This window comes from Dromaius novaehollandiae, chromosome W (genome assembly GCF_036370855.1).
Source record: "Dromaius novaehollandiae isolate bDroNov1 chromosome W, bDroNov1.hap1, whole genome shotgun sequence".
In the NCBI taxonomy this organism is placed as follows: Eukaryota; Metazoa; Chordata; class Aves; order Casuariiformes; family Dromaiidae; genus Dromaius; species Dromaius novaehollandiae.
Window position 1 is genome coordinate 3,060,730 of NC_088130.1, and position 142,960 is coordinate 3,203,689.

At 46.8% G+C, this 142,960-nt stretch overlaps 3 protein-coding genes, 1 long non-coding RNA gene and 1 pseudogene across 7 annotated transcripts in view; 4 read left to right on the forward strand and 1 right to left on the reverse strand.

The window, feature by feature from the left end:
- Window positions 1-229: 229 nt before the first annotated feature.
- Window positions 230-39,954, forward strand: LOC135324502 (DDB1- and CUL4-associated factor 10-like). 2 transcript variants are annotated; one of them, XM_064501038.1, is made up of 7 exons: window positions 230-650; window positions 5,637-5,750; window positions 27,273-27,470; window positions 27,879-28,081; window positions 29,351-29,461; window positions 30,772-30,917; window positions 38,416-39,954. In XM_064501038.1, exons 1-7 carry the CDS (start codon window positions 292-294, stop codon window positions 38,782-38,784), a joined length of 1,500 nt encoding a protein of 499 aa, XP_064357108.1. In that variant the 5' UTR covers window positions 230-291; the 3' UTR covers window positions 38,785-39,954. The 2 variants fall into 2 exon arrangements, with proteins under 2 accessions (XP_064357108.1, XP_064357109.1); XM_064501039.1 differs by lacking the exon at window positions 5,637-5,750.
- LOC135324503 (uncharacterized) lies at window positions 18,313-23,229 on the forward strand. The gene is made up of 2 exons (XR_010385873.1): window positions 18,313-21,478; window positions 22,219-23,229. It is a non-coding gene; the product is annotated as an uncharacterized LOC135324503 (long non-coding RNA).
- Window positions 39,955-41,299: 1,345 nt separating the features above from the next.
- LOC135324354 (uncharacterized) lies at window positions 41,300-57,596 on the reverse strand (annotated as a pseudogene).
- A 46,327-nt stretch (window positions 57,597-103,923) lies between these two features.
- On the forward strand, window positions 103,924-106,134 carry LOC135324271 (uncharacterized). Its single transcript, XM_064500174.1, has one exon. It carries the CDS (start codon window positions 104,049-104,051, stop codon window positions 105,078-105,080), a length of 1,032 nt encoding a protein of 343 aa, XP_064356244.1. The 5' UTR covers window positions 103,924-104,048; the 3' UTR covers window positions 105,081-106,134.
- A 12,092-nt stretch (window positions 106,135-118,226) lies between these two features.
- Window positions 118,227-142,960, forward strand: part of LOC135324219 (SH2 domain-containing adapter protein B-like) — a 103,016-nt gene continuing 78,282 nt past the window's right edge. For all 3 annotated transcript variants that reach the window (XM_064499993.1, XM_064499994.1, XM_064499995.1), the window contains exon 1: window positions 118,227-119,338. In XM_064499993.1, the coding sequence (XP_064356063.1) occupies window positions 118,727-119,338 (612 nt within the window). In that variant the 5' untranslated portion in view covers window positions 118,227-118,726. The remainder of the gene's footprint in view (window positions 119,339-142,960) is intronic.

The window sequence follows — 142,960 nt, forward strand, 5'->3', positions numbered from 1 at the left end:
ATGTTCTCCTTCTCCAGGAGGCTTCAGGGTGGGCTCCACTATTGCAACTCCTGCTTTAGGCATAGAAGGGACTTTCAGGAGGTGGAGGAAGCCGGGATCCAGCTGGAGCACGTAAATCACAGCTTCACTCAACGGGCCATGTCTCTTTGCAGGGTAATATTTGGGGAGTGCAGGAGGAGGTGTCACGTGATTGGGGGAGGGTGTGTGTCCGGAGAGGCGGGTCATGTGGCGACAGTCGTGCATGCGTAGTGGGGGGGAGGAGGAGGAAGCGACGTCTTTCCTGCGTTCTTGATGATGCTCATGGCTGGGACTGAGGGGGGGATGAGTGCATTGTGCGGGAAGGTGGAGGCTCCCATGAGGGAGTCCTCCGGTGGTGGTAGTAGCCAAGTGGGTGTGGCTCTAATCCCCATCTCGCCTTCTGGTACAGAGTCTCTAGCCAAGTCGCCGCCGCCCGCCTCCCCGAGGGCGGGGGGCGGCCTGTTCAGGTGGCTGCACGGGCGCTGCCTGGGCCGGAGCGCCGCGGTGGATCCGGCCCGCGACACCTTCCGCGCCATGACCGGGCTGTACAGCTCCATCCAGCCCGCCGACTCCGTGTACCTCAGCACCCGCACGCACGGCGCCGTCTTCAACCTCGAGTACTCGCCCGACGGGTAAGTGTTCTGACTCCGGCCGGGAGGTTGCAGTTCCCCTCCCCCACGCGCACACAGACGCACGCACACACACACACACACACACACCCTTGTCTGACTTCTGGGGAAGTATGGATCCTGTCCCCTCTTCCCTCCATGGCCCTGCCCTGACTCATCTAGAGGCTGCGTGTCCCCCCCTGCAATTACGTAGCGCTGGCCACTGGGGGCTATGTCTTCCCCCCTTACAGCTCTGGCTGGGATCTGACTTATTTGTGGGCATCTGGTCCCCATGTACATGCACAGACTTGACCCCCTTCTGACCACCGGGGAGTTATGGCTTCCTGGCACTCTTACAAGTCCCCCACCTGTTGGGGGAAGAGGTTTCTTCAGGGCTGGATCACAGGATAATTGTCCCAGGGCTCTCTGCTTGTGCTGTGATGGGTAACACAGCCTTGGCTTTTCATAGCAAGACATCCTTCAGATTGGTGACACCATGCCAGGATTCAGCCAGGGCTCAGTTTTGCTGACTGTAAGTATGAATGGTGCCATTGCCTTTTAGCACAACTAAAAGGAGCAAAACCTGTTTTGGCTTGTGGTGGTTGTATGCATCTGTTGAGGATTCCAACTTAAGCTACTGAGTAAAAATGTGTACACCCTTGTTACCTCTATGCTTTTTGCTTATGATGGGGGTGTTCACCCAATGGATGCAGGTAAATGGCAGGGGGTAGCCTGAAGTCTAGCATTTGGCATACATCCTTTGGGAGTGAATCAAGACATACTCTGGGGGAGACTGAAGGACATGTCTTGTAAAGCCCAGTAGGACCAGATGTGTTCTTTGTGCTGTGGGGCATCTATGTCTCCACTGTGCAACAGTGTAAAGTGTTCACTTACAATTGCATGGCCATCAAGTTTTGATTTTTGTCTGGTTTATTCTTTTCACTCAAGTCTATCAAATGCATTACAAACAAGGGGTGCTGAACAGCACTGATAGAATAGGAGAGTTATGACAAATAAGGGTATTTTTCCCCAAGTAGCTATAACAGTTCCTACTGCCTGTCAGTGTCATCAGTATCTTTGAGACCCCCCCCCCCCTTTTTTGGGGGGGGGAGGGAAGGGAGGCAAAAAACTAAGGCAGGAGGTTGAGAACAAGTTGGGACTATTTCTTAAAATGTCTATGCTAGTTGGAAAAAATGTGTGACATCCTCAGAGCCCTAAACTGCTACTTCTGTGTGAGGTATGGGCTTGAAATAGAAACTCTTTTTTTGATTATCTGAACTCTGTGGGTTTGCATCCAATGCTCACAGGCTAGAGGTGTACTTCTCCAGATTTACGTGAAAGTATAGACAGTTGAATGTTAAATCAAGTAAGAGTTGGATGCATCTTAAATAAGGAAAACAAGAAGTCCTGCTCAAAATAGAGCAAGCTAAGTTTAGAAATGTCTGTATATAATTGTCTTGCAGTATTCTTTCATGTTAATTTTCTTGGTGGAATGAGACTGTGGCCCACATTGGGCTCAGTGTTTTATGTTTGGACAGTCAAATTTGAAATCTACGCTACCTGTGACAACTAGTCAGCTTTTCAGTTTTCAGGGAATTTTCATCAGAGTGGAGTTGTAGTTTCCCTGATTACCTGGACTCATGACAGTTTTACCTTGGTAATGCTTTGATGGCAACATTCAACGCCTGGTATGTTCTATCAGCATTTTTTCAAAGAAGGGCAAATTTAAGCTCTAATAATTATCAAAAACAGTTGGGGGCAATTATCATGTTGCAACAAATTCATTCCTTTCATAGGTTGTCAGCCACGTGTTCTTTGGTATTAACGTGAGCTTCCCAAAGCACTGAGTGAAGCCCTCAGCTGAGTTTGGCATAGAGGAAAGAGGCTAGGGTCTTGCTTAGGCTAGGACTCTTCTGCTAGCTTAGCTACAGTGATATGTTGGTAAAATCCCTGTGTGTAGATGTGCCATGCTAGCATAAAAAGTGTAGATCATGATAATGTGTGTTAGTGTTACAACTGCACTCTGGCTTAAAATTATTTGTGCGAGCTTTTACCAAAAGGGGCAGTTCTGCATTCCTGCTGCTTCCCTTGTGCCAGTGATAGCACTTGTGAGGTTGCACTGCAAGCTAGATCAGAGACTTTGTCCAGCTTAAAATGAATCCAGCAAAAAGAATCTGTCTGCAAAGGAATCTGGTCCCTAATCTGTCATGTTTTTTGGCTGGCTGAGTGCTAGGGCCAGCAATCTGGACTTAAATTAGGTTAAATCAATCATGGCCCTGCATCACAGTTACATTAATGCCAAATGAAACAGCCCAAGCCTTGTTTATTTCTCCCTTCATCCTGTGCTACATAGACTCAAGTTAGAGCAGTCACAGGCCTGCTCTAACTCATGCTGTCCAGAACAGTCCTTTACATCGGTGACTCACAAACTCTTTGTAGCCTAGCCTCACTTAAGAGAACTGGCAGTGGGCAGCTGTTTTGCTTTCTTGTTCCCTGCCCATCCTAAGGCTGTTTCTAACTCCTCAAAGTACTATTCTAGAGCCAGGGAGCAGCCCTCTCTTGGGCTGAGGGTCTCGCCTTTAAGATGTTTGTATATCACCAGTAAGACCTGGCCTATCTTTTGAGAGTTGCTGCTTGAGGAGTCATTTTGCTGACCAGGGGTTTGGTGGGGCATACTGCCCTCTTGCCATAACTCAGTCTGTTGTACAGTTTTTGTACTGGTCAGAATTTCTGTAATGCTGGAGAACTCCTTAGCTTTCACTTTAGGGCAACTTCACTGACAGTTCAGTTTGGTCTGCTAGAGTAGTGTAGTCTTAGTGGTATTGAGAATCAGATTTATTTAGCATTTATAAGCCAGGTGTTGTTATTCTGTGGTAATGACTTAAGCCAGGCTAGGCTAATGCAACAGTGGACATTCTCCCCAAATTATGGACAGTTGATGCTTTCTGTGCCTCTCTGACTTTTGTAAGCTTTGACTTCTTTCTTATAAATGTGTCCATGGGTAAAATATCCTGGAAAGGGTCTTAGATTTTCAGCTTCTAGGAAAAGTTTTCAACAATCGATTTCCACAAATGGAGGGATGACCATGAGTGGAGGTCTTTTCTTCATATGGGAAAGAAAAGGTGCATTTTAAAGTGGGTAGCAAAACCAAGTTCCTGAAAGGTCCGTTCTCCTCCCCCCCCCCCCAAATCAGCTGATCTAGTAAGGTGTTATCTCTTGCTCCAGACCTTTTCTTGTGTGTCCTTAGACTAGCAATGACAGGCCATTTTGGTGGCTGGTGCCAAATTACTCTTAAAAAGCATTGGTAACAATTAGCCACAGTGTCAGCCCAAGTCTGTGATAATACCAAATTTAGCCTGGTGCTGATGCTTTGCTTTTGCTGCCTCTGGCCATCATGTCCACAATAATGCTGTCATGTTCAGAAAACAAAACACTTCATCAAAGAATTAAAGGTTTGTCATTGCAACTAACAAGTGATATCTGATAGCAATCCCCTTTTGACTTCTTGCTACTTTAAAAGCTGACACTCATTCCAAATATAAAGTTTTAGTGAGAAATGGTTGAGTTGTAGAATGGCCAAATGTTTTTAAAAAACCTTCTGAACAATCTAATTTCTGTCTTGGATGTGTGCTGGCTTCATGCTATTTTGATGTAGGAAAAATAGACAGTCAACAAAGCTGCTTGAATAGTCAGGTTATTCATAAAGAATGTTATTGGGGTTTTTTTGTTGTTGTTTTTTTTTTAGTTTGGTTTTAAACTTCTGTTGAATAGCACACTCAGTGTTTCTCTTCTTCCTACTGCTTCTGGATTGAGGCCAGACTGAATAGCCATGCAATTCAAATTATGTAGGGAGAGAATCTGAAGCAGCAAATTTGGTTGTACTTTCAGCAGCAGCTGCCTGATATGAAATTGTTATCTAATTTTGTTAATAATCTTTAATGCTTTTAGAGGAATACTGTCATAGTTGATAATGGAGTGGGATTGGGGAAAATCTGTTTTCTTATGTTGTCTGTCTCCTGATTCAAGCTAATACAGTGATATTGTAAATCATCCAAAAATGTATCTGATAACTGGTCAGTGCGTAACATATGACTAACATTTGAGTACTCTAACGCTTCTGCCAAATGCACTTCCTTGTGTAGTGCAACCTCTCTCTATTGCATTGTGTAGAGCCTTTCATCTGATGGTCTGGTGCCACTCTTAAATGCAAATTATTAAGTTTCTTAAAACCCTAGAAAAGTGCTGTCAGTGAGTGGATGGAGGGGGACTGCAAAATAAGCATAGTCAAATGGGAAATCTGCAGTAGAACTTGAGAATAAAATTCTCTTACTCTTGGCTACTGCCATCCTATTTTTTTTTTTTGCCTTTCCTTCCTGCAGTAATCACAAAATCTGTTCACACAGAAAAAGCTGCAATTTTCATGCTTAGAACAGAACTTGATTATTATTTTTTTTTCAAGCCAAGAACCACTGGGTTAGAATACAAAGCACTGCATTGATGGGACAGAGTGCCCTCAAATAATGTTTTGTTTAAAACTGTACTAAATATACTTAACTGTGTGAATTGATTCATGTTGTCATTGAATCTTATGAAGTACATAGCAGTTATATGCCTTTTTTTATATGGTTTTATAAAACACAATTAAAATGGTCATGTAGCTTGTCTGATAAGTATACTAGGTGTGCATCAATTTATGCCAACAGACAGGCTGAAAAAGAGATAAGGTCTCTTGAACAGGTGGTAGAGGAGTTAACTGAATAAAAGAGCATATAAGTTTCCACTACATTTTTGTGAATTAGAGGGGGCTTGAAAGAAGTTATCTGCAAAAAGGCAATTTAAGAATATAAGCACTGTGTAGAATCTGTGTGGTGTGAACATAAAACCAAACTGAATAACTGTGAAGTGGTGTTTCAGTGAGGCTAGCTGAATGGAGGTTAGCTAGGTGTGTGGAAGCATCATGGCCTTTCACTAAGCACAAATACACTTCCTTTTTTCTGTGCCCTTCTTCAGGTCAGTGCTGACAGTTGCTTGTGAACAGACTGAAGTCCTGCTTTTTGACCCTATATCTTCGGAGCACATCAAAACTCTTTCTGAAGCTCATGAGGACTGTGTAAATAATATAAGGTCGGTCATAAAAGAATAAAATTCATATTTTTTTCTGAATTTAGATACTTGTTTCACAGAAGTGTGATAACTTACTGTGTTCTGCCCTCTTTTGGGGGAGAGAGGGAGGGAGGTTGTGTAGCCATTAGGTTGCAGTTTGTAGCATACTGTTTTCCTTCTCCCTTGTGTTGGGGTTGTGTGTGGAAAGGGAAGAACAACGAAGCCAATAGAGGTGGTGGTGTGTAATGATGTCAGTGTTCTTTTTTGATGCAGGAGCTGCAATTTGTGGGAGGGGAGAAGTATGACTTCAAGGCAGTGCTGCCTGCTTTAACTGAGTTAGAGTGCCTGAACACTTTTTAAACAATGTTAACAAGCAATGTAGATTTATGTTTAAAGTATAAGGCCAAGACTAAATGAACAATGCTTTCATGTAAGATTTTTTTCCCCTTTAATTATATTCTACATTTTTAGCTGTTTTGGGTCTGAAGATAGAATTCCATGTGTGAACTTGAAGTACTTTTTTTTTTTTTTTTTTTTTTTTTTTTTTTTTTTTTAAAGCATCTGAACAGTATTGCTGCCTCTTTACCCAGTTCCTTCAAGCTTCAGCTAGGCTGAAAGTGGTCAATTCCACTTTTCCGATCCCTGTAGGGTGCAATAAAATTGTCACTGTCAGTTTCACACTTCTGCTTTGCAAAAAAAAAAAAAAACAAAAAAAAACCAAAACAAACAAACAAAAAAAACCTCTGTGGGAGCGTTCACCACCAAAATGCCTGGATAAAGTGCGGAGTACTGATGTTTTCCCAGGTTCCTGAAGTAAACATGGATACAGGAGCTGCCTGTCCTTCTTAGAAACAGAGATTGAAGCTTTAGATCTGTTGGATGTCTTTCAGACAGAGGCTAAGTGAAAGACGGGTAGCTGATGCACGTAGAGTGGTACAGCAAAAACTGGTTTTAGTAGTGCTGGGATTTTTTTGCTAGCGAGCTTCCCTTCCTTGCTGTGTAGTTATTTGGAATATGGGAAAAGCTGTTTTTAGAGAATATCGTTCATGCTGGATATTTGTTCCAATATCAAAACCTCCCTTGTATTGTAACTTACCAGGTTCTTCTCTTGCATTTTCAAAATAGCACATGGTGTTTTAGATGCCTCATGTGTCGGTGGGTTTTTTTTGTGTGTGCTTAGTTTACAGGTAAAGCTTGCTGAAAAATAGTCACGTTGCCAACATATCTTGAAGTCAAAGGGGAGCTAGATTTTTTTCCATTTTCATACATCTTGAATTCAGTATCTGAACCCTGGTGAGGATGGTTTGAGTGCAGGGATTCCAATGAGCTGTTTTTTGTCATGTCTCAGAACCAGCATTTCATTTGCAGGCTCCTTGACCTGTTAGCCATCTCTGCAGTTAGTCATGCTGCTCTTGAAAACTGATCTCACCCCTTAGTTGCTGTGCTCTTCTGGTTCTTCTGCCACTCTATTTGCTTGTTCAAAGGATCCTTCTGCTTTCCTCTTCAACTTTGTGTAGTTTCACAAGTGTATTTTTGGTCCTTAAGTCTTTTCTCTGTGTAATTTCATTTGCATGCCAATTCCTCTATTGCCTTCAAGCAGATAACTTGCAGATTGCTTACCATCTGACTAGGCTCTTTTATATCCTTTAGGAGTGGTCTTATGCTATTATCTTATTGGTGGGCTTACAGAAAAAGGATTAGCATGTGCAATATGCTGCAATTTTGTTGCCATCCCTCCTGCTGTCAGAATGCAGGGTCTTCCACTGATGAGTTGTCTTAAAAGAGCGCATGTCTTAAAGGCTTGACAGAAAATATACATTCTTCAATTTGGCTGACTAGGAAAGGTGTTCCTGATTATCAGTACAAGTCATTCCTTTAACCCTTGTTCTGCTGTTTCTTCTAGTTTATGTTCTATTTTAAGCCTCATGACAGCATTCACAAGCTAAGTGAACCATGGTTGCGAGGTGTTCTGGTGGGCTCCTAGTCTCCCAAGAAGGGATGTGGCAGGGTTGGGGGGGGGGGCAGCTTCCTCCTAGAGTGGCAGCACCTGCATGTGGCTCCCATTTGCTATTTAGTTGCTCCTTAAGGGGCACCATGACTTGAAGCACTGTGAACAGGGGCTCAGCAGTTCATGGAGTAGGGTATGGGCAGGGTGCTGGGCTGCTGCTCGGGCTGCCATTTGTGGTTGATACTCTCAGTTTGCATGATGGTTCTGGGCTCTGCTTCCAGTTCTTCTGGGAGCTTCTGGCATCTTTGGATCTAGGCTACTGCTGGGAAAGGCTGACTCCTGACTAGGGAGGGTCAAGCACAGAGAACAGCAGATATGTAGCAGTTGTCACAGCAGTTAGCACATCGGGGTGCAGAGGGGCCTGGCACTTCTACTCAGGGCTGGGTAGGGCTGCTTGCAGGTGGTGCAACAGTGATCTCAACACGCAGCAGGGAACACACTCTGGCATCAACTGGTGCTAATGCCCTTGGCATATTGGAGGACTCAACCCAGACAGAGCTCCAGGGGGAGGATGCTGCTGCCCAGGTTTTGGGCTGCAGAGAGTGCCTGGCATCTCCCTGGGACTGGGGGCAGTGGTGGCCTCTCCTGTGAGAGATGTGCTCTGGTCAAGGCACTGAATCACCAGGTGAAGGAGCTGCAGGAAGAGGTGAGCAGGCTGCGCATCATCAGGGAAAATGAAGAGGAGATTGACAGGGTCTTCATGGAAGCTCTGCAGAGACAAGAGCCTGAGCCACACAGAGCAGGGAAGGAGGGACAGCTGGAGGTCATGGTCAAACAGGAAGTGGAGGGTGGCTGCCACAATGGGGAAGGCTGGAAGCTTGCAATTTCTGGCATCAGGAAAAAGGCTTCTGCTCCACCTGTAGAACTGTAACTTCAGAATAGGTATAGTGCCCTGGGCACTGGTGAGGCCAAAAAAGATTCATTGGGGATTCATCAGAGCCAGCTGAGCCCAAACCTTGTGTCCACATGAAGGAGAAAGTGTGTGATAGTTATCGGAGACTGCTTCCTGCAGGAGACAGAGGCACCAATCTGCTGATCTGACCTGATGTCTTGGGAGGTTTGTTGCTTGCCAGGAGCCAGGATCTGGGATGTTGCAGAAGGGCTGTCATGGCTTGGCTGGCCCTCAGGCTATTACCCCTTGCTGCTTTTCCATGTGGGCACCAACAATTTTGCTAGGGGTAACCAGAAGCATATCAAGAGTTTCTACAGAGCTCTGGGGGCAAGGGTGAAGGGCATGGGGGTCCAGGTGGTGTTCTCCTCAATCCTGCTACTGAGAGGGAAAGGCCGGAGAAAAAGTGGGCTCATCCAGCAGGTCAACACCTTGCTGCATAGCTGGTGTCAAAGGCAGGGCTTTGCCTTCTATGACCATGGGACCCTCTTTGAGGAGTGAGGGCTTCTGAGCAGGTATGGGATACATCTGATAAGGTGGGGCAAGAGTGTCTTTACAAACAGGCTTGCTAACCTAGTGAGGAGAGCTTTAAGATAGGTATGCTGGAGGAGGATTACCATAACCTGAAGGGAAGCAGCAAGGGCACAAGGGGTGGAGCAGATGTGTCCTGGGGACCAGAAAGACATGAGGAGATGTGGGAGGATAAACAAAAGGGAACACATGAGGAGAAATGTGAAGAGACATGTTTGGAGAAATGAAATGGAGGAGGCAAGTAAAAGGGGACATTGTTGGGGATGCAGCTGGAGATGCACTCTTGGAAGGAGGCACTCCATGCTGGAGGAAGTACACCTCTGAGGGGACTGTGGCCTGTGGAGGAAGCCATGCTGGAGCAGGTACACCCCCAAAGGGATTGCAGCCCATGGAGGAACCCACACCAGAGCAGAGGAAATGAGTAAGAAGCTAGGAGTAGCAGAAGAAAAGAGTAAGAATCAAGGAGCAGCAGACAGAAACCACTATGCACTGACCCCAACCTCCTGCACTGCCTGTCACCTCACTGAGAGGTTTGGGAGGGACTGAGTGTAATGTGCAGGCAAAACAAGGAGAGTTGAGACTAGGAAGGGGGGAGGGGAGAGGTCTTGGACTGAAGTCGAGCCTATGGAAAGGGGAGGAAAGGTGTTTTCCCTAAATGTTTGTTTAACTGTCTTCTTCCTTTCTTTCTCAATATCTGAATCAGTAATTAAAAGTTTGTTAATTGGCAATAAATTAAATAAGGTGAAATTCCCAGAGTCGAGACTGTCTTGCTTGTGACAACCTGCTACTTCCAAGCAGAAGAACTGTTGGATGATGTGAAGGTCAAGGGCAGCCTTGGCTGCAGTGACCATGAGACTGTGGAGTTTAAGATCCTGAGCGAGCAAAATAAACAGCAGAATTACAACCATGGACTTAAGAGTAGATTTTAGCCTGTTCAGAGACCCGCTTGGTGGTAGCCTGTGGGAAACTGCCCTGGAGGGCAAAGGGGCCTAGGAGAGCTGGCTAATCTTCAAGGACAGCCTCCTCAAAGCATGAGTCTCATCCATTCCAATGTGCAGAAGGTTGACCAACCATGGCAGCTGGTCAACCTCACCTCAGTCCCTGGGAAGATTATGGAACAAATTCTCTTAGAAGCCATTTCTAAACATATGGAAGACAAGAAGGTGATTTGGAGCAGCCAGCATGGATTTACCAAGGGCAAATCATGCTTTCTATGATGAGGTGACTGGCACTGTGGAAGAGGAGACCGCAGTGGATGTTGTATACCTTGATTTTTAGCAAGGCCTTTGACACAGTTTCCCATAGTCTCCTTCTCACCAAATGGGTGAGATATATGGGCTGGACAAGTAGATGAGAAGGTGGGTGGAAAACTGGCTGGGCTGCCTGGCTCAAAGAGCTGTGATCAGTGGTGTGAAGTCCAGCTGGTAGCCAGTTACTAGTGGGTTCCCTCAGGGACCAATACTGGGCCTGGTACTGTTTGTCTTCATTAACAACCTGGATGATGGGATGTAATGCACCCTCAGCAAGTTTGTGGATGACACTGCTTTGGGGAGAGCAGTCAGTACACTGGAGGACAGGGCTGCTAGTCAGAGGGACCTGGGCATGCTGGAGAAAAGGACTGACTGGAACCTTATGGAGTTCAACAAGAGCAGATCCCAAGTCCTGCATCTGTGATGGAATAATAACAATATAGGCTAGGGGCTGACTGTCTAGGAAGCAGCTTTGCAGAAAAGGATCTGGGGGTCCTGGTGGACAACATAGTTGAACATGAATCGGCAGTGTGCCCTTTCAGCAAAGGAGGCCCACCGCATCCTGGGCTGTACTAGTAAGAGTGGAGCTAGCAGGTCCAGGGAAGTGATCCTTCCCCTCTATTTGGCAATTGTGAGACTGCATCTGGAGTGCTGTGTCCAGTTTTGGGTTCCCCAGTACAAGAAAGATATTGACCTACTCAAGCGAGTCCAGTGGAGGGCCAACAAGCTGGTCAGGGGGCTAGAGAACATGACGTACAAGGAGAGGCTGGGAAAACTGGGCTTGTTCAACCTGGAGAAGAAAAGGCTAAGTGGAGACCTTATTGCTGTCTACAACTACCTGATTGGAGGATACAGAGAAGGTGAAGCCAGAGTCTTCTCAGAGATGCACAACAATAGGAAAAGAGGCAACAGACACAAGTTGGAACACAGAAAATTCTTTTTAAATATTAGGAGTTTGTTTGTTGGGTTTTTTTAAACACCATGAGGGTGGTCAAGTACTGGAACAGTCCACCCAGAGAGGTTGTGGAATCTCCATCCTTGGAGGCGTTCAAGACTCAACTGGACAAAGCCATGAGCAACCCGATCTAATTAGACCGGCTTTGATCAGGGGGTTGCACTCGACCTCTGAAGGTCCCTTCCAACCCAAAACTATTTCATAGAATAATTTAATTTTTAATAGTAAATTCTGAAGAGTCCATCTCAAAGGCCATGCAGGATGTACAAGGAGAGGCTGGGAAAACTGGGCTTGTTCAGCCTTGAGAAGAGAAGGCTAAGGGGAAACCTTATTGCTGTCTACAAGTACCCGAGCAGAGGATACAGAGAAGATGGAGCTAGACTCTTCTTGGAGATGCATGGTGATAGGATGGGAAGTAATGATGAACACAAGTTGGATCATGGGGAAATTCTGATTAGATATGAGGAAAAAAAAGTTTACCATGGGGTTGGTTAGATACTGGAGCAGGTTGCCCAGAGGCTGTGGAATGTCTGTCTTTGGAGGTGTTCAAGACTCGACTGCACTGAGCAACCTGATCTAATTAGACCTGTTTTGAGAAGGGGGTTGGACTAGATGACCTCTTAAAGTCCCTTCCGACCTAAATTATGTGTCTATGATTGTATGTTCATATTTTATTTATACCTATCTTAATTTTTCTGTTACAGCTCTCTACAGTCCCCCTCTTGGTTCAGACAGTGTCCGCATTTGAATGAACTATATTTATGTTGTCGATTTCCTTTCCCCCAGTAGGGGATTGAATCAGGGGAGACCCAGATCACTACCAGTGTTTATTAAGAACAGCTTAATTAATAAAAGATGTTCTATTAATAGAATCAAGCTGTTACAGTTAATAGGAGATAACTATTCATACAACACATTCAAATATTCCCTCACACAGTTCACTCACAGACAGTCCCTCATAGTTACCCAGTTGGAGCAACAGCTAAGAGGCCAACCCCAGCTGTATACTCAGAAGCAGAGGGTTGTACTGATGAGCCAGTGACTTCCAGGTAGGTGTTCAGAGAGTCCTTCAGGGGTCCCTTGTTTCATGAGATGTGTGTATAATCCTGTAGTCTTTGTCTGCATATAGCAGCCACGGCCCTCTTGGGTGTAGTCTGAGTTACACAACCCATTGCTGATGCCAGTGTGTGCTGGTGGCCTTGGACAGATTTTGCACGCTTTTGGTGTTCTGAGTTCATTGGTTCTTGCAGATTCAACAGGACCACTAGTTTTTGGAGCTTATCAGTCTTTGGGAGACCTTCACACACTACTACTCAGCATGTACTTTTCCTCTCTTCAGCCTGCTGTTTTCCGGTAACTATTTTTCCATCTAAGCCTATAGGTATCTATAGAATCCATTCATGCAAACTTGCACAAAAAGAGGCCTTTATGACATTAACATACAGATACCTTGTGATTCATTCTAATATATTGACCATCTGGATCTCACAGATTTTAAAAAATATTTAAATATTGGGATCTTCAGTCATATTAACCATAGCACAAAGGCACACAAAGTGCCATGTATGCCATGTAGTGCATTGCAATATACTAGCACTATTGTTAACAGTAGTTTGTGACCGCAAGGTGGGAAAGGGAGGGTCGGATACTGGCAGAGGGAGACACTCAAAGTTTGTGAGGGGTTAAACAGGGTAGATTTAATGAAGGCCTTAGACTCCAAGCTGCACGGGGAGCCCCGGGAACCGCACCGAGGGGTCGCCGATGGGAGGCTGCTGGACGCACGGGTCGAGTGCCCAGGCGGGACTCACCTCGTTGTATCCCAAGGGCCCCTTAAATCTGCTAGAGCTATTTCCTTATCTCAGCTGTGCTAAGCTTGAGTAGCTGCTGGCCGGGAAGCAGCTGGACACTGCTGACAAAGCAGAATATGCATGCCTGGCCCTGACGGGCATTCGGTCAGTGGGTAGAGAGCACACTCTGGGGCTGCTACCACGTCCTCTGCCAGTCGCTGACTCCTCGCCAGATCTCCCGCAGGTGCTCTCACTACACCTTTGAAATACAATTAGTGTTATATCCTATAGTTATTTCCTTTATAGTATAGCTGATTAAAAATGCTGTACCAATGGTGAATAGTTAGGATCTCTCCATCATTTTCTAATTGCAGTAACCATTGGCTTTCTAATAAAATATCAAGTTGCCCAGCTTGGTGTCTCTTTAATAATGCTTTAGCTTCTTGTTCTCTTTGTTGTGATTCCCTAATAAGTTTGTTCTAGTAACCCCATACAAATTCTAGTGTGGTGTCCTTCCATGTTATCTAAGCATGATTACACCATAGTTGATGCATGATATGGGTGGATGCTACTGATGCTTCACCCTTTATCTGTACATGAGAGACATTACACATACATTTGTCTGCAGAGGGTTCAGTTTTTCTAATGCAATCCCCACCAAACTGGATGCAGGGAAACAACACACACACATCTATTTCCGGTAACATGAGAATCTTGAACTTCTAACTGGTACCATGTAAAATTAGTTATTGCCTCAGTAGGAGCAAAGGATTCTTCAGATTGTATCCTAGTAGGACAAACTCATTTGTTATAACTTCATTTTTTGTAATGTATTTCTAGATCTCTTAATGCACCACTAATCCATTGAGCTCTCAGACTGAGTATCCAAAATGACTGATGGATTAGTCTGTTTAAATGTTCAGATTCCATTATAATATGCATTGCAGTATTGCTAGCACTATTATTAACAATACAATTTGAAATGCAATTAGCTTTACATCATATAATTATTTCCTTTAAAACAGCTGATTAAAAATAGTGCACTGCTTTGCATTACATTGACACCCCCCCTCCCCTGAAAAGCAAAACCCAAATCAAACCAAAAAACAGCCAACCAGATAGAGTTAGAATATCCTGTCCAGGTCAGGTTAGTGCTCTTTTTAATCCACATATAGTACAGTCCCTTAAAATTGGAAAATTTGTCAGTAACACAGGATTTGTCTCAGTATTCTGAAACACAATGTTATTGATCCATTGCATTCATTTTTTGCCATCCTCAAGGTAAGGGAAGTAAATGCATTCATTATTTGTTGTTGATATCAATCATGGGAGGTACATCTATCTCCACTGAGAAAAATGGGGTTTCTCTTGTTTGAAGATATATATATATATTTTTAATCACTGCAGTCTGTTCCTGTTCTTGTTTCTCATGTTTCTAACTTTAGCCATGATAATTGACCTGTAATGTAAAGTATATCATCCCCCTCTTATGCATATGACAATCAAAACAAAAAAGAAACTAGCCAAAGCAAAGCTAATGTATTTAGACATCCATCTGTCCAAAGGAAGCTGCTCATTTTTGGTTTTGTTACCTTTTATTATCTTATATCTAATAGGTATCATTAGTAGTTAACTCCTTTTAGCTGGGATACAGGTACCCACTTACCTTTTGGCTCTCTGAGAAAGAGGGCTCATGTAGTTGCTGACTGTAAAGGCTCCTTACCATTTAGTTTGTAAGTTATGTTTTTTGGGTGTCAGTTTGAGGTACATGACTTGAGTCCCCTGCTTCCCATACATGCATATCCAAAGGAGCACCTTCACTTCTTTCTTTCCTACTTCTCTCAATTTTTTCTTGTATCTCTACTCCTGATGCATCTCAGTCACCCAAGCCTAAAACATCTTCTTCCATGGCAGTTTCTGGTGACACCAAGGGTATAATCAACTGCATTTTTGTTCCAAACAAAACCTGGTAGGTTTGGATCCCAGTTTATGGAGTCCCCTGGTGGCAGAAAATTTCTTGAAACGTTTTTCTATAACTGCTGCTATGTGCTGCTTTGCAAAAAAGGCCTCTGCCCATCCAGAAAAGGAATAGATCACTACCAGATAATATTCGTCACCACAGACTGTCTTTGGCAGCTTATATATGTAATCTATCCATTGTAATGTCCGTGGTCCTACAGTCCACTTGTGCACCAAGGGGAGCTGACTTGTTTTTGGTCTTGTCCCCTCTTGTGTGCATTTAAGGCAATTTTTTTTAACTCGGTTCCTAATATCTGCTTCTATGCCTTCCCATGTTGTAATTTTCTTGACATCCAACTTTCATGTAACATTTCATGGCATGTTTATCAATTCTACTTTCTCTCTTTCCATTTCCTGTTTGTTTTGATCCTGTTGTTTTTGTTGTGTTCTAGTAACTGCCATTGCTGTTTGTTTCATGCCCCCTAGGCTGGCAGCCTTTTTAGCAGCTAAATCCACCTTATTGTTTCATTCAGCTTCTGGGTTCTCATTCTTTTGGTGAGCCTTTTACATGTCTAATTTGTAACTGGTTTCCAGGATGTTTTCCCCATGTATGAATCTTATCTCATCAATTCCTATTTAAAATTAGCTTTCAATCACCTCTTGTCCTAATCAAACATCCAATATAATATTCTCTCCATGCAGTAATGAGAATCAGCTAAAATCATGACCTGTCCAGCTTTTTGTTGTCTGATGACCTCTAATATTGCCCTTAATTATGCATGCTTGGCTCATCCACTTGGCAGTGCTCCCTGTATTTTATCCCTGTTTGTATTTAGAGCTGCATAACTTGTGCATTGCTTTCCCTCAAAGCATATAGAGCTTCTATCAGTAAACCAAATTTCATTTGCACTATGGTTTTGTGTTAACTCTTTAAAATCTTCTACAATCTAATGTGTAGGACATTCCACATAAATGTTTGAGTGCTTGTATTCTGCTCTCTCACTAATAAGGACATGTGTTAAGAGATCAGGTTTGTTTAAACTTTCAGAGGTTACTCCACAGTTCATCAATAATAATGGTCAGTCGGCAATATAGGTATTAGAAACGCTACTTCCTGTCAGTAACCCCAATAGAAAATACTTTAAAGGAGAGCGTATTGCCTGAACCCCAACAGAGGTTGTACATGTAAATATCAATTTTTTGCACTGCCCAAACATCTGCCAAACGCTCCTGCTCAGAGGCTGAATAATCCAATTATAGTTCCACTAGTTTTCTGGATTTATATGCTACTGGGATGAGCTTGCCCTTTTCATCTTTACAGCAAAACAGCTGCAAAGGCTCCTGGTGTGGTGTCTAATTGAATGTAAAAGGGATGTGGTGAATCTGGCATTTTTAGAGCTGGGGCTTGAAGAGCTGGTAACTTTAATTGCTTTAGTGCTTCCTGGATCCCAGTCCCACTGTCTCTTCTTCTTTAACAGCTGTGTTAACAGGCACACTATGCCTATATACTTAAAAAATGTGCTGTCACAAGAAATGAAATCCTCCCAATACCACTCTCAGTGAATGTTCATCTATAGGGCAGACATTTTAACCCAAGTTTCAATGTTCTCTTCTCTATCTGCCTTCCCTGATGTGATAGCTCTAGTAAGCCAGTCAGCAAAGTTATGACTATCAAGTTTTCCCAAATCCTCAGCCATCACTTGGAGATCCCTAGAAGTAGCAGGCAGGGCAGTTATGGTTTGAGATTTTGTATCACCCGTTCAGTCTACAGTGAGGGATACCTTCCTCACTGTGGAGGACTGGCTTGAGGGCAGAGGTCATGTGAAGATTGAACAACTAAAGGAAGCAGAACTAAGTATATATCGCACACAGTTGATGTGAGCCAAGTCCCGTACGAGAGTAAAAACAGCTAGAGCCAAGGACACATTGTCCTTGGCTCCAATGTGTTATCAATGATTAGTCCTGGGAACTTGCGGGTGATGTAATGCAGAAGTTGTTGGGGTAAACAAAATTGCTATTACCAATAAGGAGCTCAGCCTTTGCAATATGTATGAGCCTGATTAGTCCTGTGCTATATAAAGGAAGATCACGCCTAATAAAGAGGAAGTACGCTGATCACTCATATTGAGCGTCTGGGTCTTCCCTCCGTCGGCTCCTCCCGTGCAAGTTTCCAACAAATGGCGCCCGAACAGGGACCCTGCCGGTCAGGGACTCGGTGATCAAGAACTCAGGAGTCGACAGAGTGCTAGAGACAGCTGGTCCTGCTGTGCTAAAGGCGACGAGACACAAAAGGGGGTCTACGTGCCAGAGCTACAGAGGAGGTGGAGAGGACACAAACAAAGGGGGTCCGTGCCCAGGACGAGACGGGGTCCTGCCAGAAAGTCTCGCCGCAGGTCTTGCAAAGGTTGCAACGGTAAGTGAGTAACCACGGAGCGACAAGCGGCTTATTATTTATTAAGATGCTTTTTAGAAAAGCGAGGTACTCAAGGAATAGAATGTCATAAGGAACTCCCAGGGCTATTAGCTTACGGAGTGGCTAAGGGGTGTTTTGTTAACCCAGATACCATGTTCGAACAAACTGAATGGAAAAAATTTGGGGACAAGTTGTTTGATGAAGTAATAAGTGACAACAAGACAGCAAAAAAGCTGATGAAGCCGTGGAGGGCAGTTACTAATGCTCTCGCACCTCAAAAAAAAAAAAAAAAAAAAAAGAAAAGAAAAAAAAAGAAAAAGAAAAGAAAAAAAAAGGAAAAAAAAAGGAAAAAAAAAGAAAAAAAACAAAAAAAACCAAAAAACCCAAAAAAAAACAAAAAGAAAAAAAAAAAAAAAAGAAAGTAGCTGTCGCCGCCGCGGAGCGTTTGGGAAGCCCCGATGGGTTCAAGGAACCCCCGCATGCAGAGGTGTCCCCTGTGTCCCCATACCCATCACCCCCCTCGAACCTTTACTATTGCCCAGGGAGGGTCTGGGAACACAGGCCTGCCAAAAGGAGCAACATTGACCATGCGGCAGATCCCCCCTCCTCCCTCAGCGCCTCCCCCCCCCTCTCCCTCCCCCCCCTCTCTCCCTCCCCCCCCCCTCCCCCCCCTCTCTCCCCCCCCTCTCTCCCCCCCCTCCCCCCCTCTCTCCCCCCCCCTCCCCTCCTCTCTCTCTCCCCCCCTCTCTCTCTTCCCCCCTCTCTCTCTCCCCCCCCTCTCTCTCTCCCCCCCCCTCTCTCCCCCCCCCCCTTTTTCTCCTCTCCTCCTTCTCCTCTTCCTTTGGCCACAGTTATCTGAGGACACCCATCTCAGGCTATCAATGTGAAATAAGTTTTTCTCTATGATATTAATGGTCAGAAACCACTAATAAAAGCAGTTTGAAAAAGAAAAAAAAAAAAAATTCGGGAATAAAGGGGGAACCAACCCAACAGATGTTGGACTATATTTGGGGGACAAATATATTGTTGCCGGGGGACATACGCAGCATAATGAAGTTAATACTAACACAGCATCAGCAGCTGCTGTTTAACGCGCATTGGCACGCAGTATGCCAGGAAGCGGTAGCTGTTATAAGGGCTCCAGGGGACCCGTTGTATGGAGTAAGGTTAGATGAGTTGATGGGGATAGGCGCGTATTTCCGCTTAGAAGCGCAGGCCCTGCTGGGACCAGATAAAGCTAAAGAATCAATGAAACTAGCAAGGCGGGCGCTTGATCAATTAAAGGAGCCAGGGGGTATCCCATCTTATATGGGAATAAAGCAGGGCCGGGAAGAGCCTTTCGGCTTATTTATTGACAGAGTAGCCAATGCTATACAAGCAGCAGGGGTACCAGATTATCTGAAAGGGACTATCTTGAAACAATGTGCAATACAGAATAGTAACCCTTCAACGCGTAGTATTTTAGCCACACTCCCGGGAACATGGACTATTGAGGAGGGGCTAGAAAGAATGGCGCAGGTACCTGTAGGACTGCAAGCTATGCTAGTAGAGGCAGTGAAACAATTAGGAGAGAGCATGAGAGAGCAAGCACAGGCGTTGCGGGATAATATGCAACAGAATCAAAGACAGGTATTCGCTGCCCTTGCTCCTTTGCAAAATCCCGGCGGAAATACCCCCCCGATCGACGATCGGCACGCTGCTACCGATGCGGCGCTGTTGGTCATCTTCGCAGAGAATGCCAAGCTAGTAGAGTATGGTGTCCCAACTGCAAAAGCAGCAAACATGATGGAGCGGCTTGTTGGAAGGCTGGCTCGGGAAACGCCCGGAGAAGCGGGACGAGCCGCCCCGCGACGACACAAAAGGCGGCCTTCACCACAACAACTCAGCAACCCCTGCAGTTAACACAACCACCTCAGCCGGCGCCCAGCTCCACTCCGAACAGCATGAACCCCTTTGTCTTCGACCAGCCACCAGAGGGAGTCTCGGACTGGACTTGGCAACAGCAGTAGACGCCACCTTATTGGATACAAAGCCAACAAGAATCCGGACGAATGTCTACGGACCAGTAACTATTAATCATGAGCCAGTAGGTGCCTTACTGATTGGAAGATCGTCCGCTACAATGAAAGGATTACAAGTTTTGACAGGATTGATCGACAAGGACTATTTCGGGGAAATACAAATTGTGGTTTCAGCAATGTTTCCACCTATGCACATACCACAAGGATCGAGGATAGCTCAACTTATTCCGCTTCCCCACCTGACTGAAGGGGTGGCACCAGCGAAAGAGCAACCACGAGGCTATGGTGCTTTTGGTTCCACTGGAAGTGCAGTATTACTGACTGTCGGAATGCATCAAAGGCCCCGACAAACCGTGACTGTAAAGTATAAAGAAGAATCTATACGCACTAATGCCTTATTGGACACTGGAGCGGATGTATCAATAATTAGCACTAAGATTTGGCCCCAGCATTGGCCAACCCGAGAGACCAGCTCCACGGTAGCTGGAGTAGGCGGGGTCACCCTCGCCCGGAAATCATCGATGCTACAATGGACTATAGGGAACAAGGTGGTTAATTGCTCCGTTTCCATTTTACCCCTACCTGAAGGAGTGCAAGCCTTAATAGGGCGCGATATCCTTGCCCAGATGGGTATGGTGCTTACCTCGGAACACCCTTTATAGCACCGGCCATTGCCTGGACTTTCCCAATCCCACTCAGCTGGAGGACTGATCAGCCTGTGTGGGTAGAGCAATGGCCGCTTAAACGGGAAAGTCTCATTCAAGCACATGAACTAGTAAAGGAACAGTACAAACAAGGTCATCTAAGACTATCTACCAGCCCTTGGAATACCCCAATATTTGTGATCAAGAAAAAATCCGGCAAATACAGACTTTTACACGATCTACGTGCTGTAAACAGACAGATGCATGACATGGGTGCTTTACAACCGGGGTTACCCAACCCAGCAATGATCCCAGAAGGCTGGCACCTGCTAATCGTAGATTTAAAGGACTGTTTCTTTACTATAGCCCTCCATGAAGATGATAAACAGCAATTTGCATTTACACTCCCTGCTATCAATAGAGAGGGGCCAGACCAAAGATTTGAATGGACAGTACTACCGCAGGGTATGCGAAACTCACCAACCCTCTGTCAACTCTATGTCGATGCGGCACTTCAACCGTTACGTCAACAGTGGCCAGAGACCATGATATATCACTACATGGACGACATATTGTTGGCACAAAAAACCCCCTTTTCTCCTGAACAAAAATTTGATCTAATCACACAATTAAAGAAAAAGGAACTTGTAGTGGCCCCGGAAAAGGTACAAGAATCCAGCCCCTGGCAGTATCTAGGTTGGCATATTTCGAATGCCACCATCAGACCACAGAAATTGACAATCAGGACTGACATAAGAACACTCAATGATGCTCAAAAACTATTAGGAGACCTCCAATGGATCCATCCGGTTGTCGGCATTCCTAATGAACTTTTAAATCTGCTACGCCCCTTGCTGAAGGGAACAGACCCAGCGGCTGCCGTCACGCTCACAGAGGAACAGCAACGGGTACTCCGGGAAATTGCATCGCTAATTACTACGCGTGCTACGCACCGGCGCCTGGAAAATCAGCCACTTGATCTTACTATTTTATGTGGCCCACAATACCTAATGGGAGCCATTACACAACACAAAATAAAAACGGGGGAAAAAAAAGAGGGTTGGCGGAACCCATTGTACTAGAATGGATAGCACCACTGTTACAACCAAAACGAACTATTCAAGGAAAAAATTGATAAGACCCTATTCGTACTAAACTATTTGTGTGTATTCGGGGACGACAAAGAACCACCAGCAATCAAACATCATATAGAAGAAGAAAAGGCTGGTAGCCGGACCTTTAGAGTAAAATACCGGGACATGAAAACGGGAGTATGGATAGGTCCAGCAGAGGTAATATATGTAGGGCGCGGTTATGTGTGTATATCTTCTCCCACAGGACCGGTTTGGGTTCCCAGCAGATTTACGAAACCTGTGATAGACGAAGGAGCGACTGTGGACAAAGACTATGCTCGGAATCGGACAGACAACTCTGCGCAAAATTGTCCTATTGATCATGATAATTGCTGAAGGGTCTACAATGTTGTCTCAGATTGATACTCAACAGAATATGTGGGTTACATGGGCTAACGAAACTAACCAGCGCACCTTTTGTTTGTCTCTAGCCTCAGGAAGCGATCCCTTCCGGACGTGTCTATTTGGGGTGCCTATAGGAGCTCCAAAGGAATTGGTCAAGCTGTTAGGCCCATACTCAACTTCGCTCACTCTCTTAAGTGGGTCCTTCTCGAGCAACCTCTCAGACGGAGTGGTTGCTGCACTGCAACATCTTAATATATCGTTGCCATGGGATCCACAAGAATTAGATTTGTTAGGGTCAGTAGCAGTAGGAAACACTAGTGATAATTGGACGAACATAACGTCTAGAACTTTAGGGTTTAACGCCAATGGTAATTATTGTGGGTGGAATAACTCCAATAATAGTGAGCCACTTGGGGCCTATGGAGTAAATGATCACAACTCAATGTGGCCTATGAGTGCCCCTAAGGCACTGCCTCCTGGTATTTTTCTAATTTGTGGTGACAGAGCATGGCAAGGCGTGCCAGGAAACGCTTATGGGGGACCTTGTTATATAGGACGCCTGACACTCTTTGCCCCTGACTTACATGATCAGCGTTGGTCAAATCTGACTGCAGCAATCAAACATAGAAGAAGTGAGAATCGTCGAGGCAAACGTGAATTGAAAAAACTAGGTTCAGATTGCGCTGATGATGCAGAATTATGGGGGCCTGCGGAAAGGTTTTTCGCCGCAGCTTTAGCTCCTAACGTTGCAGTTGCGCATGCCATGTCTAATCTAAATAAACTTGCTTGTTGGGCTGTTAGGCAGTCAAATGTTACTACACAAATTCTCTCTGAAATGTCACAGGATATGGATAGCCTGAGACATGCAGTGTTGCAAAATAGAGCAGCTATAGACTTTCTGCTTTTAGCACAGGGACGCGGGTGTGAGGATTTTGAAGGAATGTGTTGTTTTAATCTTTCTGATCATGGACAGTCAATCCATGAGCAATTGAAATGGCTAAAGGACCACACCCAGAGAATCACCGTACAGTATAATTGGTTTGATGATCTGTTTAGAAAGATGTTTGGTAATGTGAGTACCTGGATTTTGGGCTTGATCAAAGAAGGGCTACGTATTCTATTCATAATTGTATTAATTTTAATTGCTGTAAGAGTGATTTTTGGCTGCTTAACACAAAAGCTTGAACAATTAACTAAAAAAGTCTTTCTCGCACAAAATAAAAACGGGGGAATTGTGGAGGACTGGCTTGAGGGCAGAGGTCATGTGAAGATTGAACAACTAAAGGAAGCAGAACTAAGTATATATCGCACACAGTTGATGTGAGCCAAGTCCCGTACGAGAGTAAAAACAGCTAGAGCCAAGGACACATTGTCCTTGGCTCCAATGTGTTATCAATGATTAGTCCTGGGAACTTGCAGGTGATGTAATGCAGAAGTTGTTGGGGTAAACAAAATTGCTATTACCAATAAGGAGCTCAGCCTTTGCAATATGTATGAGCCTGATTAGTCCTGTGCTATATAAAGGAAGATCACGCCTAATAAAGAGGAAGTACGCTGATCACTCATATTGAGCGTCTGGGTCTTCCCTCCGTCGGCTCCTCCCGTGCAAGTTTCCAACACCTCACTACTTCACAGAATGGTTGAGGTTGGAAGGGACCTCTGGAGATCATCTAGTCCAACCCCGCTGCTCAAGCAGGGTCACCTAGAGCACGTTGCCCAGGATTGTGTCCAGATGGCTTTTGAATATCTCCAAGGATGGAGACTCCACAACCTCTCTGGACAACCTGGTCCAGTGCTCTGTCACCCTCACAGTAAAGCAGCTTTTCCTCATGTTCAGATGGAACTGCCTGTGTTCCAGTTTGTGTCCATTGCCTCTTGTCCTATCGCTGGGCACCACTGAAAAGAGTCTGGCCCCATCCTCTTTACACCCTCCCTTTTACACCCTCACTTCAGTAAAGTGTGTGTGTGTGTGTGTGTGTGTATTGAATATACAGAACTGTCTGGTTTGCCTAAAACTGATCATGTTAAAGAGGAAGAAAATCATCAGCTGGATTAAACAGTAGCCAGGGAATTCATAGAATTGTAGAATCATAGCATAGTTGAGGTTGGAAGGGACCTATGGAGACTGTCTAGTCCAACCCCCCTGCTCAAGCAGAGTCACCTAGAGCAGGTTGCTCAGGGCTGTGTCCAGTTGGGTTTTGAATAGAGACTCCACAACCTCTCTGGGCAACCTGGTCCAGTGTTCAACCAACCTCACAGTGAAAAAGTGTTTTCTTATGGTCAGATGGAATTTCCTGTACTTCAATTTGTGCCCATTGCCTCTTGTCCTGTCACTGGATAACACTGAGAACAGTCTGACTCTGCATTCTTTACTTGCACCATCAGATACTTATACACCTTGATAAGATCCCCCCTGAACCTTCCCTTCTCCAGGCTGAACAGTCCCAGCTCTCTCAGCCTCTCCTCATATGGGAGATGCTCCAGTCCCTTCATCATCTTAGTAGCCCTTCGCTGGACTCGCTCCAGTAGTTCTATGTCTCTCTTGTGCTGGGGAGCCCAGAACTGGACACAGCACTCCAGATGTGGCCTCATCAGGGCTGAGGAGAGGGGGAGGATCACCTCCCTTGACCTGCTGGCAATGCTCTAATGCAGCCCAGGATACCATTGGCCTTCTTGGCCACAAGGGCACATTGCTGGCTCATGGTCAACTTGTTGTCCACCAGGACTCTCAGGTCCTTCTCTGCAGAGCTGCTTTCCAGCCATTTGGCCCCTCAAAGAAACTTCTGAAACAAAGGAGTCAGCCTGGAAAGAAGTATAAAAACCATGAAAACTTTTAGCAAGTGGGAGAGCCCTTGGTCTGGAAACAGCAGTAGACAAAACCTGTGTTTGACGCTGACAGAAGTGGCCCTGCCAGCATCGGCATCGCAGCCTCCGCCTAGGCCTGGCGGAGCAGCCTCCTCCCTGTGGGATGCCGTGAGTAACCTGCCTCCAGCTAGTGGGCTGGCAGTATGGGGTGCACCAAGTAGGGGCCCACCCCTTGGGGGTGCATAGGTGACCTCGTGGGGGGCTTTCTCACCGGCACGTGGATCAGCAGGTTGTAGGGAGCAGCACGGGTGCACCTATAGCTGGAGCACCCGCAGCTCCCACAGGAGGGGTGTGCAAGTGGGGGAACCCACACTCCCACAGGAGGGGTGTGCTTGTAATCCACACATCCTGTGTGTGGGGGGGGGGGGGGGGGGGTAGTACATATAACGTGAATGTGTGTGTGGGGAACAGAACTTTCTTGGATTAGTTATAGAAAGATGTTTATAAATTTTTAGGTCTTGATTAATATTTTGTTAGTGACCAGTACTGTGGTTGTTTCTAATGCTGTTGTATTCCTGATATTGATACATAAACTGCTTTGATCCTGATTTGGTTTTAACTAGGTGAACTGGGGAGTTTTTCCCTGTGAAAGACTTGTTCAGTACAGAAAGTGTGTGGTATATATGGAGTGGTGTATAGAAGTCTTCACTCCTGCATCAAAAGGCAGGGTAGGTGTGCAGGACTGCAACTGTATTGTGATGTGGAGCTGCTTTTTACTTGCAATACTGTGAGTTAAAAATAGAATTTCAGATTATATAGAGGCTTAAACTTCAGCCTAAAATGCACATCTGCACTGAAGGAGTCTAGTGCTCCTAAACTCTTAAGAATATAAATTCAGACACTGTTCTGGTAGCCTGTGCCACTTCTGCAGTTGTTACTTCCTAATACGCTGAGCTTTCCAAAGTTAATCTGGGATTCTTTTGCTAGACAGCGCTCTGGGTTTGCACTTTGAAGTGTGCATCTGCCACTATGTGCATTTGAAAAGCCCAATTTTGTGCGTCTGCCTCTGGATTCAAATACACAAACTGTAGGGAGGTTGGGAGTGTGTGTGTGGGCACTTTGGTTTGTGTTGGGGTAAGGAGTACCTTTCAGTGGGATGAGCTTACATAACTTTCCACTCAGCTTCTGCTGCCAGGCCCCAGACTGGTTAAAATTGGAAAGGGGGGTCAGAAAAGTGGGAAAAAATGCCCTTGCTTTTAAGTGGAATGTTGAGACTGTTCCAAGTGATTAAAAAAAGCTTCTTGGATACAGTAGGTTTAATGATGTTCAGCCCTGTATATGTCTCTATCTCCTGTCTCTGTAGCTGCAGTGAACAATGTTCCTGGAGCTGTGTGAAGCTAGAAGGATTCTGAAGCAAAGGACAAGCAAACAATGGTTGAAATGTCTGAGATTCTAGGGAAATATGCAAACAATGGCTGTGTAAAAGCATTTAGTCTTTAATCTGGTAAACTTTTCCAAGATAACAGTACTGTAGTGTAAAACAAGTACTAAGGTGGGTAATAAAGTGAGTATTATATCTACAAAGCTGTTGGCTGGATTAATTCTTTGTCAAAAAGCATCATTCTGTATCTCGTTTACAAGTATGGGGCCAGCTTTACAGGGTGTTCAGTACAGGAAAGTATTTGTCTCAAGTATCTGTGCAAAGGTGTGGTTAGATATCCAGTTAGGCGGGACACTTTTGAATGTATGCCTCCTGCTGAGCAACTTCTGTCACAAACTTTGTGACAAATGCTGTGCTCTGCCTGTTGTAGTAGCAGATCAAGATCTGGTGAGGTCTTCCTCTGCTTGCTTCCCTGAGTTGTTCAGGTGCTAAATAATGATGCATGGTACAAAACAGAGACAGGGCCTCCTGAACTAAGGAGTTCAGGGTTTAGCTAAAGGAAACTTTGAGGCATAGAATGTTTTGACTAACCCAATGGGATTAGTGCATTGTACAATGCAGCAGGGTTTTAAAAAAGTAAGGCACTTCCATTGAGAGTCACAAGAAAGTGACCTTTTTAAAAACTCTCATCTGAATGGAGGGAGATTGTACAACTGGAAAAAAAGGAAGATTTGAAGAATGGTATAAGGAAGGATGAAGGTGGAAATGTGGATAGAAACAAACAGGATAAAGAAAAGTGCAATTTTAATTTATCAGGACCCAATAGGATCTTGTCTAGTCTGAAATGGAGGTGCAGAATTCCTGTTTCTTTCAGCACTGCCTGTCCAAAGGAGCAAAGGGACCTAGCAAAAGAAGTGAAGACTAAAGATGTTAATCAGGCATAGTCTAGGCTATCAGACCTCTATTGCAGGGGATCCCGTATCAGTCCATGGGAATCTCTTGACAGTGGTCTGAAAGCTGGCCAGTCATAAGGTGTTTGCACTTCATCTATACTTGCTAAATTTCATTAAAAGTCAGTACTGTCCAGGTGGGTAACTGTTTTTTTTTGTTACAGGGATCCTGTGCGAGCATATGTCCTATTGATGGTTATGTAATCTTTAAATGGTTCATATTAAAAAAAAAAATCCTCTGCTATGCTTCTGTAGGTCTGCTTGTTTGCTCCTTGAAATGAACAGATACCATACAGAATTTTAGGAGAACTACAAGTTTTATTGGCAAATATTCTGCTGTTATAAGGAATCTCTTCTTCATGTGTTTGTCTTGTATTTTTTGTGTTAACTTAAATTCCAGTTTATGAATAACTAAATTGGAAATACCTTAGAAAAGGTGCTAACCACAGCTGTATTTCTGTCCAATTTGCAGGTTTCTAGATAATCGACTGTTTGCAACCTGCTCTGATGACACTACAATAGCACTTTGGGATCTGAGAAAGCTGAATACAAAAGTGTGCACTTTACATGGCCACACCAGCTGGGTGAAGAACATTGAGTTTGATACCAATACAAGGCTACTAGTAACATCGGGGTTTGATGGAAATGTGATCATTTGGGACACCAACAGGTACGTGGCTGCATGTGTGCTGTTATGTTTCTAGAGCAGACAAAGATAGGATTCTTCAGATGGAAAACCTACTTCCTTGAATGGTAATTTAATGCATTGTTAAATACTGTGATCAGTTTATAGCCTTTGTCAAGAATTTGCTTTGCCTTGATGCAATAACAGCTCAGAAGTTACAAAGAGGCTTTTTTTTCCCTGAGATGACAAAATTCAATTCTTTCAAGATGAAAATGTTCTGCCTTTGTTTTCATAGTAGTGTGAAATGTAGATTCATTTAAAATCTAGTTTAAGTAGAATGAGGGCAGGAGTTTGGGATAGATGATGTGCTCAGCACATCTTGAACTGTTCTGGATGTTATTAGGGATTTGAGTCTGACTTCAATGCAACCATTTCTTCCTTTTCATTGTCCAGGTGCACAGAAGATGGATGTCCTCACAAGAAGTTTTTTCACACCCGTTTTCTCATGCGGATGAGACTAATGCCAGACTGTTCCAAAATGTTGATCTCAACCTCCTCTGGATATCTTCTGATTTTGCACGACCTCGATTTAAACAAATCTTTAGAGGTTGGCAGCTACCCAATTTTAAGAGCTAGGAGAACTACATCAAGTTCAGGTGAATGTTTGTGGAAAAGTCTGTAATAGCTTCTTTGATAGAGGCATTTTATGGAACACTTAGCTAATGGAAGAAGGTAGAGGTTGGGCTAGAAAGACTCTAAAGAAAAACTTTCACTAAGGTTGCAGTTTTATGTTGTTCAAGGGTCATGTAAATATCTGTATTATTGATGTATGACACATTCTGACTCTGAGGTGTGCAAAGTGTCTTCGGTGATTCTTGATATCAAGACTTCAATAATATGGCACTACAGCTTTTGCAAGTTTGTCACCTCAGGCTGGTAATCTTTACTTTTCCTTCAGTCTAACATCCTTGGTGCTGTAATGAAGAAGACCTAAGCCACGTTGAATGGGCTGAATGCATGTGTATTCCCACAATTACTGATGGCTGTTGTGTAGTGCTGCAGTTGTGTTCTCAGCAGCAGAGCTGATAGGATTCTGTGACATGAAATTTTATGGCCTGTTTCATTCTGCTGTGTGGCAGTAGCATAGCAAAATAGTGGTAGTCACTAAAAACTCTGCCATTCTTTCCCTTTTTTGGCCTTCACTTTCCTTTGCAGATTGTCATTGGCTCAAAATAATGCAAAATAGTACATGCTTGTCCTCTGAAAATTACTTTAAAATGGCATAGTGGACTTTTGTTTGTTACTCCATAATAAAGCAAATTTTCTATTGTTAGTGGAGCAGCTGACTTCTGGTGGCTGCTTGTATGGATGATCCCTTAACTTCACTTTTGGAGCAATTGTCTTCCAGCTCACCTTCAGTGGTGATAAAGACATTAGCTTAAACCCTGTCCCCAGTTACGTCTACAAGGTCTCTATCTAAATGGAGTGGCATGGGGAAGAGTTTATATTCCAACTTGTAGTAGTGATAGTGCATAAGAAGGAAAGAATGCCACTCACCTCTTCTATCCCTGGTAAAGTTTGTAGTGCTGACAGTTTACCTGTATGAGACACAAACATAATGGTACTTTTAGGATGTGCTTTTTAAATGAAAAAGTCTGAAAAAATAAAAGGCATTTGGGCAATCTTTTAAAAACATGTAGGTGTCTGATTTCCAGTGAAATCAAAATCTGACTCTTACTACTTAATAGTAATTCACTTTGGGCTATAAGCTGCACTGTCTGCAATTCTTATAAAAGTATTTTTTTAATGCGATGTGTATCTGCTTAAGGCTTTATGTAACACTGATAGGAAGGCTAAATAAGGGACAAATATAGTAAAAGGGCTAAGCTTAACTGTTATGTTCACATGGCTGCTTCTTTTTTCAGACATAACATCTACCAGTTCATCTGGTCCTCGAGCTGTTGGTTCATCATGTCACTGTAATGATTCGGGTCCACTGTCTGAGAAATACATGTCACGATCCTCACAGCGAGAAGGTAGGTAAAGATCAAAAAGGGGCCAGAGTATACAACTGAAAAACTGCTTTTTAACTTCTTGTCTCTTTTGACTATCAAAAGAAAAATCTTGCTATGATTTATGCGAAATCGGTAAATAATATTGGAGCACAGCATGGCAAAGTCTGAAAGTCCGATATGCTTTTCTCCCTTGAAATATGAAAAGTGACAAAATCTTTATTTTACATTAGCACATAATCTTTGTTACTCAGATTAATTCAGTCTAGTTATACTTAATATATTGGGTAGTGTTACTCAGGATTTGTGGTTCTCTAGAGTAGTTGGAATATATAGCTCACAAGTTGTGATACTGCCTTTTCCTTTTTTTTCCACTCATTTCATACGAAATATCTTTTAAAAAAGCATCCTCTAGAACAGCAGATCTATTCCTTACAGCTGTCTTCTGTTATCTGTTTGCATCAGTGATGGAGATAAGTATTTAGTGTTTGCACATGCAGATCCAATAGCATGGAAAAAGAATGGCCAGCTTGTTTTTTTGCCTCTCCCTTGAATGTTTGCAGAATTGTTTGTGAAGTTCTAATTACAAAGCAAGTCCTAGCTAAATACAAATCTATTAATAGGGATGATTCCATGCTTAGCAAACAGGGATTGGGTCTTGGATGTACTTTCATAGAGACAGCATGAGTTTGGACAAATTGGTAAATATGTGAGTCACTTCCCACTTGTAAAGTGAAGATAGTTTTGAGGATTAGCTGCTTATAATTGTGAGGTGCTCAAACACAGTGGTAAGAGGATGAGGGTTTTCTGGACCCCAGGACAGGATTTACCTGTAAAAACCTCTGTTACTGATGGGGGGAGAGAGGGAAGGAATGAGGCAAGCAGCACACAGACCACCAGCTCTGTAATGAATGTTTGAGAAGCAGTAGTTACTTACAATGTTCTTTTTAAAGTTACACTAGAACAGCACTTTTTAGTGACTTTTTATTTCAATGATAATGAAAAGTGTATGAGTGGACAGTTATACCCTGACTTTGTTCATGTACATTATATGAGATGATCTAACAGATCTTTGAGGAATGAATTTCAAGACAGACTATATGGAATCAGGACTGAGTCCTCTGGTATTAACTTCAGTTGTTCATATAACCTTTGCTTAGGTTTACCCCTTCATAAAGCTAGTACACAATCTTTTCTAGCTCTGTTGGGTTAAAGTTAGTGAAGCAGTTGGGTATAAGATTCAAATGCTTGACTGCTCTCAGTAGTAGACTGAGCAAAGAGGTGAAAATGAACACATAGTGTCAATGAAACTTACAGTTGGCTTTCCTTCCTAGGTGTATCACCACGAAATAGTCTGGAGGTTTTAACACCAGAAGTTCCTGGAGATAGGGACCGTGGGAACTGCATTACATCACTACAGCTCCATCCAAAAGGGTGGGCTACCCTTCTTCGGTGCTCAAGTAATACAGATGACCAGGAGGTAAAGCAAAGAAGTGTTTGATGCTTCTTATTAAAAATACTTTTTAAAAATCATAGAACTACATCACAAATTCCTTATTTTCAGGTAAATGTGGAGTTTGCATCTATGGATCAGTCAGCTGAGTTCCTAATGCACTGCAACTAGAAACAATTTTTAGATTTGAGATTATAAAGCTCTACTTTTTAATGGCCTCTTTATAAGAAGCTTTGTGTCCTGCACTAGGATCATAGAATAATCACAGATCACAGAATCACAGAATAGTTGAGGTTGGAAAGGATCTCTGGAGGTCATCTAGTCCAACCCCCCTGCTCAAAGCAGAAGTCAACTAGAGCAGGATGCCCAGGACCTTCTCCAGTTGAGTTTTGAATATCTCCAAGGATGGAGACTCCACAACCTCTCTGGGCAACCTGGTCCAGTGCTCAGTCACCCTTGCAGTAAAGAAGCTTTTTCTTATATTTAAGTGGAATTTTTTGTATTTCAATTTGTGCCCATTGCCTCTTGTCCATTCACTGGATACCACTGATAAGAATCTGGCTCCATCTTCTTTACACTCTCCCATCAGGTATTTATACACCTTGATAAGATCCCCCCTGAACCTTCCCTTCTCCAGGCTGAACAGTCCCAGCTCTCTCAGCCTCTCCTCGTATGGGAGATGCTCCAGTCCCTTCATCATCTTAGTAGCCCTCCGCTGGACTTGCTCCAGTAGTTCCATATCTCTCCTCTACTGGGGAGCCCAGAACTGGACACAGCACTCCAGATGTGGCCTCACCAGGGCTGAGTAGAGGGGGAGGATCACCTCCCTCCACCTGCTGGCAATGCTCTGCCTAATGCAACCCAGGATACCATTGGCTTCTTTGCCACAAGGGCACATTGCTGGCTCATGGTCAACTTGTTGTCCACCAGGACTCCCAGGTCCTTCTCTGCAAAGCTGCTTTCCAGCAGGTCAGCCCCCAGCCTGGACTGGTGCATGGGGTTATTCCTCCCCAGGTGAAGGACCCTGCATTTCCCTTTGTTGAACTTCACGAGGTTCCTCTCTGCCCATCTCTCCAGCCTGTCCAGGTCCCTCTGAATGGCAGCACAGCCCTCTGGTGTCTCAGCCACTCCTCCCAGTCTTGTATCATCAGCAAACTTGCTGAGGGTACACTCTGTCCCATCCTCTAGGTCATTAATGAATATATTGAACAATATTGGACCCAGTATTGACCACTGGGGGACACCACTAGTGACTGGCTTCCAGCTGGACTTTGTGCCACTGATCGCATCCCTCTAAGCCCAGCAGTTCAGCCAGTTTTCAATCCACCTCACTGTCCGTTTATCTAGTCCATACTTAATCAATTTGTCAATGAGGATGTTATGGGAGACAGTGTCAAAAGCCTCACTGAAGTCAAGGTAAACAACAGCCACTGCTCTCCCCTCATCCACCAAGCCAGTCATCTCATCATAGAAGGTGATCAGGTTGGTCAGACATGATTTCCCCTTCATAAATCCATGCTGACTACTCCCAGTCACCTTCCTGTCCCTCATATTTCTGGAAATGGTATCCAGGATTATTTGCTCCATCACCTTCTCAGGGATCGAGGTGAGGCTGATTCGCCTGTGTTTCCCTGAATCCTTCTTCTTGCCCTTCTTGAAGATAGGGGTGACATTTGCTTTCTTCAAGTCCTCAGGAACCTCTCCCAATCACCATGACCTTTCAATGTTTATAGAGAGGCCTTGCAATGACATTGGCCAGCTCCCTCAGCACTTGTGGGTGCATCCCATCAGGTCCCATGGACTTGTGTATGTCCAGTTTGTTTAGATATTCCCTAACCTGATCCTCCTCCACCAAGGGTAAGGCTTCATTGCTCCAGACTTTCCCATTGGTCTCAGAGACCTGGGATTCCTGAAGGCTGGTCTTACCAGTAAAGACTGAGGCGAAGAAGGCATTCAGTAACCATGCCTTTTTTCGTGTCCTTTGTCACCAGGGCCCCATTCCCATTCAGCAGAGGGCCTTCATTTTCCTTAGTCTTCCTTTTGCTACTGATATACCTATAGAAGCCAAAGGTAAGTCTTTCTTGCCCTGGACTTTCCCACTGGTTTCAGGGACCTGGAATTCCTGAAGGCTGGTCTTACTGGTAAAGACCAATGCGTAGAAGGCATTCAGTACCTTGGCCTTCTCCGTGACTTTTGGGACCAGGTCCCCATTCCCATTCAGCAGTGGGCCCACATTTTCCCTAGTCTTCCTTTTGCTGCTTAAGCACTTATAGAAGCCTTTCTTGTTGCCCTTCACATCCCTCACCAGATTCAACTCCAGGTGGGCTTTAGCTTTCCTAACCCCATCCCTGCATGCTTGGACAGTGTCTCTATATTCCTCGAGTCACTTGTCCCTTCTTCCACCTCTTGTATGCTTCCTTTTTATGTTTGAGTTTAGTCAGGAGCACCTTGTTCATCCATGCAGGCCTCCTGCTGCCTTTGCTTGATTTCCTGCTTGCTGGGATGGACCATTCTTGAGCTTGGAGGAGGTGATCCTTGAATATCAACCAGCTCTCCTAGACCCCTCTTCCCTTCAGGACAGTCTCCCATGGGATTCTTCCAAGCAGTTCCCTGAAGAGGCCAAAGTCTGCTCTTCTGCAATCCAGGGTTATGATCCTTTTTGCCCTGCTCCCTGCTCTCAGGATCCTAAACTCCACCATCTCATGGTCACTGAAGCCCAGGCCTTCCCCCATCAGTCCTTCCTTGTTTATACCTATGAGGTCTAGCAGAGCAGTTTCCCTTATCGGCTCCTCGATCATCTGTGTTAGGATGTTGTCATCGATGCACTCCAGAAGCCTCCTGGATTGCTTGTGCCCTGCTGTTTTGTCCCTCCAGCAGATATCGGGGTAGTTCCAGTCCCCCATGAGGACCAAGGGCCTGTGAATGCGAGGCTTCTTCCAGTTGTCTGAAGAAGGCTTCATCTACTATTTCTTCCTGATCAGGTGGTCTGTAGCAGACACTCACCACAATGTCGCCCATGTTGGTCTGCCCTCTAATCCTGACCCATAAACTCTCAGTTGGCTCATCACCCATCCTAAGGCAGAGCTTCACACATTCCAGCTGCTCTCTCAGATAAAGGGCAACTCTCCCTCCTCACCTTCCTGGCCTGTCCTGCCTAAAGAGCCTGTATCCATCCATGGCAGTATTCCAGTCATGTGAGCTATCCCACCGCTTCTCTGTGATCCCAATGAGAACATATCTCTGTAACTGCACACATGCCTCTAATTCCTCTTGTTTGTTCCCCATGCTGTGTGCATTAGTGTACAGGCACTTCAGAGAGGCGCCCAGTTGTGCTGATTTCCCAGAAAGGGTTTGAGAGCTTTTCTTATTTATGTGGATACGCTTGGGGTGGGTCTCCTTCAGCCCTGTTTTGTTGATTACAAGGTCCCTGCTGTTTACATGACCCCACGTACTTTGCTTGCCAGCCTGGTCCACCCCTTCCTCCCATGACTGTTGATCATCCTCTCCCTCCCCCATTGTCCCTAGTTTAAATCTCTTCTCAATAGGTTGGTCAGCCTGTTGTCCCCACTTGTTTGCCCCACTTAGTCATGTGGATCCCATCTCTTCCAAGCAATCCTCGATCGTCAAAGAGGGTCCCATTGTCATAAAAAGCAAAACCCTGTTGTTGACAGCAGCTGCACAACCAATTGTTGACCCACAGGAGCCATCCACTCCTCCTCATGCCCTCCCCTCTCACCTGCAGGAACGAGGAAAAGACCACCTGAGCCCCCATGCCCTTGATCATCACCCCCAGAACCATGTAGTCATGCTTGACACTTTCCAGGTCTCCCCTGGCAGTATCATTGCTGCTCACATGGAAGAGCAGCAGGGGGTAATAGTTCAAGGGCCGGACAAGCCTTGGCAGTCTTTCCACAACATCCTGGATTCAAGCCCCTGGCAAGCAGCAAACCTCTCTAGACAGCGGGTCAGGCTGGCAGATGGGTGCCTCCGACCCCGCAGCAGGGAGTCTCCCACTGCTATCGTTCACCACTTTCTCCTGGTGCTCCTGTGTGGCTCAGGTTTAGCCGGCTCAGATGCTTCATTGGACGAAGGTCCCAGCCTCTCATCAGCTATGAGGGTACTGACTCTGTTCTGTAATTGCAAATCTTGAGGTGGAGCCTTCCTCCTGGTGCCAGAAGTCACAAGCTTCCAGTCTTTGTGATCCTGGGAGTCTCCACTGCCCCCCGACTCCGACAGACCCAGACTTTGCTTGCCCCTCCTTCAGCATGGTTGGGGGTTTGGGCTCTCGAAGCTGCAGGGTCTCAGAGAAGATCCAGTCAATCTCTTTCTCGTAATCTCTGATGCTGCGCAGTCTGCTGACCTCCTGCAGCGCCTTAAATCGATGACACAGATCCTCAAGGACCACACATTTCCTGCAGGCTAGAAGACCATCTCCTGCTGCCCCAGCCTCGGCAAGAGCCCCCAGGCACTCCCTGCAGCTCGAGACTTGCAGAGCTGCATCCTTCTTCTGGAGCTCCATCTGGGTCAAAGCCTCTGACATTGCAGGGATAGTTGCTCTAATGGCTACTGGAGACCGTGCCCTGTGGTGCATCACCACCATTGCTGAGGATGTGTATCCTGTTCTGAGCAGAGCTGCTGGTCCCCTTCTGTGTGCCCTTCTGCGCAAACTTCTGCATCTGTTGGCTACATCTGTTAGCTGCACTCTGCAGCACAGATTTAATTTAGGTTGGAAGGGACCTCTGGAAGTCTCTGGTCCAACCTCTTGCTCAAAGCAGGGCCAACTTAGAGCAGGTTGCTCAGGGCCTTGTCCAGTCAACTTCTGAAAAACTCCAAGAATGGAGATTCCCACAACCTCTCTGGGCCCCTGTTCCAATGTCTGACCATCCTCATGGTGCAAAACTTTTTCCTCATATCTAATTGGAATTTCCCATGTTCCAACTTGTTCCTGTTGCCTCTCATCCTATCCTTGTGCACCTCTGAGAAGAGTTTGGCTCCATCTTCTCTGCACCCTCCCATTAGGTAGTTGTTATGCCATAATAAGATCCCCCTGAGCCTTCTCTTCTTAACACTGAACAAACCCAGCTTTCTCAGCCTTTTCTTGTATGTCATGTGCTCCCCCCGCCCCCCAATCATCTTGGTGACCTCTGATGGACTTACTCCAGTGTGTTTGTGTCTTTCTTGTACTGGGAAGCCCAAAACTGCACACAGTACTCCAGGTGCACTCACCAGTGCTGAGTAGAGGGAAAGAATCACTTCCCTTGCCCTGCTGGCTCCACTCTTGTTAACACAGCCCAGGATGGGGGTCAGCCTTCCTTGCCGCAATGGCACACTGCTGTCTCATGTTCAACTTGTCTACCAGGACCCCCAGGTCCTTATCTGCAAAGCTGCTTTCTAGCCAGTTGGCTCCAGCCTGTCCTGTTGCATGGGGGCTATTCCAGCCAGGTGCAGGATTTGCTTTTGCCTTTGTTGAACTTTATGAAGTTTGTCAGCTCATTTCTCCAGTGCCAATGCTCCTGTTGCCTAGCTGCTTTGTGGAATGTTTCTTAAAGTATACAACTCTTAAAAGTATTCAAACAGTAATTGTGCTTCCAGCTATATGATTTAAATATATACCTGCCAAAATATGAAGAAGGGCATTTGGAAAAGAAACAGGATTATAGAATTGTGTTCTGGAAATCATGGTTTAGGTCAAGCAGACTGCCCCTCTGAATTCCTCAAGTCCCTTTGGAATGTTTTTCATCATTCAGTCTGCCAAGGATAATGTGTTTCCTGCTATGCTAGTGGATGCTTTTTAGAGGCTACTTCTACACTGACATGAAAAATCCCATGGCATATTTTTGCATTTACTTAAAACTGCCATGCCATACATCTGAGCATAAGGAACTCCAGTGATGTTTTGTATACCTTTGCAAAGTGCCTCAGTGCAAACTCTAATCCTAAAATACTGCAATTTTGGAGCACATGGCACATCATCAACCTTTAGAACCAACAGAATCCTTTTCAAGCCTTTAGTTGAAATACTGTGAGGTTGTAAGACCAGCTCCAGCTAGTATGCAACCTTCTCCATGGACTGCAGTTCAGAACTACTGCTCTAAAATATTGCTTTAAAGAAGTCATGACAGACTCTGAGGCCACAGTTCTGGACTATGTTTCCTCAGATTTTATTTGTGAAATGCCACTTAATGGATGGGATAGCACACTGGAGCTTTTTTTTAAAACAGTCTGTAATACAGTCAGAAATAATAAAAAAAAAAAAAAAAACCTTTTCATGGGCTGTATACAAAAGGCAAGAGCCTGCAAGCTGCAGTTTGGGAGCACCTGCTCTAGAGAAAGTAGCTTCTGGGTTAACTCAGGTTTCCTCATAATTTAAAGACAGGCCAGAACCTTTAGAACAGCTGGATTCTGCCCTCTTGTGACCATCTTGTTCTCATAAGGTTATTTCAAATCATTGTTGTGACAATTGTGCAAACCTCCCTATTTAGTGTGCCAAGAGACTGAGGTCTTTCTTGTTTTCCAAAAACCAAAAAGTCATATTTGAATATTTTACCAATGATAATCAGCTTAGTTAATATAATAACTGATGTAAATTGATTTGTTTTGTATGAAAGCTACTCTTGGTAACTTTCACTTCCTACAAATATAGTGCAAAGTATTTGGTGGGAGCTTAACAGATTTGTTTTTAATTTCTGTACTGGGTCTGTTAACTTATCAAACTGTTATATGTTGTACAGTACTTTCTGAAAATACAAATATCAGATTGGGTTAGTTTAAAATTATGTCAGTATCATTTCCCACTGTCCTAGTGCTTGCCTTATTCTTTTCCACGAGCTTTCATACAGGGTGTTTGTTCTCTTTGTTCTTACTTTAATAGAATACATGAAACAAAACTAGAGACAGTTCTTTTTATCTTGGGGCTGCAAACCTTTAATGCTGTCTGAATCTTTCACAATGATATAAACTTAGTTTATCATAACGGAATTACTTTGGTTTGAGAATATGTACATAGATTGCACATTAAAATACCAGACTGTCTCCCAGGTAAGATACTGGCTATAGAGTTGTTTGGCAACCTTCTTTTAAATCTATCCATTTCTGCCTTTTGTAAGATATTTTTTCCATTCGAGTGTACAAAATGCCAGTGAGTGACTGTAAATCACTGTAGGCTGAGTTCTAGTTTATCTTAGACTTCAGTTTCAGAAATTACAGTAGACTCCTCTCTAAAGGAGTAGACTTGCCTCTCTCCAGTTTAAAAGTTAGATTTGAAAGATTACACGTAGCAGATGTACCTGCTTCATCATTTAATTAAAAAAGCAGTTTTGACACTGTTTTGTGTAGTCAGTTTAGTTAAAAGGGGAGAAGAGGCCAAAGAGCCAGTCTGTTTCCAATGGTTCATAGTAAATGTTTATCAAAGAATAAATAAGCAGTGTTGGCTGTTCCTGTCATTCATGTCACCTGCAGCAAGAGTGAATGAGTAATTGAGGTCTTTATGCTCATCCCATGTTCCTTTCCTTGCCTCCCTCTTTAGTGGACCTGTGTCTATGAATTCCAGGAAGGAGCCCCTCTGCGCCCTGTCTCACCTCGTTGTTCCCTGCGTTTAACTCATTGCATTGAAGAAGCCAACGTAGGCCGGGGTTACATCAAAGAACTCTGTTTCAGCCCTGATGGCCGGATGATTTCCTCCCCACATGGCTATGGGATCCGCTTGTTGGGATTTGACACACAGTGCAATGAACTTGTCGATTGTTTACCCAAAGAAGCTGGTCCTTTGCAGGAAATCCGTTCCCTCTACTCTCACAACGATGTGGTACTGACAACAAAGTTTTCTCCAACACACTGTCAGATTGCCTCGGGGTGCCTTAGTGGACGTGTTTCTTTGTATCAGCCAAAGTTCTAGGCATGTCTTACATCAACAGGAACTTAGATAATTACTTCAGTTTAGATGAAGTGCGTTCTCCCTAAAATCTTGTAAATTTGGACAAGATCATAGTTATTGCAATCTGTGAACATAACAATGAAATGAATTCTCAGTCCAGCACTGTATGCATTCTGATACTGCATCCACAAGTCAGGCTCCATGCATTCTGTGTTCTGCCTTCCATGCAGACCTCTGATCCTGTGCCATTGAGTCTAGTCTTTCTGGTTGTTTGCACAGTAATGCTTGTTGGTCTTTCCTTTCAACGTTACTTAGGGTGGGCTATCTGAAAGAAACATAGGTGGGGCATGAGGAAGAGTTCAACCAAAACCCACCCAGGTACCACCAGTACAACACCTCTTTGTCACAAAGGAACTGGACTTCCTTACATATACTTGCTTGGCCTTTTCTATTGCTGAAACATCTATACAATGATTAGATAACAGAGCTGGTTTTGTGCATACCAGATTAGTTATTGCCACAAAAGAAAAAAACATTTTGTTTTCATAATATGAATTTGATTATTTGTGATTGGCTAGAAAAATTAGTCACATTTCTGTAAAGGTTTTACTGTGGTTAAATCTTTTAAAGTTGTTTTTCCTTAACTGCATATATCGTGTTTATTGCTAGAAGGAAAAATCTAGAAGATGTAGCTGCATTTTCCTCAGTGAATTTAGTAGGAAAACACTGCTGTTTGGAGCAGGGAAACAAGAGCTGAATAGGTAAACATCTTGCCTTGTAATCACTGCAAGTGAGCTGTTCAAAATGTTTCTCATAAAGTGACAAGTTAAATTGGCCTCTGTTCAACAAATTGTGTTCCTCAGCCACTAGGGTTTCTGTTACTTTTACTGTGGGAAGCTTTTGAACTTAATGATATAAACCTTGATTGCATGTTTGAAACCTGATATTCTACAAAATTTCCCACTGTTGCTAAGGCCAATTCCCAACTGAAATGTGAAATATTCTTCTGCACCTTGCACAGACCATTGTCATGGGAGGAATTAGCCTATGATTTGTCCATAGTTTTATGAGCAGTATCAAATGTATCGTCAGTTTGGAACAGATGAAAAGCATATGTATTTAAAGAAACACCTACTTGGATTTAACTGGTCTTATCATAAGATGTAAAAAAAAAAAAAAAAAATTGAATATTCATCATTAATTCACATATGAAATGTGAATGCCAAGCTTTACCTCTCTTCAGTTAGTAGCACTTAGAAGGACATTGTGTTCTGAAAATAAATTTTCTGCAGGAAAAAGTGTTTTGACATACTTCAAAGCCACCAGTATGCAAGTGAATATCTGATAGTCTGGCATGAAAAGAAACTGAATTCAGCTATTAAAAGCCTGTGGTACCCATTTCATAAAACTAGGACTCAGACTGCTCAAATATGCAGGACACACATGAATGAAACAAGCATCAAAACTTCTGCAAGTAGTCAATCTTCCAATCTCCATCTCGTTGGAGACGCTTAAGGTACAACATTATACCTGCAATATAAAAACTTTGGACTAGAGCTCTACGCTTAAACTGCTGATAACAGTTTCCTAGTCTAGTATGCCCATATCATTTTATAATGTTTTATTCTAACCACTTACAGGGTTCTGAGACCTTGATGGAATATTTCACTTAAGATTTTGCTGACAAAGCATTCACTGAAATCAACAGGAAATACTTGCTGAAAAAAATGTGCATATTTTACTCTTCAGTTTCATTAGCTGAGATGTTTTTTAAAAACATACCTACTGTAGGTTGACTGTTATAATGCCTTTTGAAGAAATTATTCATGTTTTTTGGGGGGGAGACATTGGTCAAAATCAAATAGCTGGCAATTTAGAAAGCTGAGTGTTAATGAGAGCTGCTGCATCCAGCTGACTCCGGGACCTGGGGAATTCCTCCTTCCTGGCTGCTGAAGGCCAGCCTGGTGCACTCTTAGACCCAGGAGGTCTCTCTGTCCCAGTCCAATGGATGCAGCTGCTGCTGTTGCTGTTTGCAGATCTGGCCAGTAGTGAGGCTGAGCGTGTATCCCAGAGACACACATACATCCACACACAGGACACAAAGACAGCTGACCAAGAGACTGCCACAGACAGAGCACTGCCTTTACCAGCCCCCACATAAACACTAACAGCACTCACTTAAACATGAATGCAGATAGCCCAGTCCCATTCCTCCTTTCTGGCTGATCAGGATTGAGGTTCCCTAGTGAAAACATGTACACCCTTACTCTCTAGATTCATGAGCACACCCACATTCATGGATCCCTTGGATATTTACACAGATTCTGTCTCTCTAATATCCATGCCCGGACTCGGGGCCCCTTACCCAGTCACTGGCTCAGACCTTGAGTCTTTCCAGATGCAAGTCTCCACCTACTGACTGGCTAGTCCAACTTGATGTTTGCTAGCAAATTACACACAGAATCACAGAATGGTTGAGGTTGGAAGGGACCATTAGAAATCATCTAGTCCAACTCCCCTGCTCAAGCGGGGTCCCCTAGAGCAGGCTGCCCAGGACCCTGTCCAGACAGCTTTTGAATATCTCCAAAGATGGAGATTCCACAACCTCTTTGGGCAACCTGTTCCAGTGCTCTGTCACCCTCACAGCGAAAAAGTGTTTTCTTATGGTCAGATGGAATTTCCTGTACTTCAATTTGTGCCCATTGCCTCTTGTCCTGTCACTGGATAACACTGAGAACAGTCTGACTCTGCATTCTTTACTTGCACCATCAGATACTTATACACCTTGATAAGATCCCCCCTGAACCTTCCCTTCTCCAGGCTGAACAGTCCCAGCTCTCTCAGCCTCTCCTCGTATGGGAGATGCTCCAGTCCCTTCATCATCTTCATAGCCCTACACTGGACTCTCTCCAGTAGTTCTATGTCTCTCTTGTACTGGGAGCCCAGAACTGGACACAGCACTCCAGGTGTGGCCTCACCAGGGCTGAGTAGAGGGGGAGGATCACCTCCCTCCACCTGCTGGCAATGCTCTGCCTAATGTAGCCCAGGATACCATTGGCCTTCTTGGCCACAAGGGCACATTGCTGGCTCATGGTCAACCTGTTGTCCACCAGGACTCCCAGGTCCTTCTCTGCAGAGCTGCTTTCCAGCATGTCAGCCCCCCAGCCTGTACTGGTGCATGGGGTTATTCTTCCCCAGGTGCAGGACCCTGCACTTCCCTTTGTGGAACTCCATGAGGTTCCTCTCTGCCCAACTCTCCAGCCTGTCCAGGTCCCTCTGAATGGCAGCACAGCCCTCTGGTGTCTCAGCCACTCCTCCCAGTCTTGTATCATCAGCAAACTTGCTGAGGGTACACTCTCTCCCATCCTCTAGGTCATTGATGAATAAGTATATATAACAATATTGGACCCAGCATTGACCCCTGCAGGATGCTGCTACATACTGGCCTCCCACTAGACTTTGCGCCACTGATCACAACCCTCTGAGCTCTGCCCTTCAGCCAGTTTTCTGTCCACCTCACTGTCTGCTCATCTAGCCTGCACTTCCTGAGCTTGCCTATGAGGATTTTATGCAAGACAGTGTCTAAAGCCTTACTGAAGTCAAGGTAGCGGGCCCACATTTCCCCTGGTTTTCCTTTTGCTACTGATGTATTTACAGAAGCCCTTCTTGTTGTCCTTGACATCTCTTGCCAGATTAAACTGCAGATTGGCTTTGGCCTTCCTAGCCCCATCCCCGCATACTCATATAATGCTCCCAGGTTACCTGTCCCTGCTTCCACCTGTATACTTCCTCCTTCTGTTTCAGTTGCCAGGAGATCCTTGTTCATCCATGCAGGTCTCCTGCCCCCTTTGCTTGATTTCCCATTCATCAGGATGGACCATTCTTGAGCTTGGAGGACATGATCCTTGAATATCAACCAGCTTTCTTGGATTCCTCTTCCCTCCAGGACAGTCTCCCATGGGATGCTTCCAGGCAGGTCCCTGAAGAGGCCAAAGTCTGCTCTCCTGAAATCCAGGGTTATGATCCTGCTTTTTGCCCTGCTCCCTCCTCTCAGGATCCTGAACTCCACCATCTCAGGGTCACTGCAGCCAAGGCTGCCCCCAACCTTCACATCCCCAACCAGTGCTTCCTTGTCTGATAGTACAAGGTCCAACAGTGCACCTCTCCTTGTTGGCTCCTCTGTCACCTGTATCAGGGAGTTGTCATTGATGCACTCCAGGAACCTCCTGAATTGCTTGTGCCCTGCTGTATGGTCCCTCCAGCAGATATCAGGGTGGTTCAAGTCCCCCATGAGGACCAGGGCCTGTGATCATGAGGCTACTTTCAGCTGTCTGCAGAAGGCCTCAGCTACTTCCTCTTCCTGATCAGGTGGCCTGTAGCAAACACCCACAACAGTTTCACCCATGTGAGTCTGCCCCTTAATCCTTAACCATAAGCTCTCGGCCAGCCCATTATCCACCCCTAGGCAGAGCTCCATGCATTCCCGCTGCTCTCTCACATAAAGGGCGACTCCCCCTCCTTGCCTTCCTGGCCTGTCCTGCCTAAAGAGCCTGTAGCCATCCATTGCAGCATTCCAGTCATGCGAGCTATCCCACCACGTCTCCATAATCTCAATGAGCTCATAGCCCTGCAACTGCACACAGATCTCAAAATCCTCCTGTCTATTCCCCATGCTGCATGCTTTTGTGTACAGGCACCTCAGGGAGGCACCCAAGAGTGCCGCTTTCCCAGAAGGGGTGCAAGAGGTTTCCCCATAGTGTTGGCTTGTAGGCACTTCCTTGCCCGCATGCAAGTGCTTGAGGTGCCCCCACTTGAGCCCTGTTTTGTTGATTGCGTGGTCCCTATAACTCTCCCCGTCCCCCGTCTTTCCTAGTTTAAAGCCCTCCCTACCAGGTTGGCCAGCCTGTTGGCAAAGATGCTTTTGCCCCGCTTAGTGAGGTGGATCCCATCTCTCCCAAGCAGATGTCAATCTTCAAACAGGGTCCCATGGGCATAGAAACCAAAACCCTGTTGCCAACACCAGCTGCACAGCCAATTGTTGACTTGCAGTATCAGTCCACTCCTCCTCACACCCTTCCCCCTCACTGGCAGGATCGAGGGGAAAACCACCTGGGCCCCCATACCCCTGACCACCGCCCCCAGAGCTCCGTAGTCATGTTTGATACTTTTCTAGTTGTCCTTGGCAGTATCATTGGTGCCCGCATGGAAGAGCTGCAAGGGGTAATAGTCACAGGGCTGGAACAAGCCTCGGCAGTCTCTCCACAGCATCCCGGATCCGAGCCCCCGGCAAGCAGCAAACCTCTCTAGACAGCAGGTCAGGCTGGCAGATGGGTGCCTCCCTCCCCTGCAGCAGGGAGTCACCCACTGCTATTGCTGCTTCCTCCGGGTGCTCCTGCATGGCACAGGGTCCATCGGCCCAGTTGCTTCACTTGAAACCATGCCCAGCTCCTCCTCAGCTTTGAGGGCAGTGAACCTGTTGCATAGCTGCAAGCCTTCAGGAGGAGCAGGAGCCTTCCTCCCAGTACAAGAGGTCACCAGCTTCCAGCCTTCGTCATCTTTGGAGTTTCCACTTACCATCTCACTAGGTGCAGCCTCTACCTGTGTCTCCACTGCATTTCGGGGTTGGGCCTCTTGAAAGCTGTTGGGTTTCTGAGAAGAGAACACACACACACACACACACACACACACACACACACACACACACACACACACACACACACAGTATTAAAATTCACTAGGGAAATATAAACACACCCTGGTCCCTCCAGTTGCTGGCACCTAGACCTACAGGCCCTGTGACCAGCAACCCCTTCTCCAGTTGCTGGCACTTAGATCTTGCAGCACTTGCACATAGGCTAGAGAGTGATATTACACAGAAAAACTAGTTAAGAATAGGATTTAATAAAAAGATAGGATAGACTGCAGTGATCGGGACCTGGGTTCAGTCAGACAAGTATACTGTCTGGCAGCTTGCTTACATGAGACCTGCCCCTTTTATCCCCACTTCTCTCCAATTCCCCATGTTTGTACTTCTCCCCCATCTAGCTCAATCCCTCCCTTTCTCTGCCCCAGTCTCCTCCCAAATAAACAACCCACCCCTAATTACTTCTTCCCCACTGGTCTCAGTTTTGCTATGTCCGTACCCAAATTTGGTATTTCTAATACCGGTCTCTAGGCACTGTTGGCCTGATATGCTATCACTCATGTGGTTGCCCAGGCACTGGTGGCCTTGCAAGGTTCCACTCCCCAAAAGGCCCCCAATGCTCCCTGTCAGGTGTCTGTGAAGTCTGGTCATCTCTCACATAGCTCCCCCAAAACCATCTGTGAAATCCAGCCATCCCTCACAGCACTGCCTGTAACTTCTGCCAGCTTCTCCCTCTGTTGTCTGTCATGTCCAACAATTTCTCCTGTCATGTCCAGTAGTTTGCCAGTCCTGTTCAGTTAGCTGAACCTCGGGCCAGGGCCTAGTCAGCGGCCTGCAGCCCTAACAGTGCTACTGGGGTTGGTCAGCATTTGCTTTCTAAAACCAGCTTTCCAGGGGTTCTCTAAAGTTCAGCCATTTTTTTTCATAACCATCTTGAATCTAAAGTGTTGGTTGGCTTAAACAGTTTTTCATTTTAATGCAAAATATCAAGCCATCAGGGATCTTGCCTCAGCTTTCTCTCTTCTAAGAAATGTCATGCAATTTCCCTTTAATTCTCTCCCCATCTGCAGACAGAAGCTCTGGGAGAACTGTGCTTCTTGCCTACTGTGGACATCTGCAGGGCCTTCACATGAGGCACTGAGTTGCCCTCTGCTGTGGCAAGGCCTAATAGCCAGTAGCCTCCCAGGGAGTATGAGATTGTTTTCCTGCAGCAGCCAGGTAGAGAGAAGTTGAGCTGTCCATATCCACTGAAGAGCACATACAGTCAGTGCAATGGCTTTAGTGGTCTGACTGACATATCAATGAAGAGGAGAGGGATTGGGGACACAGATTCCCAAAGAGTTGAGTTGGCTTGCCTACCTGGAGGTAGTATGGGACAGCTATTTGTTTTTCAGCTGGCTGAAGCTCATTCTTGGGATCAGCATATCTCTGATGCCTGACGTAACTTCAGACAACAAAGAGATGCTTGAGGATAAAGTTGGGGGTCAGGCAGGAGGAAGAGAGAGGCTGGTGTCAGGAAGTGGACATAGCTAGACCTCTACTGACAGCCCACTGCTGACAGCTCTGTGGGGTCAAGGCTGGGGCAGGAACAGAGCAGTAGCAATACCGGACAATCGTCAGGGAGTGTCCACAAGTGCAGGTGTAGTGAGAGCACCTGCGGGAGATCTGGCGAGGAGTCAGTGACTGGCAGAGGACGTGGTAGCAGCCCCAGAGTGTGCTCTCTACCCACTGACCGAATGCCCGTCAGGGCCAGGCATGCATATTCCGCTTTGTCAGCAGTGTCCAGCTGCTTCCCAGCCAGCAGCTACTCAAGGTTAGCACAGCTGAGATAAAGAAATAGCTCTAGCAGATTTAAGGGGCCCTTGGGATACAACGAGGTGAGTCCCGCCTGGGCGCCCAACCCGTGCGTCCAGCAGCCTCCCATCCGCGACCCCTCGGTGTGGTTCCCAGGGCTCCCCGTGCAGCTTGGAGTGTAAAAGTCCTTCATTAAATCTACCGTTTAACCCCTCAGAAACCTTGAGTGTCTCTCTCCGCCAGTATCTGACCCTCTCTTGCCCGCCTCGTGGTCACAGCAGGACAGATGGGAGTGGAATTACCCTTCTTGGGAATCCAATGCTGGAAAAGAAAAATTTTAAAAAACTATGTATAGTTCTAGGACATGCTGCAGCTGGGAGAGGAATGGGGAGGGAAAGTCCTGTTCCAGATGTGCCCCTTGTATTCACACAGGACACCTCTGAGATGCAAGGGAATGGTTATGGTCAGATTATGGCCAGGTTATGTCCACTGACAAGTTCATTTTTGGATTCAGGCACCAGTCTAGGAAGAAAGATGTTCTTGTAGTCTATGGGGCTTCAGGAGAATCAGATACTATTCTTTACTCTGCCACAGACCTCTGTGTGACCCTGAGAAGTCACTTTTTCTCTGCATGCTGAGTGGAGGTGTACCATGGTGATAACAGGCAAGGATAAGTCATAGATGTCATGTAGAAGAACACTTACAGCTGTCTCTATGGAGAGAAAGGAGGGTTAATCTGGCTCAGGGGACAGGAGGGTACCTGCTGCAGAGCTGAAGAGTGGCACACCAAGGAAGGGATGTGGAAGAATGTCACAGAGGAGAAAGACAGGAGACAGAAGCCCAGCTCAGGCTGTGTGGTGGAGAATGCTAGGGAGGTGGGTGTGCACCACAGCACTCACATGGGAGATGAAGGGGCACCCTGCCCATACATTCTCTTCTGGAGACACCAGGCAGCAGGGCCAAATTTCTAGTTTTACTCCACCTCCAGCCTCCCACCATCTCATAAGAGCATCACTCGCTGCCATGGCACAGCCTGCAGCCAGCAGCCACCTTCCAGGGAGAGCCCAGATGTGACAACCAGCTCATTCCAGCTCCTGCTTTCATCTGCCTGGCTCACTCCTCTCCTGGCATCTGTACAGCTGGCATACACAAAACCATGCAGGGCCTGAACGAGATGAGTCTGAGGCTGCAGCACTGACACTTTTATGACCAAATATGTGTGTACCAGAGCTCAAATATTGATGGGGGGGGAGAACCTGAACAACACAAACTATGTTTGCTGCAATGCTCTGACCAGCTTTGTCTGTTCAGGAGCACCAGTTGGGGAATTGTAGCATGATTTGCAATCTCACAAAGAACAAAATGGAAAGTATGATGCATTCCTCTGCTCCCAACAAGCGCCTTCTGATGAACACCAAGCCGCAGCCCCTGCTAGTCAGGATCATCATTAGCCACATATCTTGTTGCCAGCACAGTCTCTTAATGCTATTATTTGTGGCAAACTGAGTGACAGGTATCATGGGGGTTGCTTCATGCCCTAGCTACACAGGGTTGTTTTCAGATGTCTGCTCGCTACTTTGTACTTTCTGCGGGAATTCATTTCCCTGAAGACAGGGCTCTATGTTAAGTTTAGCATGGCTCTCCCTTGTGAGTTAAAGTGAGTTGGGAAAACTCCTACCCTTTGAACTTCTGTAAATGTGCTACCTGCCTATGTAAAGGTGACACAGTAAAGTGTATTCCTTTGACACCTCCTAAGACACTGCATATTGCCAGGAGACTTCAACAATGTCAAACTCCTGCTCCCTCTGACTGTTAACGTGATTGGGGAAAGCTGCATATGCCCTGAGAGAGGTGGTGGGCACTCGGAGATCCAGGGGGAAGGGAGCCTATGTGTATCATCTATGCTGGAAGAAGGCAAGGCTGGGCTGCTATGTCTCCAGGGACCTTTCAAGATTTTGTGCATTTCACTAGGCCACTCTGCAGAGCTGATCTCCATGCAGGTGTCAGATACAACTGCCTGCATGGACAGATGCAGAGGGCTAATGGGGGTCAACTCCAGCACAGGTCAAGAGAAGCTCTCTGAACGCAAATGCCACAGGTCACCTGGACTGTATTGTTGCAGCGTCTCACCCTCAGGGTGGAGAGCAGCCTACCACCCCAAAGAAACTGTGATCCAGCAGGATGACTCACTTTCACAGAGCCATCCCTGTTCTTTTGCCCTCAAGAAGCAGTGCTGCTATGAGTAACTTGGCATGGGCAGAAAAAAAAAATAGTAGTAAGTTGCCTACTGCAGGACCATAGAACCTGTAGCTGTGGGAATTCCCCAAGATCCCCATCCCCCCCCCCCCTTTCAGGCCCCTCTATCTTTACATTCAGATTTGGCATAAGCAGGTGCAACCACTGCCAGTGTCACTCGGACAAAACGTTGGTTCATATTTCAGTATCTGCATCTCTCTATACTCATCCCATGACCCACGTGAGCAGAGAGAAGGATTACAGTGCTCCTGGGGATGACCATGTGACATCAGCTTCTATTTCCTCTCTAAACAAATGAAGTTACCAGATAATTTTATAATAAATTAGGCACAGAAAATTTTCAGAAAGCTTTCCAGCCCCTGTGGCTATAAAAAGACCCTACAGTAGCTGTCATGAGAAGGAAATGAAAGCTCTGTATAGCACATATTTCTCTTATACAGCAGAAACCCATAGCCCAGGGCAATCAGAAATAGAAATATAGTAAAATATAATAAACTAATTGAGTTTTGTTGTGAAGGAAGCTGGCTTGGTTGCATTCTCCAGCACAGCAGTCAGAGTACCCTGCTGACCTCACCTCAGAGGTGTGGACACATTAGTGCTAACAATACCTTCTGGGTTTATCACCTTTCTTGCAGGCAACTCTGCCAAGCTGAGCCACCCTCCCACTTCTCAAGAATAGCTGCAGCTCCCAGTGAATATTATCTGATGCATCTGCTGGAGAAGTTTTACAGTCTCCTCATTCCCTAGGGCTTAGTATTCTACCTCTGTGGCATTCCCAGTCTGGGAAATAGACATGAATTATAGATAACAACTAATTGCCCTTCTGTGAACATGCTTTAATGACTTTAATCTCTAGGTTCTGCATAAACTGCTGATGTCATAAGTAATAAGAACACATCTTAAATGGAGTCCCTGTGGCAAATTATTGCCTTGAATCCACTCCAGAACTGACAGTCATCCTCTGTAGGATGGAGACAGACTGAAAAAGCTATGAGGCCTGTCAGCTTCATCTTAACAGCAAAACACTGTGAGTGGCAGGTTAGAAAGATGTATAAATGTTGCAACACCCTTCTTACAGTCTACCTTGGCAATACAAGCCACAATTGTACTCTCTCTCTGTGGTGTCTGAACACCCATTGTGCAGGTGGCTAGATTTCTATGTCATGGCTTGGCAGAGAGGAATCGCCCAATGACATGTTTCTGCTTCCTTACCCTGTCCTTTCTTGTGGTTTTTAATTCTCGCTTTTCTCTCTCTCTTTTGCTGCCTATTTTACCTTCTTGCTTTTTCTAGAGTTGGTGGCCCTAATATGTAACTGTCCTGTAATGTAGCTACAGCAAAAACAGATGCTGACATTAGTCTGTTCAGCTAGCCTCTGAAGTTACCAGCAACACTTCTCCTCAGCCTCCGCTTTGCCATGTCCCCTGTCACCCTGCTGTCAGTTCCTGAGGATGAATGCAATGAGAGAACAGGCGAGCTTGGGGGAAGAGATGTCTTGAGGCTGGCTGCTGGCTTGCAGAACGAAGGCAATGCCTGGCTTTGCCTGAAGCAGCATTTACCTTTGCAGTGGGGTGTATGCGGGTATGAATCATGGCTTACAGAGCTCCTCCTGACTTTCCCACCATGTGCTGGCTCATGCCTGCAATCTTAGGTACTTGTGAGGCCTAGCCTGGTGGCTCACTTGAGCCCAGGTGGTCTGGGCTATGTATGCTGATTTGGTGCCCATGCTAGGTTAGGCATTGATATGGTGATGCCCAGAGAGCATGGGGTTGCTTAAGGAAGGGTGAACTGGGCCAAATCAGGTCAGGTCTAAACCATGTGGTTTCTCTCTCCTGATTTGGGAAACCTGTTCTGCTTTGAATGCTCTTGTTTCTCCTTAGCCAATTTAACTCTTGGGCAGCACCAACCTGTGGTACAGAAGCCCAGCTTGACTTCACCTACAGCCTGGTTTTACCCTCAGGTTCCTCACAGGCCTATATGCTGTTTCCCACCACCTGTTCCCAGTTTGTGCTCTGCCTGGTACCCAGAGCCACACCATCCTTGAAATGACCTCAGGGAGGCCCCAGGGCAGGTACAGGTGCACTGCCCCTATCACAAGGAATAGACGCTCATGTCTACTGTCCCTACCCTATTCTTCCCTTCTTCAGCTGAGGACAGCAGCTTCACTGTTACTCCCACAAATACTCAGCCACATTGACTCCCCAGAGATCATGTGGCAGCCTTTTTCTTTCGGGAAGGGGTGGGAGAAAGAAGGCAGAGATAGGAAGTGTGTCCTTATCTGGGAATTGGAGAGATACTAGATGTGGTGGTATTTGAAGGGTCTGTTTACCAGGTTGTTTTGGATCGAGGGACTGGGGCCTAAAATGGACCCAGAGAAACTGAAGTGGAAGATGCAATGGGATGTGCTCACCTCCACCTGCAACTTCCTCATCTATGTAGCACTACTGCAGATCAGTGAGCACACGCATAGCTAGCTTGTGACCTTCTTTGCCCATCCCCCCATCCCACCCTTTGCTCCTCACTGATAACCCTTCTCTCCCTGGTACTTTGCTTCCCCGTCCTCACCCTTTTGCACTGCTCAGGGATGAGGTCCTGTGCAGTTCTGGGGCTTGTATTGCAGATATCGTGACTTCTGTCACATGACTCCTGTAGATGAGTTTCCCTCCACTGCAGGTGTACGCTGTGCTGTGCATGTAGAGGGGAGATGTGCCACATGGTCCCTCTCATCAGGTGCGGGCAGCCCCAGGTGGCTACCTTCTGTAACCTCTGTGAGTAGTTTGAAGCTCTTCCCTTGCATTCTCACACAGGGAAGGGGAGCACTATGGCAGAAGGATGCGTCACTGGTCTTCTTTAAGGCTGACCCGCAGGGGGAGCAGCATGTTCTTCTCTGTGCTGCGTGAACCTGCAAGGAGATTGGCCTTGCAGTGTTGGGAGTAGCAGGAATGTGGAGGGAAGTTTACAAAAGAGGACATAGAGGCTTCCAGGGTTCTGAACTTGCTCTGTAGTCTTCCTAGGTGACCTGGCTGGTACAGCTGCAGTCAGAGCTAGGCTCTTGAGTTGAAGGGGCAGAAACAGGAAATTGTTGACCAATCTTGAACCAATGTAGTTAAAGTATAGAGTGACTTCCACCAAGGGCTGACATGTGCAAGATATCTGTCACATACTAATATTACTTAGGATTATCTTTATTTTTGACAGTCTCTTAGCTGTATCTGTAATAGGAGAGATTGCCAGAAGAGTGGTTTTTTTGCCAGTTTATGCTAAGCTTCACATGCTAAATGTACTGGTATATGCTTCCTAAAGTTGATGAGGCTTGTATCATACTTTGGAGTACTGGGACTTTATCCCACCAACATTTCCAGATCACCACCTAGGGCAGAGAAATCTGGCTCAATGCCTGAGAAGCAAGCAACAATGCTCCTTTGCTTTCATGTGCTCTTAAAAAAAAAGGGCGGGGGGAATGTGGCCATTTGCTTTGTAGGCAGTGCTTTAATATATCCATCGGTTGCTTCCTACTTTGCTTTCAGGGTGCCCTTTTGTGTAGCAAACAGCAAGTCAAGCTTTTTTTAATCTCCTGTGGTATTGAGAACAGGCCCAAGGCTCTGGACTGCAGCACATGCAGGCATATTTGCGCTACCTTTAATCTTGCTGCCTCAGGTGCCATAGCAATGAAGCCAAGAGAGAGCAGGGCACCTCAGAGGCTAGTGATAGTGGCTCATAGAATAGTTTGGGTAGTGTGTAGATGTGCTACAGTCTTGCTGCTGACTTAGCACAGACCTCTTGTGTTCAGTTGAGCTAAGTGGATGCTGTTTTGGTTTCTCTTTTCAGCTTCTTTCATCTTGAAGAAGTTGGACAGTATATGAGTACTGAATAGTTGCAAAGAAGAGATGACATATGAAAACATTAAATGGACTAGTTTTTTCTGTTTGTTAATTAAATGTGGTGCCAAAGGCAGGTGTCCCACACTGTACATATCTAAAAAAAATTAAGCATATCTGGCTCAGGAACAATAGTCTGGCTGGGAGTGTGGGGGAAATGGCTGTTGTCCCTGCAATTGATCTCTGGTCACGCATTGCTGTCTAATATCTGCAAGCAACTATTTCTGTTGTTACATTCCTTGGGGGGGGGGGGGGGGGAGGGCAGGATCCAACTCCATTTTGTAAGAGGTGTTAAGTGCAAGTTACTTTGTTATGCACCAACCTCTAAACTGTCCGGCGCTATGGTTGTCAATCTTACTGAACCTGTCTGTGTGAAAAATGAACTTATTAATGAATCCAGTTCACAAACAGCTTTTCATTTGAAATAAATGGGAAATGTAATTCTGTGACTTAGTGCTTTATTTTTAGTAATTATCAGTTGAAGTACAAGTCCTCTCAGATCTTATTTTTCCTGGCTCCTTTCTTATGCTCTTTCCTTCTTCCACTTTCAAAGTCAGTCCACATATAGCAAAACTGGAAGGAGGGGGAGGAAGAAAGACAAAATGCTACCCTGCTGCTAAGTACATGGTAGCTCACAATTCTGAAACATGCACAAAAGATCGGAGAAGGGGAGGAGGAAAGGGTAGCCCAGCTTTACTCAGGAAGCCTGTGACCTTATGAAAGACCAGTTTCTCACCCACTGAAAAACTTGTGCTGTATATTAAATCCATGTGAGTAAAGCATGAATGAGACAGCTCTGTTTGAGTAAACTGTGAGTTATTAGCTGAGTTCAGGCACAGCAAACTTTCCATGATACCTGTCATTGCTTTGTGCCACTGCTTACAGTGTTTTGTTGTACCTTGTGCTCAGTTTTCTTTGTCATGCCAAATTGCTGTAGTCCAGCAAGCTGTGCAGGAGGAGCTTTACTAGCTCACGGGCTGCGTGCAGTATTCTTAGCTTGTCCTGTTGTGCTGATCTCAAAATGGCAGGTTTCTTATCCTAGAGGAGCAGCTTGTTCCTGCAAAGGGGAGTGGGATTGCTCTTTCTGAATAGCTATTAGGTAAGCATGGTGCTCTAGAGCATGTGCTCACTATGGTGCACCTTGTTTTGAGACAAGCCTGAGCTGAGTTGTCACAGCAGGATCTGGATTGTCAGCCATTTTGGGTCACTTCTCAGCATGTCTAGGTCTGAAAAGTTATGTCTGGGATTTGACTCAATGTCCTTAGACAAACTGAATTGCACACCAGACCTGCAGAGAGATTTGGATGTTTCTGAAACTTGTACTTAATGCCTTTAAATCACTCTCCCCTGGTCTCAGGGGAGTGTCTGTGTAGTTACCTCTAACAAGAGTGCTGCTTGCTCTTGTATTTTGGGCTCTTGTTCAGATAAATTCTTTCTCCCTAGAAGAGAGGAGAGAACATTACCAAGTGAGCTTTTAATAGAAGACTGAACTTTGCTAAATAGTTATTAAACTGTTTTGGTTTTTTTTTTTTTATTCCCAAACTCTCCCAAAGGTATGGATTTTTCTGCACAACACACTGCATTTCCAGAACAACCTTCAAGTGATGTACTCCTCTCCCTTTACTTTCTTTCCCTTAACCTGGTTTCCTACTTTCAGATCTTTCTTTACACATGGTACCCAATTCACCACTGTGCTACAGTGATGTCTGGTCCAGAATGGTCCATGTAGTCTCACCAATGTAAATTACATTAGGGACACATGTCACTGTCAGGGCCCTGAGCCCATTTCCCCCCCCGCCCCCAGGAGTTTAGCTGGCTGAGGCCAATGTTGGCTCCTTTGCTGCTAAGAGCTGTTGTGAAGCAAGCCAGAAGTGAGGTATCTATGCCTTGTCATGCCCTGAGTTAGCAACCCTTAAGGAGGGCCAATACAAGAGAGACATCAACAAACTTGAGTGAGTTCATCAGAGGGCCACCAAGAGGCTCGGGGTGGGGGTGGGGGGGGGGCTGGAGCACATTGGAGGAGAGGCTGAGGGAACAGGGCTTGTTCAGCCTGGAAAAGAGAAGGCTTCAAGGAGATCTAATTGCAGCCTTCCAATACTTGCGAGGAGTTTATCAAGAAGACGGAGCCAGGCTCTTCACAGTGGTGTATGGCAAGAGGATGAGAGACAACAGGCATAAGTCGAAATGAGGCATTCAGACTGAACCCATCCTAGTCCACTCAGACCCCAGCTGGCCTTTCATTGTGGAAGCAGATGCCTCAGAGCTATAGGGGCCTAACTCAGGAGCTCCACCCTGTGCCTTTTTCTCTTGGCAGCTCACCCCCACTGAGAGGAATTACAACATCTAGGACAAGGAGCTCCTGGGAGTCAAAGCTGCCTTTGAGGAGTGACAGCACCTCATCAAGGGAGCAGAAGACCTGACAGTGGTATTGACTGACCACCACAAACTGGAATACTACTGAGGGATGAAGTGCCTCTCTCGCCACCTCACCTGCTGGACTGCCTTCTTTTTGTGTTTCCCTTTCATGATCATCTATTGTCCAGGGAAACAGAATGGCAAGGTGGATGCTTTGCCGCAGAAGGAGGACCCAGATTTGGATGCACACCTTATGCATGCACCCCCCTGCCCTTTTTCCTCCAAAATGCTTCGTTGCAACCGCAGCAGAGGATGAGCTCACTGCAGAAGGTCACTGCAAATGACCCACTCTTGGCACAGCATTGTGTTGGCACAGCCCCCCCCCCCCCCCCCCAAGCCTGTGAGAACAGGATGGCTGCCTGTACTGGGGCAAGCAACTGTACATACTGTAGGGACCACTGTGAGCACAGATCCTCCATCAATGACATGATGCACCTGTAGCCAGACATGGGGGTTGTTGGAAGATGCCAGTGCCTGATTACCTGGGCCTACTGGCAAGTCCACGGTATGGGAAGATGTGACTATGTCCAGGCCTGCGACATCTGCATTTGCACCAAAAGGCCTCTACAAAGACCACAGGTTCTCTTGCAGCCCCTCTCCACCCCCCCCTCAAGCCAACCTTGGCAATTCATGTCCATGGATTTCATAGTAGACCTGCCCCCCGCCCTTGCAGGGCAACACAGCGTTCCTAGTGACTGTGGACCTGTTCACCAAGATGGCTCCCTTTGTTCCCCTCAGGGGCCATCCCCATGGCCCCACAGACCACCTGACTCTTTCCATATTTTCTGATGCCATGGCCTCCTGACAGCATCATTACTGACCAGGGTGAGATGGGTGGCAGTTCACAGATGGGTTTTGGAAGGAGCTCATGGGTATCCTCCAAGTTCAAACCTGCCCCTCTGTATGGGCCTTGAGTGCCAATAGGTCTTAAGTGCCCTGACCAGCCTCACCTGGGACCTCCACCTATGCACCCTCTGCCCATTGGTCCAGGGGTTCCATTTAAGTTCAGTTCTGGATCTTCAATCCTTGCCTGAGATATGTTGTAGATGTATCTGTTGTCAGCTTGCTCTTGTCTTGTGTTCTGGATCGTCCTCAGGCCTATGTTGCAGTTTTGTCTCCAGCCCTGTCTCCTGCTGCTCCTGACTGTACTCCCTAGATCTGATTCATCACTGTGCCTTGCTTGGGATTGTTAACGGAACCTGTTATCACCACCCTACTCTGCTTACTGTAGCCTTGTAATATGGTATTTCTGTTGCTAGTAAAAGGCCACAGGCTTTGTACTGAGTTTGCAAGGCCTCAGGACTGAGGCTTGTCAGGCTTGCTCTGTCTGAACCTTTATCGAGCTGCCTGCAGCTTTGTTTTACTTGGCTTACCTGTAACCGCAATTTCTCTAATTGACCAGGTGTCTGTGCCTAATTTGTTTAATTTTTGTTTATCATTGTTTGATACCACCATATTTCTATGACTTTAACATAATGATGTAGTATAGAAAAATAAAAGCCTGGTGCGATAGCAGAGGCCTTGAGAAGCGGAGACAAAGGCTATGGCATAGAGTACAGGCATAAGTTAATAAGAGATGAGGTGCAGACTTGGCACTGGAGACACTATGGCTATAAACAATTCGCCAATGGTCACTTAAAGAAATGCAGAACTGAAGCTGGACAAAACTAGTTTTAGGGGTAACAAAGATAGAGTATCTAACATACATAAAATGCACCATATATAGTAAATTTGGATGTAATGTGGAGCTACAGCCCAATAGAGAGCAAAGATGTAAAAGTGTGTTAGCAAACATAAAAATAACCCCCCCCCAGTGAATCCTAGCATGAGGAAGAAGAAACAATCAAACAGCATATTCCTCTCAGTGAAGGACGTTGACAGCTCACTGTAACACCCCCCACCATCAGCACCAGAAACCCAGAGGAGCAGTGGAAAGGTGAGCATAACATCAGGAAAAAGGGTAGAAACTATAAGTATGTATATAATAATTTTAACTGTATTATTACTTTTTAAGTTTTCTTTCTCTTTGTAATATTAGATCTAGACTAATAATGATTCCTGGATTAGACTTAAAATTTCAATTATACTAACATAAATTATTGGCTTTATATGTAAGGTGTGTTTGTTCTTTGCCTGTAAACAAGACTTTGAGTGTAACGCCGCCCTATTCAGATACTGTGGGATTACACCCTGGTCAGTGAGGTCACTGCCAGTACTGGGGTCATCCTTGGCTCCTGGCTTACTCCCCCTCATGGAGTAGCCCCACTCTTGCTGCTCCCTGACACTTTCTTCCTCCCACCAACTCCAGACCAACAAGCAGATGTAGAGAGTGAATCAGATCCTGGAACAGTCTCTCTGTTGCAATAACTTTCTCCAGGACAACTGGGTCACCCTCCTCCCACTGGTAGAGTTTTCCTACAATATTAACACCCATGCATCTGCACCGCAGACCCCATTCTTTGCTCACTTTGGTTGCCACCCCTGTAGTCATCCAGCCATGCTGGCTGCCTCGCATGTACTCACAGCTGATGAACTCTTTGCACAACTCCAACAGCTTTGTGTCTTTTATGGTGCAGTCAGGCAAGGCCAAAAGCACCTGTAAGAGGCAAGCAGACAGCTGGTGTTTCCCAACCACCGCCTTCTCCGTTGGTGACCGGGTTTGGCTTTACAGCAAGTACATCCAGACTGTCTGACCATCTGCTAAGCTGGACCTTGTTACTTAGGGCCTTTCACTGTTGTTGATCAAGTCAGTTGGGTTACCTACCTCCTGGAGCTCCCATGATCCATGAAGAGCCATCTGGTCTTTCATGTGTCCTTTAAACCTCCTCATCAGGACACATTTCACCATCAGCTACCCCCCGCCCCCCCCCCCGGAAAAAAAAAAAAAAAAAAAAAAATCACAGTGCAAGGGCAGCCAGAGTACTGTGTGAAACAGATTTTTTTTTTTTTTTTTGGACTCCAAACTTATTTGGAGAAAGCTTTGTTATCTCACTGATAGCCGGTGCTACAAACTGGAGCATTACTGGGAGACAGTGAACAATGTGCACGTGCCAGCTAAGACCAGGACATTTCATAACAAGCACCTATCTGAACCCAGATCTTTGTAAGGTGTGGGGACACACCTTGATGTGAGGGGGCCTGCTGTCAGAGCCCTGAGTGCAATTTCTCCCCTCCCCAATTCCAAGGGTTTAGTTGGCTGAGTTAAGGAGTTCAGTTAGCTGAGTCCAAGGTCAGCTCCTTCCCTGTTTAAAAGCTGTTGTGAAGAAAGCTAGAAGTGAGGGCTGCTACAAAAACACATCCGCTGCTGGTCCTACCTTATTGTTATCTCATTGTTTTGTTGCTGTAATTGCCTGTAGTCATTAATTGTTCTTGGTTATTCCATAGATAAATATTGTTGACTTTTAGTTGTATTTGCCATTGCTGTGCTCTGTGCTTAGACACTGGAATCTGTATAAGCTATCAATCAACATAAGCTATTAATATTATCATATATACCTCCTTGCATAATTAATATCTCCTTCCTCACTGGATAGTACTGTTGCATGTCCCCTCTGTCATGCTCCTACCTGCTAGCATCTGTGACTTCAATACTCCCATCTGTGTGTGTTTCTCCAAACATATTGTTAGTGTGACACTGATAGACCTCACTCATCTTCTTTCATTAGTATGTTAATCTGGCAAAAAACAACATGGAAAGTAGAATATCATCAACAAGCAAAAAAATTCTAAAGGACACCTTGAAAACAACTCCCAAAACTAAGAAGAGTTGATGGTTTCTAAAATATTATCTTTTCAAAATGAGCATGAAAAATCTGGTTTTCATTGAGGAAGTTGTTAGGGAGTTGCCAAATCCAGTAGCCTGATACAGGCAAAGCTTCTGCAGCTCCATGTCCTCACGCACACAAGGGAGAAATAGAGTCAAGGCGAGAGAGATGGAGAGAGAGAGGAGAGAGAAAGTCTAGGTGCACGCGTGAGACACAGCGAGAGAGTCAAGGCACACACGCGAGAGAGTGATTCAAGGCACACGCACAAGAGAGAGAGTCAAGGCGAGGGGGAAGAGAGAGAGAGAGAGAGAGAGAGTCAAGGCATGCGCGCGAGAGAGAGAGCAAGCCAAGGTGTACGACAGAGAGTAAAGGCGTGTGTGAGAGAGAGCAAGAGAGTCAGCACGTGCGTGTGAGAGAGAGAGTCAAGGTGAGAGAGAGGAAGAGATAGAGTCAAGGCACGCGTGCACACACGAGAGAGAGGGAGAGAGTGTCAAGGAGAGAGAGAGAGAGGCAAGAGAGAGAGAGGCGCAAGAGAGAGAGAGGCGAGAGAGAGAGAGGTGAGAGAGAGGCGAGAGAGAGGCGAGGCGAGAGAAGGGGGCGAGAGGGGGGAGAGAGAGATGCGAGAGAGAGGCGAGAGAGAGAGGCAAGGTGAGAGAGAGAGGAGAGAGAGGGGGGAGGGGGAGAGGGGGGAGAGAGAGATATGCAAGAGAGAGAGGTGAGATAGAGAGAGGAGAGAGAGAGGCAAGGTGAGAGAGAGAGAGGAGAGAGAGGGGGGAGGGGGGAGGGGGGGAGAGGAGGGGAGAGAGAGAGATATGCAAGACAGAGAGGTGAGATAGAGAGAGGCGAGAGAGAGCAGTGAGAGAGCTGAGAGAGAGAGGAAAGAGAGAGAGGCGAGAGAGCGCCAAGAGAGAGAAAGAGGGGGCAAGAGAGAGGCGCGAGAGAGCGGTGAGAGAGAGGCTAGGCGAGAGAGAGAGAGGCAAAAGAGACAGATGCAAGAGAGAGAGAGAGAGAGGCGAGAGACGGGAGAGACAGAGGGGAGAGAGAGAGGGCAGGGAGACAGGTGAGAGAGAGAGGCGAGAGAGAGAGAGGCGAGAGAGAGGTGCAAGAGAGAGAGAGAGGCGAGAGACGGGAGAGACAGAGGGGAGAGAGAGAGGGCAGGGAGAGAGGAGAGAGAGAGAGGAGAGAGAGAGAGGCGAGGAGAGAGAGAGAGGCGAGACAGAGAGAGTCGAGGCAGGGAGAGAGACGAGGCGAGAGAGAGAGATAGTCGAGGTGAGAGAGAGAGGGAGAGGCGAGAGGATGTGAAGAGGGGCAAGAAAGGGTGGGCAAGAAAGGGTGGGCGAGGCGGGGCGAGGGGGGGGAGAGAAAGAGGCGAGAGAGAGAGAGAGGGGCGAGAGAGAGAGAGGCGCGAGAGAGGCGCGCGAGAGAGAGGCGAGTGCGAGAGACAAGTGCGAGAGACGCGTGAGAGATGCGAGAGAGAGAGGCGAGAGAGGCGAGAGAGAGAGGCGAGAGAGGGGGTAAGAGAGAGAGAGAAGAGAGAGTGTCGAGGCTAGAGAGAGGCGAGGAGAGAGAAAGAGGCGAGGCGAGAGAGAGATGAGAGATAGAGAGTTGAGGCGAGAGAGAGAGAGGCGACAGAGAGAGAGAGGTGACAGAGAGAGAGAGGCACGCGCGACAGAGAGAGGGGAGAGAGAGAGAAAGAGGGGAGAGAGAGAGGCGAGAGAGAGAGAGGTGAGAGAGAGAGGCGAGAGAGAGGGGGAGGGGGGAGAGAGAGGGCAGAGAGAGGGCAGGGGGGAGGGGGAGAGAGTGGGGAGAGAGAGGAGAGAGGGGGGAGAAAGGGGGGAGAGAGAGAGATGAGAGAGAGAGGTGAGATAAAGGCGAGAGAGAGCAGTGAGAGAGCTGAGAGAGAGAGCAAGAGGCAAGAGAGCGAGAGGCGGGAGAGGCTAGGCGAGAGAGAGGCTAGGCGAGAGTGTTGAGATGAGAGAGAGAGGCGAGAGAGAGAGGGGAGAGAAAGAGAGAGAGAGGGGAGAGAGAGAGAGAGAAAGGCAAGGCGGGAGAGAGAGGTGAGAGAGGGGGGGTGACAGAGAGAGGGGTGAGAGAGAGACAGAGAGGAGGGGGGAGAGAGAGGTGAGGTGAGAGCGAGTGAGGCGAGAGAGAGAGGGGGTGACAGAGAGAGGGGCGAGAGAGAGAAAGGGGGGAGAGAGGGAGGCGAGAGAGAGGGGGAGAGAGGGGGGAGGAGAGAGAGAGACGAGAGAGGCGAGGCTAGAGAGAGGCGAGGTGAGAGAGAGAGGTGACAGAGAGAGAGAGGCGCGTGAGAGAGATGCGATAGAGAGAGAGGTGAGATAGAGCAGTGACAGAGCTGAGAGAGAGTGGGAGGCGAGAGAGAGAGAGGTGGGGGAGAGAGAGAGTGGAGAGAGAGGCGATAGAGAGAGGGGTGAGAGAGAGGCGAGAGAGAGGCGAGGCGAGAGAGGTGAGAGAGAGAGGGGGTGACAGAGAGAGGGGCGAGAGAGAGAGGTGAGAGGCGAGAGAGAGGCGAGAGAGAGAGAGGCGCGAGAGAGAGAGAGAGGCGAGAGAGGAGAGAGAGAGGCGAGAGAGAGGTGAGAGAGAGGTGAGAGGGAGGGGCGAGAGAGAGGCGAGGGAGAGAGGGGGCAACAGAGAGAGGGGAGAGAGAGAGAGGTGAGAGAGGCAAGAGAGAGGGAGAGAGGCACGAGAGAGAGAGGGGCGAGAGGGAGAGAGGCACGAGAGAGAGAGGGGCGAGAGGGAGAGAGGCGAGACAGAGAGGGGGCAAGAGAGGGAGGCGAGAGAGGCGAGGTGAGAGAGAGGGGAGGGAGAGAGGGGAGAGAGGCGATAGAGAGGCAAGAGAGAGGTGAGAGAGAGAGAGGTGAGAGAGAGGCAAGAGAGAGAGAGGCGAGAGAGAGTGGGGAGAGGTGAGAGAGAGTGTTGAGGTGAGAGAGAGAGGGGCGGGGGGAGAGGGGGGAGAGGGGGCGAGAGAGAGGGGCGAGAGAGAGGGGGCAGAGGTGGGGGGAGAGAGAGGCACGACAGAGATAGGCGGGATGGAGAGGGGCAAGAGAGAGAGGAGAGAGAGAGAGGCGGGAGAGAGAGAGGGGAGAGGCGAGAGGATGCGAGGAGGGGCAAGAAAGGGTGGGTGAGAGAGGGTGGGCGGGGGGGCGAGGAGGGGGAGAGGGGGCGAGGGGGGGAGAGAGAGGTGAGAGAGAGAGAGGGGCGAGAGAGAGAGGCGAGAGAGATGCAAAGAGAGAGAGGAGGAGTGAGGGGGAAGAGAGAGAGGGGGGAGAGAGGCAAGAAAGAGGCGAGAGAGAGGTGAGAAAGAGAGGCGAGGCAAGAGAGAGAGAGGGACGAGAGAGGGGGACGAGAGAGAGAGACAGGTGAGAGAGAGACGACAGAGAGCGGCAAGGAGAGATAGAGAGGGGAGAGAGAGAGGCAGAAGAGAGAGAGGCGAGAGAGAGCGGGGCGAGAGAGAGAGGTGAGAGAGATAGGTGTGAGAGGGGGGGAGAGAGAGAGAGCGGTGAGGCGAGAGGCGAGAGAGAGAGGTGTGCACGAGAGAGGCGCACGAGAGAGGCGAGGCGAGAGAGAGAGGCGAGAGAGAGAGAGAGGGGTGAGGCGAGAGAGAGGCGAGAGAGAGAGAGGCGAGAGAGAGGGGGCAAGAGAGATAGAGAGGCAAGAGAGAGGGGGCGGAAGAGAGGGGGGAAAGGGGGGGAAAGAGAGAGGGGGGAGAGAGGGGGGGCAGAGGGGAGGAGAGAGAGAGACGAGAGAGAGATAGGTGAGAGAGAGGGGCGAGAGAGAGAGGTGAGAGAGAGAGGTGGGAGAGAGGGGGAGGGGAGAGGTGACAGGATGCGAGGAGGGGCAAGAAAGGGTGGGTGAGAGAGTGGGCGAGGGGGGAGAGAGAGAGGCGAGAGAGAGGGGGGGAGAGAGAGGGGAGAGAGGGGAGAGAAAGAGAGAGAGGCGAGAGAGGCGAGAGAGAGGTGACAGAGAGAGGCGAGAGGGAGGGGCGAGAGAGAGAGGCGAGAGAGGCGAGAGAGGTGAGAGAGAGAGGCGAGAGAGAGAAGCGAGAGAGAGGCAAGGCGAGCAGAGATGCGAGAGAGAGAAAGATGCGAGAGAGAGAGGCGAGAGAGAGAGAGGGGGCGAGGCGAGACAGAGGGGCGAGAGAGAGGGGGGAAAGGGGGGGAAGAGAGAGGGGAGAGAGAGGGGGGCAGAGGGGAGGAGAGAGAGAGGCGAGAGAGATGGTGAGAGAGAGGGGCGAGAGAGAGAGAGGGGAGAGGTGAGAGGATGCGAGGAGGGGCAAGAAAGGGTGGGCAAGAGAGGGGGCGAGGGGGGAGAGAAAGAGGCAAGAGAGAGGGGGCAGAGAGAGGGGAGAGAGGGGAGAGAAAGGGAGAGAGGCGAGAGAGAGAAAGGCAAGGTGGGAGAGAGATGCGAGAGAGAGAGAGCGAGAGGCAAGAGAGAGAGAGGCGAGAGAGAGAGAGAGGTGAGGCAAGAGAGAGAGGGGTGAGAGAGAGGCGAGAGAGAGAGGCGAGGCGATAGAGAGAGGTGAGGCAAGAGAGAGGAGGAGAGAGGGGGAGAGACACAGATGCAAGAGAGGTGAGGCAAGAGAGAGAGGCAAGAGAGCGGGGGGAGGGGGGAGAGAGGGGGGAGAGGGGGGAGAGAGAGGCGAGAGAGAGAGAGCAGTGAGAGAGCTGAGAGAGAGAGAGAGGCAAGAGAGTGAGAGGCGAGAGAGAGAGGCGGGGGAGAGAGAGAGGCTAGGCTAGAGAGAGTGCTGACACGAGAGAGAGTGTTGAGGTGAGAGAGAGAGAGAGGCGAGAGAGAGGGGGACAGAGAGAGGGCAGAGAGGGGAGAGAAGAGAGAGAGAGGCGAGAGAGAGAGAGAGGCAAGGCGGGAGAGAGGCGAGAGAGAGGCGAGGCGAAAAAGAGAGAGAGGAGAGAGGGGGGAGAGAGAGGAGAGAGAGGGGAAGAGAGGGGGAGAGAGGGGGAGAGAGGGGGGAGAGAGAGATGCAAGAGAGAGCGAGAGGCAGGAGAGAGAGGCGAGAGAGAGCTGAGAGAGAGGTGAGAGAGAGAGGTGAGGTGAGAGTGAGTGAGGCGAGAGAGGGGGGTGACAGAGAGGGGGGAGAGAGAGAGAGGAGGGGGAGAGAGGGGGGAGAGGGGGGAGAGGGGGGGAGAGAGAGGGGGGAGAGAGGGGGGAGAGGGGGGGAGAGAGAGGGGGGAGAGAGGGGGGAGAGAGAGAGACAAGAGAGAGTTGAGGCTAGAGAGAGGTGAGGTGAGAGAGAGAGGCGACAGAGAGAGGCACGCGAGAGAGATGTGAGAGAGAGAGGTGAGATAGAGCAGTGACAGAGCTGAGAGAGAGCGGGAGGCGAGAGAGAGGCGGGGGAGAGAGAGAGTGGAGAGAGAGGCGATAGAGAGAGGTGAGAGAGAGGCGAGAGAGAGAGGGGGCAACAGAGAGAGGGGCGAGAGAGAGAGGTGAGAGGGAGGGGCAAGAGAGAGAGGGGGCAACAGAGAGAGGGGCGAGAGAGAGAGGTGAGAGAGGCGAGAGAGAGAGGCGAGAGAGGCGAGGCGAGAGAGAGAGGTGAGAGAGAGGGGGGGCAACAGAGAGAGGGGCGAGAGAGAGAGGCGAGAGAGGTGAGAGGGGGGAGAGAGTGGAGAGAGAGGCGATAGAGAGAGGTGAGAGAGAGGCGAGAGAGGGGGCAACAGAGAGAGGGGCGAGAGAGAGGCGAGAGGGAGGGGCAAGAGAGAGAGGGGGCAACAGAGAGAGGGGCGAGAGAGAGAGGTGAGAGAGGCGAGAGAGAGAGGCGAGAGAGAGGTGAGAGAGAAGTGAGAGAGAAGTGAGAGAGAGGCTAGGCGAGACAGAGATGCAAGAGAGAGAGAGGTGAGAGAGAAAGAGGCGAGAGAGAGAGGCGAGTGAGAGGGAGAGAGCCATGAGAGAGAGAGGGGCGAGAGGGAGAGAGGCGAGACAGAGAGGGGGCGAGAGAGAGATGCAAAGAGAGAGAGAGGCGAGAGAGAGAGGCGAGAGAGAGAGAGGCGAGAGAGAGATGCAAAGAGAGAGAGAGGAGGAGTGAGGGGGAAGAGAGAGAGGGGGAGACAGGCAAGAAAGAGGCGAGAGAGAAGTGAGAAAGAGAGGTGAGGTGAGAGAGAAAGAGGGGTGAGAGAGGGGGACGAGAGAGAGAGAAAGGGGTGAGAGAGAGGCAAGAGAGAGAGGGGCGAGAGAGGGGGGCGAGAGAGAGAGAAAGGGGTGAGAGAGAGGCAAGAGAGAGAGAGGCGAGAGAGAGAGAGGCGAGAGGGAGGCGAGTGGGAGGCGAGAGAAGCGACAAAGAGAGAGAGAGACGACAGAGAGAGCGGCAAGGAGAGAGAGAGGAGGAGTGAGGGGGAAGAGAGAGAGGGGGGAGAGAGGCAAGAAAGAGGCGAGAGAGAGGTGAGAAAGAGAGGCGAGGCAAGAGAGCAGTGGGGCGAGAGAGGCGAGAGAGAGAGAGGCAAGAGAGAGAGAGTGGCGAGAGAGAGAGGGGCGAGAGAGAGAGGTGAGGCGAGAGAGCGGTGGGGCGAGAGGGGCGAGAGAGAGAGAGGCGAGGTGAGAGAGAGAGGTGAGAGAGAAGCGAGAGAGAGAGAGAGGTGCACACAAGAGCGGCATGAGAGAGAGAGGTGAGGCGAGAGAGAGAGGGTGAGAGAGAGAGGGGGGCGAGAGAGGTGAGGGTGAGACAGGGAGAGAGATGACCAAGAGATTCGAGAGAGAGGGGAGAGAGACATGAGAGAGAGAGGCAAGGCGAGAGAGGGGGCACGAGAGAGAGAGGTGAGGTGAGGTGAGAGAGGGGGCAAGAGAGAGGGGGCAAGAGAGAGGGGGAGAGAGAGCGGCTAGGCGAGAGAGAGGGGGGCGAGAGAGAGGGGGGCGAGAGAGAGAGGCAAGAGAGAGAGGCAAGAGAGAGACACATGCGAGGCGAGAGAGAGGTGGGCGAGAGAGGTGAGAAAGGTGTGAGAGAGAGGCGAGGTGAGAGAGGGGGAGAGAGAGAGGTGAGAGAGAGGGGGGCCGAGAGAGGCGAGAGAGAGAGGCAAGAGAGAGTGAGGGGCGAGAGAGAGCGAGGGGTGAGAGAGAGAGGCGAGAGAGAGAGAGAGGGGCGAGAGAGAGCGAGGGGCGAGAGAGAGGGGGCAAGAGAGAGAGGCGAGGCGAGAGAGGGAGGTGAGGCGAGATAGAGGGGAGAGACAGGCAAGGCAAGAGAGGGAGGTGGGATGAGAGAGAGGGGGGCAAGAGAGAGAGAGGCGAGAGAGAGACAGAGGGAGGACAGAGAGAGAGAGAGAGAATCGACAGAGAGAGAGAGGCGAGAGAGAGAGGGGTGGGGCGAGAGAGAGAGGCAAGGTGAGAGAGAGAGGCGAGGCGAGAGAGAGAGAGGCAAGGCGAGAGAGAGAGAGGCGCCAGATAGAGAGGCGACAGAGCGAGAGGGGGCAAGGCGAGAGAGAGAGGGGGGGCAGGCGAGAGAGAGTGGGGAGGCGAGAGAGGCGAGGCGAGAATGAGGCGAGGCAAGAGAGAGAGGTGAGAGAGAGAGAGAGAGGCGAGAGACAGGTGAGAGAGAGAGAGGCGACAGAGAGAGAGGGGCGAGGCGAGAGAGAGAGGTGAGAGAGAGTGAGGGGGCGAGAGAGCGAGAGAGGCGAGGCGAGAGTGAGGCGAGGCAAGAGAGAGAGGTGAGAGAGAGAGAGACAGGCGAGAGAGAGAGAGGCGAGAGACAGGTGAGAGAGAGAGAGGCGACAGAGAGAGAGGGGCGAGGCGAGAGAGAGAGGTGAGAGAGAGTGAGGGGGCGAGAGAGCGAGAGAGGCGAGGCGAGAGTGAGGCGAGGCAAGAGAGAGAGGTGAGAGAGAGAGAGACAGGCGAGAGAGAGAGGCGAGAGAGAGGCGAGAGAGAGGCGAGAGAGAGGGGGGCGAGAGAAAGAGGTGAGAGAGGAGAGAGAGAGAGGGGGGCGAGACAGAGAGGGGGCGAGAGAGAGAGGGGGGCGAGACAGAGAGAGAGGCGAGATAGAGAGAGAGAGGTGAGGCGAGAGAGAGTGGAGAGAGAGAGACGAGGGGAAAAAGAGAGAGAGGCGGGCGAGATGCGAGAGAGAGGCGCGCGAGAGAGAGAGAGGCGAGGTGAGAGAGGGGGGCGAGAGAGAGGGGAGCGAGAGAAGGAGACGGGCAAGAGAGGTGAGAAAGGTGAGAGAGAGAGGGGGGAGAGAGAGGCGAGGCGAGAAAGAGGGGGGAGAGAGAGAGAAGCGAGGTGAGAGAGAGAGGGTGAGAGAGAGGCGAGAGAGAGAGAGGCAAGGCGAGAGGGGGGTGAGAGAGGGGGGCGAGAGAGGTGAGGGCGAGAGAGGGAGAGAGGGGGGCGAGAGAGGGGAGGGCAAGAGAGAGAGGCGAGATAGAAAGAGGCGAGAGAGACAGGCGAGAGAGACAGGCGAGAGAGGGGGGGGGCAAGAGAGAGGGGGAGAGAGAGAGAGCGGCTAGGCGAGAGAGGGGGGGCGAGAGAGAGAGGCAAGAGAGAGAGGCAAGAGAGAGGCGAGAGAGAGACAGGCGAGGCGAGAGAGAGGTGGGCGAGAGAGGAGAGAAAGGCGTGAGAGAGAGGCGAGGCGAGAGAGAGGGGAGAGAGAGGGGGGCGAGAGAGACCGAGGGGCGAGAGAGGGGGGCTAGAGAGAGAGGCGAGGCGAGAGAGGGAGGTGAGGCAAGATAGAGGGGAGAGAGGCGAGGCGAGAGAGGGAGGGGGGACGAGAGAGAGGGGGGCAAGAGAGAGAGGCAAGAGAGAGACAGGGGCGACACAGAGAGAGAGAGAGAATCGACAGAGAGAGAGAGAGAATCGACAGAGAGAGAGAGGCGAGAGAGAGGGGGGCGAGGCGAGATAGAGAGAGGCAAGGTGAGAGAGAGAGGCAAGGTGAGAGAGAGACAGGCGAGGCGAGAGAGAGAGAGGCGACAGAGAGAGAGGCATGAAAGAGAGAGGGGCGCGAAAGAGAGGCGACAGAGTGAGAGAGGGGCAAGGCGGGGGGGAGGCGAGAGAGAGTGAGGGGGCGAGAGAGGCGAGGCGAGAGTGAGGCGAGGCAAGAGAGAGAGGTGAGAGAGAGAGACAGGCGAGAGAGAGAGAGAGGCGACAGAGAGAGAGAGGCAATATAGAGAGAGAGGGGTGAGGCGAGAGAGGCAAGAGAGAATGAGGGGGTGAGAGAGCGAGAGAGGTGAGGCGAGAGTGAGGCGAGGCGAGAGAGAGAGGTGAGAGAGAGAGGTGAGAGAGAGACGAGGCAGGGAGCGAGAGAGAGAGGGGGGCGAGAGAGAGAGGTGAGAGGAGGGGGGGCGAGACAGAGAGGGGGGCGAGAGAGAGAGAGGGAGGCGAGACAGAGAGAGAGGCGAGATAGAGAGAGAGAGGTGAGGCGAAAGAGAGAGTGGAGAGAGAGAGACAAGGGGAGAAAGAGAGAGAGGCGAGCGAGAGGCGAGCGAGAGGCGAGAGAGGCGAGAGAGAGGCGAGGGGGGCGAGAGAGAGGGGGCGAGAGAGAGAAGTGAGGCGAGAGAGCGAGGGGCAAGAGAGAGAGGTGAGGCGAGAGAGTTGGGGGGTGAGAGAAGGAGACAGGGGCGAGAGAGGTGAGAAAGGTGAGAGAGAGAGGGGAGAGAGAGGCGAGGCGAGAAAGAGGGGGGAGAGAGAGAGAAGCGAGGCGAGAGAGAGAGGGTGAGAGAGAGAGGCGAGAGAGAGAGAGGCAAGGCGAGAGGGGGGCGAGAGAGGGGGCGAGAGAGGTGAGGGCGAGAGAGGGAGAGAGGGGGGCGAGAGAGGGGAGGGCAAGAGAGAGAGGCGAGATAGAAAGAGGCGAGAGAGACAGGCGAGAGAGAGAGGTGACAGAGAGAGGCGAGAGAGAGAGGGGCGAGGCGAGAGAGAGAGGCGAGGTGAGAGAGAGAGGTGAGAGAGACAGGCGAGGGAGGCGAGAGAGAGGCGAGAGAGAGAGATGAGGCAGGGGGGCGAGAGAGAGAGGGGGCGAGAGAAAGAGAGGAGAGAGAGGAGAGAGAGAGGGGGCGAGACAGAGAGGGGGGCGAGACAGAGGGGGGTGGGGGGGGCAAGACAGAGGGGGGCAAGACAGAGAGAGGAGGGCGAGAGAGAGAGAGGCGAGATAGAGAGAGGCGAGGCGAGAGGCGAGAGAGAGAGACGAGGCAGGGGGGCGAGAGAGAGAGGGGGGCGAGAGAAAGAGAGGAGAGAGAGGAGAGAGAGAGGGGGGCGAGACAGAGAGGGGGGCGAGAGAAAGAGAGGAGAGAGAGGAGAGAGAGAGGGGGGCGAGACAGAGAGGGGGGCGAGACAGAGGGGGGTGGGGGGGGCAAGACAGAGGGGGGCAAGACAGAGAGAGGAGGGCGAGAGAGAGAGAGGCGAGATAGAGAGAGGCGAGGCGAGAGGCGAGAGAGAGAGACGAGGCAGGGGGGCGAGAGAGAGAGGGGGGCGAGAGAAAGAGAGGAGAGAGAGGAGAGAGAGAGGGGGGCGAGACAGAGGGGGGTGAGACAGAGGGGGGTGAGACAGAGGGGGGCGAGAGAGAGGGGGGCAAGACAGAGAGGTGAGCAAGACAGAGAGAGGGGGCGAGAGAGAGAGAGGCGAGATAGAGAGAGAGGCGAGGCGAGAGGGGGGCGAGGCAAGGTGAGAGAGAGAAGCGAGAGAGGAGAGAGAGAGGCGCAAGAGAGAGAGAGGTGAGGCAAGAGAGAGGGGCGAGAGAAAGAGAGGGGCGAGAGAGAGAGGCGAGAGAGGGGAGAGAGAGAGGGCCGAGGTGAAAGAGAGGCGAGGCGAGAGAGAGAGGGGGGCCGAGAGAGGCGAGAGAGAGCGAGAGCGAGGGGCAAGAGAGAGAGAAGAGAGAGAGAGAGAGAGAGAGAAGAGAGAGAGAGAGAGGCGAGAGAGAGAGGGGGGCCGAGAGAGGCGAGAGAGAGCGAGAGCGAGGGGCAAGAGAGAGAGGCGAGAGAGAGAGAAGAGAGAGAGAGAGGGGCGAGAGAGAGGGGGAGCGAGGCGAGAGGGGGGGCGAGAGAGAGGGGGAGGCGAGAGAGAGAGAGGTGAGAGACAGAGGGGGGCGAGAGAGGAGAGAGAGAGGAGAGAGTCGAGAGAGAGAGAGAGGCGAGAGAGAGAGAGAGGAGAGAGAGAGAGGGGTGAGAGGGGGGGAGCGAGGCGAGAGGGGGGGCGAGAGAGAGGGGGAGGCGAGAGAGAGAGGTGAGAGACAGAGGGGGGCGAGAGAGGAGAGAGAGATTCGAGAGAGAGAGAGGCGAGAGAGAGAGGCGAGAGAGAGAGGTGAGAGAGAGGCGAGGCGACAGGCAAGGTGAGAGAGAGCAGGGGGCGAGAGAGAGAGGTGAGAGAGAGAGGCGAGAGAGAGTGAGGGGCGAGAGAGAGAGTCGAGGCGATAGAGAGAGAGAGTCAAAGCGAGAGAGTGTTGAGGTGAGAGAGTGTTGAGGAGAGAGGCGAGCGAGAGAGGGGGCAAGAGAGAGGGTGAGGGTGAGAGGGGGGGCGAGACAGAGAGTGGGGGTGAGACAGAAGGGGTGCGAGAGACAGAGAGAAATTCCAGGCGAGAGACAGAGAGGGGGGCGAGAGACAGGGGGTCGAGACGAGAGAGAGAGAGGGAGTTGAGGCTAGAGAGAGGGGGCGAGAGAGAAAGGGGGCGAGAGAGAGAAAGTTGAGGCACACGAAAGAGAGAGAGTCGAGGCGAGAGAGAGAAAGAGAGAGAGTCAAGAGAGAGAGAAAGTTGACAGAGAGAGAGAGTCGAGGCGGGAGAGAGAGAGGGAGAGAGAGGCGGGAGAGAGAGATAATCGAGAGAGAGAGAGAGGGGGTGAGAGAGAGAGAGGGCGAGAGAGAGAGAGGGCGGAGAGGGAGAGAGAGTGGGGCGCGAGAGAGAGAGTCGAGGCGGGAGAGAGAGAGGGAGAGAGAGGCGGGAGAGAGAGATAATCGAGAGAGAGAGAGTCGGGAGAGAGAGAGAGGCGAGAGGGAGAGAGAGGCGAGAGGGTGAGAGAGAGAGGGGCACGGGGGGGCAGGGGGGCAAGAGAGGGAGGGGCGAGAGAAGGGGTGGCGAGAGAGAGAGAGAAGGGGCAGGGGGCGGGGGGGACAAGAGAGAGGGGGGGCGAGAGAGAGGGGAGGCAAGAGAGAGAGTGGCGAGAGGGGCGCGAGAGAGAGAGGGTCGAGGCAAGAGAGAGAGAGGGTCGAGGTGAGAGAGGGAGTCGAGGATAGAGAGAGGGGGCGAGAGAGAGTCGAGGCGCACGAGAGAGAGTCGAGGCGAGAGAGAGAAAGAGTCGAGAGAGAGAGAGAGAGAAAGTTGACAGAGAGAGAGAGTCGGGGGAGAGAGAGACTCGAGGCGAGAGAGAGGGGGCGAGAGAGAGAGAGAGGGGCGAGAGAGAGAGGGAGAGAGTGGGCGGAGAGAGAGAGAGAGAGAGAGAGAGAGAGAGAGGCGGGGGAGAGAGAGAGAGGCGGGGGAGAGAGAGACTCGAGGCAAGAGAGAGGGGGCGAGAGAGAGAGAGAGGGGCGAGAGAGAGAGGGAGAGAGTGGGCCGAGAGAGAGAGAGAGAGAGAGAGAGGCGGGGGAGAGAGAGAGAGGCGGGGGAGAGAGAGAGAGGCAACAAGGACATAAAAAGCAGCATTCAAGGAAAAAAACCTACCCCAAAGAACTTCAAAAACTGAACTCTGATGAGGACAAAACCTACAAAATTGAGAAGATCATTGCTGCAAAAGGGAAGGGAAGAAAGAAACAGCTGGTGTGGCTGGCCCTAGAAATTTAACAGTCAGAAGCCTACTGTGACCGCAAGGCGGGAAACAGAGAGTCGGATACCGGCAGAGAGAGACACTCAAGGCACGTGAGGGGTTAAACGGGGTAGATTTAATGAAGGCCTTAGACTCCAAGCTGCGCGGGGAGCCCCAGGAACCACACCGAGGGGTTGCCGATGGGAGGCTGCTGGACGCATGGGTTGGACGCATGGATCGGACACAAGGCAGGACTCGCGGGTCGGACGCACGGGTGGGACCCACCTCGTTGTATCCCAAGGGCCCCTTAAATCTGCTAGAGCTATTTCCTTATCTCAGCTGTGCTAAGCTTGAGTAGCTGCCGGCCGGGAAGCTCCCCCCCCCCCCATCCTCTCTGTGTGACACTTACCTTGAAATATAGTTTCCAATTCATGGGCCCATTGGCCAGTTCTTCTGGTTTGCGTGGCCTTTTCGGGAATCCCTTTGGGGCTTTTCCTTATTTTCTCCACGCACATGTTTCTGAAGTCGGTGTTTTGTTTTGGTTTTCTATTTTCTCGGATAGTGTTGCCTGTGTCTTGCAGCACAGTGAAAAGCCCAAAGGCTGTCCCAGTAATACTGGTCATCCTGGTGGCTTGGGGCCAGGCAAGGTGGCCTCTTGATCTGGCTCACAGGATTGGTTTCTTCTTTGTACAGGGTGGGGGTTGCACAGGGGGCCCCTTCGTGGCCATCCTAGGATGGGGTTGGTAGCCCTTGCACATGTTCTAACCTTTTCGTCCGTTGCTGTCTCCCCTCCCCTCCCCCCCCCCCCAGCCATGCTTTTGGTGCACCCTGCCCCCTTAAACTTCACCCCACACACCAAATATTTTAGGACTTGTTCAGCAGCCTGTGACCGACCAATAAACCCCTACACTGGAAGAAGGCTCAGAGGAGATGGGCAAGGGCAATGTGCCCATGAAGCTCAGGGAAGAATGTAGGGAGTGACTGACCACAGCTGTTGCACAGAGAACTGACTTTATCTCAACACAAAGGAGACCAGAGGGTGGCCTTTGTTTTAGATAAACGGCCTTATCAGTTGAGTGGATCAACCGGTTGTGTAAATGTTTTTCCCTGAGTTAATCAAAAGAGTGTGAATGTCTCCCTGAGTTAGCCAGACCAGCATGGGGGGGAGCATATACGTGGCTCAGCCCAACATAGAGTATAAAACCTGAACAACTACCAAAGGAATTTGGAAGAGAGCAATGGGCTTGGGCTGGCTTCGACCCACGTATTCCTTCCCAGCGATTGGGGACGCCCAGCGTCGTGACAGTGAGCATATTATAGAGACCGGTAAAGGGAAGCATATTGGTATTGTGATTGAACTGTATATTGCAATTGCTATATTATGCTAAGTGTAACTTACTCTTGTATTGTGATTTCAGTATATTGCAGTATCATGCTGCTAAATCAGAATACCATGTAACATCAAATATCTTCAAATAAGTAAATTTAATATTAAACCTTACACCTCCACGTGCGGAATATCTAAAAGAACCTGGTCAGAGAGTACTGGGCTCTGACATTGCCTTGCAAAGTGAGGGGCCCCCAACCTGCTTTTTACTTTTATTCAATTACTTTCTCTTCACATTTAAACTTTAATGATTTATTTAATTAGCTCTTATTAAAGAATGGTTTATACATTTTATGCCTATACTTTTATGAATATATTTAATTTATATATCTTCATATATGTGTGTATATATATATTCTAAATACACATATAAATATATATCAAGTGTATCTATCTATAAATAAATCTATATTTGTACACTCTTTTATATATACATATTTCTATATGTAGAACTAACAGCTATAATTGTTTTATATACATATGTATAAATATATATTTATATATGAGCACTTCCTGGACCAAGGGAAACAGGCAGACAGTTAGAGGGTGTTCTGAGATCACATGGGTATGATGGTGTCAAAAAATGGCAACCAGACAATCACAGATCAATATGAAAATATGTGGAGCATGATGTTGTAAAAAATGTGCACCCCCCCATGTATGCAGTAGGAGGGGGCTTCCTGTTCTGACATACTTCTGGGTAAACCAGTAGGGGCGGCTGGTCCTGCCAGCCAATCACATGGCTGTATGAAAACATGTGGGTTATGATGCTGTCAAAAATGGTGGCTACTTGCCATAAATTGGCAGCTGAATCATCATGGTGGCCTCTGTTTATTTAGTGGGAGGGGACTTCCTGTTCTGACATCCTTCTGGTGTAAACAGGAAGGAGTGGCCAGTCCTGCCAGCCAATCACAGGGCTGCCTGAGAACATGTGGGGTATGATGGTGTCAACAAATGGTAGTCAGCCAATCATGAAGCAGTATGAAAAAATGCGGGTTATGAAGTTTTACAAAATAGCAGCTGCCTTCAATAAAATGATGGCTGAAACAAAATGGCGGCCTTTATATATTTAGTGGGAGAGGACTTCCTGTTCTGACATACTTCCAGTTAAACTGGAAGGGGCAGCTGGTCCTGCCAGCCAAGCACAGGGCAGTCTGTGAATACATGAGGTATGATATTTTACAAAATTGTGGGCCCCCCCCCAGGGGCAAAAAGAGGTGGAATAAACAGACTGCGTGACTGGAATAGGGGAGGGACTTCTGGGGCAAGTGGGACATGTAGGGGCAGGACTTCCGTGGGAAGTTGGGAGGTGTGGCACTTCTCACTTCTTATCTTGGATAAAAGTTGTCCTTAGTGAGCTGAGAGCTTATGGGTTAGGATTAGAAGGCAGACCAGCATGGGTGATGTTGTAGTGGGTGTCGGCTACAGACCGTCTGATCAGGAAGAAGAAGATGAGGCCTTCTTCAGACAATTGGAAGAAACTTCATCTTCGCAGGCCCTGGTCCTCATGGGGGACTTGAACCACCCCAACATCTGCTGGAGGGACAACACAGCAGGGCACAAGCAATCCAGGAGGCGTCTTGATGAAAATTTCCTGACACAGGTGATTGAGAAGCTGTCGAGGGGAGGCACTCTGCTGGACCTAGTTGGAGCATCTGCAATAAGAGGAGAGGCTCAGAGAGCTGGGATTGTTTAGCCTCAAGAAGAGAAGGCTCGGGGGGATATTATCCATGCGTATAAACACCTGATGGGAGACAGTAAAGAAGATGGAGACAGACTCTTCTCAGCGGTACCCAGTGACAGGACGAGAGGCAGTGGGCACAAATTGAAACACAGGAAATTCCATTTAAACACCAGAAAAAAAAAAACCTGCTTTACTGTGAGGATGGTCAAACACTGGACCAGGTTGCCCAGAGAGGTTGTGGAGTCTCCATCCTTGGAGCTATTCAAAACATGCCTGGACATGGCCCTGAGCAATCTGCTTTAGTTGAGCCTGCTTTGAGCAGGGAGGTTGGACTAGATCATCTCCAGAGGTCCCTTCCAAAGTCAACCATTCTGTGATTCTGTGACCTTTTGCTAGAGAAGTCAGTCAAATTTTTTTCCAGGGCAAGGGAAATTCATGATCTTACAGAAACTCTAGTTACCTCATAAAATTCATATAAATGCTTCAACTTAGTGTAAAACTATCTTTAAAAAAAAGTTTGAAATATAAAGAGAGACTGTTCCATGTTACTTGTTAAATCTAGAATTTTTTGTCATGTTTAAGGGTTACACTGCTAATCTGACAAGGGATGCAGAAACAATCCTAGTGGGGAATTATACTCAAGGGAGTGTTGCACAGTAAGAATTTAGGTTATCCCTATTTCCCTACATATGAATCTCTTGGCTCACTTGCTAGCAGCAGGGTCCTCAAAGTGCTCCCAGCTGTTCTAATAGTAAAAGTATCAACTTCAATGGGAACAGAGCTATTTTGATTCTAATTTTTAATCTCCCTGTTTTATTCCGCAGTAAAATAATGGCAGTATTTACTTTGATGCATGGCTACGTTATGGTTTATGAACAGTTTGTTTTTCTCAAAAAGCACTACTTTTTCAATTATAAAAAAAATATTCTACACGTCTTTGTATTTATTGCAAATCCCTCATCAACCATGAAACTTTAACACCCTTTTAAGATTTTGGCCCAAAATGTAGACAAACCATTAAATTTTAGCATCTGTCTTTAAACTTTATGGCCTAGTCACTAATATTCTTATTGTAAATTGCATGCAAATTTCTCCCCTTTCCCATGGCACTGTAATCTCTTTTGTTTCCAAGGTTTTGCATGGATATAAACAAAAGTAATATTTGGCACTATGTATTTCATTTCTTGTAGCTCACTGTTGTGGGCAAAACAGTCTCAACTTGGGGAATTTTTACTTAATTTAATTTACTGTAGATTAACACAAAATTCTGTTCACTGATTCAGGTCTTGAGAAAAAAAGAGAACATAATTAAACTAACTCTTATATAAAAACCTTTCCTACCCCTTCCCCAGGTTCAGCTTAAGTCAAGCACCTATCTTCCCCCTTCCTAGGCTCAACTTCCCTTATGTTCACTGTGGTTTACACTCAGTCCATCTCAATTCCTCCAGTGAGGCGGGTGGCGCAGGAGGTTGGGTGTTTGTGTAATGGTTTCTTTCTGCTGTTCCTTTTGCTTATCGGTTTGTTTCTGCTGCTCCTTGCTTCTTACTGGTTTTCCTCTGCCACTCTGTGCTTCTCGCTGGCTTTCCTGCCTCTCTGTTTCTTAGTGTCCCTGCTCCGGCATGGGGTGCCCATGGGCCACAGGCTCTTTATGGGTGTACTTGCTCCAGCGTGGGTCCTGCATGGGCTGGAACAGAACAGAAACAGAAACCTCAAATTGTTATATGCTGCTTTCTCAAAGTATTGGGCCATTCACAGCACATATCTGTTTCACTGTAGACAGGAAAATTAGCTCATAATTGAACAAATCAGATGATTACTAATATCACTATCACACACACAGACACACACCCATTAGTAATGGCATTAGTAGTGGCTGCAGAGAGAACTATCAAAGTTATCAAATGCTCTCTAGTGGGAGAAAAGCAAAAGCAAAAACTGATGTAGCAATGTCCTCTCGCTCTCACTTACACATGCACATGCCTGGTGCACACACATCCATGAACAACTTTGCCTTGGATGTCTCTTTCACAGAAAAGCAAAGATGCCAAAGATGTTTTGTTTGCTGTATTTATTTAAAATTGGAAAGGGGTCCAATACAATAAAGATGAAATACCTGACGAAGCTGCACGCTAAACTTTTTGCTCATAATTTCATAAAGTATCTTGGAACAAACTAAACCTCAGATTAATCTGAGACCCATAGTAATGTGGCTCACCTATCCATAGGATTATCTAAGTTTCAATATTCCTTCCCTCCCATATCACTCAGCAGATGACTTTTTTTTCTCAGTTTGTCCAACACGTTGCCAAAATTTTTTTGCTATTATTCAGTAGAACTGTGGCATGGAGGAAAGTTAGCTTGTTACAAAACAGTCTGGAGATGAAAGGTAATGTTGATAAGCTATGATGCGCGGGGATCATACGTGTACCTTTTTAGCTGAGAATATGTGGCTACACTTAGGACTTCGTTGAGTCCTTCTAGCTGCTTTTGGATACGTAGAGGCAAGCCTTTTTTTTCTACAGCTGGCTTGAACATTGCAACCATTTCTTTCAAACGGAAAGCTTGTTATCATGAGCCTGCTCTCTTGGTTATGGTCAATACTAGTTTATTTCAGTGCACTCTATCTTGGGATAAAGCTGGAAAATGAAGCTAATACAAAATATAGAAGCTAGTTTGTTTGGCACTCTCCCCAGGAGCACTTGACTCCAAAATGTTTGCATTACTGCCTAATGTTTCTAGGTGGAATTAATGTTTTTTCTAAGACATTTTTCACTTCACGCAAAACAGTCCAGGTGACTCTGCCCATGGAGCAGCCCTTATGATGGGCCCTCCATTTTGGAATTTGTCCTCTTTGCCTCAAAAATACCCTAACTCTGCTGCCCTTTGGGACATGCACAGGTCTAGGATTTGCAGTGAGGGAGAGGTAGAGTGGATTTGATTTTGCTAGTGGGTCATTTTCTGGTTTGGGGAAAGCTGTTTTTTTCTGTCTTTCTTAATACGTATGCCAAAAGTATCTGCCAAAGGAAGCCAGGGTAAACCCTAGCTCTCTGCTTGCCATTTTTGATAGAGTTGACTGGCCTCACATGGAAAAAATAGTCTTGAGCCGTGCCTGAATTAACAATAATTTTGTTATTTGTTAATTAACACAAGTTGTAGAAATCTAGTTTAGGCACTACTGCTCTTGGCCACGGACTTTTAATGCTAATTATGCTTGGGGTTAAGCATCACTCTAAATGTCTTTTGTCCAAGCTAGAGAGTATAATCATGTTACAAAACATGGGGAGAGAGGCGGGGCGGGGGGGAGAGGGGGGGAGAGAATATAAGGAAGAATATAATGGAAGTCTAGCTATATCCAGTGGATGCATTGGTGGCAGTATCTACAAGCCATGAGGGGATTGAGAAATTCCACAGTGAGTTACAAGGACCTTCTAAAGCCATCAGAACAAGAACAGCACAACTAAGAATTAGCTTGGACACTGTGGTGGCCCTTTTTTCCCCCCATAAATGATTGCATTAGGGGGGGAGTAGAGTGTAAAGAAAAGCTCTGGGATTCAGGCATATATGGTACTTTTAACTAGCACCATATTAGTAGCAATAAGCGAATGATTACCATGCTACAAGGCAGGGAATTCCCGGGAGCTGGAGGTCACACGAGATTCACCTTCACAGTCTTTCTAAATGTTTCTTAATTTTCAACCAATCCCTCCAAGTTGTCCTCCCTTCATTCAAAAAATACAGGCAATTCCAATTATTACCACTGTTCTGTTGTTTCCTATTGTAATTCTAGATACTGGAAGAGCAGGATTCAGTCTGTTCAATAACCTTCCTCTCTAATTATAGTAGGATTACACAGTGCTTTTTTTTTCCCCATTGTAGTGATTCACATTGCACATTTAGACAAATCGTCAGTGTTGGGACAGATGGCATCAATGTTTAATTTAGTTGGTCAAAGCTTGCTGTAGCTTATGTACTTTACGTTTGGGTCAGCAGCAGTAGAGGGCAGTCATTCCATTCTTTTGTAGCCTCACTGCCTCATTCTAGGGCCTTGGTGAACTTTCTGGAAAGGAGAAGGAGAGCCCTTGCTCTCCTTTTGTGTGTGTGCTCAGGACACTTCACCAGTGTTTTGGGAAACCGCCTCTGGGGAGATCTTGGCAGCACATGTCCAGCACGCAAGCACGTTGAGAGTGATGAGCCCAGCAAGTAGTTCCTAACCTTTTATTTGGTGCTGTCTCTGCAGACCCAACCAGTAGCTCTTTCTGTTTAGAACTACCTTGCTTTGGCTTGTTTTGTGTTTGAATAAAACCTTCATTTTAATAATTTACTTTTTTGCTTTATGTGTTTGCTTCCTCCTTAGGGCTTTGGCTGGCTCAGAATCCCATCAAAAGTATATTTAATAAAATTGCATTGCAGTACCACAAAGTCAATTTACCACATAACATGTTTGCTGGTGTTCATAAAATGAAAACTGAACCAAGGACAGTAGTACCTTGGATATGGCCACAAGTCAATTTCCTTATGGACTTCATTGCTGAGTGTGGTGTTTTCTAATATTCTCATTAACAATTGGAACACATCCTCTCTTTGCCATTCAGTGGTGATATTGCACTAATGCATAAAACAATAAAGTTTATGTTACCAAAACTCATTCCTTGACGTGTATCAGTAGGTGAATACTGTTGTAAGGATTTTGTGAAGAAATCTAGAAATTTTAGCACAACCTTTTCTTAAAATTTTTCTTCATGCTACCTAAAGTATTTATGTTCACACAAAATAAATCCCTCTACCTGTAAGTAAAATACATTCTTTATAAAAGGTGGTCTGTTCCAGAACTCTTTGCTGCGCCTTGGTTTCTGACTCTCTGAGACTTTCCTGTAATAAAGTTGCTGTCTTATAATGCTCAAGATGCTACCTTAAAAGTATAGTGCTGTGTTTATGACTGAGCATAGTTTGCACTGGTAAAAGTTACTGATTCTTTGTCATGGGTAACTGAAAATAAAACATTAGAAAATGTAACAAACATATGTTCTACATTCCACAGGAGCTCCCAGTTCCTCCAATATTTATATCCCCAAATTGTCGCTTTCTTCATACAATCAAGGTTTTTTATTAAAGATGTGCCAAGCCAGAAAGAGCATTTCAGCCTCTAGCTGTGCCTGTTACCTTTACATATGAGAAGCGGGAAATAGCCGCAGAGCACAGCATCCTGCAAAGGATTATGACTGGACTTGCCTGTTTGTGTTGTAGCACTGCTTTAGAGGCTGCTGTCAAGTTTTAGAGTTGCAGCATGCAAGGTTCTGTACAAAACACAAGCTCATGAGCTTGTATACCTACTCTCATTTATGACCCACAGAGCCAGTGCTGAATGATCATTTATCTGACTGTGCAAAAAGAGTTATTCCTAAGGGTAGACTCTGACAAGTGATCATCGTAATTCTAATTTTGATCATTCTTGCTTGAAGTGCCAAGAGGGCTGCGAAGAGATCTACGGTGTTAAACTGCCTAGCCACATGCTGATCTGGTTTCTCTGTAACAATAAGAGATTGGTCATTCATCCGGCTTGTCTTGGGTATGTTATTTATGGTGGTCTAGATGCTGACATGGTCTGACAGCTGAAAGGTAGACATACAGCGGTGACATGCTATATATATATTGTAGGATCTGACAATAAATCTGCCTTTAAAAGGTTGTCGTTTTTTAATTATACCACATAGCCTGTCTCTTTGCCTTGTAGTTGTGGGAAGCAGCATTGCTAACACTCTGCTTTCATTCACTGCAAAAAGAAAAATTCAAAGCAGGAATCTTTCTTTTTAAAGTATGGTTGCAGTCAGAAGAGGATTGTTAATTTAACACATTGATAATTTTTTGCTCCTGGCAAGCAGATTGGCCTTCTTCAGATATAAAGTGAAAATAGCATCTGTATTTTTTTGACTGTCAGCATGGCAGGATCAGCACAGTGTATGAAAATCCATATAGCATGTTGTCACTGGCAAGACAGTAAATAACGACCTGCAGTGGATTTGGATACTGGGGTTTATTTAAGAACTGACAAGATTAGAGCTTTTACCTGGCTTTATTTTACGTACCCACTCATTCACTCTGTCCCCCAGTGCTACATTCACTAGGTCTTGACTTCCCTTCTCATCAGGGAAATCGCTGCTGATCTGGGAAAGTCAGGCAAAAAATCATGTTGGTTCCTGCTGTGCAACTGTTTGCAGTTACCAGTCTCGGGTGTTACTGGCCAAGGTCCCTGGGCATCCCCCAGCATTTGCCTCAATGCATCTCCCTGATCTCCAGGATCTTCCCCTGCTTCCAGGATCTTTCCTCCAGCCAGGATGTTCACCTTCTTTCCAGGCACCCAAGCCCCCAGTTTCCCAGTCTAAATAGTCTAGGTGCAGGAGCACAGTGCATGATCAGCCTCCTAATTGGTGGTTCTGTCTCATGTCTCTTTATTAACTGGTGGATTCAGGATGTGTCAATGCTGTTTAGTCCAAGTGTTATCAAAATTCACAACCAGCCCATACTGGTTGTAGCTAGCAAGTAGCAAGCTTGTGCTTGAGAGTTCAAAAGTTCAGTTTTGAAAACTTCTAACCTCTCTGGGCAACCTGTTCCAATTTTTGTCTGCACGGTGGAAAAACTTTTCCTTACACCCAGTCTGAACCTTTCTTGTTTCAACTTATGCCCATTATCTCTCGTTCTCCCACCATGCACCACTGTGAAGAGCCTGGCTGTCATCTTGATGACCTCCTTGTAGGTATTGAAAGGCTGCTATTAGGGCCCCCCCCCCCCCCCCCCCGCAAGCCTTCTGTGACGCGCCACTAGAGGGGCCTCTGGGATTCTTTCAGATTCCGGGGTTAGTTGCACTGAACTCGAGAGATCATCATTTGTCAAGTATAAGAATTTATTAGAGCTAAGCAGTTCTACACATATGACGGACACTGGACAACACTAAACAATTAACACCAGACAATCTACAAGTATAACAAAGATGAAAAGTATAGTAAAGGACTAGAAATATAACAGAACTAAAACTAGAATACACATATCAGAGCTCTATGGTTAAGCCATGGATGCACGGTACAATGACCGCTCTCGCCCTTTCCTTGTCCTTATGGGCCACCCCTCCGGTGTAGTTTTCCCCAGATTGTTCTTACCAAGCTCGAGCTGTGCCAAGATGATTCAGGTTCTCCCTGGCAGTCGGCATCAGGGGCGTCCCTGCTGATGGGTGGGTTGTTGGGTCTGCAGGCCAGCTGACGATGAGTCCGAGTCCACACCGAGGTATGTGGCTTACTTCCTTTTATCCTTCCAGGCTTAATTCATTATCCGATCAATCAGTGCCAGACCACAGTTACACAATAGAGCAGATGGCCTCAGTCGATAACAGTACACATACCAACAGTATGGTCAACAGGATGGTCAACTGATAACAGTATGCATAGTCAACAGATAACAGTGCGGATGTGCAACAAATAACCCAGTGCAAAATTCCACAGTACCGAGATGCTTACGGTGTGAGTTTGCGGTGTCACTTCCCCTTTGCTGACTAGGTTTGCTCAGCACTCGTGGGGTCATTGGAGGGCTACAGCAACCCCACAGTGTGGTGACTTCGGCCGTGGTGCACCCGGGGTTCCTAAACTCTTGGGGAGCACCCCAGAGCAAGCCCCTCTTCTATGGGCTGCACCATCCTGAATCCCACGCTTGCCTGTGTGATGCCTATCACCTTCTCTTCTCCAGGCTGAACAAGCCCAGTTCCCTCAGCCTCTCCTCATAGGACATGTGCTCCAGCCCCCTGACCAGCTTGGTGGTCCTCCACTGAACTCGCTCCAGTTTATTGACGTCTTTCCTGTATTGGGGGCCCCAAAACTGGATGCAGTATTCTAAATGTGGTCTCACAAGTGCTAGTAGAAGTGGACAATCACTTCCCTCCATCTACTGGCTATGCTCCTGTTAGTACAGCCCAGGATGCTGTTAGCCTTCACCACTGCCAGGGCACGGTGCTGGCTCATGTTCAGCTTGCTGTCTGCCAAGACCCCCCAGGGCCATTTCAGCAGAGCTGCTCCCCAGGCAGTCAATCCCTGCTTGTATCACTGCCAGGGGTTCTTCCTTCACATGTGCAGGACTTGGCATTTGTCCTTGTTGAATTTCATGAGGCTCCTGTCGGCCCATTCCTCCAGCCTGTCTAGGTCTCCCTGAATGGCATCCCTGCCCTTGAGTATATTGACTGAACCCCTCAGTTTGGCGTCATCTGCAAACTTGATGATAGTGCCTTCCATCTCCTCCTCCAGATCATTGATAAAAGATGTTATTCCAGGATAGACCCCTGAGGAACTCCACTTGATATCGGCATCCAGGTAGAATACGATCCATTAACCACTGTGCTCTGAGCCTGATCATCCAACTAGTTTTTTACTCATCTAGTTGTCCATCCATACAGATTGTAATGTCCTAATTTGGATACAAGAATATTAAGGGAGACATTGAAAGTTTTACTAAAGTAAAGGTGAATGACAGCCACTGCCCTCCCCTCATCCACAAATCCATTCACTTTATCATAGAAGGCAATCATGTTGGTCAGGCATGATTTACCCTTGGTAAATCCATGCTGACTGTTCCCAATCACATTCTTCTCCTTCATGTGTCCAGAAATGTTTTCCAAGAGGACTCACTCCAAGATTTTCCCAGGCACCAAAGTGGATTGTTCTTTTGGCCTTTTTTGAGTATGGGTGCAACATTTCCCTTTCTCCAGTCATCGGGGACCTCCCCCAATCTCCATGACTTTTCAAAGATGATAGAGAATGGCTTTGCAAAGACATTGGCCAGTTCTTTCAGCACCCCTGGATGCAGCCCATTCTTACACTGTTACTATTAAAAATGTATTTGTACCACATTACACACCTTTAATAGTTTATCTAGTGGAGGAATCATTTCAGGTTTTGTTTTTCTTTGGTGATTTAAGGAAACAGCATAACCAGCTAAATCAGATGTGTGGCCATGTGCTTCTGTCTTTGGGCCACAATGCTCAGCACCTTGCAGGATGAGCCCTGATTACAGACATGACCAGGATACTTATTCCAAGAGTTGCATTCAGGTCAGTCAATGTGTAGGTGTATGGCCAAGAGGAAGAGGGTTCAAGGCTCCTTCAACTCACTTGTTCCCCTTCAGAGACACTAGTCAGACACTAGTCAGAATCAAAACACGGATCTTGTTCCTGCTCCCTTCTGCTAGGGGACAAATTCACAAGGTATCCAACACTGGCATTTACAAACCTCCCGCTGCAGGGAAGAGTGCCTCAAGGGTAGGGTGAGAGAAGCACCAAGCAGATGATGTGGAAACATTCCTACCTGTCCCTCAGCACATAGGTACTATGCACAACCAGAGTGCCAACCTCTCTCCTGGGGAAGTAATAACATCCCTTTAAAAGGTGAGCCTGGTGTCATCTCTCCTTTCCCCCACTCCATTTCTGTTGACTCCAAATTGAGCTAGAGACCCTAGTGATGTCAGCTGAGCCAGCTTTACACATCTCCCCATCCCAGGTGCTTGGTATCAAGCGAGCTGAAGGGAATAATTTGGGGACCAGGAGGAGAGCAGTGTAGGGAATTGCTAGGCATGGGAAGTTGCCTTGGGTACCAATATACTTTTCCAAGCTCTGTTTAGAGGCACTTAAAAATACTCCAGTGATTAGAGCTGTACTGCCAAAGTCCTATAGATACCTGTTTTGGTCTGTCTGTCTGTTCCATGTATGTTTTGATGCCCCGGTGACGTTTTAGGCAGAATCAAGCCTTAGGTTTGTAAACAAAAGGCATGTTGAAGGAATCAATGTAAAAGTACCAGCTGAGAGCAAAGTAATGTGTGAAAATAGGGCCAGATTTGGTTTGTAGAATGTACAGCTACAGAAACCTCCCCTCCCTCAAACACCAGGAAAAATCTTCAAGAAGGAGGCCCCATCTCCATAAATGGTTATTTTTAGGCACAGAAGAAGTCTGATACATGTTAGCATCACCCCTTCCATGCTGAGGGTTCATCCCCTGCTTGCTTACTTGCTGAACTAATGTCAGAAAGGACAAAGTGAATGGGAATCAGTAGTATCTTCTGTCCTTGTTCTCACAGATCTTTAGTTCTATGGAGTTACAACCACTCATTTGGTTTTTCATGGGCAAATCCCCAGAAGGGTAGACTGCAAAATGCTTCAGAAAGTTTCAGTGAACAAGTCACAAGCACGGATGTTTGTTTTCTGCAAGGCAGTTTGCCTAGCTCTCACATACACTCTGATCTGCTGTGAGCCAATACTTGCTCTTTCCACTTCTACCACCTGAAACATTTGCATATATCACAGTGACCCCTCAGGGCCAGAGTCCAATATTCTGATTTGTTCAGTGCAACATCTTGCTCTGCAAATGATTCAGTCAACTTCTGTGTGAGGAAGGGTATAACAAGCTAGCCTTTAGAGAGGCCTGAATATCAGAATATATAAGTTTGACCCAAGTATATCTACCTTATTTTAAGTAATATCTTGCCCTGTGCCAGGTTCTGATGCTATTACTCATGCTGACTAATACCTCAAGCCATCCTACTGATTTCAGCGAGGCTACTCAGAAAGCACAGTGCTACCTAATGTACAATCTGGCTAGTTATGGTCATGCAACTGGATTCCTACTCATTTGCCTACGAGATCAGAGAAGGGAGTCACAGGGCTGTTTCTTTATGGCCAATAATGCCATTCTCAAAGATACCTTTCCTGCTGGTCTCAATCACAGGGGGTTGAGCCAGATACGAATAGCCCTGGAGTGCAGGGACACACAAACAGTCCAGAGTCAAATGGCAATGCTTTGGCCGTCCTATTTTGTCAGGAGGTCCCAGAGTTGATTTCAGAGCTGTTCCCAGCCCCTGTTGCATGTTGTGCGCTGCAGGGGCAAGGCAACGCAAAACTAGGGGAAACCTGATGCTCATTTGTGGTACACTGGCCTCTCAGGCACTACATTACTAGGTGCCCAATTAAGCATGATAGCTCCATGGTATCAACTTGCTAAACAGCAGGGAGAAGATAATAAAATATCACTATCTATTTCAGCAGGGAGGAGGTGTGTGGCTCCTGGCACACCCTCCCCTGAGGATGGCAATGTTAAGAGGAAGGACCTGGAGGGACCGCACAGACTAGGGTATCTGGAGATGGCTTTGAGCGCAATCAATTACAGAAGATTGCAATTGTTGCTCTGTGTGCACTGTTAGTACAAGAGTTTGCAGGTTGAAGATGAGGCAATTGGAGCTGGTTTTGTAAATCACAAGAATAAAAGGCAGCTTTGTGCCTCTGTCTGCCTGGAGTGGCAGACTCCAGGAGAGCAGAGGGAGTTCAGACATCTTTGTAGATACTTTAGTGGGCAGGATAATAGAAGGGTAGATGGATGTAGAGATAGGTAGAGAGTGCAGCTAACAGATGCAGCAGTTTGCACAGCAGTTTCTGGGCTTTGCTTCAAGATCTTCTAGATCCTCTGGGAACTTCTTCTATGATCATTGAGATATTGAGAGAGACTAGATGGCTCTGGGGGCATTGGTCAAGGGCATGGGGGCCCAGGTGGTAATCCCTGATATCTGCTGGAAGAGCAACACTGGACAGCATAAGCAATCCAGGTTTCTGGAGTGCATTGATGATAACTTCCTGACACAGGTTATTGAGGAGCCAATGAGGGGAGATGCTCTGCTGCACCTGATACTTCCGAAAAAGGAAGAACTGGTCAGGGATGTGAAGGTCAGGGACAGCTTTGGCTGCAGTGACCATGAGATGGTGGAGTTGAGGATCCTAAGAGGAAGAGGGGGAAAAAAAAAATCAAAAAGTGGGATCACAACCCCAGGCTTCAGAAGAGCAGACTTTGGACTGTTCAGGAATCTGCTTGGAAGACTCCCATGGGAGATGGTCCTGGAGAGAAGAAGGGTCCAGGAAACCTGGTTGATTTCCCTCTGCCCCCAAGGACCAACTCCTCCAAGCTCAAGAATGGTCCATCCCAATATTCAGGAAGTCAAGCAAAGGTGGCACAAGGACTGCATAAATGAACAAGGAGCTCCTCACTAAACTCAAACATAAAAAGGAAGCGTACGAGAGGTGGAAGCAGGGACAGGTGACCCGGGATGAATATAGAGACTCTCTGAGCATGTAGGGAAGCCAAAGCCCACCTGGAATTGAACCTGGTGAGGGATGTGAAGGGCAACAAGAAGGGCTTCTACAGGTACATCAGTAGCAAAAGGAAGACTGAGCCAATCTTTGTACCCTTCTGCACAAACAACCACATGAACTACATACCCCCTACTAACTGTGCTCTGGGCCTGACTCTTATATAGGCCTCTCCCTAGCACTGGCTAAAAGGGTGCTTGACCCTCCCTAATCAGGGGTCAACTGGAATAAAGGTCCCAACACCCTTTGATCAAGGGCAGTCCACAGAGCTCGTTTGCAGCTGCTAGAGCTTCTCAGGAGAAGTCAAGGCCTTCTGTAGCTGTCCTTACCTGGCTATCTTTACCTGGCAGCAGCAAGCACCCTCTAGTTCCTCAGAGGGTTCCCAGGAATCCCCCAATAATCTCCAACAAAGCAGAGCAGAACCTAGAGACTGCTGTGCAAACTGCTGCCTCTGTTAGCCGCATTCTCACGGGTGCCCCTGTCTTTAGGTGCCAATCAGTTCACCACTGAGGCTATGCTGTATTCCTAGCACTACAAAAGGGAGAAGGTTACAACCTATCTGAAAATAACATTGATGTAACTGATAACAAGCAACTGCAGAAAGCTGAATAATAACTGTTTTCCTGCTTTTAAAAGCTGGTGCTATTAAAAAAAGAAAAACAATAATTAACTTATCCTCTTTCTCAGTACTAAATCACTAGGAAAGTTTAAAAGATTCCCCTCCCATTCATTGCAAGTCTTACACACTATTAATAAAACCTTTCTGTACATTGCACAGCATTAAGCATGCAAAGCAGGTGCCTGGAGAAGTCATTTCAGTTGGTAATCTGTGGGTCCCTTCAAAGTTTCTCCATTAATAGGAGGTGGAAATCACATAAACACCTCACACAAGCCTTTGAGCAACTCACCCCGTGCTTAGGAAGTGCAAGCGCCCCCTGAATCTGATTGATTAATTTGGATAAAGGATTCAACAGTTTCCTTATAGGTGTTGCAAGTGTCAACGCAGACATGCCAGTATCACTTTTAGTGCTGGTATTTTGATGGTCATTATGCTCTCCTCTGACTGCTTGAATTTTAACATGCTTCAAAATACTGTCAGTTTTTCACAGCTCAGAGCTGGAGGCCGAGACTTGGACATTTCATGTACTTACAGACTAGGGGAAATCAACAGTCCTGAGGGAGGCAGAGCTTCACAATGAGAAGGTTGCTCCTGCTGTTCATCCCACAGGTCCTAGTTGGTGTTCACAGTATCTGTGAACAATGTGTGTCTTCAGAAGCCAGACATATTGCAGAATCACAGAATGGTTGAGGTTGCAAGGGATCTCTGGAGATCATCTAGTCCACCCCCCCTGCTCAAGCAGGGTCACCTAGAGCACGTTGCCCAGGATTGTGTCCAGGTGGCTTTTGAATATCTCCAGATCACGGGGTGATCTCCAGGACAGGCCCCAGATAGAACCCTGTAGTCCTTTTTACTAGCTTCCAGGTAGAGTATGACCCATTAATCACTGCCCTTTGAATCTGACCATCTAGCTAGGTTTTCACCCATCTAGTTGTCCACCCATCTAGACCATCGACCAATGTCCCAACTTGAATACAAGAATGCTATGAGAGACCGTGTCAAAAGCCTTGGTGAAATCACGGTAGATGATATCCACTGCTCTCCCTTCATACACAGATCTAGTCATTTCATCATAGAAGGCAGTCAGGCTGGGCAAGCATGATTTACCCTTGGTAAATCCATGCTGGCTATTCCCAGTCACCTCCCTCATGTGCCTAGAAATGTGTTCCAAGAGGACTTGCTCCACGATTTTCCCAGGGACCAAAGATAGGTTGACCAGCCTGCAGTTCCTTGGATCATTGTTCTTGCCCTTTGTGAAGATTGGTGCAACATTTGCCTCACCCTGATGGGGTGATCTGTAAGAAACTCACACCACAACGTCACCCTCACTGGCCTCTCCTCTGATCCTGACCCACAAGCTCTCAACCAGCCTGTCACCTATTTCATAGAAGAGCTCCACATATTCAATCTGTTCCTTCACATAGAGGGCAACTCCCCTCCTCTTCTTCCCTGCCTGTCTTTCCTGAAGAGCCTGAACCCATCCATTACAGAACTGCAGTCACATGAGCTCTCCCACCACAGCTCAGTTACTCCAATGATGTCACAGTTCTTCATCTGCACACAGAGCTCTAGCTCCTCCTGCTTGTTTCCCAGGCTGTGTGCATTTGTGTGCAGGCACTTGAGATGAGCCCCCTTCCAACCTATTTTATCCTTCCCGAGGATTCTCTCACTCTCATCACCTTGCCCCATATACTTACCACCCCATTCCCTGTTCCCTCACTTAACTGTTATCATAATCCCCTGATTTTACCTAGTTTAAAGCCCTCCTCACAAGGTTGATAAGCCTCTTGGAAAAGATGCTCTTACCCCGAATCTGGGCCGCTGGCAAACAACAAAGATCCTGTGACAACACATCTGGCCAGCAGATGGGTGTGTCTGTCCCCAGCAGAAAGAAATATCCAATGACTATCTCCCATGCTTCGTCTTGGTACTAATGCTTAGCTTAGGCTCAGCTGGCTCCGAAGTCTCCCATAATGGAGCTTACTCCCCTTCCTCAGCTATTAGGATCAAAGAATCATTCAGGTTGGAAGGTACCTCAGGAGGTCTCTAGTCTAATCTCCTGCTCAAAGCAGGGTCAGCTGTGAGGTCAGACCATGTTGCTCAGGGCTTTATCCAGTCGTATTGAAAACCTCCAAGGATGGAGACTGCCCAACCTCTCTGGGCAATGTGTTCCAATGCTTAACTGTCCTCATGGTAAAAAAGTTTCTCCTTATATCCAGTCAGAACCTCTTTTGCTTTAATTTATGTCTGTTTTCTTTCGTGCTCCCACCATGCACCACTGTGAAGAGCTTGGCTCCATCTTTTTGATAATCTCCTCATAGGTATTGGAAGGCTGCTATTAGGGCTCCCCAAAGCCTTCTCTTCTCCAGGCTGAACAAGCCCAGTTCCCTCAGCCTCTCCTCATAGGACATGTGCTCCAGCTCCCTGACCAGCTTGGTGGTCCTCCACTGAACTTGCTCCAGTTTATTGTTGTCTTCCTTGTATTGGGGGACCCAAAACTAGACACAGTATTCTAGATGCAGTCTAACAAATGATGAATAGAGGGCAATAATCACTTCCCTCCATCTACTGGCTATGCTCTTGTTAATACAGCCCAGGATGCAGCTAGCCGCCTTTGCTGCCAGAACACACTGCTGGCTCATGTTAAGTTTGTCCACCAAGACCCCCAGGTCCTTTTTAGCAGAGCTGTTCCCCAGTCAGTCAATCCCCAGCCTGCATTGTTGCAAGGGGTTCTTCCTTCCCAGATGTAGGACTTGGCATTTGGCCCTGTTGAATTTCATAAGGTTTCTGTTAGCCCATTCTTCCAAACTAGATCCCTCTGGACAGCAGCCCTGCCCTCAAGTTTATTGACTGGTCCCCTCCCCCCCCAATTTGGTGTCATCTGCAAACTTGCTGAGAGTGCACTCCCTTACCTCCTCTAGGTCACTGATAAAGATGTTAAACAGGACAGGGCCCAGGATAGATGCCTGCGATACTCCACTTATCGCTGGCCTCCAGGTAGAGTATGATCCATTAACCACTACCCCCTGAGTCCAATCATCAAAATCAGTTTTTTACCTTGGATACAAGAATATTGTGGGAGACAGTGTTGAAAGCCTTGCTGAAGTAGAGGTGAATGACATCCACTGCTCTCCCTTCATCCACAAATCCAGTCATTTTATCATAGAAGGCTATCAGGTTGGTCAGACATGATTTACCCTTGGTAAATCCATGCTAACTGTTCCCTGTCACCTTCTCCCTCATGTGCCCAGAAGCGTTTTCCAAGAGGACTTGCTCCATGATTTTCCTAGGGGCCAAAGTGAAGCTGACCAGCCTGCAGTTCCCCAAATTGTTCTTTTGACCTTTTTTGAAGATGGGTGCAACATTTGCTTTCCTCTAGCCATCGAGGTTCTTCCCTGAGCTTCATGAGTTTTCAAAGACAGTAGAGAGAGGCCTTGCAAGAACACTGACCAGGTCTCTCAACACCCTTGGATGCAGCTTGTCAGGTCCCATGAACTTGTATAGGTCAAAATTTCTCTAGAGATCCCTCACTCAATCCTCATCTACTGCTGGCAGTTCTCCTTCTTGAACACTTTCACTAAGCACAGAGGCCTGGGAGACCTTGTTGGTGAAGACTGAGGCATAAAAGGCATTTAGTACCTCAGTCTTATGTATCCAGTTATTAAACCACCCAACCCATTCAGCAACAGGCCCACATTTTCCTTTTTCAACCTGTTACTACTAATGTAGCAGAAGAAGCTCTTCTTGTTGCCCTTGACATCCCTTGCAAGTCTCAGCTCCAGTTGAGCTTTGGCTTTCCAAACACAATCCCTAGATGCCCAGGTAACGTTTCTAAATTCCTTCTTTGTAGCTGTCCCTGCTTTCATCTCCTGTACACTGCCTTTTTGTTTTGGAACTTCATTATGAGCTCCAACATTATATCAATGGTTGTGTGCCGCTGTGGTAGGTGCTTACCCGTCCACAGGTGAGTTAGCCGCTACAGTGGGGGCTTTGGTAAACAATATAAGGAATTTTGCACTTGTTGGTGAACCGGATACTAAGCAAGTGAGAGCAGTTCGGAATTCCAAGGCGAGAAGATTGGCAGGGACTACTAAACTGAGTGGAAAGCTAACGAGGTGACAGATGTGGACTGATTTGCTGCAGGCAGGGGTATTACATGATGAGATAAATGGCCTTTCTACTGCTGACCTATTTAAGCAGCAGTTACCTGCTAATCAGCAATATTGGACACGGCCTACTGCTCTAGGCACAGCGTGGAAATTGCCAGCCAAAAGACAATGAGGGGGAGGTGGGTCCCCTGCAATACGAGCATCCTTTGCGGCTTGGCATCCAGGGGACTGAAGCCCTTATGTACCCCTGTGAATTCGCTGGTGCTCTGGAGGAGAAATTGCTGTGCTTGCTTTAGTAGATACAGGAGCAGAGGTTACAGTGTTGCATAGTGCTGTAAATCCTGAGAAGGTACAGGGGCCAGACATCAGTGTGCAATTCTTAGGGATAGTCTGGAGGGGGCAGACGAAAGCTATCCCTGAGAAAGTGCGCAATACTATTCAACAATACCCTGTTGCCACTGCTGTAAAACAACTACAAGCTTTTGGGGGCCTTTTGGGGTTCTGGCGGACCTTTATGCCCCACTTAGCATATTTAATGCGGCCACTACAGCGTTTGACCAAAAAAAAAAGGGTAGCCAGTGGCAATGGACTAAAGAGCAGCAGCAAGCCTTTGACCTGTGCAAGGAGGCGGTGGTCCAACATTCCAAGCTATTCACTCCATATGAGGGAAAACCTTTCGAGATGGAGGTAACAGTTATGGGGGATATGATGTCTTGGGGGTTGTGGCAGCAATGTGCCCACGCAAGGCGGCAACCTATAGGTTTCTGGTCCCGTTCCCTGCAAGGGGCCACAGCAAACTATACACCTCTGGAGAAACAGCTTTTGGCTGTGGTGTGGGCTTTGCAGGATACCGAACGAGTTACAGGACGTGACCCGGTGACCGTACACACCCCCATCCCCATTCAGGCATGGGTGACGGATGATACAGTCAGGGCCCATGTGGGGGTGGCCCAAGCTGCAACGCAGTGGAAATGGAAACACTGTCTACAAGCCTGGTTTAAGCGGGGAGAAAGAACATGAGTACCCCACATGCCTTGGGGTACCTTGGGGTACCTTAACCTTGGTAAGGGAAGTACGTTTTGAGCACATGCCTCTATTGTCTGAGCCGGAGGGGTTGCCCCCGCCCCTCGCTCCCCCAATAGAGCCATTGCCTGTCCAAGAGGCCCCTCCTTTTGGGACGTTATCTCCTGAGCAAGTACAAGCCAAACCGACCCTAGCAATCTCTGCTCGGATATCTGTAATGGAAGGGGGGGATTGCCCCCCGCGTACTCGCCTCTGGGCAGGTAGAATTCTATACATCTGAGCAACTTATGATTACTGAACGAAGAGTTATAAGCTTACATTTAAGACTTGACTGCCCTTCACACTGTGTATGGCTGATTGCACCTTTGATACCTGTTAAAATGGCCCCACTCTTATTGACCTCTTCTCAAGATTGATCTTTCCAGGTATCCGTATCCACGCCAGTGAATGTCTCACAGGGAGCACCCATACTGCGAGGAATCCTGATCCACAGTGCTGGAGTGCCTCAAGTTCAGCAAACACCCTCAGTGCACTCTTTAGCCAGTGTGTGGGTACTAACTCCTCAAAAGAAAAAACAGCCTGGCACTGTTTTAGCAGATGGTCCAGGAGCCACTGCTCTTGTTCTTCCTGATGGCGATACACTGCCTTTCTATCTTCCCATCAACAGGTTATCACGCCGGCATCTGGAAGTTGCTGTTGGAATGTCGCCTCTTGCGACCACGACAGATGCCGTTGATCTACAAGACCATCCAGCTTCCCATGTAAATACATGGATTTGGCTCACACAAAGATCAGCTAACCTCTCTGCTTTCTGTATTGCAGGAGGACGATCAGTGGATGATGTCTTAACTATGTGTTACATAGGTGTACCAGCTCCACTCGTGGTATTGCAGAGTTATACTTTAAAAAAAAAAAATGTTGACATTTCTGTTACTCCCATGAATTTATACGATTTGAGTATTGTTTCCCAAAAGCTGACACCTTGGGCTTACTCTTTTCATAGAGCTAACATATCTAAAGCAGATACTTGCTTTCGCTTTGTAAATGCTGCCTCTGTTCTGCAGAATGTAACTGATATGCAGTTAATTTGTAATGACACTATGGATATTACCTATGCATCTGCTCACCTTATACTGCCATTAGGATGGTTCCTTCTGTGTGGCCCTACAGCATATACATTATGTGCCGGCCGACGCCACAGGTGGCCTGTGCACTGTAGGTCGTGTTACTTTAAGCATTCCTCCCTTTATGACGGAGCGGCAGAGGACCCCGTAGCATATCCTAAGATGCCACTTGTAACTGCCATATAAGTTTATTTTCTCATGCAGAAGCTCTAGGCCTATTGTTGAGCCTAGCTGGGATCCCGGGGGTGGTGGCACATAATTGCAGACAGTTAGAGCATGTTGCCTGTGCTTTGGCTCAAAGCTTAAATTGGACATCTAGGGCCATTGCCTCTTTAAATAGGGAGTTGGGAGCAGTGTAGCAAGGAACACTGCAAAACCACCTAGGGATCGACTGCCTCCTACTGCGAGATAACCACAGACACCATGACTTTGCCGAGATGTGCTGTTTCAACATCACCGATGAATCGGCATCTATTGAGAATATCAGCCACCTCATACAAGGAGGACTCTTGTCTACCTCTTGCTTTGTATTATGTTATGTTTTGATTTCATTACTTTGTAAACTCCCTTGCCCTCATACCCCATGCCCTTCTGAAGATTGGGATGGCCTGTAACTAGCTTTCCATCGCGGGGGTGGAGCGTTAGGGAAAGTGCGGAAGAATGTCGAGGAGATAGGCGATGGAAGCTAGCCAGACCGTTCCGTGGGAAAAGGAGCATCAACAGGGCATGTTGACCCACAGTCACGTAGTTGAGCCTGTGCCAAGGTGACGCTGCACCTGGGCTTTGAATCGGGAATAACAATGAGCTCAACATGCTTACTGCGCATGTGTATGGTACATAAAAACTTCATCTAGTGCCCCCCCTGGGGTTCCTCACCCTGGACCGACACTTGGCGGTGCCAGGGATCCCCCACTCCATTATTGCCTCGATTGGGAAAACGCTGGGGAGCCCCCGTTCAAACGCAGAGGTAATAAACGCTCCATATCGACCATCGTATGCCTTGTGTTTGTGCATCCGTCCCTGCCGGGAGTCCAGGTGGTGCCCCCCGCCTCACCCTTACACTGGTCCTACCAACTGGCAGCATCAATCCATATGAATGCTGAAAAAAATCTGTGCTGCAATAAGGAGTCACTCTGGAATTAATTAAATTCATCCCAGGCAGGTGCTTTTGGAGACTCATATAGAAGCAATCACTGCTAACTAGGTTTTGGCCAACTCTAACACAGATGTCTTGAAGGCTAAGAGAAGATAAGGAGCAGATAATGCTCTCTGCATCATGTGGTACAATTGCTGGGTAAAATAATGCACTTTATGGTTCTGTTGCAAAGCTAATTGGAAGTGCTGTTTTTCTGGTGGCTAACCCAACTATTGCAACAGAAATCCTTGGTTCAAAGCCACTGATTCCAGGGCACTTGCATTTCAGGGAGTTTGGCTTTCTTCTGTGGTATGCATTCCATGTAACATTAACTGCTGCTACCTCGGTGAAACCCGTGTCTGTGTTGCAGGAGGTTGTGTGTTGGGGGGTCTCTCTCCTGTCCCTCCCCACCTAGGGTTCTTGTTTTCCTAGGGGCTAGGATCAGTCCCTTAGGGTCTTTACCCTATGGTGAGGACTTCAGTGCAAGATGGTGCTAGGCCCTACTCTAGCAAGATGGGGTCTAGGCCTATATATACTTCAGCCCTCTGACTCCAACACAACCCCTAGCCCCATGTACTCACCTCCTGGGACCCACTGCCCCACATACACAGCACCTATGTGGTACCCCAGTGCTTTGGGGGCAGAATCACCCACTGGGACAGGGGAAAGGTGATTTGACTGCCTCTGACTTTCCCCTCCATCCCAGTGCTGGAGCAAAGAAACTGGGCTGGTAGACCTGCCCTGGCTCTGGACAAGGAGGGGGAGCTGGAGGCTGAGGAACAGCAGGGCCAAGATGGACTGCACAAGCCTGGTGCTGTGGATACTGTGACACTCACAGGAGTATCAGCATCTAATAATTTTGCTTTCATTTGGTCTTGTGCCCTTCAGTATGGCAGGGCCTACCCCCTGCTACCTCAAGAGCACCTGGAGACCCTCCCCGTGGCCTGTAAGGTGAACCCATTGTTGTCATCAAATGTGCTGATGCAGGGAATTCACCTGTGGACACTTCACCATGTGGCCCCTTGGTTCTGTCAAGAGTAGGTGTCAGGGAGCAGCAAGAATGGCTGCTCCTCCAGGGAAGAAATAATTCAGCATTGAGCAGGGAAGGTATGTAGGGGCCAGGAAAGGAAGTCCCAGGAGAAAGGCCTTGTTCTCAGGGGTTGTATCTGCCCTCCACCAGCATTAGGCTGCTTTACAGCCTGCAGCTTCCCACCCAATGCACTCAGTTCCCCAAGTCAGAGCTACCCACAGAGCAGACACATCCCCTTTTGGAGCAGGGCCAGGCAGGTTTGTCAAGTGCACAACCTCAGAGGGACTTTCAGATATATAGATGCCACTTCCTCCTCACAAAGACTGGCAACAGAAACAATCTCTGCCTTCACTGGGACCCAGCTGCAAGAAGGCGAAGACAGACAAGACCAACCTACGGTCACAAGAGAGGAACAAGGAAAATCTACCCTCTCTCCAACTCCTCTGGAACTATAGGCCAGAAGAGATGGCTGTGGGGAAAAAGGCTGTGAGGACATTTGTACATTCAGGCCAGGGCATCCCGGACCCCTTTCTCTGCTTCTTCACAACTACTTCAGGACTGTGCTTGGGTGGCTACATAATCCATTCTGTGACTCAGCGCAGCATCTCCCCATCACGAGAACTAGCTTGGGGCAGGAGTGTGGGGGAGTCCACCATGTTACTCTTGGTAACATGGCCTGGATAACAGCTGTTAAGATAGGAATGTGAGTGTAAACAGCGTGTGTGAATAGGACACCCAAAACTGTCTATTCTGAGAGGATGTTTGCCCAAAAACTGACAATGCTTTGAGGAAATTAACAATGACAAAATTTGCTTAAGACCAACCATCAACTGGATTAAACAGTAACCAGGAGATTACCAAGAGACTTTTGAGAAAAGGAGTCATCTCGAAAAGAAGTATAAAAGCAGCATGAAAAATTGTGATCGTGGAGAGAGATCTCGGAATGAGAAGACAGTAACAGAGCAGCAGTCAAACCACCTTTGGCACTGCCAGAAGTGGCCCCGCTGGCATCGCGACCTCTGCCTAGGCCTGACAGAGCAGCCACCCCACCCCGTTGGATGCCGCGAGCACCTGCATCCAGTTAGCAGACTGACAGCACAGGGTACAACACATAGGGACCCGCCCCTCAGGTGTGCACAGGCCTCGTGGGGGGGCTTTCTCACCAGCATGTGGATCAGCCGGTTGTAGGGAGCAGCACGGGTGCACCTATAGCTGGAGCACCCGCAGCTCCCACAGGAGGGGTGTGCAAGTGGGGGAACCCACACTCCCATGGGGGGGCGGGGGTGTTGCTTGTAACCCATACTGCCGGGGGGGGGGATTAGAACTTTGGGGGATTAATTATAGAACTGTTTAATATTTTTAGGTGTTTATTAATAGTTTGTAAGCATCTACTATTGTGGTTTATCTGTTGTGTTGCTGATATTGATCCTGAATGTATAGTTCACTGATTGCTGGTTAATTATGTCATTAATAAATCAATAGACTGCTTTGATCCTGATTTGATTTAAAACAAGTGAGTTGAGCAGGTTTTCCCTGCAACACAGGAACACCATCTCCATTTCTCCTTTTCTGAAATCCTGTAACCTTAGACTATATGCCATGCCTCTGGGAGATAGCAATGCAGCCTAAAAGGGCCCTTCTCTCAAGCCAGAAAGCCTGAGTCTCCTGCTTACTCCAGATCACTGGAACACCTCCCTTCCTGGTCAAGCCTAGCTAGGATGTATAACATCAAATTCTTACTTTGCAAGTGTAAAGCAGCTTCCCACCTTGGTTCAGCACAAATCCAAAGAGATTTCAGGTTTCAATGCTTTATTACAATAAAATAGGCCAGGTTGGTTTTCCACAGTTCTTTAGTGGAGATGTGTCCATTTTGCAGCAAACTATGTGCTGCACGCAGTGAGATGTATGGATGCACCACAGGTGAGTGATGCAGGCAGAGAGGCAGAAGGCGGAGACAGTTGGATGAAGATGTTCTGTGAGACACTGGACTGGGATGTAGTGTGGCTACACAATGAGACAGTGCCTAAGTGCCATCCCAGCACGGTTAAGCTGTGACACCAAGACTCAACTGTGGCAGAGGCTTCTTTGTGCAGTTCCAGGGCCATGACTTGGTGTCCTCTCAGAGGTAGCAGTAGCTAAAGAGGCTAAAAAAAGTAGCAGAAGCTAAAGAGAACATCTTCCTGTCTGCCTCACCCTTCTGAAGGCCCAAGTGTGGGCCTCTGACATCAGCTTAATAACAGTTTGTCGTGTAGCTCTTTTGCTCTACTTAACAGTTCTGCATCTCAGCCATAGAGAACAGGATGAGGCTGTTGGTGCTGTTTGAGAGTGCTAAGTGTGTCTGTCTGTGTTGATCGTGAGGCCGGCCGTGTATATATGTATATATTGTGTATAGCGTGAGCTGCCTTATCACTGATATGCACTGAGCCTTGCTACTGGTGAGATGGGGGACCGCTGCAGCCCCGCCGCTGTCGGCCGGACCGGGAGAAACCCAGGTTCTAGAGACCACCACAGATGGCTCTCATGTCTTGGAGGGAGGAGTCCTCTGGGTCCCGAAGCCCCTCGGATTCTGCGGTCCCTAACACCTTTTACTCGAGCCAAGTGGCAGGACTAGGGGGAGAGGTGCAGCGCAGGAAGGGAACAGACTCATGCAGAGCAGAAGGAGTCAGAAACTCTGGGGTCATTGCACAGTGCAGCACAAAGATAGGAAAACAGTTTACATCAACATGACTGAGCTCCCTTTGAACTAGCCATTTCAGTACAGCCAACAGCTTAACCAGCAAACCATCAGCTTAGTACAGGTGAACCCTGCCCTACAGGTTTCTCCAAGGTTCCTCCAAGGTTTGACAGCCCATACAGAACCATGCACTGCTGCAGCTACACCACAGTTAAACCTAATCTAGCTAGTTTAAGGTTGACTGGGATTGCAGGGCATACACATCCCCCCAAAGTAAGGCAATCCCAGGCTGTCCATGCTTCAAGAAAATCCATGATGCAGCCCATATTGATCACCGGGGCCTGAGATTTTAAAAATTGTAGGCACTTAAAAATGCAAGTAGGTGACAAGTGAGATGCTTAAAGGCCCCCCCAGGCCCCCAATTCCAGCTGGCTTGTGAGGCACTTCTGCAAATACTACAGGACACCTGTAGCTGACAAAATACTTTTCAAAATCTGACCTCGAATAGCCCATGAAATATAGCAAAAGTGGACTGTAAAGGCAAGGAGACAATATTAGCCACACTGATTAGCGAGGGAAGAGACAGTCACAAGAATAAAAAGAAGAAAAACATATGCCAAACTTTTCTTGCATTATGATAATATGGGGGCATTTGATGAACTTAAATAACCAAAACTTGACTGCAAAATGAAAGCAAGATAGTCACAGAATGGTTGAGGTTGGACAGGACCTCTGGAGATCATCTAGTCCAACCCCCTCCTCAAGCAGGGTCACCTAGAGCACATTCCCAGGATTGTGTCCGGATGGCATTTGAATATCTCCAAGGAAGGAGACTCCACAACCTCTCTGGACAACCTGGTCCAGTGCTCTGTCACCCTCACAGTAAATAAGCTTTTCCTTAGGTTCAGACGGAACTTCCTGTGTTCCGGTTTGTGCCCGTTGCCGCTCGTCCTGTCACTGGGCACCACTGAAAAGAGTCTGGCCCCATCCTCTCTACACCCAGATACTTCTCCCTTCAGATATTTATACACCTTGATAAGATCCCCCCTGAGCCTTCTCTTCTCCAGGCTGAACAGGCCCAGCTCTCTCAGCCTCTCCTCATAGGAGAGATGCGCCAGGCCCTTAATCATCTTAGTAGCCCTTTGCTGGCCTCGCTCCAGTAGCTCCATGTCTCTCTTGTACTGGGGAGCCCAGAACTGGACACAGCACTCCAGGTGTGGCCTCACCAGGGCTGAGGAGAGGGGGAGGATCACCTCTCTCGGCCTGCTGGCAATGCTCTGCCTAATGCAGCCCAGGATACCATTGGCCTTCTTGGCCACAAGGGCACATTGCATTGACTTTGTGCCCCTGAGCACAACCCTCTGAGCTCTGCCATTCAGCCAGTTCTCAATCCACCTCACTGTCCACTCATCTAGCCTGCACTTCCTGAGCTTGCCTATGAGGATGCTATGGGAGACAGTGTCGAATGTTAAAGAAGAGTGAATTGAAACTGTCTAGAAATGGCTGCTTAGCACAACTTATATAAAACTTGCTTAGCATGAGTGGCTAGATTTGCTGAAGCCTTAGGCCAAGCGTGGGAAAAGTAACGAATCTTTACTTAGTTTAATAAAAAATAGTGCCTCAGAGCTCGTTCAGGCTGGGCAGATAAGGGAGCCACACGCAGTCTGCGCACCTGTGTCACCGACTCCGAGAGGGAAAACGCCAAAACAATGGGGAAAAATAAGACCTTGGGAGACAACCGCCAGACCCAACAAAAACAGAGGTACAACCGTCATCAGAGACTGCAAAAAACAAGAATAAGGAGAAAAACAGCTTGCCTCAGAAAGATGATGAGACCCAATGAGGAGCAGGAGACCCCAGACCAAAAAATTACTATTGGTCTAACTATCGCGTGAGGGGTGGGAAATGGAAGTCGAAAAGACTATAATTACCCAGAATTTGTTTATGTTAGGGTCCCTCTTCGGAGGCACCCAGCTCGAGCTGTAATTACGGCACGCGCGTGATTAAAATTATCTGATTTGTTTTCATTTGACTCTGAACTTTTCTGCGGGAACCTAGGGTCGAGCCCTGTTATGGTGGCCGACAGACCTAACTTCCATAACAGTTTGGCACCCCAGATGGGACCCTAGGCGACCACTGTCGGGCCTCTCGTCTCCAAACGATCATCTGGTGCCATCGGGTGAGTTCACCTGGGATCTTTGGCAACGAGAGGCACCGAGAAGGTGAGTCTTAAACTCCCGCCTAAATTCTAAAATCTGGTCTGATAACAGTGCACTGAAGAGGGTACGCGAACTGGCCACCGTAAGGTGTACCAGGGGGACGGGCACGAGTCCCATCCCCAGGGGGACAGGTAGGAGTCCCATTTCCACGGTTAGAGTGGGTCTAAGTCCCAGCTCGGTCCGGCCCGGCCGGGGGGGGGGGGGTGCACAGCCTGATCAGCATAAGACGCACTGCAAAACTTTGAGACCGAAAATTGGAGTCACTGTGACTGGTGTGAGTTTAAACAGTACTGTGTATGTGTATGTATGTGTGTGTGTGCGTGTAGCCTGGGAACCTATCGGGGCACCCGTCAGCTGAAAAGCCGCCCACTGCGAAGGGACAGCAGTCCTAGCAGTTAAAGACTCGGGTGGTGTGACTGCAGTTCCCAGGGAGCGAGCGAGCGAGAGAGAGAGAGAGAGAAAGAAAGTGTGAAAGTGTGTGATCACACCAGCTACAGGGACTGGTATTACTGGTAAGGAAGTGCGCTGCCTGATTTGCTTAAGACACACTTTCCAGAAACTCAGTATGGGAAATAATCTTGACATAGACAAGGGGATGCCCTTAGCTGAAATTTTGGAAAACTGGAGTAAAATTGATGGCACCAAAAATTTAGGGAGAAAAAGGTTAGTCCAATTATGTCAGGAGGATTGGCCGTTCCTGACTAAGGAAGGTAATCTGGCAGAGCGATGGCTGCCCCAGGGGACCTTCGGTTACCAGGAGCTAGCTTTCCTGCGTCATCATTTGGAGGATAGGTTCCCCAGAGAAATGGATTACTGGTATGTATGGGACAACTGGGCATTTGCTAGACGAAAAGAGGCGCCTAGGAAAGAGAGAATCTTTCCTCAGAATGCTGTAAGTACCGCAGCTGCTGAAAAGCCTGTGGCAGTTATTCCACCCTATGCGCCACCCCCTGCTTCAGCTTCCCTATACCCCCCCTTGCCTTCCGCCCCCGCCCTTCAAGCTCCTCTGGAAGTCGTTCCTGTGCCAGGAGCGGCCCCACCCGATCCGGAAGGGGTACCTGGGGTCGCCACTACACGAGTCTACCGACTCTGGAGACCCCAAGATTTAATTATATGAAGTCAACGGCTCCCCAGACTTAGGGATGATCCAGAGAGAGTGTTACAAATCATAAGGGGAATTATGCGGGCGTATGGCCCTACCTGGGGAGATGTACAAACGCTCCTTGAATCTGTGTTCACTCCAGATGAAAGGTGCTCAATTTTGGATGCAAACCGCCGTTGGGCAGCAGAGGGGGGTGTCGGGGCTGCTCGAACAGCCTGGCCAGCTGTGGGCCCCGGGTGGAATCATAATGTAGATGCAGATTACAGGCAGTTGCAATTAGCCAGAGAGGACTTAGAAGAAGCTATACGTTTGGCAGGACAAAAGACTGCAAATTGGTCTAAAGTAAGGGAGTGTCAGCAACAGGCAGAGGAACACCCCTCGGCTTACTTTGCTAGGCTAATTAAGCAAGTCAGAATGTATGGGGGAGGACTAGACCCAGAAGCTGAGGCTAACAGGCCGTTAATGATTTCTACATTTGTAGACCAAGCAGCCCCGGACATTAAAAAGTATTTTTCCAAACATGTCCCTGACTGGCCAGGAAAGCGAATGGATGAAATATTACGTTTAGCCACATTTGTGTATAATAGTCGAGAGGAGGAGAGGGCAAAAGAAAAGAGACAGCAAAAAAAAAAGTAGTAGTTAGTGTGTTAGCAGCTGTGTTAAGAGATGGATTTAGAGGACCCAGGGGGAGGGGACGTGAAAGAGCCAGGAGAGATAGATGGAGTCAAAGTGAACGTGCTGTACAGTCAGGAGTTAATGATGTTTGTTATTATTGCAGGGAACAAGGACACTGGCAGCAGGAGTGCCCAGTGAGGCCCCATGTAGTTAGGAACAGAGGAACCGGCATGAGACAATCAAACACTGAGGAGGAGACCAGGCGATTCCCAGTCAATCCACAATGACAGGAAACAGGAGACTCAGAAAATACTGTGGAAATTGGAGTAAATTTATGGGATGTAGATTTGGATTTTGAGGGTCACGTAATGGCAAATATAGAAGGTTTAGAAGTTCCCTTTCTAGTGGATACTGGAGCCACCCTTTCCCTTTTAAATTTTGAGCCTAAAGGATGCAAATCATCAGATAAAATAGTGATGCAAGGAGTGATAGGAAAGGGCGAACGAATGTTATCTAAGCCCTTATTACTCACTATTGGGGGTAAAACAGTGTGGGGACGTTTTATAATTTCCACAGACGCACCTATATGCCTTTTGGGGAGAGATCTCCTGCAAGCCTTGGATACTCAGATCTGCTTACAGCCAGAAGGGATAAAGCTAATAATTATGGGTTCATGTGTTCTGGCTAAGACACCAGAACCAGAGTCAACTAATCTGCAAATTCCAACAGGTTTAGAATCAGTTTCTAAAAAATTATGGAGCTCTTCAGGGATGGATGTGGGACTACTAAAATCAGCCAGTCCAGTCTCGATAAAAACAAAGGGGGGATTGCCTCCTGCAGTTAAACAATATCCTATCCCAAAGGAAGCAGAGAAGAGTATCCAAAAACAAATTGATCATTATCTGAAACTGGGTATCCTTAGAGTCTGTGAATCCCCGTATAACACCCCAATTCTGCCAGTTAAAAAGAACAGGCAAGATGCTGATGGTGATCCAGAGTATCGCTTTGTACAAGACTTAAGGGCTATAAACCAACATGTAGTTGCTCCACATCCAGTAGTCCCCGACCCATCAACCATTTTACTACAGATACCCCATTGGGCAACTTATTTTACTGTGATTGACCTAACAGCAGCCTTTTTTAGTATACCGATAGCTGAAGATAGCCAAGATCTCTTTGCTTTCACTTGGAAGGGACGACAATTAACTTGGACAAGGCTGCCACAGGGATTTACTGGGTCTCCGACTATTTTTTCGCGTATACTTAAAAATGACCTCTCAGATATCGAACTTCCAGGACATTCTGTATTAATACAATATGTAGATGATTTGTTATTAGCAAGTAAAGATTATGAGATGTTTGAAAGATACTGTTTCTCTATGTAACGCTCTTGCAGAAAAAGGGCATCGAGCATCTCTGTCTAAACTCCAGCTGTGTCAAAGAGAGGTAAAATATTTGGGTTTTATCTTAAAAGAAGGACACAGGCTAGTTGATCCAGAACGAGTAAAGACAATTCTTGATATGCCTCGTCCTGTAACAAAAAAACAGCTTAGGGGATTTTTAGGAGCTGTAGGATTCTGCCGACCGTGGATTCCTGGGTTAGCAGAACTTACTAAGCCTTTAGTGCAGGCAACAAAAAAGGAGGAGATAGAGCCTTTGGCCTGGGGCCCAGAAAGGGAGAAAGCTTTTACATCTGTGAAAAAAGCGTTGGTTTCAGCCCCTGCTCTAGGATTACCAGATTATAGCAAACTATTTGAATTATTTGTCCATGAACGACAGGGAGTAGCAAGTGGGGTACTCACCCAAAAACTAGGCCCTCACCGTAGACCAGTGGCCTATTACTCCACGCAACTAGATGAGGTAGCTAAAGGCACTCCAGGATGCATCAGAGCAATAGCAGCTACTGCAGCTCTTATTGAAAAAAACACGACCTGTAGTTTTGGGTCATTCATTGACTGTGTATGTGCCACATGAAGTAGAACTGTTAATGAAGCAATATGCGACTCAAGCACTATCCCCACAGAGAGCTCACCGCTATGAACTGATAATACTGCATGCAGATAATGTGACTTTAAAAAGATGCAATATTTTAAATCCAGCAACACTATTGCCTCTACCGGAGGACGGAGAGCCACATCATTCCTGTGAGCAGGTGGTCGTCAGCTCGAGCAAGCCCTGGGAGGAGCTTAAAGATGAACCTTTGGAGAACCCGGACTTAGTTCTGTTTACAGATGGATCATCCTATTATTTGGACGGAAGACGTCACTCCGGCTATGCTGTCACTAACATCTTTGAGGTGCTCGAGGCCAATCCTTTGTCTCCATCAGTAAGTGCTCAAGGAGCAGAATTAATAGCATTGACCCAAGCAGCAAAAATAGGTAAGAACTTGCGGGTAAATATCTATACCGACTCTAAATATGCATTTGGAGTGTGTCATGCAACAGGGATGTTATGGAAAGAACGAGGATTCTTTTCGTCATCAGGAAAGAAATTAGCTAATGGAGAAAAAATACGTAATTTGCTGGAAGCAGTTCAACTGCCCAAAGAAATTGCTGTAATACACTGCCCAGCCCATACTAAAGACACTACAGAAATTAGCAGAGGAAATGCTTTAGCCGACGCTGCTGCAAAAGCTGCAGCTCGACAGCCTCTGAAAGAATGTATGGGGGCAGTTCCAAGGATGGACCAGAGTGAGTGGCCAAACTTAATAGACCCCAAAACTATGTATGAAAAAGACTGCTCAGTGGAAGAGAAAAAACAATGGGAACAGTGGGAAGCAAAACAAAGTGATGATGGAATATGGACAATTGGGGAAAAACCAATTCTACCAAAAAAATATTTAATTACTATAGCTAGGTGGTTTCACGATAAAGCTCATGGGGGAGCCGAGGCAATAGCTAAACAGGTACAGAAAGTATGGGCTGCTCCAGGAATTTATGCAGCTGCTAAAAGAATAACAAATAGCTGCCCGACCTGCCAGAAGTTTTCAAATAACAAGCTGTGGCGGACAGATGAGTGAACTTTTGCCTTAAACATTTCTTGGTACATAAGGTGCAAGCAAACCAAAACCCCAAACAAGCCATCTGTTCCCAGCGGAAACAGGACTGAGCTGCTGCGACCCCTGAAATGGTCTCCCTGCGACCATTCGGGACACACCGAGCCTGCGCTGAACCGGACCACGATCGGACAGAGACTTTGGGACCTGGACTGCAAATTACTGCCGCTTAACACAACTTTTATAAAACTTGCTTAGCCGCACTCCCTAGTTCAGTGAGAAAGGGCCCCAGAGCTGGTGCAGACTGGAAAGATAAGGGAGTTACAAGCAGTTTGCATTCCTATGCGTCACACTCCAGGAGGGAGGATGTCAAGGCTTTGAAATAAGGCCTGCTTGGGCGCCAGGACCCTGGGAAACACAGCCTCCCCTCACTGCTGAAACAGTGTTAATTAGGGGGGGTCTGGATTATATCCTCCTCGTCAGGACCTTGGAAGATAACACCTATTGTCACTGCTGGGGCAGTGCTAATTGCTGGAACAACACCTGTTGGTCAGGGCCCTGAGAAAGAAGGGCAGAACCCGAGGAATCAACACATTTGTCAGCAGAAACCGCAACAGTAAAGATAAGGGAGAAAAGCAGCCTGCCTGGGAACAACGATGAGACCCAATAGGGAGCAGGAGACCCCAGACCCAAAAATTACTATTGGTCTGAACTACCGCGTGAGGGGCGGGAAACTTAATTTGAAAAAAGCTATAATTGCCCAGGGATTTCTTTGTTCAGGGTCCCTCTTTGGAGGCACCCAACTCGAGCTGTAACTACTGCACGTGTGTCATTCCAAACTTTTCAGCGGGAACCTAGGGTCGGACCCTGCTCGAGTTGTAATTACTGCACGCGTATCGCTAAAATTTACACCCAGGGTGAAGAGGACCAACGGGACGCCGCTGGATCCACGGGTGGTGATATCTCTTTCTCTCTCCCCCTTTTCTCTCTCTCTCTTTCTCTCTCTCCTCCCCTTCGCCTTCTCCCCCCACCTTTTCTCCCCACTCCGTGGAAAATAAAGTTAAAAGGTTGTACGATATTTGACCGGTTTTAGCGTCTTAATCTCGTCCTTGGGATCGTAACGACCCCCCCCCCCCGATATTGGATCGGGACACAAGCCAAGCTCAGATTTGGGGGGGGCGACCATGGGCTTACTTCCCTTTCCAGAAGCTGCAAATAGATTATGCAGATATGCCATCTGTCTATGGATACAAACACTTGTTAGTGATAGTAGATCAGTTATCAGGCTGGGTAGAAGCTTTCCCAACAAGAAAGGCTGACACAGGGGGAGTGGTAAAAGCCTTACTAAAAGAAATCATACCCAGGTATGGGGTCCCAGAAGCCATTGATTCAGACAAGGGTGCCCATTTTACAGCAAGCATAATCAATCAGTTATGTAAATCGTTAGGAATAAAAAGAAACCTACATACTCCTTATCACCCACAATCTTCAGGACAAGTAGAAAGAATGAATAGAACATTAAAAGAGAAAATAGCAAGAATATGCACACATGCTAGCCTAAAATGGCCAGAGGCATTAAACTTAGCTCTATGGGATGTTCGAAATTCTCCACGGCAACCCATAGGACTAACACCAGCAGAAATTCTTTTTGGGAGACATTTAGCGATACCAGGGACTTATATCCCTGCTAAGACCAGCCTATTAGACGGAGATGAACGAGTAACACAATATGTACTAGCCTTACAAGAACGGTTTAAGGCTTTGCAAAATCAGGCTCAGTGGTTTCAGCCGGTGCCATCAGACATTCAGGCACATGATATACAGCCTGGAGATAAAGTGCTGATAAAGGTATTCTCACGAAAAACAAAATTAGAACCAAAATGGGAAGGACCCTATACTGTATTGTTAAGTTCTTACTACGCTGTTAAAATTCTAGGAAAAGAGAATTGGATTCACCACTCTCACGTGAAACGAGTGACAGTCCAAGAAGCAAGCACAGCAGAGGTTGCAGCAGAACAATGAAGACAACCACGTAAAGCTCGATGGGATACACGACTTCCCCAGGGTAATCTGTTGGGACTCGCCTCACTAACACAAATCTCTTTCCCTCTACTGCACCCTGCAGGATGGCAGGCAGAAGTGCCGTGCTCATGTTGCTGTTTCAAACCCTGGCAATGCTACTTTCCCTAAGCTGTGGTCAAAGAACCTTAGAGTGGCCATGGTCCCAGGCCCGTGTTAAGTATACCGGAAGTATGGGATCAAATTCTACTAAAAACTGAAACCTCTCAACCCTGGTCATGCATGGAACTGAAGTATACTCAGAAAATGAATGGAGCTGGGATAATACTAACCAACTTCCCCAACTCCTGGGAGGGACAGGAAAGGAAATAAAGATAGGGTGTCGAATGATCAACGGGTCCACCCACGAGAAGGCGACTCAAATCTCTCTCACTAAAATCAAATCAAATGAAAAAGAAAGGAAAATTTGTGCCACTGAAAACCTGGATTGTTGGTACAATTTTACCTTAGAACAGCCTGTTTTAATAGTTTGTCTGTGGGCTCACCACAATGTGGGACTATCATTTGAATTTAAAATAGACATTATTGAGCCCAGTACAGCAATACCTACCCTGACTACAATTATTTCCACCAATATAAATAACTCTGTTACCATGAAGAGTAAGAAAACCTTATCCCCACAAAATTTTGAAATTGGACCGTATGTGATTAGAAATACAGGCCAACAATGAGTGTTATTTAATCCATCATGGTCTCTCAAATGAGTAGAGCTATTAATGCAAATTAATATCTCTACAATCAAACCGACCTGTTCACCATTCTTAGGTACGTCCTATGTGGGATGGACGGCGTGGTTACATAGGCGAACCCTCACCTCTCCAAAACGAACAAGGAGAGATGTGACCGGTATCATAGGAACAGGATTGGGAGTCCTAAACAGTATAGATGCTGAAGTACTCGTAAATAAACTGAGCACAACAACAAGTGACTTATACAGATTAAAACATCCATTGAAGTCTTCCTTATTAGCATTAGGAACTAACCAATGGCTTTCATCTGAGATATTACCTCAATGGGAAAAAATGAATGAAAAAGATCACCAATTGATAATAGATGCACTTGGGGAAGCCCAAATTAATAGTTCCCTGGCCCTCAGTTGCATCCAAGCTCAACTGTGGATGCAATCTATGGCAGCAGCGATTATAAGGGAAGGGGAAGAGGGCACTTTACCCACTGAAATTCAAAAGGTAATTTGGGATAATGCGACCAAATTTGAAAAGGAATTCCAATCCTGGTGGTATCTGGTCAATTTTACTTATGATCCTATCAACACTAAGGCCACAGCCTTTGTTTTAACAATACGTAATGCTTCAACATATACAATATATCCAATCATTGCGTTAGGATTAAATCACCATGGAGCTATACTCTATCCATTGGAACATAGAGTATGGGCCCAACAAAATGGAAATAAATGGCAAACTGGACGTTAGCGCATGTATTGTACAGGAACAGCAAGGGTTTATTTGTGAAAGTAATACTATCAAAGCCCAAGACATTTGTCTTGACACTGAGCAAAATGTTTGTCATTTTGAAATACACCCTGATAAAACACCTGAAACTATACTTGTATATATTGGGAGAGGGTGCGTATGTATGAGAATCTTTTGTAGTCTTATAGTTATAGATGGCATTGTAGTAGATATGAGTAATCATTCAAATATTTGTATTTGTAACTTTACCAAAATCATGGGATGTGATTTCAATTATTCAGCTCCTATCACGTCTTATCAATTGTTACAATCTAATTATACATTAATTCAAAATTTACTACCTACCCCCATTGGGATGAATCTCACCCTGGTAAAGAAACTACTACAACATGATGATTTGCATCGACTGCTAGAGCGCATCCGGAACAGTGGACAGAAAACTCTAATCACTGTTCACCATGATGCAAAAGAGATACATCATATCTTAGAAAGGGTAAAAAGGGACGGAGAACATCATGGCTGGGAAACTCTTCTAGGGTGGTCACCAACCGCAACAGGGATTTATAATCATGTATTGCACCCAGTAGTAGTTGTGTTAAGTTTAACTGTTATGCCTATTGCTTACGATCATATTATACATAAGATTATGGAAAGTGATAGTATGCCTCGAAAGACTTCGAGAACTCTGTTTAAAATATTAGCAGGGATGCTTCATAAAAACAAAGGGGGGAAACTGTTAAAGAATAGTGAATTGAAACTGTCTAGAAATGGCTGCTTAGCACAACTTATATAAAACTTGCTTAGCATGAGTGGCTAGATTTGCTGAAGCCTTAGGCCAAGCGTGGGAAAAGTAACGAATCTTTACTTAGTTTAATAAAAAATAGTGCCTCAGAGCTCGTTCAGGCTGGGCAGATAAGGGAGCCACACGCAGTCTGCGCACCTGTGTCACCGACTCCGAGAGGGAAAACGCCAAAACAATGGGGAAAAATAAGACCTTGGGAGACAACTGCCAGACCCAACAAAAACAGAGGTACAACCGTCATCAGAGACTGCAAAAAACAAGAATAAGGAGAAAAACAGCTTGCCTCAGAAAGATGATGAGACCCAATGAGGAGCAGGAGACCCCAGACCAAAAAATTACTATTGGTCTAACTATCGCGTGAGGGGTGGGAAATGGAAGTCGAAAAGACTATAATTACCCAGAATTTGTTTATGTTAGGGTCCCTCTTCGGAGGCACCCAGCTCGAGCTGTAATTACGGCACGCGCGTGATTAAAATTATCTGATTTGTTTTCATTTGACTCTGAACTTTTCTGCGGGAACCTAGGGTCGAGCCCTGTTATGGTGGCCGACAGGCCTAACTTCCATAACACGAAAGCCTTCCCGAAGTCAAGGTAGACAACAGCCACTGCTCTCCCCTCATCTACCCAGCCAGTGATTCCATCATAGAAGGCTATCAGGTTGGTTAAGCATGATTTCCCCTTGGTGAATCCATGCTGACTGCTCCTGATCACCTTCTTGTCCTTCACATGCTTAGAGATGGCATCCAGGATGAGCTGCTCCATCGCCTTTCCAGGGATGGAGGCGAGGCTGACTAGCCTGTAGTTCCCTGGGTCCTCCTTCTTGCCCTTTTTGAAGACTGGAGTGACATTAGCTTTCTTCCAGTTCTCAGGCACCTCTCCTGATCGCCATGTCCTTTCAAAGATGATGGGGAGTGGCCTAGCAATGGCGTCCGCCAGCTCCCTCAGCACTCATGGGTGCATCCCATCAGGACCCATGGACTCGTGGATGTCAAGTTCCTCCTCCCCCCCCCCCCCCAAGAGTAAAGTAATTCCTGTAGGAGGTCATTTTGGATATTGGGAAAGTCTGATATTTCTAGTAATACCACATATAGTCAATCGGACAAAGGAAATAGGACAGATTTTTGACGGTCAAGATTTGAGTCACAAACCAGTCTTTACCTGGGATTTGATAATGGTGTAATATGCACAGATAGGAGAAACTCAAGTGCATTATGGGTGCTAAACACCTGCTCTGAAATACCTGGCAATGGTCGCCAAGAGAGAAGCGTGTCAGGAAACACAGAAGCTTTCTATATTTTGTGATGGCAGTTCTTAACATGCAGAACGTGTTTGATCTTTTGTCCAGCCCAAGACCACAATAACCAGCAAGATTTTCCTCCTTTTGAGCACTGTTCTGTGGGTATTTCAACATGAGGAGCTAGTCAGAGTATCCAAAAAGTAGAACTTATTTGTTTACCCCTTTGCAAATGTATTTTCAAGCAATAACAGGAACAACCCCCAAACCCCAGACACAGTAGAATAACTGCAGAATTAGAGCAGCATCCTTGGGCATTTATTAATCCAGAGAGTTATTTCCTTGGTATGTTATCTGCTCCTTTTTCTTGATTATTATTCTTAATTATAAATGCAATTAAAATTTATTTCAATTTTTATTAAACATGAAAACCAGAAGCAAAAGAGTAAACAAATCTCTCTCAAATTTCAGAGAAGTTTCTCTGTAGCTTCATTATTTAATTGATATAACTGGTGATACACACGCTTAGTCAGGACAAACCAATGAGTGCAATAATAAGCACATATCAAGTGCCAGATCCTCATTTGGTCTCAGGGAAGATAAGAATCTTAGCATTATGTGGAGGACTGGCTTGAGGGCAGAGGTCATGTGAAGACTGAACAACTAAAGGAAGCAGAACTAAGTATATATCGCACACAGTTGATGTGAGCCAAGTCCCGTATGAGAGTAAAAACAGTTAGAGCCAAGGACACATTGTCCTTGGCTCCAAGGTGTTATCAATGATTAGTCCTGGGAACTTGCGGGTGATGTAATGCAGAAGTTGCTGGGTAAACCAAATTGCTGTTACCAATAAGGAGCTCAGCTTTTGCAATATGTATGAGCCTGATTAGTCCTGTGCTATATAAAGAAAGACCACACCTAATAAAGTTGAAGTACACTGATCACTCATATTGAGTGTCTGGGTCTTCCCTCCGTCGGCTCCTCCCGTGCAAGTTTCCAACAAATGGCGCCCGAACAGGGACCCTGCCGGTCAGGGACTCGGTGATCAAGAACTCAGGAGTCGACAGAGTGCTAGAGACAGCTGGTCCTGCTGTGCTAAAGGCGACGAGACACAAAAGGGGGTCTACGTGCCAGAGCTACAGAGGAGGTGGAGAGGACACAAACAAAGGGGGTCCGTGCCCAGGACGAGACGGGGTCCTGCCAGAAAGTCTTGCCGCAGGTCTTGCAAAGGTTGCAACGGTAAGTGAGTAACCACGGAGCGACAAGCGGCTTATTATTTATTAAGATGCTTTTTAGAAAAGCGAGGTACTCAAGGAATAGAATGTCATAAGGAACTCCCAGGGCTATTAGCTGACGGAGTGGCTAAGGGGTGTTTTGTTAACCCAGATACCATGTTCGAACAAACTGAATGGAAAAAATTTGGGGACAAGTTGTTTGATGAAGTAATAAGTGACAACAAGACAGTAAAAAAAGCTGATGAAGCCGTGGAGGGCAGTTACTAATGCTCTCGCACCTCAAAAAAAAAAAAAAAAAAAAAAAAGGGAAAAAGAAGAAAAAAAAAAAAGGGAAAAAGAAGGAAAAAAAAAGAAAAAAAAGAAAAAAAAAGGAAAAAAAAAGAAAAAAAAAAGAAAAAAAAGGAAAAAAAAAAGGGGGAAAAAAGAAAAAAAAGAAAAAAAAAGAAAAAAAAAGAAAAAAAAAAGGAAAAAAAAAAAAAAAAAAAGAGGTAGCTGCCGCCGCCGCGGAGCGTTTGGGAAGCCCCGATGGGTTCAAGGAACCCCCGCATGCAGAGGTGTCCCCTGTGTTCCCATACCCATCACCCCCCTCGAACCTTTACTATTGCCCAGGGAGGGTCTGGGAACACAGGCCTGCCAAAAGGAGCAACATTGACCATACGGCAGATCCCCCCTCCTCCCTCAGCGCCTCCCCCCCTCTCTCCCCCCCCCTCTCTCCCCCCCCCTCTTTCTCCCCCCCTCCCTCTCTCTGTCCCCCCCTCTCTCTTCTCCCCCCCCCCCCTTTTTTCTCCTCTCCTCCTCCTCCTCTTCCTTTGGCCACAGTTATCTGAGGACACCCATCTCAGGCTATCAATGTGAAATAAGTTTTTCTCTATGATATTAATGGTCAGAAACCACTAATAAAAGCAGTTTGAAAAAAAAAAAAAAAAGAAAAAAAAAAGAAAAAAAAAGAAAGAAAAAAAAAAAGGGGGTATCCCATCTTATATGGGAATAAAGCAGGGCCGGGAAGAGCCTTTCGGCTTATTTATTGACAGAGTAGCCAATGCTATACAAGCAGCAGGGGTACCAGATTACCTGAAAGGGACTATCTTGAAACAATGTGCAATACAGAATAGTAACCCTTCAACGCGTAGTATTTTAGCCACACTCCCGGGAACATGGACTATTGAGGAGGGGCTAGAAAGAATGGCGCAGGTACCTGTAGGACCGCAAGCTATGCTAGTAGAGGCAGTGAAACAATTAGGAGAGAGCATGAGAGAGCAAGCACAGGCGTTGCGGGATAATATGCAACAGAATCAAAGACAGGTATTCGCTGCCCTTGCTCCTTTGCAAAACCCCGGCGGAAATATCCCCCCTAATCGACGATCGGCACACTGCTACCGATGCGGCGTTGTTGGTCATCTTCGCAGAGAATGCCAAGCTAGTAGAGTATGGTGTCCCAACTGCAAAAGCAACAAACATGATGGAGCGGCTTGCTGGAAGGCTGGTTCGGGAAACGCCCAAAGAAGCGGGACGAGCCGCCCCGCGACGACACAAAAGGCGGCCTTCACCACAACAACTCAGCAACCCCCGCAGTTAACACAACCACCTCAGCCGGCGCCCAGCTCCACTCCGAACGCCATGAACCCCTTTGTCTTCGACCAGCCACCAGAGGGAGTCTCGGACTGGACTTGGCAACAGCAGTAGATGCCACCTTATTGGATACAAAGCCAACAAGAATCCGGACGAATGTCTACGGACCAGTAACTATTAATCATGAGCCGATAGGTGCCTTACTGATTGGAAGATCGTCCGCTACAATGAAAGGATTACAAGTTTTGACAGGATTGATCGACAAGGACTATTTCGGGGAAATACAAATTGTGGTTTCAGCAATGTTTCCACCTATGCACATACCACAAGGATCGAGAATAGCTCAACTTATTCCGCTTCCCCACCTGACTGAAGGGGTGGCACCAGCGAAAGAGCAACCACGAGGCTATGGTGCTTTTGGTTCCACTGGAAGTGTAGTATTACTGACTGTTGGAATGCATCAAAGGCCCCGACAAACCGTGACTGTAAGGTATAAAGAAGAATCTATACGCACTAATGCCTTATTGGACACTGGAGCGGATGTATCAATAATTAGCACTAAGATTTGGCCCCAACATTGGCCAACCCGAGAGACCAGCTCTATGGTAGCTGGGGTAGGCGGGGTCACCCTCGCCCGAAAATCATCGACGCTACAATGGACTATAGGGAACAAGGTGGTGAATTGCTCCGTTTCCATTTTACCCCTACCTGAAGGAGTGCAAGCCTTAATAGGGCGCGATATCCTTGCCCAGATGGGTATGGTGCTTACCTCGGAACACCCTTTATAGCACTGGCCATTGCCTGGACTTTCCCAATCCCACTCAGCTGGAGGACTGATCAGCCTGTGTGGGTAGAGCAATGGCCGCTTAAACGGGAAAGTCTCATTCAAGCACATGAACTAGTAAAGGAACAGTACAAACAAGGTCATCTAAGACTATCTACCAGCCCTTGGAATACCCCAATATTTGTGATCAAGAAAAAATCCGGCAAATACAGACTTTTACATGATCTACGTGCTGTAAACAGACAGATGCATGACATGGGCGCTTTACAACCGGGGTTACCCAGCCCAGCAATGATCCCAGAAGGCTGGCACCTGCTAATCGTAGATTTAAAGGACTGTTTCTTTACCATAGCCCTCCATGAAGATGATAAACAGTGATTTGCATTTACACTCCCTGCTATCAATAGAGAGGGGCCAGACCAAAGATTTGAATGGACAGTACTACCGCAGGGTATGCGAAACTCACCAACCCTCTGTCAACTCTATGTCGATGCGGCACTTCAACCGTTACGTCAACAGTGGCCAGAGACCATGATATATCACTACATGGACGATATATTGTTGGCACAAAAAAACCCTTTTTCTCCTGAACAAAAATTTGATCTAATCACACAATTAAAGAAAAAGGAACTTGTGATGGCCCTGGAAAAGGTACAGGAATCCAGCCCCTGGCAGTATCTAGGTTGGCATATTTCGAATGCCACCATCAGACCACAGAAATTGACAATCAGGACTGACATAAGAACACTCAATGATGCTCAAAAACTATTAGGAGACCTCCAATGGATCCGTCCGGTTGTCGGCATTCCTAATGAACTCTTAAATCTGCTACGCCCCTTGCTGAAGGGAACAGACCCAGCGGCTGCCGTCACGCTCACAGAGGAACAGCAACGGGTACTCCAGGAAATTGCATCGCTAATTACTACGCGTGCTACGCACCGACGCCTGGAAAATCAGCCACTTGATCTTACTATTTTATGTGGCCCACAATACCTAATGGGAGCCATTACACAACACAAAATAAAAACGGGGGAAAAAAGAGGGTTGGTGGAACCCATTGTACTAGAATGGATAGCACCACCGTTACAACCAAAACGAACTATTCAAGAAAAAATTTCAACGCTGGCCGAACTCATTAGGACACTCTTCGCCCCTGACTTACATGATCAGCGTTGGTCAAATCTGACTGCAGCAATCAAACATAGAAGAAGTGAGAATCGTCGAGGCAAACGTGAATTGAAAAAACTAGGTTCAGATTGCGCTGATGATGTAGAATTATGGGGGCCTGCGGAAAGGTTTTTCGCCGCAGCTTTAGCTCCTAACGTTGCAGTTGCGCATGCCATGTCTAATCTAAATAAACTTGCTTGTTGGGCTGTTAGGCAATCAAATGTTACTACACAAATTCTCTCTGAAATGTCACAGGATATGGATAGCCTGAGACATGCAGTGTTGCAAAATAGAGCAGCTATAGACTTTCTGCTTTTGGCACAGGGACGCGGGTGTGAGGATTTTGAAGGAATGTGTTGTTTTAATCTTTCTGATCATGGACAGTCAATCCATGAGCAATTGAAATGGCTAAAGGACCACACCCAGAGAATCACCGTACAGTATAATTGGTTTGATGATCTGTTTAGAAAGATGTTTGGTAATGTGAGTACCTGGATTTTGGGCTTGATCAAAGAAGGGCTACGTATTCTATTCATAATTGTATTAATTTTAATTGCTGTAAGAGTGATTTTTGGCTGCTTAACACAAAAGCTTGAACAATTAACTGAAAAGGTCTTTCTCGCACAAAATAAAAACGGGGGAATTGTGGAGGACTGGCTTGAGGGCAGAGGTCATGTGAAGACTGAACAACTAAAGGAAGCAGAACTAAGTATATATCGCACACAGTTGATGTGAGCCAAGTCCCGTATGAGAGTAAAAACAGTTAGAGCCAAGGACACATTGTCCTTGGCTCCAAGGTGTTATCAATGATTAGTCCTGGGAACTTGCGGGTGATGTAATGCAGAAGTTGCTGGGTAAACCAAATTGCTGTTACCAATAAGGAGCTCAGCTTTTGCAATATGTATGAGCCTGATTAGTCCTGTGCTATATAAAGAAAGACCACACCTAATAAAGTTGAAGTACACTGATCACTCATATTGAGTGTCTGGGTCTTCCCTCCGTCGGCTCCTCCCGTGCAAGTTTCCAACAGCATTATTCATTCTCTCAGTTTGAACAGATTGTGAAGCCTGTCCTAGTGCTTCTATTCCAAGAGGTGTAGGGCCCAGCAGAAGCTTGCATTCAATTCAGAACATAGCATTTTAGAGTTTATTATTTCCCAGAGCAATTTTAAGAGAGTTGCCTCTTCCACTACTACCCCTCGCCCCCGAGTCTAAAGAACAGAATTCCTGTCCCACATGTCCCAAGCTTGTTCGCCTCTCTGAATTCATGAACATGAAATGGCAGCAGGGAGTAACACAAAAGCAATAGTCTGAAAATTGCTGTAACAATTTGGAATAGTGTGAATCAAAGGGACAAAACAAGTGACAAGGAACAAGTGGAAGGAAAAAATGAAAGCTTTTTATTGCTTGTGTATATGGGCCTGAAGTCTGGCTAGTGAAGGACTCAAAGATGTAGGTATGAGGCCTTCTCTGCCCTTATCCGAGGCTGACTCCTAGTTCTGCAATGCAAATAGAACAGAAACACCATGAACTCCTTCCTTCCAGACTGGTCTGCATAATTGCAACTCTACTAGCTACACTCTTACTCAGGCCTTCAGTCTCCTGACCTTCCTGTGGCAGAGGCCATAAAGAGACCCAGAGAGATCAGGCTAGGTGCAAACAGGTGATGCCCCACTGAATATCTATTCAATGCCTCAAGCCTTCTCCAAACTCAGTTCAAATCAGTGCTGGGATGGTGACTAAAGATCCAGGTGAGACCAACTTGGGTTGGGCAAAATGCTTGGGAGAACTTGCTACCCATAAAACAGCCCTTGTTACAATGGACGTTCATTCTTGGGCAGATAGTAAAGAATGCGCCTCAGGAATGCAAACGAGAGCCAAAACTAGCTGCTCCCACCCACAGCAGGCCAGAAGGCTGCACACCCTCCTGGCAGATGCAGGATTGGCAGATTCACACAGGTATCATCTCTGCATGTGATTTAGTGAGACTTTTGCCTTTAGCTAGGAATGCAGCAACACATCCTGGAAAAGCATCTACTAACACAAAACACAATATCCTGTTTGCTTAACAACCCCAGTTGCATGCAATGCAGGGCTTGGTGCTGTCCTTTGGGAGACTGGCTTCATTCTTCCTGCCTCCCCAGACCTCAGTGGGACTGGGTTTATCTACTCAAAGGATCTGCTTAAGGGTCCTGTCCAAACCCCCACCACCAACAACGAAGGTGGGGGGAGATTCAGAAGGCATCAGGGCTGGAAAGGTCAGAGGCTAAACCACACAGTCAGCTAGGGCCACATTGCCCTTGTTGCAGATGCATCTCCCCCTGTCCCCCAGAAGAGCTCAACAGGGTAATGTTTTCACAGGGGCTTTCAAAGCTTGAGCTGGCTCAGCAAAAGAGGAGTGACCGTGCTTTCTACCTCCCCCCCCCCCCCCCCCCCGTGCAGGATTGCAGCAGGAGGAGGGAGATCCCCTCTGTATCCTCTGTTCACAGGGGGGCGGGGCTTTCCTCCTCTGTCCTTTCCAGGATGCACCCTCAAAGCCTCGGTGGGTCCCACACCTTCCAACCTCGGCTCCATGTTCCCCTCCCCTCCTCTCCCCTCCCCCATCACCCTACCTGGAGCTAGATTGCTCCCCCTCCTCCCCGGAAATTTTTTGTTTTGCATTGTTTTTTTAAACGTCTTCCCCCTTAGCCATCCATGCTCACAGGAAGGAAGCAGCAACAGGCTCCTGGAAGCCCTGGGGAGAGAGATCAGCTTGATAAAAAAAGAACTCAAACACCACACTCCTCCCCCAAGATGAGGGCGTTGCACTGAGAAATCTCCCTCCTACCACCCAGCAGGCACCTCGCTCAGCCCCTCCCCACTTCTCTCCACCCCCCAGCCACGGTGATAGGCTGGGTCCCGGCGATGGAGCTTGTATACATATACGTTCCCTGCCTTCCTAGTACGTGCTGGGGTTGGGTGGTGCGGCGCGTGCAGTAGAGTTGGAGGGGCTATGCTCGGAGAAACTCCTCAGTGCAAGGGGAAAAAGTGCGTAGCCTGGGGGTAGGGAGGAGGAGCTGTTTCGTCCCTGCTGGGAAGTTAAAGACTTTGAGTGGTGCGTTTTGGTCCCTGTCGGCAAGTTGTGTGTGCGTAAAGGAAGGAGCAGCCTATCCGTCTCTCTTTCCCCTCCCTCGCTCTTGTCCATGTAAGTGCTGGGGGTTGCGGTCGCGCAGCGGCGATGAGTGGAGCTAGTGAGCAGGACCGCGAGGATAGCATATGGTCCTCAGTGGCCGCGGCTCGGGTGCACGCTCGGTCCCAGGACCTGGGCTCCGCGCGCCTCTCCCCCCCCCCCCCCATGGGTGCAGCGCAGTAGGGGTTTATCAGAGAGGATGGCCAAATGGCTGAACAAGTACTTCAGTCTGGGCAATAACAAGACCAAGAGTCCTCTGCGGCCTGACTACCACGATAAGCGCGATGGGGCCAGCAGCACGTCTGGCTCTGACGGCCTACACTATCACTATTGTATTTTGCCTGGCTTCCTACACCACCACCTGTGTGGCAACACCAGCGACCTGCTCTGTGCCTACCACGCCCAGAAGGACCGTGACTTTGAGGACCCCTACAGCAGGCCCGGCTCGTCCTTGTGCAAGTTGTGTGCTGTATACCACCTGGACTACTACGTGCCTGAGAACTTGGATGAGGCAGCCCCCAAGGCTTTCTCCTCCTCCTGTTGTGCCAGGACCTCTATGCTCTCTGCTGCTACTCCCATTGGCTCTCCACGCCTCTTCCACAGCCATAGCAAGAATCAGCTGGCCCTGCTGCCTAATATCAAGTACACTTCCTCTGAGCACCACCTCATCAAGGTTGAGAGTGGTTGCAGCCATGCTCCCGATAGCGCTGCTTCTATGGTCACTTGGAGTTCCCTGGGTAGTGTTGCCAAGAAGCTCAACAAGGGCCTCGAGCAACTGAAGACCCCTGCCCCCCCTACCAAGAAGGAGAAAGTAAGATGTCTCCTCTTCCTTTCTCCCCCTCCCCACCTTGGTCTAGGGTGTAGGGCTGGGCATGTACCCACCCTGGGAAGAGTTTTGGGGGGGGGGGGAATTGTTCACTAGCGGTTCAGTAGCATAACTCCATCTCGAGCTGATGTGAAGGGCTCACAGCTCCCCATTGCTGTGTGCAACTCTCTTCCCCCCCCCAATCCCCTTGGAGCCTTAAAGCATTAGCCTACAATTGCCCTGGTTGGGGAGTTGCCTTGCTCCAGACTTCTGGGCAAGCAGTGTGTGTGTGTGGGAGAGTAGTACCTTCTTGCTTAGGCTCTTGAACTCGCTTCCCTTATGCTGGAACAGATTTGCAGATATGTCCAGCACTGCCCTGAGGAGCACAAAGTCTCCTCCCTTCCTCCACCATCTTGACTTGGTGTGCAACTACTGATAGGAGCTTGAGTCCCTGGGGGGATGCCTGGGAAGCCCCAGGCTTTTGGGATAAAGTTGTGGCCCTTCTTGGGCCTTCTGCAAGTGGTTGTGGTGTGTATACTTTGCTACCTCTCCCCTGGTCCAAAGAAAGAACGAGATTCTGTGTGAGTGGGGAGAAGAGGCGCTAGGCGTGCATAGTAGGGTTGGATGGGGGAAAGGGAGCTTATTTTTGCCTGTGAACTACTATGATTTGAGAGCCACTCATGATTTGGGTAGTCACATACAAAGGATGTCACTGCAGGGTTGGGTCCTGGTGCTTAGTGATGGATTAAGCCCAGAGGTACTGATGTGATGATCCTTGGAGGCATACTGCCTGCTGCTCCCTTGTTCTCAGTGTAACTGTCATGGATGCATACCAAGTCCTTGGCTTATTTCTAGAGAGTGCTGTAATTAAAATCTTGCAATGTTGCCTTGTCTTCCTGTGTGAGAACTGGTTCTTTGCTAGGAGTGCACAGAGGCTGCTTGGTCTTGCTTGCTTGTGTTTTTCTCCATGCTGTAACTTAAGTTGCAGGAGTGTTGCTGGTGGCTTTTTTTTTTTTTTTAAAGTGCCTGTGCTTCTTGACAGCTGTTCTGTGTAGGGTGAGCAGTATGCCTTAAAGGCCTCCATATGCAGGAGACTCTCTAATTGAATAAATCAAATCTCAAGATCAGGGAAATGGTAATAAGGCTGCTGTACAGACCGCTTAATAGCCAAGCATGCAAAACATTTGGAAAGGTCATCTTTGTAGGTTAATAATCTTCCACTAACCCGAATTATTTTGCTGCTTGTTACAGGCTTTGGGTGTGGGGTAGTAGGCTTGTGCACTCTAGGTGATGACTGTGCATCAACTGAGCTCCTTATGTCTGTTGCAGACTGATTAACCCATAGGAAGGCTTTATGTTGTGATAATATCAGACTGCCTGCTTTATAAGGTGGAGATTTGTCAGATGTTTGTAAGTGACTTTTTTTGCCTCCCAGTTCAGTGGTGAAGGTGAGGTCCTTGAAAGTCCTGTCAGTTGCAGCATGGTTATGTGTACATAGCTTTGTGCCATCATGGGCACAGACCTGAAGCAGACTACAGAGCTACAGGCTGTCACAATTGCTGTGTTGTCTTCTAGTAGTGTTTCTCTACAGGTATTTACCAAGTACTGTAGACACTGGTGGAAAAAGCTGTGCTCTGATGAATTAGATTACAGATGGTGAGCTCTGTAGCAGGAAAGTAGCACTAATCATTTTATAAGCACAGTCTGTATCCCCATCTTGTAGGGATGACAGTATAATTTTGCTTTCTGTTATCATGGAAATTATATATTTTTTTTCTAATTGACAATTATGTAAGTTGGAGTATGAGTTCAGTGTAACAGTTGCATTGCAAGAATTCCTAATAACTGTTAAACACTATCAGTTTAAATGATCTGTGTGTGCATGTTTAACCATATAACATTATTGCATTGAGTGATGATGCATTTCCATGACAATCCGAGTTGATAAATTATATCCTGTCCAGATGCAGTCCCAAATAAATCAGCTTGTCATGATGATAAGATTAAAACTCTAGGTGCTTATTACATTGCTAATCATTTTTAGATGTTCCTGACTGCAAGCAGTTTCAGAAAATTGAATAATTCAAGTGAAAATCTCAATATATGTTTCAGTCTTCTGTCAGTTGCATGAGTTGAGACCGTGCATTCCCTCCTAGGCAAATACTTCTTACAACTGTATGCTCTAGGGAAAAAAAAATACTGCTCAGGGCAAAGCACTTCTAAATACAACTGATGGATTCTTATTGGGCATGGGTTTTGGGGGTTTTTGTGTTTTGTGGGTTCTTTATTTTTTTTAAACTGTCTTTCAAAGTAGAAACTGCATCTGTTATCAGGTGTCTTGTTATAAAAATGTATGCTGTAATCATCCAACTCAAAGAACTGCTTTTTTTAGTTCAGTGGCTTCTCTAAGCCCTTGTTGCAGGGGTCATAACAGATCTTAAAGCTACAAGTTGCTCATCCAACATAAATGTAATTCCAAAAGGTTGCAGAACACTCATACTGTATCTTTCTGTTGTTTGAGAGAGAGAGAGAAATGCAAGTGGCAGGCAGTCTTAAAATGTCTAAGAGACAAAAACAGCTCTAAACCTCAAATGGCACATACTAGTGTGACCTTTCCCCCAACCTTTCTATAGCTGGTTGATAAACTTAATGTAAAAGCTGCAGATCTCTGAGCCCTCCTCCTCACCCCAATTAAGCTTTGTGTAGCATCTTGCAGTGGTGGGAGAGTAGTGCTATTGCTGTCTCTTCTTAAAATGTCTGTGCTTCCATTTGTTTCTTCTTTATAATTATTGTCCTGTGGAGGTGTGTGGGGAGAGGTGACATGTACATTCTGTTGTAACTTTTGCTAGTGCTTTTTGCCATGAAATAAATGAAAGGATCTTGTATAAGCAGATGAGGTCTGGGGGAGTGAGGGAGCAGTAGGTAAAATTCAAAGCAGTTGAGAGCATGCAGAGAGGTGGGAGAACTGTGTATGTGGTCATGTTAGAAATTGCCAAGCTTTTTTATTTACTGGCCTTTATCCTCCGCTATGCCTCTGTATTAACTCCTGGGCTGTTGACTGTAGTACAAAGCACTAATTCTCATTGTACTGCAACACATGGAAGGGTGGGAGTGTTCAAAGTGTTAGGTTTGAGGTTGAAAGTTGTAGGCAAAAGCATCAGAGGGGAGGGGACATAACTTGCATCTCCTAAATCTCCTTTTATTTTCTGATATGGTCCTCCCCTCCCCCCCATTTCCCTAGAGTCTTGTCTTTCAACTTTGTCTCAGTCACACCTGTTTGTATTCTTAAATTTCCTTAGGGTGCCTCTAGTAATTCAATATCTTGCATTTCTACAGTAGCTTTAATCCTGAAGGATTTGAAAGCATTTCACAGACCCCCATACACGAGATTCATACTGGCCACTGATGAACTCAAACCACTTTTAGTGTATAACATAACGATTATTTAATAGTGCTGTGGGACCAGGGTTCCAAAAGGTAACTGGATGAAGAATGTGTGTAAGCAGAACACCTTTCTTCAATTCAAATCTTGCTCTTTTTGTTGTCCGAAAAGCAGATTCGTTGCCCGGTGTGCAATGAGCCAATAATTACACACTCAGGAGAGACATTTATTTATTTATTTCAGAGTTGCGCAAGCCTGGGTGCTCGGTGGTTTCCCACAAATCAAGCACACCCCCCCCAACTTTTCAAGTAGCATTTATACACACAAATTGCCAGATTTGCGACTTTCCCTTTTACACTGATTGGTTAGTGATTTCTTCATTCCCTGGATCCCACCCCTGTTCCTCAAGGTCCTGGTCAATTAACACTGCCCCAGCTAGGTCAGTAGGTGTTATCTCCCAAGGTCCTGAGGAAGAAGACATAATCCAGACCCCTTAATCAACACTGTTTCAACAGTGAGAGGAGGCTTTGCTTCCCAAGGTCCTGGCACCCAAACAGGCCTTATTTCTCAGCCTTGACATCCTCCCTTTCGGAGAGTGGGGCACAGGAATGCAGACTGCTTGTAACTCCCTTATCTTTCCAGCCTGCACCAGCCCTGAGGCCCTTTCTTACCGCACTAGGAGCGCGGCCTAAGGCTTCAGCAAATTTAGCTACTCATGCTAAGCAAGTGTGCGGCTACTCATGCTAAGCAAATTCTGCCTAAGATAGAAGTTATCCAAATCTACCTACTTCAAACATTCTTTCTGAGCTTCTCAGGGTTGTCTTGTAACAATTCCCCCCTTTGAGACTTATATGATCATTTTCATATTAGTCTCACTCTCTTAAAATCTTTCCCATATTAGTTTTGTATAACACTTAGAAATGTATTGAATCACTACATAAACGCATACAAAAACTACTAGCACCATTCCCAAAATTGTTAAACATTTTTTAACCCATGAGCTCACATCAGGGAACCAGGAAGTCAACCATTTCCATGTTTCTTCAAATCCGAAAGAAGTATCATCTTTCTGAACCTCATGTAAGATTTCAGTCTGCTTCCAGATTTCATTTAGATCGGTAGAAATTCTCCCGCTTTGATCCACATATACACAGCAACTAGTATTTATTACTGTACATACTCCTCCCTGAGATGCCAATAACATATCTAGAGCCATCCTGTTTTGGGTACTTATTTTAGCAATTTCTGAAACCTCCTCTTGTAAAGCTGCAATGGCATCAGAGGTTTTATTCCCTATTTTTTCAATAACTGCTGAAATATTTACTATTGCTTTTTCAAGTTCACTCACTCCCAATTGTGGAAACAGCCACCTTACGAATGACTGAAACCTAGTAGGTCGATCTATTAAAGGATTATTGACCCTCTTTTGTCTCCTCATGAATGTTCTTAGCCAGGATTTTTGATATTTATTACTCAATTCTTTTCTTATAGTAACATTAGGGATTATTGCCCCTAAAGTACATGTCCCTGACCAATTAGGAGGTAGCACTTTTCGTGCCTTGTTCCCACACAACCAATACCATCCACTACCTTTCGGAACATGCCACCCATTTAGTTCCTTACTTGGCCACTTATAACCTATTTCAGGTATATGAGAGCAATTTTTATAACCTCCCACCTTAATGGCTCCAGTACAGTTGATCGGTTGCTTTCCATAGGGTACAGTTTTTTTCCCACCATCTATTACTATTATTACATCTTCGGATACATTGATAATAATCTCCTGTCACACTCTGGACTTCCCATTCCTGTTCGGTTGTTTCATCATATTTCGTTTGATCACTATCATTTCTTATCTGTTTCATAAATTCCATAAAGGAAAAATTAAGAGGCACTCCAGTTAGGGGGAAGCCCTTGTTGGAATGTTCAGGGAAGTGGGTACACACCCAGCAATCCTTCTGGTTAATTATCTTCATAGATTTCGTAATTACTTCCAAATGGAGATTGTGACTCCAAAATCCTTCCTGATTCCCTTTAATTGTTTGGCTCAGGCAACCTAGAAAAGCTAACCACCACATTTCTCCCCTGGTTATTAAGGAGAACATCATTTTTACACAGATAACATAACAACAATATTAACCCTATTCCTAACAAACAGATTAAAGCAATTCTTCCCTGAATACAATCTAAATTTAAAACCGATTCGCTTCTAATACAACTCATATATCTTTATATATTTTTAACTTTAAAGGTTGAACTTGTTCAGCTTTCCACGTCTCTCGAGGTACTGCTTTCACTCAGGTGTAGTGGATTATTTGTTGTTAGCAGTACAAGATACGGTCCTCTCCACTTTTCTACCAATGGCTCGTCCTTCCAGGTCCGAAGATACACTTGATCTCCCAGCTGGAATGAATGTACAGGTGAATCTAAAAGTACAGGAGATCTTAACTGGATGTACCTACGGAGAGAAGTAAGAACCTTTGCCATAGACAAGAGATAATCACTTAAAATTTGATTGCCCTTAACGTGCATTTGAATTTCATTTCCAGTTAAATTTACAGTGTAAGGTTTACCATACAGAATCTCAAATGGACTAACTTTCTCCCTAACCCTTGGGGTTATTCTGATTCTTAATAATGCCAGAGGTAGAACATCAGTCCATTTCATCTGAATCTCCTGACACAATTTTCCTACCTGTCTCTTAATTGTTTGATTCATTCTTTCCACTTTTCCACTGGATTGTGGCCTCCAGGGGGTATGTAAGTCCCATTTAATTTGTAGTATTTTTGAGATTTGCTGTACTATTTCTGCTATAAAATGAGGTCCCCTATCTGAAGAAAACCCTTCTGGTACCCCAAATCTTGGTATAATTTCTTTTAATAACATTTTTACTACTTTCCTGGCTTTATTGGTACGACACGGGAAAGCCTCAGGCCATCCTGAAAAGGTGTCAACAATTACCAACAAATATTTATATCCATTACATTTTGGTAATTCAGAAAAATCAATTTGCCAGTAATCCCCAGGCATGAAGCCCCTTTTTACTTCCCCTGGGGGGGGCTTCTTCTGAATCTTGGGATCATTTCTAAGACAGATTTCACATTTTTGTGTAATACCCTTTGCAATTATTAGCATACTGACTCCCACAGCAAATCTTTTAACTGTTTCAACAAGTGACTCGGCTCCCATGTGGGTGCTATCATGTATTTGCTTCATCAGCTTCTTCATTATCGGCAAAGTTACCACACATTGTCCAGTAGATGTTACCCACCATCCTTCGGGAGTTTTTATGCATTTCAGTATTTCTGCTAATTTATTTTCTTTTTCAGTGTATACTGGAATTTCCATTTTTAACATTCTTTCTGGAACTAAGGCTGCCACCGACACGGATAATGCTGCCCTTTTTGCAGCCTCATCGGCCCTTTTGTTCCCTTTAACTATGTCAGTCTGTCCGGACTGGTGCGCTTTGCAATGCATTACTGCTCTTTCTTTGGGTTTATTAACTGCTTTGAGTAGTCTCATAATCTCCTTACTGTATTTTATAGGATTCCCTTGAGAAGATAGCAATCCTCTTTCCTTCCAAATTGCGCCATGGGCATGTATGACCCCAAAGGCGTATTTTGAATCTGTAAACACATTAGTTCGTTTTCCCTCTGATAATTCCAGAGCCCGGGTTAAAGCAATCAGTTCTGCTTTCTGGGCGGATGTATTTGCTGGTAGCGATCTTGCTGCGATTTCTCCTTCCAAAGTGACAACAGCGTATCCAGCCCTTCTTTCTCCCTTTACTATAAAACTGCTCCCATTGGTAAATAATTCCCAGTCGGGATTCTGCAACGGAATATCTCTCAAATCTGGACGGCTGGAACATACTCGCTCAATAGTTTGCAGGCAGTCATGAGCCAACCTCCCCTCTTCATGAAATGGTTTACATCCTACTCGGGGATAACCAGTGATGCCCTTTTTGTTCTAAAACTGCTGCAACAGCATGTGGTACATAAACAGTCACTTTTTGTCCCAATGTCAATTTTCGTGCCTCTTGTATTAACAGCACAGCAGCTGCAACTGCTCTGAGGCATCCTGGCTACCCTGCACTCACTTTATCCAGCTGTCTTGAAAAATAAGCCACAGGTCTTTTCCAATTTCCTAAAGTCTGTACAAGCACTCCCAAAGCCTGGTGCCCTCTCTCATGTACATAAAGCTCAAATGGCTTTGTTAGGTTCGGAAGTCCTAATGCAGGGGCACTCATGAGAGCAATCTTGATTTCATCAAATCCTTTTCGGCATTCTGGAGTCCACTCCAGCAAGTTTCCCGGCCCCTTAACAGCTTCATATAAAGGCTTTGCCATTAATCCAAAATTAGGTATCCACAGGCGACACCACCCAGCCATTCCTAAAAATCCCCTGAGTTCTCTTTTTGATTTTGGGGGGGCGATCTGACAAATCGCTTCTTTCCTTTCGATTCCTAATTTTCTTTCCCCCTGGGATATTTCAAATCCTAGATAGATTATGTTTTCCTTCATGATCTGTACTTTTTTCCGAGACACCCTGTATCCCGCTGTTCCCAAAAAATTTAATAAACTGATGGTTGTTTCTCTACATTCTTCAATCGTGTCTGCCCCCAATAAGATATCGTCCACATACTGTAATAAGGTAGTGGTCTCTTTCTTACCTTGCCATAATTCTAATTCTTTTGCAAGTACATTACCAAAAATTGTAGGGCTGTTCTTGAATCCTTGAGGGAGTACTGTCCAGCACAACTGCATTTTGCGTTTCGTTGTAGGACTTTCCCACTCAAAGGCGAATAATTGTTGACTTTGTTCCTCCAAAGGAATACAGAAGAAAGCATCTTTTAAGTCCAATACTGTAAAATAGACATTGGAATCATTTATTGTTGTTAACAAAGTGTATGGATTGGGTACCACCGGGTGCACATCAGTCACTATCTGGTTAATAGCTCGCAAATCCTGTACTAGACGATATTCTTGTGAATGTGGTTTTCTTACAGGCAGGATTGGAGTATTGTACTCGGATTGACATTCTCGCAACAGTCCATACTTTAAGAAATTATTAATCATAGGCTCCAGTCCAACACGGGCCTCTAACTTCATGGGATACTGTTTTCGCCTTACCGGTTTAGCTCCTTGTTTTAATTCCACCTTTACCGGTTCTGCACATCTGGCTCTTCCAGGTTTCTCCGTTGCCCACACAAAAGGGACTACTGCGTCCATTACTTCAGAGGGAATTTCGCTTGGTCCATCCTCCACCTGTTCAGAATCCAGTGCTTTCTGCAACATATATGCTTGTGCCTTCCAGGCGTTACTTTGTGGAATGTGCACCTTAACTTTGTTTTGATCAAAGGTTATCTGTGCCCCCAGTTTATTCAGTAAATCCCTCCCCATTAGGGGTAATGGGCATTCTGGCATATATAAGAATTCATGTGTTAACACTCTATTTCCTATTTCACATTTAATTGGTTGACAGAAAGGTTTGACCTCTCGCTTTCCCGTGGCCCCAATTACTGGCATAGAGAATTTACTCATTGGTCCCTTACAGCTATTTAGTACTGAATATGCTGCTCCAGTGTCTACTAAAAATTTAACTGTTTCGTTCCCCAGCTTTACTGAAACCAGGGGTTCGGCTGGGGAATCCAATTCCTCAACCCCCGGTCCCTGTCAGTCTGAATCCTCTGTACCAATCATGAGCAAATCTGCCTCTGGAACAGATGCAGACTGAGGTTCCCAATGATCTGATTGTCTCTTCGGGCACTCATTTTTCCAGTGCCCCTTCCCCCTGCAAATTGCACACTGATCTCTCCTCAGTGGAATTCTATTTCCCAAATTCCCTCCTACTCTATGCCCTCTTCCACGTCCTTGTCCTTTCGGAAAACCCCTTCCCTGAGAGGGAGTTTGTGCCCGGGCAAATGCAGCTGCCAAGATTGCAGCATTTTGCCTCTTATCTTTCAGTTTCTCCTTTTGTTTTTCCTTTCTCTCTACTTCTTCCCTGTTATTGTATGCAATTTCTATTAATTGCGATATTGACATCCCCGACATACCATCTACTTTCTGAAGCTTTCTCCTTATATCTGGTGCTGATTGTCCTACAAATAATGTAGTAAAAGTCATTTTATTTGCTTCGTCCTCGGGATCCAAGTCTGTCCATTTTTGGGCAGTTTCACATAACCGCTCGTAAAATGCAGAGGGATCCTCATTCTTACCCTGTGCAACTTGATATAGTTTCGCAATATTTTTGGGCCTAGGTACTCCATGCTTTACCCCATATAATATTAACTGTTGGTACTGTTTAGTCATTAACCTGCCTGCCCCTGTGTTTTGATCCCAACCCGGTTCCCGGGTCGGCATAAAACGGTCTGGTCCGTCTCTAGCATTTTGTCTTTCATTCTCCTCTTGAGCTTTGTCTAATACCATTCTTTTCTCCTCAGGTGCAAGCAAAGTATTTAAAAGCACCTGTAAATCCTGCCAATCTGGATTATGATTCTCAATTATCATTTTAAAGGATTGATACATCTTTTCTGGATTTTCTCGGTACGACCCGGCAGACTCCTTCCAATTCATTAAATCTGTAGTTGAAAAAGGGACCTTCACATACACAGGCATCCCGTCTGGTCCGACTGCTTGACGCAGCGGGGCCTGAATCGCGGGATTTTGTTGAGCCCGAGTAGCCCGAGTTCTGCCTGCAATCGGGCTACATGTCTCACTTCCCTTATTTCTGCTATTAACACTATCTTGATCTCTTTCCGGAGAGACCAATAATTGTACATCCTCTTCCTCATCACCCGCTTTTAAACATCTTTTCCCAATGCTACAAGCAGAGCAACACCGAGGCATTTTCTCTTTGTTTCCCATCATCATTAACACATTTGAGTCAGAGATCAATAGCTTACATTTTTTTCTAGTTTCATGATCATTTCTCAGAGAGAAGAACAAATCTACATATGGGACCTCATCCCATTTGTTCTGTCTTCTGCAAAACAACATAAGTTGCAAGATTGTATTATAGTTTAGCGTTCCCATTTCTGGCCATTTTTCCTCATCCTCCAGTTTATACATTGGCCACCACTGAGTACAGTATTCCTTTAATTTTCTCCTTGTTAAAGGATTCCCACCAAACTTACTCCAATGTTTCAGGAACAGGAACAGGAGGATACCCCCACAGACTGTCCTGTTCCCATATTATTACCCTTAAAAGAACGTTCTTACCAATTACGCTTTTGTACACTCCAGTCGTCACTGTCCAAACGTGTACAAAGCTTTCCTTTGGTTACCACAACCAATTACCCTTGTATCATACCCTTTATGCAATGTCTCTTAATAATTACTGCGTTGCACCTTTGAGTCGCTTACCTGTTCCGACCAGGGAGGGTGCTCACGGAGTCCCCGAACAAAACGGTCGGTGCGCGCTGGAGTCCGATGAGCAGTGTCTCCCCGACGGAACTGGCAAGACGATCCGGGCAAGGCTTTACAGCGAGAGTCCCACCTGGGTCGCCAGAAAACTGTTGTCCGAAAAGTGGATTCGTTGCCCGGTGTGCAATGAGCCAATAATTACACACTCAGGAGAGACATTTATTTATTTATTTATTTCAGAGTTGCGCAAGCCTGGGTGCTCGGTGGTTTCCCACAAATCGAGCACACCCCCCCCAACTTTTCAAGTAGCATTTATACACACAAATTGCCAGATTTGTGACTTTCCCTTTTACACTGATTGGTTAGTGATTTCTTCATTCCCTGGGTCCCACCCCTGCTCCTCAAGGTCCTGGTCAATTAACACTGCCCCAGCTGGGTCAGTAGGTGTTATCTCCCAAGGTCCTGAGGAAGAAGACATAATCCAGACCCCTTAATCAACACTGTTTCAACAGTGAGAGGAGGCTTTGCTTCCCAAGGTCCTGGCACCCAAACAGGCCTTATTTCTCAGCCTTGACATCCTCCCTTTCGGAGAGTGGGGCACAGGAATGCAGACTGCTTGTAGCTCCCTTATCTTTCCAGCCTGCACCAGCTCTGAGGCCCTTTCTTACCGCACTAGGAGCGCGGCCTAAGGCTTCAGCAAATTTAGCTACTCATGCTAAGCAAGTGTGCGGCTACTCATGCTAAGCAAATTCTGTCTAAGATAGAAGTTATCCAAATCTACCTACTTCAAACATTCTTTCTGAGCTTCTCAGCGTTGTCTTGTAACATTTTGAGATGTTATCCATTTTAAGATGTAGCATGTTTTTTTTCTTCACAAAAAGCCTGTCTGTTTTCATAGAAAAGCAGTAACAATACTTCCCTAAAACCATGTTTGTAGTAATAATTAGTTTCTGAATGAGCCAGAAAAGGGCTCTCTGACTTTACATCAACGGTAACTGCAGCTGCACTGCATTTCCTGTGGGCATCTTCTGTTTATAGACCCTGTAAAACTTTTTGGATGATAGGCCAGTAGCATAGGACTGCAGAGGAGTGTTATGTTGCAGAAGTTGCATCTGAATGGATCTCATTCAAGTGAAGTGGTTTGTTTTTGTTTTGTTTTTGGTGGGTGTTTGGGTGTGTGTGTGTTTTTTGTGTTTTGTGGGGAGTAGTTGTTGTTTTCTGGGGTTTTGGGGGTTGTATTGGTGGTTGGTTTTGTTTTTTACTTGCTTGTTTGAAACTGCTTCCCTTCCAGATAAATGTAACTTTTGTCTCTAGTTTCAACTGACTACTTATTAGTTTCAGCAAACAAAAATCTTGCCCCATCTTCTGTGTAACTCCTCCTTGTGGTGTGTGTGGAAAGGAATAAAGTGTTAAACCCTCTGGGAGGGGATCTTGCTAGTCAAGGAAAAAGCATCTGTTAAGGGTAGGTTTGCTTGCTCTGATCTGAGCACTGGCAGCATACTGTGGCTACCATGGTCTGTAGTTGCTTTGTAACTCATCCATCCTTACAACTGAATAGAACAAGGAGGGTGTGTGTGTTTGGGGGAGAGTCTATCATCAGCTTCTGGTGCTCCTGTCTCTTCTCCTGTCCCATCAGATGTATGCATTAGAGAAATGAGTTGGTTATGGCTGATGCTTGGTGTTTGTGCCAAGCCAGAGATCTTGAAGAAATAAGTCCCTCTGCAAGTAGTTTAAACCTTAAAACTCATGTAATGAGCTCTCCTGCAGCTGTACCTCTCTGGCCAAAGAAATGCTGAGTTTGTGAACAGCAGTAACAAAGAAAGTAAGTGGGATGATTCTTCAATTGGTAGCAGCTTTTCTATAGGGAGGATTAAACAAATGACTCAAGGATGGGTCCCTCCTGCCCTTAACAACCCCCCCCCCCCCCGGGTAAACCAGAGTCACCAGTTTTGTAAGCTGCTCCAAGAGGCAGAGCTGACTCAGCTATTCTGTGCTTTCACAGTAGGGGAGTGGTTTGGGGGTGTTTTTGCCCCCCCCCCTCCCCCCCCAGCTCCTCCTTCCACAGAGTACTCCTCTAGGGTCAGGACCTAAATTTGTGACTCTGTAACCAAGTGTTCAGAGTCTGCTTTTGCTGGCCCTAATCCTTCTGTTGGTCCTGTTAGGATTTGGATTGCATTTAGATTGCACGTGTCCCCTTCCAAGGCTGTGAATTTTATTTTGAGAAAAGCAGTACCGAGGCTATGGAAGGATTGCCCGAACTAGTGTTTGAATTTAGTGCTTCATGGGGGGCCAGGTGCTGTGGGAAATGCCTTCCTGTGTGTGTCTGCGCTCCTGCGTGTGGGGGGGTGTTTTTTGAATTGAAACCAGGTGATCCTTTGGGGGCTGAGGGAGGGAATTGTGACACTTATTGAAAACTTTTCAAGGCTGTAAAACTGGGCAATGAAATTTGTTTCATAAATGGACACTTTATACAGAATGATTTCTACTGGAGCTAGTGACTACTTTATTCTGCTTCTAAACTCTGAGGATGAGGAATTTACAGTACTGTGGAAAGCCTGTGTTTAACCCATGTTCTCTCATGTCAATTCAAAGGGCATAAGCACTGTTTGTTTTTGATTATAAAGATTTTTTTTTTCTTATCACTGGCTGCAGTCACATGTTCCTGTCTCTGCTGTCATAGGGCACAACTGCCAGTCACATTTCTCAGGAGCTTCCTTGATGTTGCAGGATGGTGATCTTGTGTTTGTATGCCTCTTTATTATAGCTAGAGTTGGGGAGAGACCTGTTCATTTTTTCTTCTCTCTCTCAATATATAGCTAAAAGAAACTGTGACAAATTTTCACCTTAAATGTTCACCCCTCTATCTAGTTAAAAACAGAGGAAGGAGTAGTATTTAACCCCCCCCCCCATATTAGCAAGCGAGAGACTTACTTTCTGTGTAGTGTGTTAATTACTGTAATTCCTGTTGGACCCTCACAGAATAGAACTAATTGATCTGGATTGTCACCAAGTCTCTCTGACAATTGTAAGATGCTTTTCTGCACTACGGTTTGTGTCCCAGGGATAATTCTCCTGTATGCTTCAGTTCATGTAAGGATTTCTCCTAAAGACTGGACTTACTCTAGCATGTTAATTCCCATTGTATGGTTTTGTGTGTGTGTGTGTGTTCTCCCTTCAGCCAGAAACAGAAATCTGTGGAACTGTGCATTCAGGCTTATTCTTTGTTCTCTTGTCCTGGATGTGTATGGAGTTGTGCTTTTGCATATGTGAACGTTTCTTTAGACTTGGATTTAATATTGGAATGCATGTAGCTTTTTAAAATAAGAGTGTTTTTTAATGAACTGAAGAGTAAAGAACCTACAAATCGTGCCTTTGTGCTCTATGTTTTAGAGAGAATATATTCGTTAACTATGAAACTTGCATCTTGTGGCTGCTCCTTTAATCCTGTATCTGCTATTTAGCTTCTCTGGCAGGAAATATCTAGACCGTTAGCATCAAGGTATCCATCAATAGTAATAATCAAGGCATACTTATTTTCTTCTGTGCTTGAGTTTTAACATCTTACCTGCTTGGGAGAACTCCTCCTGTGACCTTGCCCAAAAACCCTTGTTGATTGCTCTGTTCTAGCAAGCTCAAATACAAGTCTTCACTTGTCTTAGATAAATGTACTTTTATGTATGCTCTGGAGTTTATTTGAACTACATTATAATAAAACAAAGAGCACTGAACACAACAGCATTTTTTTCTGTAGTGGAATATGTGAACTGCCTTGAAGTTGCTTTAATGATCCATATTTATTTTCTACCTTATTATTAGCTTGTAAGAAACTATTGTTGATGGCCTTGTCTCTTCCTTCTTTAAAGAATTGTCCCCTTCTTCCCCCCCCCCCCCCCCAACTTGCTATTCTACTAAAGCCAAGACTAATTTTTACTTATGGGCTTTTGAAAAGGGAGCTTAATGCAAGTGAATAAATCCATGTAGATGGATTACACGGTAAGAATATTCAGTGGAAAAATATTCTATTCCACTTGGATGATTGAAAACAAATACCTGTTCTTGGCTCTGGCAACCAGGAGGGTGGATTATACAAGGTATAGTCTGTAATAAACTCCTCTGATCCACCTGATATTCTGTAATTGATGATGAGAGGATTATACCAAGGCAAATTCTGATAGTGTCTGAAACGCTAGGCTAAATAATTTTGGTGCTAAAGCCTGTCTACTTGCTAGTGTCTGGAATAGAAAGATTCATAGGGTTTTGTAACAAGAGGCTTTATGTGGTCAAGCACAATTTTCCTTTGTTTTGTTGATTTCAGAGCTCTAGTATACTGGATAATCTCTTTGGAAGCTGAATAATTAGTCCTGACCATCTTTGGAAGTCAAGGTGTCCCACTCCAAATGTTATTCCTATTTTAAAGATGAGAACAGCTTACTGAGTTGAAATTGAACTTCAGTGAAGTCCTGAATTTGTAACAGTAAAATCAATTGGGGCTCAGCCCTTCATTTGAGTGGGTGCAATACTTGGCAGTATGTATAATAATACAAGGAGCTATTTTTCTGTCTCCAGAAGTATGGAGAATTAGTTGCTCAGGCTATATTGGTGAATAGGTCAGTAGCCTTCTACGCACTGGGGAAAAAATGGTTAAACTTTTCAAAGCATCAGGGTACATGATGCTCTATTACTCATTTGTCTGCTGTTTTGGGTGAACTAGGAAGCTAAGCATGTCTGTTTGACTACCCCTATGCAATAGGTGGATGTTAATGGCTGTGCCTTGCAGCTAATCTAATTCTGGCATGCAGCTCTGTAGTGGTTTAGAAAATGATCTAGCTTTCAAAAAATGATCTAGCTTTCAAAAAAGTGATGAATAGGTGAGGCTCTTCTCTTGTGTAAGCAAAGGTTTGCTTTGCTAATGAAGGGGTGGCAAAACATATTCACCTGTGTTGGACTTTGAGCCATTATTTTCTTCATCTTTCTCATAGTGTTTCTGTAACCCCTCTGTTAGATTGTCCATATCTTATTTTCACAGCTGAAAGCACAAAGAAAACTGACATGACTATCTAGATTGAAGTAGTACTGACTGGAATATGTTGAGGAAATCATTCAAAAAAGTCTTTTTTTTTTTTTTTTTTTTTTTTTTTAAAATGTTCTTACATTTGTTATGTTCTTGACCTAAATGAAGTCTCTCCAGCTCTCTGTTGAAGCATGTGATCTATATTGGTGAGAAATGATGACTCTCAGCTGTATTGCTTGAAATCTCCTAGCTAAGTCCTAGATATCTATCAGTATTGTTGATTAAACACTGCAAGATGGAATAGCTGTGCTTTGATCTTTGTGATAGCTTTTATCTTCTCAAGAAACAAAATAATCCTAGGGAGGTTAGACTAACTAGAATGGCAGCTCTGAAAGGAATGGAGTTGTAGGCTATACACTTTGCATGTTGGTAAGTCTTTAAAGCTAGCTCTGGTAAACCATTTCTGCAGGGGTTTTATGCTGATATGGTTTGACTAGGGTATAATGCTCCTGAAGACTTGAGAGCAAACTGTTACCTAACATGAATTTTCTTAGCAAGACTTCCAAGCTCTTTCTTGTGCTTTTTCACTTGCTGTGGCTGGAGCTGTAGCTTTGTCTGGGTTGGGCCCACTAACTCTACCTGGCTAGCCCTATCACTTGGACTCCCCTGCCCCCTCGCCCCCTCAGTCTATCTCCCTTGCAGCTTGATCCTGCCCTGCCTTGGCTGCACCTTGATTGCTCTTTTCTCCCCCCCCCCCCCCCATTTTGCCCCCCTAAATTATTGTCCCTGGCCAATAACTTAACACCATTTGACAGGGCCAGCCAGCCAGCTCTCTGTTGGAGACAAGCTACAACTGGTGCTCATTGGTGACTCTCTAATGATGTGCCTAATTTATAAGTGCCAGCCACAGTGAAACAACATAATGTGACATGCTCATTTGATACAAGAAGCTGGGAAAGTTCTGAGATGGCCTCATCAACCTCCCTTAAGTGTTTTAATCACCTGGCTTGGACCTATTTGAAAGCATGTATTTCTTTGCTTGATTTAAAGGCTCTTAATTGTAAACCCAGATTTCCCAAGGTCTTGATTGTGTGTCCAGCTGAAGACACTTTGGAGAGGACTTGTTCTTCATAGGACTTTCTAAAGGGCTCTTTAAAGTGTTAAGGGTAGTCAAGTTGGGTGGTCTTTAAGATTCAGGTGATTCCTCCCCTCCCAGCCCACTAGATGGGAGGCTGCAGCTTTTCCCTGTTCCCAAGTCCAGCCAGTAGCAAGGCTGAGAAAGTACTCCCAATAGGCACGCTCTCTCCAAACATGACTGGCCATAAACATATCAACACAGACAGGAAGACAGTACCTTTACAGGCACAGCATGTACACAAACAGCACTCATAAACATGAACAACACAAATGGGCTGATCCTGTTCTTACTCACCAGCTACTCAGGCTTGAACTTTGCTAGAGGAACATGCACATGCCCTCACTCACTCAACTCACATGCACACTCACATTTGCAGGTCCCTTGGACTCTGGCCCAGACCTGAAGTCTATCCAGTGTCCATGCCCAGACCCTGGGCCCTTTTATCCATTCTCTACCTGCAACCTCAGGTCTTTCCAGATGTGGGTTTCCTCCTACTTGCTGGCTAGTCCAGCTTGAAGTTCACTAGTGGATCGCTCTTGCTCTCTCTCACACGCGTGCATGCACAGAATAGAGAACAAACTTAAACAGAAAATACTTAGGAATAGAGTTTAATAAGAAGATAGGACAGACTGGGGTGATCAGGCACAGGGCTCAGCCAGACAAGCGTGGTGACCAGCCCCTCACTTACATACAAATGGCCCCTTTTACCCTTCCCCCCCCCCCCATTTTCCTATGCTTGTTCTTCCCCCATTGACCTTGATCCCTCAAAGTTGGCATTTCTGATACTGTTACCTAGGTCATCTCGGCCTTGCATGGTATTACAGGTGTGGTTACCTAGGCACTGCTGGCCTTGCAAGACTCTGCTCCCCCAAAGGTCCCCAGCGCTCCCCATCTGTTAGCTGTGAAGCTGGGCCATCTCTCACATCACTCCCCCTTAACCATCTGTGAAATCCAGCCATCCCTCACGGCGTTGTCTGTAACTTCTGTCACCTTCCTACTCTGTTATCTGTCACATCCAGCAATTCCTCATGTCGCGTCCAGTAGTTTTCCATGTTTCTCATCAGTGGCCTAGTCATTGGCCTGCAGCCTTAACATAAGGTTGGGCAGAAAAACCCCGGCACACCTGCTCTTATGGATGCACATTGCAGCTGTTTAAGCCATTACTTCCTTCAGCCATCTGCTCTGTCCTGCTGAATGTCCTTCTCCATTGCCCCCACAGCAGGGACAGCAGAAAAGGATGCGTCTCTCTGTCGGTGTTCGCGTGCAACTTGGCTGCTGCAGTCCACAGGCCCGTGCCTTAGTACAAACCTACCCACCCTGGTTGTTTGCAGCTACTGTGCCAGGTAACGGACAGGGACACGTGCTCTGCCAGTCCCCTGACTCCTCACCAGATCTTCTGCAGGTGTTCTTGCTACAGGTGGCTTCTAGAAAATGCTCAAGTCAGACATGTTCCTGAAGATTACAGGGAGAGCTGCTTGCTTTGTCCTCCCAGGAGGTCAGAGTAGATGCTGAGATGTCCAATCGGTCCAATTAATCAACAACAAAGTTTTTAGACTGGTGTTTAATTATGAGAGCAAAGTGGAGCACATGTAGGCTTAAGTTCCTCATGGGGGTCATGTAGCACGTATGTCACTTTTCTTCTAAAACACATATTCTATTAAAGTACCCAGCCTTTTCCAAAGTGAGGTCATACCATGTTTACTGCACACTTCAGTTTAAAATTGCCAGTAGCTGAGCTGTAGCCTCTTCTGTGCACAACTACAGGGATATTTTTCTCCTGAAAATGGAGCTAACTAGCTCATGTAATGGGCCTTCCATATTATAGTGTAATTCTTAGGCCAATGAACCACATCCAGTATGCTGAGCAGAAGCCCCGCTGAAAGATGAAAGTGATTCAGACAGTTCTCCTCCAAGGTTTTTGTGAAATACATCGTTTTGCTATGTTTGTTTGCAATGGATTTGGGTTTTCTTTTCAAACCCACACCATCTTTAATGATGGTCTTTGCAAGACCTGCTTTTAAAATAGGGCTAAAAAACTGAACTCCTACAAGAGATGAGGCTTGTTTTGCTCCTTGCCTGTACTCCCTGGGCATCCCCTTCTGCTTGCCTGCATTTTTCTGGTTTAGAAACACAGCTCCATGGCTGCAGGGCCCGTGTGCCTCAAAAGCCTATGGCCAAATTGGCTTACAATGGCCTTGGGTTCCAGGCTAGACCAACACAAGGTCTTGGCTAGAGCACAGCTACTTTCATGCAGAGGTGCTTATATTTGCAATATGTCTACATTAACGACCAAGGTATTTGTGTATCTTTTATATTGATCCCTTGTCCATGGTGGGCAAGTTTGGAGGCCTTCAGGCCGTTGGGCTCCAAAACAACTTAGTTCAAGTGGCCGAAGACCTAGACCAGTTGTAAAGTGTTCATCCTATGACCTTTTGGGAAGGAAAGGACTCCTACTACATTGGTTGGACTGATGGGACCCTGTCGATTTCCCAGGAATTACATGAAATTATTGAGGTTGGCCATGAATGGGGCATCTTTGAGGTTTGGGCCGCCCAAAACAAGCCGATTCTGCAGCAATGACCTGTCCTTAGTCGCACAATGATACCTCTAATCTTGTCAAAGGCCTTTTGGTTCCTTCTGGGAGGCTGCAGTGTTGTCCCAGAAAGGTGGGCTTTTGCCAACCCCTTCTCTACCAGCCACCCTCCCAGCAGTTCTTTGCCTCCTCTCCCTGGGCTACTCCACTGTCCCTAAGGAGGGGAAACTGATAAACATGCATAGCAGCAACGAATGACTCAGCCCAAATCACACCGTGACTCAACGGGCAGAGTTGGAAAATGAGTGCACCCCACCCTCCCCTTGCTCCAGCCCTTAGACTGCATTGCCCAAAGGAGTGGAAGGGAGCTCAGACTGTAAAGCATAGTCAATGTGGTGGCACTGGGCTCCCCCTCCATCCAGACCAGCAGCGTCTGCAGACAATTCCTGATGCAGGGGTTGCTTCCCTTATTGCAGAGGTATTCCAGTGGCTGAGTGCTCAGATGAGACAGAATTTCTCTGAATTTAACCCTGCAGTCACCTGCGGCCAAGTGTTGAAAAGCTGAAGAGCGACCTCCCCCCCCCCCCCCCCAGCGCTATATTTAACAGCCATGTGTCTCCTTTCTAATGCAAATCAGGTCCATAAACCAGATACACACCACAGAAAGAGGGGGTGGGGGATGGCAAGGGACCAGCACCACTCAGCTCTCAGAATAGGATGTGGAATGAAGCACCCTGCATGTGAAAGGCAGTGGGAACCAGATGCCATTTGTCATGAAAGGCTCTCCAGACAATCCCTGCAGCTTTACTGTCTTAGTTGCTGGAGATGATTTCCCTCATGCTTTAAATTGTTCCCTCTCACTGCTCGGGAACTGAGAGGGCCCATGGCCTTTTGGCAGCTGAGTCTGTGCCTCTTTTGAAAAATGACAGTCACAGTTGCTAACAGTAAGGCCTTGAAATTTGTCTTAGTGATGCTAGTAACAAAGCAAACACAGCCTACAGTAGCCTAGGGCTATTTCAAGTGCAGGTGAAGAGGGTGGGAGGGAAAGATGGGGTCAGCAAAATATTTGTCAGAAAAGCAAAAATGCACCACCACCAAAACTCTGTCACCTGCACTGGGAGCACAGGCTCTGGGGTTGTGTGTGTGTAATGGGAGATCCTCTTCCATAGCTCAAAATAATCACTTTGGCGTATCCCCAAGTTCAGGGTGCTTGGGCTTCCAGAGGGGCTGCCCTCTGGCTTGTGTGTGTCCATACAGTGCCTTGTGCTAGTGCCTAAACCAGGGCCCTTAATACCACCACAATATCAAGCATAATTCTGCTCTACGTTGCTATCTGAGGGTTAAGTTCTGCCACATCCACTCCAGTGGACTGTACTTATTGGCCCTGGAAAAAAGCGCTGTTCACGGCACTCACGCTGGCCTCCCAGGTCTTTACACACCATCCAACCTCCGAATATCCTCCTTCTTTAACTTCAAGGCATACAGTGACATGACAAGTCCCATTGGGCAAAGGGTTAGAGACAGACCAGAGTTTGGAGAATCCTGCGTCTGTCTTGGTGACGACAGTAGTTAAAGGCCAACTTCCATACAAGATAAGAAGCGACAGGCACTCCACACCCCCTCCACACCCCCCCCCCCCCCCCTGCTTCCAACAGAAGTGATGCCTCCCTCACTTCTGGTCACGTGAGCATTCCCTCCCCTCCCCCGCCCAAAGTCTCTGCTCCTCGCTTCCATTCATATGACCTCCCCACCAAAGTCCTCTTCTTGCCATGCTTCCTGTGGAAGTCACCATTTTGTTTACCCCAGAAGTACATCAAGGACCCTTAGGACCAGGAGGGCCTCCCTTTGCCCATGTGATCTGTTCCAGAATCCCCAGGATTACCACCATTTTGACACAGCCATATCCTATGTGATCTCAGAACTCCCTGCGATTGGTTGTGTTGCACAAAGGATGTTGAGGCAGGTTCGCATGTACAAAGACTTATTAGCAGGGCCCGTAGCTGATGGCATACATTGACTCTAATGGTGAAAGTTACTTTTTTGGGGAAAAGTTTAAAAACAAACAAAAAAAGAACAGAGAGAGGAAAAGAAAAGGGAAAATTCTCCCCAGTGGCCAGCCAGGAAGAGCAGCAATGGGGTCCTGAGATGACTGTCCTCCTCTGGACGTCCTTTCCAGTGCAGCTGGAGATGATGAGGATGATGAGGATTTTTTTTTGCCATGGTTTCCCCCCAGTACTATATACTTTTCAAATTCCCTGACCTGCTCAAATTCCCTAATGGTTGTTCCCATTTATGATACTATTGGTGCTGATTGGAGTATGCCTAATCAGGTGCAAGTGTTGCATGCTGATTGGTTGCTAAGCTTCTGTGAACATGTATTATTGCCTGTTTTTTTGTTTTTTGGGTTTTTTTTGCCAAGTGGCATGTCCTGATTTTCTGCACCTCTGAGTGAGCTTACAGTTGGGGTCTCCATCGCAGAAGGCTGCAGCACATGTTCTAAGATGTCCAGGGTGGGGGTGAGCTGGAGGGGGTGAGGGCTAAGGGGACAAGCCTGTGTGTCTCATCAAGAAGTCCCCAACTACCTCCAACACCAGGCAAAGAAGAGGCCCTCATAACCATCTCAGTCTGCTGGTCGTACGGTATTACTGTGTCAGCCTTTGGCCTTTGCTCTGTGCTGCAAGATACACTTAACAATTCATAGAAAAATAGAAAGCCGGAACAAAAAGTAAAATTCACAGGAACATGTGCGTGGGGAACATAAGAAAGAGCATCAAGGGAGACTCCAAAAAATACCATGCACACAAGGAGAAATGAAGGTTGGTCTGGCATATAAGAAACAGAAAACTGACCATGGCTGTGAGTGAGCTTACCATTATGAATGGCATAATGGTACCATTATACCCTACATGCTTGTGCTATAGCTGTTTCCTTATCCTTACATCAACAATGCAAATAATAAGAAGCAGAAGACTGAGGATCTGAACAATGTTGTTTTGTTAGACCACGATTACTGTGGAAGCAACAGGCTGCAGTCTTTGGGACACAGCCTCCTCAAGCATGCTCTCAGAGACCACAACCATGGCAGAAACAGTGAGGATGGTTTTTCAGCACTCAAAGACCATGATTATTACCAGATATAGAGGAGTGGCAGATGGAACAGGGTTTGTAAAAATGCTGGTTGTGTTGCTAAGTCTGGTGCCGCATTTCACAGACTCATGAAGCAAAAATCACAATTACAGCAAAGGCTACTCATTAGTAAAGCTAAATGGATTTTGCAGCACTACAAGCATCTTGTTGGCAAAGGGTTAAGCTTACAACAAGACCCCTCAAGTGCAAACTGCTTTTCTGAACCTGATTGGTTAGTGCCCATGTCTCCTGCTAGGGCAGACAATGACCTCATGGAGGGGACTTCCAGGGCATTTTGCCCCCTTGAAGAGCAGGAGGCCGTGCTCCCACCATCTCAGAATGTGGACAACCCCCCACAAGGGGCCATTGGATGCAGTCCATAACCCCAAAGTGTCATTTGAAAGTCCAACTTTACCCCCAAACCCAAATGCCCCAGGGGAGAGGAAGGTAGCACAGTCTTTGGCTTATATGGAACACATGTGGCAGTGGGAATGGTCAATCCAGAGGTTCAAGGCTAGAGGACACATGGAAAAATACAGATTTGCTAATTTAGACCAGGTATTGCTTCATGAAGCTGTCACGGGCGAGACAGAGTAATCGACAAGCCGTAGTGGATCTGGATAGTGGGGTTTATTTAAGAACCAACGAGATCAGAGCTTTTACCGTACTTATTTCATGCGTGCACTCACTCACTCGTCCCCCCTTCAACATCACATTCACTGGGTCTCGATTTCCCTTCCCATCAGGGAGATCGCTGCTGGTCCAGGAAGGTCAGGTAGAAAGTTGTGCTGGTTTCATGCTGTGCAGTTGCTTGCATTTACCAGTCTCGGGTGTTACCAGCCAAGGTCCCTGGGTATCCCCCATCACTTCTCTCCCTGCATCTCCCCCATCTCCAGAATCTTCCCCCTACTTCCAGGATCTTTCCTCCAGCCAGGATCTTCACCTTCTTCTTTCCAAACCCACAAGCCTTTGGGGCCCCCAGCACAGTGCATGATCAGCCCCCTAATTGGTGGTTCTGTCTCATGTCTCTTTATTAATTGCAGGATTCAGGACATGCCACTTTTGTTTAGTCCAGCTG

Bases quoted from the DNA above. Each gene is read 5' to 3' on its own strand.
- LOC135324502 (XM_064501038.1), top strand. From the start codon at position 292: ATGATGCTCATGGCTGGGACTGAGGGGGGGATGAGTGCATTGTGCGGG. The intron at 28,082-29,350 runs GTGAATGTTTGT...TTCTTTTTTCAG, and splicing joins GAGAACTACATCAAGTTCAG to ACATAACATCTACCAGTTCA. The intron at 29,462-30,771 runs GTAGGTAAAGAT...TTTCCTTCCTAG, and splicing joins ACGATCCTCACAGCGAGAAG to GTGTATCACCACGAAATAGT.
- LOC135324271 (XM_064500174.1), top strand. From the start codon at position 104,049: ATGAAGCAATATGCGACTCAAGCACTATCCCCACAGAGAGCTCACCGC.